The sequence below is a fragment of the Apium graveolens genome, chromosome 5 (assembly GCF_009905375.1).
Source record: "Apium graveolens cultivar Ventura chromosome 5, ASM990537v1, whole genome shotgun sequence".
NCBI classification, from domain to species: Eukaryota; Viridiplantae; Streptophyta; class Magnoliopsida; order Apiales; family Apiaceae; genus Apium; species Apium graveolens.
In genome coordinates this window covers 19600980-19745158 of record NC_133651.1, presented here as the reverse complement: position 1 = coordinate 19745158, position 144179 = coordinate 19600980, and the positions used below count along the sequence as shown (strand labels likewise).

The following is a 144179-nucleotide window of genomic DNA, read 5'->3' as shown; positions in this document are numbered from 1 at the left end:
TGTCTATTGCAAAGAAGAAATATGCGTTGGTCATAGTAGATGAGTTCACCAGATACACATGGGTGTATTTCTTGCACACAAAAAGTGAAACTGCATCTATCCTGATTGATCATGTCAAACATCTGGATAAATTGATCAAAGATTCTGTGAAAATTTTGAGGAGTGATAATGGCACTGAATTCAAGAATTTGATAATGGAAGAGTTCTGCAAAAATCATGGAATAAAGCAGGAATTTTCTGCTCCTGGAACTCCACAGCAAAATGGAGTTGTTGAAAGGAAGAATAGAACTCTAATTGAAGCTGCACGAACAATGCTTGAAGAAGCAAAGCTTCCAACCTATTTCTGGGCTGAAGCTGTGCAGACTGCTTGTTTTACTCAAAATGCAACACTCATTAACAAGCATGGAAAAACACCATATGAGATGGTGAAGAACAAAAAGCCAAATCTCAAATACTTTCATGTATTTGGATGTAAGTGTTTTGTTCTCAAGACTCATCCTGAACAGCTATCCAAGTTTGATCTAAAAGCTGATGAGGGAATCTTTGTAGGATATCCACTTTCTACAAAAGCCTTCAGAGTCTATAATTTGAGAACAAAAGTGGTCATGGAATCTATCAATGTCTCTTTTGATGACAAGAAGATCACTGGACTTGAAGATTGCATTGATCATGATAAGCTGAGATTTGAAAATGAAGATTCATATTCTGATACCTCAAGTCCTGACAGTCTAAGTCCTGATACTGTAAATTCTGATGGATTAAACTCTGATGTTATTGAAACTGTGGTGACTACGTCAAAGGAAGATGCACCAATGCAGGGGGAGCATACTCAAGATATTATCACATCTCAAGAAGCATCAGAACATACATCTGGCTCTTCAAATTCTGATTCGTCAAGTTCTGATAAGCCAAGTACTGACAGTGCTGAAAATCTAAATACTGAAGAATCCAACTCAGAGAGCATAGTTTCAGGGGGAGCATCAGAAAATGAAACCGAAGACAACATAAATCATGGGGGAGCATCCAGTTCTAGAGAAAATCTTCCATCTGCAAGGAAGTGGACAAAATCACATACACCTGATTTAATAATTGGAAATCCTGAGGCAGGTGTCAGAACTAGAACAGGTACTTCGAATGAATGTCTTTATAATTCTTTTCTCTCTCAGTCTGAGCCAAAGAAAGTGGAAGAAGCTCTTCAAGATGCTGATTGGGTGCAAGCAATGCAGGAAGAGTAGAATGAATTTGAAAGAAACAAAGTCTGGACCTTAGTGCCAAGACCCAAGAATAGATCGGTTGTTGGTACAAAGTGGGTATTCAGAAACAAAACTGACAGTGATGGCATAATTGTAAGGAACAAGGCAAGGCTGGTTGCAAAAGGATATTCTCAACAGGAGGGAATTGACTATGATGAAACATTTGCTCCAGTTGCTAGGTTAGAAGCCATAAGGATATTCATGGCTTATGCTGCTCACAAAAAGTTTACTGTCTTTCAAATGGATGTGAAAAGTGCTTTTCTCAATGGAGAATTGGAAGAGGAAGTATATGTTGAACAACCTCCAGGCTTTGTAGATTCCAAACATCCAGATTATGTCTACAGGCTTGATAAAGCACTTTATGGACTTAAGCAAGCTCCTAGAGCATGGTATGAGACTTTAGCTCAGTTTCTTCTGGAAAGTGGATTCAACAGAGGAACTATTGACAAAACATTGTTCTATCTCAACCATGGCAAGGACTTACTTTTGATCCAGATTTATGTTGATGATATTATTTTTGGGTCTCCAAATGACAAACTTTGCAAAAAGTTTGCCAACCTAATGCAGTCAAGATATCAGATGAGTATGATGGGAGAACTTAGTTATTTTCTGGGCCTTCAAGTCAAGCAGAGTGAAGAAGGAACTTTTATTTGTCAATCTAAGTACACCAGAAACTTGCTGAAAAAATTTGGAATGCAAGACTGTTCAAGTGCATCCACTCCCATGGCCACTGCAACAAAACTGGATAAGGATACTGGTAATTCAGTAGATATTACTGATTACAGAGGTATGATTGGCTCACTTCTCTATCTAACTGCTAGTAGACCAGATATCATGTTTGCTACCTGTCTTTGTGCAAGATTTCAAGCAGATCCAAGAGAACCTCACTTAACAGCTGTAAAAAGAATCTTTAAGTATCTTAAAGGAACAGCTGATCTAGGATTATGGTATCCTAGAGAATCAGATTTTAAATTAATAGGTTACTCAGATGCAGATTTTGCAGGTTGCAAAATTGACAGGAAAAGCACAAGTGGTAGCTGCCAATTTCTTGGAGGCAGGTTGGTTTCTTGGTATAGCAAGAAACAAAAGTCAATTTCCACATCAACTGCAGAAGCAGAGTATATTGCTGCAGGAAGCTGCTGTGCACAGATTCTCTGGATGAAGAATCAGTTACTAGATTATGGGTTAACGTATTTCAAAATCCCTATTTACTGTGATAATCAAAGTGTTATTGCTATGACAGGTAATCCAGTTCAACACTCTATGACAAAGCACATCAGCATCAGGTACCATTTCATCAGGGAACATGTGGATGAAGGTACAGTGGAATTGCATTTTGTTCCCACAGATCAACAAGTAGCAGATATCTTCACAAAACCACTGTGTGAAGCTACCTTTTCAAAATTGATAAATGAACTTGGAATGATTTCAGGTTCTTTCTCTAAATCTGCTTAAACTTGTTCTATGTTATCAGACTTTATGATCAGTATTTACAGAATTAATCTCTTTGTATATTCTGTGCATTAATTGATAAATGTCTTTAAGTACTGACTGTTGTCTGATATATGTTTCTAAACTCTGATAAGTGATATGTCTGTTTCAGTAACTATTCAATCCTATGAGGATAACTGTGCTAGATACTGACCTACTAGTCTTCAATAAACAAATGATCCCATGAAAGAAGTAATTATTTCTGTGGAAATCTTATGACACAAGCAAATTCTGATAACTGAGCTTAGTTAAGTTTACTTTGTATATCTTATTACTAAGTCATAAATTAGAATAATGCTACTCATCTGTTTAAGTTCTGATTCTAGTAAAACTGCTGAATGTACTAAGTGCTGATAAACCTCACTTATCAAAAGAAGAAGAACAATAATCAAAGAATAATATCAGGTACTCCTTTGAGATCTAGAGTAAAAATGTGAAAGGGACGACCCAAGTGCATTGCTGGTATTAAGTAAATATGCATTAGAAAAGCAAAATATTTTCTTGGTGACTTTTCACACTCTATGATTACTGGAGAAATACTCTGATAATAGCATAAATTCTGATAAACAGTCGTGACTCACTTACACTGAGAAGCCTCTGTAAAATAGAATTTCAAAAGATGCATAAAATTAGCACAAAAACAGTAGAGGTGAACTCATGCATGAACTCATTTATCAGTAGGTTTCAGGATAATGGCAGCTCTTTAGCAAAATTTTAATTATGACTTATTTCTAAGATGTACTGAAGTAGATCAGACTTTACTCTTTGTCTGTTATTTAGCTTAATGCACACACACATCACTCCATATGAATGATGAAATTTCTGTGGTGGTCTATGTTATTTTAGATCAACAGTCATTGTTTCACTTTTGCACAAATTCTGAGGACAAGTTCTAGTTACACGTTCTGATGATTAAGTTCTGACGTTCATAACTACGAACTTGTATGAGTATTTACTAAGATAGATATTCCTTGTTCGAGTTAAGACATTATGTTCTGATGACTGTTAAGTTCTGGTATAGGTCTAAGTTCTGATTTTTCAGTCTAACCCTTTACTTGACTTATCTGTGAGTAAAATTTGGTAACAGTCTCAGATTAATTTCGAAATGTTGAAGTGGAAGATTAATAGTCTATGGTTAAAACATAATGGCACTCGTCCTTGAACAGATCACTCTTGTTACATGTGCACATTCCTTTTCCAATGACTGTTATTCTTTTTCAAGGTCTAGGGAGACGAGGTAGAATTAATTCTACCTGTCTGCATTCAATATCTTTGTGTCTCTTGGCATTCTCTTGCCTATATATGCAACCACTTCACATCAGTCTTTCCATCACATTCTTCTCACACACTTATCCTCCTTCTTCTGTCAAAAACACAATGGTTCGATACAACATGTTTTTGAACACACAAACCTTCACAATGGAGCTCAGTTGTGCCGAGTGGCAGCAGGAGTGGCATATAACAGCCATTCCTGAGGAGATCTGGAACTCTGTCCCACAGGAGGTGCTGGCTCACCTTCTATTCTTCGAGATGGATTACCATCGCCATCTGGAGCGCCTGGAGGAGGAAAGGCGGGAAGCTATTCGTCAGCAAGAGCGAATCATTCGACTCGCTATCTTGTTTGTCGAAGATAGGAAGAGGAGGATGACTTAATCTCGTCTTCTTCCTGTTCTTCCTCATCCTCAGCTTTGTCAGGCTTCTTAGTTAGGACTAAAGCTGTTGACGTTAGGATTAGAAGCTTAGGGAAAATCTTGTATTGATGTAATTTCTATTTCATATATGTATTGACTTGATATATTAATGAAAACTGTTTTTACTTCAAGATTTTGTCTCTGAGTTATTTTATCTGTGTTGTTAAATCCTGCTTGATATTCTGATGACCATTTAAATTTTGTCTTTATTTAAGTTCTGATTCTTTGTCAGCACTTATTCATCGAAATTATCTCGGTCATTTTTAACATGATTCATTTTCAGAATATTAATGTTGCAGTGAAAAACAATTCAATCAGTGCTAACGGTTTCAATTTTGAATTAAACCTGTGTCTCTTGATAACTGAAATGGTTTTTCCTTGAATCAAGGCAACTGTATAAGTAATCATTCCTGTTTTCTCGAGCCCAGTAACTATCCGTTATTACTGCATGTCTGACAGGTGTCCAACGGTAACATTTTTCTTCGAGTATAAGAACAACAGAGAGAAGATTTCTTTAATCTTTTACTTTCTTTATACTTTATCTCTCTTCTTACTTTTACTCTCTTTCTCATTCTTTCTCACGTTGGTTTTTCATACAGACATTATCTCACACACCTAACAGGCATACTTGAATTTCAATATTTTTTCACATGGCACCAAAGGATTTAATCATTGATGGAGCAAAGTTTGTTCCAAACAACTATGCTGCAATTCTTGATCATGCTGAAGCTCCATCTGAATTGCATTTTGTGCAAGATCTTCTTGCACATAGTGAGGTTGGGTACGCCTTAACTCAGCCTGAATTATTTTCAAGTCAACAAGTTCTGCGGTTCTGGAGGACTGGAGTTTATGATGATGGTGGTAAACGAGGAACTCCCAGTATTATCTTCCAAGTGGGTGATTCTTCCTATGTAGTCACTCCTGGTACAGTACGAAGAGCATTACATCTTCCAGAAGATTGTACCTTCTCTATACCAGAGGAATCAGACCTTCGGGGGTTAATGACTGATTTGGGATATGAAAAGAGTCTGACGAAACTTGGACAGTTGAAACGGGCTAATATCAGAAGAGAATGGAGTTTCTTCTTCGATTGCATCACCAAGGCTTTTGGCAACAAGTGTTCAAATTTTGATGTCATCCCAATTCTGAGTCAGCACATCGGGTATGCTATTATCCATCAAACTCATTTTGATTTTGCAACTGGAATAATTGGTTTTATTGGGGATAGGATGACAGAGGATCGAGATGTTGTTTATTTTGCTAGATTCTGTCAACTTATTTATACGTATTGTACTGCTGAACCCCAGTTAGTCAGCACTCAAACCCCACCTTTTAAGGTTGCAAAAAGGTACTTTAACGACCTGATAAATGCTGACACAAAGAAATCAATGGTGAGACAATTACAGATTCCTCAGTCTGTGAAACAGATTCTGGTAAATGCTGATCCTGCTACTTACAAATCTGTTTACTCAAATGTTCAACCAACTCACCATAACCAAAATCCATCAACCTCAGTCCCTACCTCTCATTCTACTCAACCTACCCTCAGAACTTATCTCAAATCCTATCTCTCCACTTCACAGACTGCTCAACTTTCTTCTTCAGCACCTACTGTGAAGCCTACATCCTCTAAGCCAAAGAGAACAAAGACTGTTCCTCAAACATCTCAGAAGAAGAGGAGGATTACTTTGAGAGATGAATCAGATTCTGAGGATCAGATTCCCTCTTCAGAACCTATGATAGATGAAGCTGAGAAGGCAACTTCTCAGAAGGATTCTGCAATTGGGGGTTCTAGGCTTCTCAAGAGGCTTAGACGTATGACGGTTCCTGCAACTCCCAAGGAATCCAAATCAACAAGGAAGTACAAGAAACAGAGGGCACAGAGGCCAGTTTCAGATGATGAGGAGGAAGCAGCTAAGGAAGGGGATCAGGAATCTCTGATCTCACAAGACAAGGAATTTGCTCCAGTCACTTCTTCTCCATCAACTCCATCTCAGGAACCTGTATCTGACAAGGCTAATTCACCTTCTATATCTCTTGTTGATCCAGGCACAAGTGCTGAAATTGATATTCAGAACTTGGTTGTGCCTGAAATACTTTTCTTAGAAGCTCCAACAACAAATAATCCTTCCACAACACCTGTTACTGATGCTGTTCAAACTCCTGAGTTATCACTAACACCTTCTCTGCATCAAGATGATGATCAGATTTTAGGTGAGCATCAGGATATGGCTGTTGATCAGAACTTAGTATCAGATCAGCAATTAGAGGATGTTGAAGCCTCCATTGCTACTCATACAGTTGTCTTATCAGAAGATACTGATTCTTTAAGTTCTGATGCTGCAAATGTTGGAGATACTGGTGAAGCTGCTACAACTGTAGATGCTGATGAAGCAGGTCCTTCAGGACATACTCCTCCTAAGTCTGAACTGCTAAAGGAGTTTGTTATCAGGGATGCACCAGTACCTTGGAGTGAAACTCCTGCAGGTCAGGAGTGGACTAAGGAATGGAACTCAGTTTCATGTGTTCCAAATGCTTTACATCTTGCTGAGCACTTGACTAAAGCTGATGAAATGTTACATTCTGATGATTTTAAAATCCAGCTTAGAGTCACTGCATTGAGTACTAAACATCTACAAGGTCTTCATTCCAACACTCATGCAGAGCTACACAAGATTCAGGAGAACTTTATTAAACAGGAACAAGTTTGGAAACTTGATAAGAAAAAGTTCTTCCAACCTACCATTGACAGGGTTGCTTATATTGAGAAAACTCAAGAGAAGCAACAAGCTCAGATTGATCAAATTCTGACAAATCAAGCTTCTCAGCAATCGCAACTTACTGAAATCCAGACCTCAGTGGAACTACTTATCTCTCTTTTATTACCTGCTGATGCCAAAAAGGGGGAGAAGGTAATTAAGTCCAAATGCAAAACCAACAAGTCACTGCAAGGAAAGGATGATGGAAAAGATGACCAAGGAAACTCTGGAATGGGTGGTGGTCATAGTCAAGGTAGAAGGTTTACATCAAGACAAGCTAGTCACAGAACAAGTTCTGATACTGGGAAAAGAATAAGTTCTGCTGCTGGTAAAAGGATAAGTTCTGATGAACTTCTAGATCTTGATGAGGAAATGTCAAGACAGTTATTTCTTCAAGAAAATCCAGGGATGAACTTGGAAAGTTTAAAGGAAGAAGAAGCCAGACTTAAATCAGAGAAAGTCACATCTAAATCTGAAGCTTCTGGTAAAAAGTTACTTCCAAAACCTAAAGGCATTGTGATCAAAGAAAGGATACATACTGAAGAAACTTTGGCTAGATCACAACCACAGATAGATCCAAGATCCAAGGGTAAAGAAAAGGTTGGTGAACCTATCAAGCCTTATGTACCTCCTGAGGAAGAAGAAATTACTGATGGAAAAGATAATCTTGCTCTGACTTCAAGAAAAGTTCTTAAAACAACCTCTGACATGGCTCAAGTTGTTCAGAGTCAAGAAATTGTAAGTTCTGATATTCAGAAGAAGCAAGTAACCTCTGACAGTGCTCAAGTTAACTTGATATCAGAAAATAAATCTAAAACACTCCTACCAGGATTCACTAAAGCAAAACAGACTCAATCTTTGAAGACTACTTCAAGTGGTTTTGAAGCAAGAGTAGTTACTGGAAAGGAAGCTAGAGATAAAACTGGATTGGGAAGTGCTGATGAAAGAAGAGTACACAACACTACCGATGATCCAACTTCCTTGAGTGAACCAGGTATTGGAGCAACTCCTGAGAGATTGAATCAACTAGAATCTGTACAGATGGTTTACCATACCTTCTTGAAAGAATACATCATGTTGTATTTCATGACAGATGGTAGGGTTTATCATATAAGACAAAATGCCATTCCATTGAAGTATTTTGAAGAATTGGAGCATGTATTATTCTTACTTCAAGTGGATGACAGAATAACAGAGACTGCTGCAAACTACTTAAAGGAACAGATTCAGAGACAGAAAAGACTTTATTCTGTTAAGTCTGACAGCAGATATGTTCCAAAGTACAGAAATCACAATGGTGATATTATTGATATGAAGCCTAATACTGCACAGATCAGAACATATCTTGGTATTAAGGGGCTTGAATTCAATCTAGAGTCTAATAAAGCTTATGTCATAAGACTAGATCGGGAGTTGAGAAAAGCAAAGATTAATGATCTCAGAGCTGCAATATTTCAAACTGGTGAAGATACTGCAGAGCTTAAAGATGTCAAACGGAGAATGATTGATGAACTCAGATATGCTGAGAAATGTTTGTTGAAGAATTATCTCAGAACAACTCCTGACATCAGAGAGATCAGAAAATGATGAAGCCAAGTCGAAGATCTACAACTGCTTAAATTCTGATATTTATACAGATTGAAGTTGTTATCAGAAGTTGAATTGGTAAAAACTTTAAGGACTGTAAGTTGTAGTTATCTTGTCTATTTCTCATGCATTTGTACTTAATGTTTTTGACATCATCAAATATCTGTTAAACTTGTATATTTTGTTAATTTACAAGTTGGGGGAGATTGTTAGATATATTTGATAATGTCATGGCTAATATGTTTTATGTTTAGATTTCAGATCTTATTTGAACAGAACAAATCAGTACTTAACTGATCAGTACTTATACTGGAAGTCAGAACTTAAGGGATATCAGTACTTATGTTATCAGGAGATAGATATCAGAACTTAAGTACTGAAGGACGATCAGATAAGGACAGTAGCTGATTAAAGTTAAGAAGATCAAGATAAACATAAGAAGAGATATGCATGAAGAAGGAATTCCGTGAAGAATGGAATACTTGGAATAGAAGATATCTGATTGATATATTTTAGGAAGCAGAATTATATTCCATATCAATTAGCGATTATCTTGTAACTGTGTAGTATATAAACACAGACATAGGGTTTACACTATAAGTGTTATCATTATCGAGAATATTATTTATTATAACCCTAGCAGCTCTCGTGATATTTTGTTCATCACTGAGAGATAACAGTTCCAGATTGTAACAGAGTTTATTGTTTAAATAAAGTTTGTTTTCTGTTACATAAGTTCTTGAAGTTTGATTTGATTATAATAAACACTGTATTCACCCCCTCTACAGTGAAAGTGTGACCTAACATCTTCATTTATTTACAGCAATTTTTGACGCCCAGTTACTCAATCGAACATAGCTCGGATACCATGTTAGATTTTTATAAATAAATGATAACTGATAAAAGTATTCTAAAAGAGTAAACTAAAAACAAAAATAAATTTTTTTATCAGATGCCATACAATAAAATACTATGTAAGCCTTCTTTATATAGGCTACACATTTAACAAAAACACCTAACAAATAGCTAACCCTATCCCACTAATATCTCCCACTAACATCTAATCTAGAATTTCAAATAATACAATATCTAATAATTATTCAAACACTATTCCTAAAAACCTCATCAAAATTAATCCAAAAAACAATTCAAATAATTTTGAATTATTATTTCCAACACTTTCCACAAAAGCCTTCAGAGTCTACAATTTAAGAACAAGGGTTGTCATGGAATCTATCAATGTCTCGATTGATGATAAGAGGATTACTGGACTTGAATATTTCAATGATCATGATCAGCTGAGATTTGAGAATGAAGTTTTAAATTCTGATTCTCTAAATTCTGATAGTCTAAATCCTGATACTGCAAAATCTGATGGGTTAAACTCTGATGTTATTGAAACTGTGGTGACTACGCCAAAGGAAAATGCACCTGTGCAGGGGGAGCATATTGAAGATCCAACCACATATCAAGAAGCATCAGAACCTAGAACAGGCTCTTCAAGTTCTGATTCATCAAGTTCTGATGGGCCAAGTTCTGATAATTCTGGAAACTCAAATTCTGATTCATCAAGCTCTGATGGGCCAAGTTCTGATAATTCTGGAAACTCAAATTCTGAAGGATCCAACTCAGAGAGCATAATTTCAGGGGGAGCATCAGAAGATGTTGATGGAGACAACATGGATCATGGGGGAGCATCCAGTTCTAGAGATCACCTTCCATCTGCAAGGAAGTGGACTAAAGCACATACACCTGACTTGATTATTGGAGATCCTGTAGCAGGTGTTAGAACTAGAACAGCAACATCAAATGAATGTCTCTATCATTCTTTTCTTTCTCAGACTGAACCAAAGAAAGTGGAAGAAACTCTTCAAGATGCTGATTGGGTGCAAGCAATGCAGGATAAGTTAAATGAATTTGAAAGAAATAAAGTCTGGACCCTAGTGCCAAGACCAAATAATAGATCTGTTATTGGTACAAAGTGGGTGTTCAGAAATAAAACTGATAATGATGGCATAATTACAAGAAATAAAGCAAGGCTAGTTGCAAAAGGATATTCTCAACAGGAGGGGATTGATTATGATGAAACATTTGAACCAGTTGCTAGACTGGAAGCCATAAGGATATTTTTTGCTTATGCTGCTCACAAAAAGTTTACAGTCTTTCAAATGGATGTAAAAAGTGCTTTTCTTAATGGAGAATTGGAAGAAGAAGTATATGTTAAACAACCTCCAGGTTAGGTAGATTCAAAATTTCCTAATCATGTCTACAGACTTGATAAAGCAATTTATGACCTTAAGCAAGCTCCAAGAGCATGGTATGAGACATTAGCTCAGTTTTTTCTGGAAAGTAGATTTAACAGAGGAACTATTGACACAACTTTATTTTATCTCAACCATGGAAAGGACTTATTTTGGTGCAGATATATATTGATGATATCATTTTTGGTTCTACAAATGACAGACTTTGTAAAAGGTATGCCAAACTAATGCAGTCAAGATATCAAATGAGTATGATGGGAGAACTTAGCTATTTTCTGGGCCTTCAAGTCAAGCAGAATGAAAAAGGAACTTTTATTTGTCAATCTAAGTACACCAGAAATTTGTTGAAGAAATTTGGAATGCAAGACTGTTCAAGTGCATCCACTCCTATTGCCACTGCAACAAAATTGGATAAGGATACTGGTACATCAGTAGATATTACTGATTACAGAGGTATGATTGGCTCACTACTCTATCTAACTGCAAGTAGACCTAATATTATGTATGCTACCTGTCTTTGTGCAAGATTTCAAGCAGATCCAAGAGAACCTCACTTAACAGTTGTGAAAAGAATTTTCAAGTACCTTAAGGGTACAGCTGATCTAGGATTGTGGTATCCTAGGGAATCAGACTTTAAGCTAATAGGTTACTCAGATGCAGATTTTGCAGGGTGTAAAATTGACAGATTAGTTTCTTGGTTTAGCAAGAAACAAATGTGGAAGCTGCCAATTTCTTGGAGGCAGATTAGTTTCTTGGTTTAGCAAGAAACAAAAGTCAATTTCCACATCAACTGCAGAGGCATAGTACATTATTGCAGGAAGCTGTTGTGCACAGATTCTTTGGATGAAGAATCAGTTACTGGATTATGGGTTAGAATTTTCTAAAATCCCTATATACTGTGATAATCAAAGTGCTATTGCTATGACAGGTAATCCAGTTCAACACTCAATGACAAAGCACATCAGCATTATGTACCACTTCATAAGGGAACATGTGATGGAAGGTACAGTGGAATTGCATTTTGTTCCAACAGATCAACAACTAGCAGATATCTTCACAAAACCACTATGTTAAGCTACTTTTACAAGATAGGTAAATGAACTTGGAATGGTTTCAGGTTCTTTCTCTAAATCTGCTTAGTTTATGTTTTGATACATCAGACTTTATGATCAGTATTTACAGATATTACTATCTTTATGTAATTTGTGCTTAAATTGAAATTTATTTAAGTGTTGATTGTTGTCTGATGTGAATTTCTAAACTCTGATAGTGATATGAATGTTTCTGTGACTATTCAATCCAATGAGGATAACTGTGCTAGATGTTGACCTAGTAGTCTCTAATAAACTAAAGATCCCATGTTTGAAGTAATTGTTTATGTGGAAATCTTTTAACACAAGCAAATTCTGATATTGAGCTTGGTTAGGTTTACTTTGTGTATCTTATTACTAAGTCAAAAACTAGAATAGTGCTTCTTATCTGTTAAGTTCTGATATTGGTAAATTTTATGGATGTACTAAGTGCTGATAAGCCTCACTTATCAAAAGAAAAAGTAAAGAAAAGAAATAAATATCAGGTACTCCCTTGAGATCTAGAGAAAAATATATGTGGAAGGGAAGACCCAAGTGCATTACTGGTATTAAGTAATATGCATTAGAAAAGAAAAATAAAATTTTCTTGGTGACTTTTCACATTCTCTGATTACTGGAGAAATACTCTGATAACAGCATAAATTCTGATAAGCAGTCGTGACTCACTTACACTGAGAAGCCACTGTAAAAAGGAATTTCAAAATATGCATAAAATGAGCATAAAACAGTTGAGGTGGACTCATGTATGAACTCATTCTATAGTAGACTTCAGACTAATGACAGATTTTGAGCAAAGTTCTTAGTTATGCCTTATTTCTAATATGTACTGAAGTGAATCAGACTTTACTCTTTGTCTGATATTTAGCTTAAAGCACACACTTACACTCCATATGAATGATGAAAATTACTGCGGTGATCAATGTTGTTTTAGATGAACAGTTTAAGTGTTAGTTGCATAAATTCCGAGGACAGGTTCTGATGGAAGTTCAGATGATTAAGTTCTGCTGCAACCATATCATTATTTGTGTGAAGAATTACAGAAATAAACATTTACTTTTTGAGTTCGGGAGCCATATTCTGATGACCTTTAAATTCTGATAATAATCAAAATCTGATGCTTACGTGGAGTATTTATTTACTTAATTTATTTTTGGTCAATACTTGAACGGTTATATTTTATCAGAATATTGGTTTAAGTGAGTTAAAGACAGTAATAATCATTTGTTTAGTGGGAACAGTTTTTTTTGAAAAACTGCATATGCATAGTAATCATTACTTATTTCCCGTGCCCATTAACTTTTGTCTTAACTACTGCATGGCTGACAGGTGTAAAGTATGTTCCACTTCTCAATAACTGTTGTCAAGTGGCGTGTATAAGTAAAAGAGAGAAAATATTTTAAATCTTTTATTTACATTTCTTTCTATACTCTCTCTCTTTTTCTTATTTTCTCATATTCTCTAACAGTTTTCTATCCAGATATTTTATCAAACACCTTTCAGGCACTCTAAATTCTCACTCATTTTCAATGGCACCCAAGGATATAATCTTTAATGGAGCAAAGTTCGTCCCCAACAACTATGTTGCCATTCTCGCTAAGAGTGAAGCTCCTTCAGAACTTCATTTTATTCAGGATTTCTTATCTCATAGTAAAATTGGATTCGCTTTGATGCAGCCATCCTATTTATCTGGAACTCAAGTTCTGACGTTTTGGCGTACAGGACTTTATGATGATGGTGGTAAGAAAAGGACTCTAAGCATCGTGTTTACAGCAAAGGAGGTTGAGTATGTTGTTACTCCGGCAACAGTTCGAAAAGCTCTACACCTACCTGAAAACTGTCAATTCAGTTCTGCTGTTGAGGAGCCATTGCTATAGTAAATGATGGTTAATCTTGGGTATGAACAAAGTTTGGCTAAGTTGGGTCAACTCAAACGCCCATATATTCGAAAGGAATTGAGCTTCTTCTTCGATTGCATCACGAAGACGTTTGCCAACAAGTGCTCAAATTTTGATGCCATTCCTATTCTGACACAACAAATTGGGTATGCACTCTTAAACCAGTCTCATTTTGATTATGCAAAGACTGTGTTATATTTTATAGGAGATATAATGAAAGAGGACAGGAATGTAGTTTACTTTGCTAGGTTCTGTCAGTTAATCTACAGTCATTGTACTTCAGAAGAACCACAATTAGCAAGTGAACAGATAGAACCGTTTAGATTAGCTAAGAGAGCTTTTAGTGATCTCTTAACTGCTGAAAACAAGAAGGAAGTTCTAAAACCCCTTAGAATTCCTTTATCAGTAAAGCAAGCTCTGGTAAATGCTGATTTTGATACCTATTCATTGCTATATCCTGATGTCCAACCCACCAACACACAACATCCATCAGAACCAACCACCACCCAAACACAACAACCACAATCATCATCACATACCAATCAACCATCAGCACCTACAGTGCAGCCTTCTTCTTCTAGAGCAAAGAGGACTAAGACAGTACCTCAGTCTTAGCAGAAAAGAAGGAAGATGATTTTAAGAGATGAGTCTGATGATGAGGCACAGGTTCAACCATCAGAACCTGTTGCTGAAGTAGCTGAGAAGGTCTCTTCTCAGAAAGCTCAAGAAACTGGGAGTTCTAGGCCCCTAAAAAGGCTTAGAAAGCTAAACTCTGATGATCAAGCTCCCAGAGTCTCTCCATCAACTAAGAGACTTAAAAAGCAAAGAGCAAGGAGGGATGTAGAATTATCAATCTCTGATGAAGGAATAGAAGTAGCAGCTGAGGAAGGAGGTCAGGAATCTCTGGGCTCAAAAGACCCAATTGTAATTGAATCTCTTCCCACTACTGAACCAGACTTTACTGAAGCTCACAAATCTCCTATTCATGAGCCAGAGAATACTCAAAAATACATGCCTACACCTCCTGTGTCTCCTATCATTGATCAAGTACATGCTGATAATCCAGGTACAAGTGTTGAAATAGATATTCACAACTTGAATGTGCCTGAGGTTCTATACTTGGAAGCTCCAACCATCCTTCAGTAAACTCCACCAGCAACTCCACTGCTAGATGCTGATGTCAATACAGATGAATCTTCTATTTCTTCACATACAATTATTCTATCACAAGATGCGAATTCTGAAGATTCTGCAAGTTCTGTTAAAATAAATGATGCAAATACTGGTGAAGCTGCTACAAATGAAAATGTCGATGCAACTGGTCCTTCAGGACATGCACCTCCACAAACAGTTTGTAAAGCTGATTTGATTAAGAAGTTTGTAAGAGAGGATGCACCAGTACCTTGGAGTGAAACTAACAGAGGAAGGGAATGGATCAAGGAATGGAACAAAGTTGATTTTATTCCTACTGCAAATATTCTTGCTAAGCACCTGGCTAAAGCTGATGAGATGTTGATGAATGATGACTTCAAAGCACAGCTCAGAGTTGCTGCATTGAGTACAAGGAACCTTCAAGGTCAACACTCAATAAATCAAGCCAAGGCAAACAAAATTCAAGAAACACTGATTCAGAAAGACATGAACTTTAAATTGGATAAGAACAGATTTTTCAAGCCCGCCTTTAACAGAGTTGAGGCTATTGAGAAAGCTCAGGAGAAACAACAAGCTCAGATTGCTGAAGTACTAAAGAATCAAGATTCTCAACAAGTACAACTAAATGAAATTCAATCTTTAGTGGAACTACTTCTCTCTCTCCTACTACCTGATGATGCCAAAAAGGGGGAGAAGGTGGTTAAGTCCAAATGCTCTACTGATTTAGCACTGAAGAAAAAGGATGATGGAAATGATGACCAGGGAAACTCTAAAAAGGGTAGAGGTCATGGTCAAGGCAAAGACTTTTCATCTAGGAAAACAAGAACTTCTACACAGAGATCAAGCTCTGATGCTGATAAAAGAATAAGTTCTGATAAACAAGTTCTGACTAAGCCTGATGTTTTGATACAAGGTGAAAGTTAAGAATCACAGAAGTTTATGCAGACACTGAAGCTCAAGGGGAATGAAACAACCGTCTACTATCAAGACCCCAAGATACAGAAGCTGGATGAAGAAATTTCAAAAAGACTATTTCTCAAAGACAATCCAGGAATGGACTTTGAAAGTCTGAAGGAAGAAGAAGCCATACTTAAAGCAGAAAATGTCAAATCTAAGTCTAAAGCTTATATTACTGCAAAGAAACCTTCAAAGCCTAAGGGCATTGTGATTAAAGAGAGGACAAACTCTGAGGCAATCAAATCCACATCCAAAGCCAAATCACAAGTGGAGGTAGATCCAAGTTCAAGGGCAAAGCTAAAGTTGATGATTCTGTAAAAATCTATCTGCCAATCATGGATCTGGAAGCAAAATCTGATGAAGATACTAGTCTGATTTTGAAGAAGAAGAAGAATATTTAAACAACCTCTGACAGAGCTCATGTTGTTCAAGATCAGGACTTAGTAAATTCGTATATTATAATGAAGCAAGCAATCTCTGATAGAGCTCAAGTTGTCTTGATATCAGAAGATAAAGAAGAATTAACCTCTGACATTGCTCATGTTAAACTATCAACAGTTCTGCTACCTGGGTTCACTAAAGCTCAATAATCTACTCAACCTTTGAAGACTACATCAAGTGGTTTTGAAGCAAGAGTTATTCTAGGAAAGGAAGCTAAATACAAATCAGGATTGGGTAGTTCTAATGAAAGAAGAATACACAACACTACCAATGATCCAACTTCCTTAAGTGCACCAGGAGTAGGAACAATACTTGAAAGATTTAATCAATTGGAGTCTGTACAAATGGTCTACCACTCTGTGCTAAAAGAAGATATCATGCTATATTTTATGACAGATGGGAGGGTATTCCAGATAAGAAAGGATGTTATTCGTTTGAAGTACTTTGAAGAATTGCAACATGTGTTATTTCTACTTCAAGTGAAGAATAGATCAACAGATGGTGCTGCCAGATACATAAGGTCTGATATTGAAAGATGGAAGAAATTATACTCTGTAAAGTCTGACAGGTCATACTATCCTAAGTACAGAGCTCACAATGAAGAACTAGTTGAGATGAAGCCTAATACTGCCAAAATCACTACATTTTTGGGTATTAAGGGACTGGAATTTAATCTGGAGTCTGACAAAGCTTATCTAATCAGATTGGATCAGGTAATAAGGAAAGCAAAGATTAATGATCTCAGGGCTGCTATCTTTCAGACATGAGAAGATACAGCTGAATTTAAAGATGCAAAAAGGAGGATGCAGAATGAACTTGAATATGCTGAGAGGAGTTTGTTAAAGAACTATCTCAGAACAACTCCTGATATTCGAGAGATCACACACTAAAGCCAAGTCAAGGACTACAACTGTTAAATTTTGAAGGATATACAGGCTAAAGCTGATATCAGACTTTAAGGATGGTAAAAGCTACAAGGACTGTGAGTTGGAGTTATCTAGTCAAATTCTCATATGCATTTGTACTTAATGTTTTTGACATCATCAAATATCTATTGAACTTGTATATTATGCTAATTTACAAGTTGGGGGAGATTGTTAGATATATTTGTGATGTCATGTCTAATAATGATTCGTGTTTAGTTTTTCAGATCTTGACTAACAGGACAAATCAGGACTTAACTGGAAATCAGTACTTATACTGAAGTCAGAGCTTAAGATATCAGAACTTAAGTTATCAGAACTTAAGTTATCAGAACTTAAGATATCAGAAGATATTCATCAAAAGATAATATTAGGACTTAAGAAAACTTTCAGATAAGGAAGGCGGCTGATTGAAAGGAAAGAAGATCAAGACTAAAACAAGAAGAGATATGCATGGAGAAGAATTCTATGAAGAATAGAAGACTAGGAAGAAAAGATAACTAATTGATATATTTTATGATACAGAATCATATTCGATATTAATTAAAAGATTATCTTGTAACTGTGTGGTATATAAACACAACATAGGGTTTACACTATAAGTGTTATCATTATCGAGAATATTTTTCATTGTAACCCTAGAAGCTCTCATGATATTTGTTCATCACTGAGAGAGAACGGTTCCATTGCAATACTGTTTTATTAATAAGATTATTTTGTGTTTCATACTTGTGTTCTTAATTCGATTTGATTGTAGTATACGCTGTATTCAACCCCCTTCTACAATGTGTGTGACCTAACATATAATATTATTATAAATAAATAAATTTATTATTTTAATAGTTTCCTTGTTAGACTGTTTCCTTTATTAATATTTGGTTGTTGGCTATATAAGTTGCCCTTCAATTGTAATCGAGAACAACTCATATTATAGTAAAACCATACTTTTATCTTTTCACTCTATACTTTATCATGGTATCTATAGTTAGGTTTGTTCAATCCAGATAGGTTGATTGCTAGTTATATCTGCGTGGTTTACACATATTAGGTTTAAAATATGTGTTTTGATTATTATTATTTTCTCATCTTTTACGAGTCGGCCCTTTGGATGATTTTACATTTTAATCACAATTAATTTTTTTTAGTCAAATTTGTTGGGTTTCTCTGGGAAAACAATATTAATTTTGATTGGAATTGTTTTCTCATGATTTCATTTTATTTTGGTTGGGATCTACTATACATTCTTTCTGTCTCTCTTAGATGATGTTGACTCATTGATATTTTTTTCCATACTTTCCATCTCATCTTCTTTCTCTCTTTCTCGCGTGATCTATGGTGGAAGTAGCCCTAGGCGTATTTTTATACTTATTCGCCTTTATTTTTTTTATCTGGTGCTTTTTGGCACATTTGACCCTTCATGGGACTGGTTTACTTTATTTGATACTCTAGGCACATTGGCCCTTCGTGAGATCGATTTAGCTTATTTGGTGCCCTAGGAACAATTGACCATTCGTGAGATTGGTTTAGTTTATTTGGATTGGTTTAGTTTATTTGATGCTCTAGGCACATTGGTCCTTTGCGGAATTTGATTAATTTAAATATGTTTTTTTGTTTGGCCTAGGATTGGATACAGTTTGTTATTTCGGATTTGGTTATAATTTGGATTCGGTTTTGATTTTGGTTTGATATTAGGTATGTATAAAGTTTGTTATGTTGAATTTAAGTACAATTTGTATTTGATCTTAGTATTAGACTAAATTTGGAGTTGTTTCGGATTGGTTATTAGGTTTGGTTTTAAATTTAGATCAGTTCCGGTGATTGCAAATTTGTTTTAATTTTAAAGTTATTTTGGTTATTGGATAACTGGTTCTTCTTCTTTTGCTGACTGGATTTCTTATTAACTCCAATTTTGGTTTGGATACATTTGGATTAATCTGTTTCTCTTGGGTTACTGCGTATTTGAACGATTTATCTCCGGTTGCTATGTCTTCGGATTCTCTTGGAAGCTTTTAGTTGTTTTGGATTCGTGACTCTATTTTCAGATTCGTTAAGATACTCTTGTTTTCTCTACTGCAGTTTTGGATTGTTTGGTTACTTGGCTCCGTTTCTTATTTGGCAAACTCAGGGGAAATTTTAATATATATAATATTATTATTATTGGATAATTTTATTATTGTAATAGTTTCCTTGTCAGGCTGATTTCCTTATTACTGTTTGCTTGTTGGTTATATAAATTGTTCTTCTATTGTAATTGAGAACTCATCTATACTAAACTATAATAACAAGAATGAGTTATAATTTATAGTTTGATTAACCCCCTCATTTTGATTATCCTTCATTTTAGCTGTTAGATCTTCCTCATCAAGTGATAAGAATCGTTAGAACTAAATACAAAATACATAAACAACCAAAATTTCTAGGTTTGAATCCCCACAACGATATATTAAATCATACATTTACACGATTATTTCTTAAATTTCAAGGTTCGAATCCCAACAATGGCATATTAATCCTAATTTCAGAAATTACAAAGAAAGGTACATGGTTCAAATCTCATCAGCCACATTAATTTATATTATTTAATCTTCATCAGAAATCACACACACACATAAATCAGAATAAGATTATAATTATATATTAATTATTTTTTAATATTTAATTACTTATATATCAAAATTATATATAATAATAATATAAAAATAAATTATGAGTAAAACCTACTTTCATCGCTTCTCTCTATACTTATCAAACATAACATATGATTCCTACTGCAATATGGTACCAGGATAAGAGTACTACTACTTAACTATCATACTTTAAGCATAACTGAACTAAAATGATTACTATTTGTCTCATGCTTGCTTGCCTCTGTTCATTAAAAGGTCTTCAAATAACACCATTTCAAGAAGCATTTCCTCACTATCCAATTAACCATAGCCACTTAGAGGCTCATCACGAAGATTCAGAAACCAAGAAAGTTTAAAGCATATGCATCCAAACCACACCAACATTAGCATCTTCAGCCATGATGGTCTCGGAAGATGCTGCAGGAACTGTACTCGTCTGACAATATTTAGCCACCATATCCTTCGAGTTATTAAGTTCTGAACTCACTATATCATTTGAGTTTTTGAGTTCTGAAGCCAGTACGTCCACCACTGATTGTTCTACCAAGGAACAATCAACAATTGAGACTTTCTTTTGGTCTAAATTTTTTGAGGAGAGTCCCTTATTGTCAAAAAGGTTGATAGACTTTGGCGAGAACAATTCCCGTAAACTTTGCAGCTATGCTTTCATATAAAAAAAGTTGGCATCCACTTTGATGCTTTGTGCAGGTGCAAGCTCATGTTGACCTTTTCTTTTACACTTGTAGAAGTTTTAAGTACATGCAAGATCAGTACTCTTGAAAGGTAGTGCACTGTCGCAAAAGCTTTTGGATCGGTACTCTTAAAAGCCAGTGTAGTTACTCTGAATGATTACATGCATCAGGATTTCATGAGCCTCAAAATTTTTCTTTCCCAGAATGATCTAAAAGTGTCCATGATATTATACTCATTTTTTTGTTTACTTGTGATAACCATATATGCTCATTCCTGAATTCAGCTCGATATGCTTCTTGAAAATTTTTTGATGGAAAAATCAACCCTCCGTTTTTTATCCATTTCACACCTAGCAACGTAGAATATTCACAGATTTTCGATCATGGTTCATGTTTATCACTCAAGCACACATTGAATTCAAAGTTTTGGGAGAGTAAGAAACAAATTATAACTCATGCTGAGAAGCACTTAATCCATTTCTTAGTTTTTGAGAAACCAATATTGATTGATCACCGGTAATTCAAAATTTTGACATGTTATTCATGGATAAATTTCAATCTACACAAATACGAAAGCTGTGTAACCTAAGGCACAATTCCCGGAAAACTAACAATTCACAAAAATATGAAATCACTTTCAGAATCAAAAGAAAGTTCTATAATTAAATTATGCATCTGCTTTAACAAAAACCCAATAGTGAAAGTAAAAAGAAAAACACATGCATAGAAACACTATCAACAAACCTTGTAATTTTGATAATTTCGTCCAGAGTCAGATCTATGTTACTCACTTGTATCTATAATTTTTTTATTTGTAATTGTCTTTAACTTTTGTTGTACATCAGATGGTTGAAGAGAAGACGAATCCTGTTGCTTCATATATACTACATTATTTCCTCCCACCTTCATACCAACACTAACTTTAGTATCAAAATTCTGAATAAACCTAGAATGAGAAATATAACAGCAAAGGTCAGACAAAAGTTAAAAACAATGCATGAATACCAAATCGAAATGTATATTATACTAAGCAAAATTAGTAATGTATTGAGCGACATTAATTTAAAACAGCATAGACATTCAAGTAAATGAATTAAAATTTGAAATTGATCCATATCCAAAATCATAATATATATTGCAGATATCTATTAAGAATTATAGAATATATAAAGAATTACAGCATTTACACTTAAATATTTATCATACAGATTATAGATTGACCATGGACCTACTTTTCTGGTTGTTTCCCCCTCTCTAACCCATCCAATATTTCGCTAATAAGCTACTTACTAACCGATTTTGGTTTAACTTTTTAACTAACAACTATGAGTTCAAAAATCATATAAATTTGTAAAGTACTTTTAACAACAGCCTGCGATTTTCTTAACTGATTTCCTAGCTGAGCGTTTTCTCACCCAAAGCCTTAGTTTCTTAAGTAAGATTTGAAGCTATGATGGAAACTTCGACATTCTTCCTAGACAAAACATCAATTTTTTGGGTCATTCATTGCAACAGTCAAAGAAATTACCTTATATATAGGTACAAATCCACCCTCCCAGAGCTTGTTTATTGCAGAAGATATGCTTGTTTAAAATAATGAGATACTAGCCAGGAAATTGTAAGGAAAACAAGACATTTGATTTCCAATATAATTGTAACATTTACAACTTTGGGCCAAATCACCAGTAATTAGTGGCATAATCTTTTATCTCTTTACTTTTAATAATAACAGGTGACATCATAGCTAGTATCTCAACAACATCCTGATAACCATAATATCTAAATTATGTTTTACACTTATCGTATTTTATGCGAGATTACGAGCTGTCAGTTCTCAGTCGCTATCTAAATCTCTAAAAATTGAAGTATGTGTTCTAAAATCATGTCTAATGGCCCCTTCATTCTCAATCTTGACTGTGACCACTACATCTACAACTCCCAGGCTATGAGGGAAGGTATGTGTTTCATGATGGATAGAGGTGGTGATCGTATTTGTTATGTACAGTTTCCCCAGAGATTTGAGGGTATTAATCCTTCTGATTGGTATGCGAATAACAATACTAGTTTCTTCGATCGTAACATGCACGCACTTGATGGCCTCTGAGGTCCTGTCTATATTGGAACATGATTCTTCTTTCAAAGAATTACACTTTATGGTTTTGATCCACCTCGAGCAAAAGCGCACCACCCTGGTTGTTGTAGTTGCTGCTTTGGTCGTGAAAAACATTTTATAGTTTCTCATACCCTAGAAGAGTTTCTAGGCCGCCCATTGGCAGATCATCCCGCTGTCAAAAATGGAAGACCACCTGGTGCTCTTACCATTCCCAGAGACCTTTTAGATGCATCCAATGTTGCAGAGGCAATCAGTGTCATCTCTTGCTGGTACGAAGATAAAATCATCAGCTCCTGATTTTGACATCAAAATCAGGAGCAGGTGATAATAAAGATACTACAACTGTAACCATGCAAAGGAATGAAGACCAGCAGTACTAAAGTTAGAGTTTGTTAAAGTGTTTGTCTACTTATTTAAAGTGTTTGTCTTTGCCTAATATTTGGAACTTTCTATATTTCCTGTTTTAGTGCTATCAGTAGTAATTGGTTAATAATGACAGGTGTCTAGTAGAGGGTATTCATGTCTGTCATTCTCATTTGGTTGTAATGATCAGGATATAAGGACTCATGTGCCTCAAGGTGGTCCTTATGTGTTTATTTTGTTGTTACTATTTGAATTGAGTTAGTAATATCACATCCTCTATGTTTTGCCTCATCTGCATAAGCTATCTTGCATCCTTTTTATTTTTCTTATTATGGTATCAGAGCCTAGTCGATAGCTTGAGTGTAGATCTGAGTGGTAAAGAGAAGTATTTAATCATTTTTCCAGTATTTGGCTAAACATTGAATGGCAATGACTACTGGTAGCAAACTTACATTCACGGATATGCAAAACCCTCTTTTCTTGTATCCATCAGATGGGCCTCAATCAATAATTATGTCAAAGCTTCAAGGAGCTGGGGATTATAGAGCCTGAAGGAGAACATTTGAGATACAGCTTTCAACCAAAAGAAAGCTGGGTTTTGTGGATGGCACTGTGACAAAAAGTGCAACTGATGCTGTTGAAGCAACTCAGTGGGACACCTGTAATAACCTGGTAATTTCATGGATCCATAATAAAATCTCTAATGCTATTAAAACCTGTATATTATTTATAAACTCTGCTAGTGATATTTGAAAACAACTAGAAAAATGATTCTTGTTGACAAATGGCTCTAGCAAGTACAAACTGAGTAGAGATCTGTTTAATTTAAAATAAAATGGTATGAAAATCAGTGATTATTTTACTAGTCTGAGTTGTTTATGGGAAGAACTTGACTCTATAAACGTGTTGCCCAATATCTCTACACCTAACCCTGAGGTTGTAAAGCTGTTAAAATCTATAGAGACCATGAAAGAGGAGGGAAAACTCTTTCAATTTTTAAATGGTCTTGATGAAGTGTATGATCCTCAAAGAAGTCAATTGTTGATGGTGTGTCCTTTGCCATATGTGGAAATGGCTTGTGCCGCTATACAGCGGGAAGAATCTCAGAAGTGTTCTCAATCACTCCATAGTGAATGACTCTGATGTGTCTGCAATATTCAGTAGAGGAAGCATTGATAGGCCTGTCACTTACACAGCTTGTGGTGGAAAGAACCACATCACTGAAAAATGTTGGTCTGTTGTTGGAAATCCCAAGTGGCACAGTAGATACAAAGGTCATGGAAGACCTGCACAAAAACCCTTTCAAGGAAATCAAGGGAAAATGCATTCAAACAGAACTGGAAATATTAGAATGGCTAATAATGTGCATAGTTAAGGAAATGTAAATGACTCTCAAAGTGTGGTGATGACTCCTGGGCAACTGGATCAACTTCTGAAGCTTATACCCAGGGCAAGTCTGCAAGGTCACAAGGACTCTGAGACTGATGAGGAGCTGGACTATGGTTTCTCTGGTATGGTTAACAAAACCAAGGCCACTGCACCTGAGTCTCATGAATGGATAATTGACTCAGGTGCCTCTGATCACATGACCTCTTCCATGGAAAACCTGGTGAATATCAAGACAGCACCTCCATCATTCATAATTAACCTGCCAACAAGTGATACTGCAAATATAACTCACATAGGAGATGCTCAACTCCCCAATGGCCTGCAACTGCTCAATTTTCTGTATGTGCCTCGGTTTAATCACAATTTACTGTCAATTCATAAGCTGGCCAAAGATAGCAAATGTGTTATATTATTTCAACCCAATATGTGTGTGATCACTGAAGTAGTCAAAAAATGTACTAGGTGTTGGAATGCTTAAACAAGGACTTTACTATCTTCATAGAAATAATAAGAAAGCATCAAAAGGAAGGCATGTATGGCAGTCGGTGAAGAAAATCAATTTTCCTTGTGGCACTTGAGGTTGGGACATGCCTCAATATCCAGAATGCAACATATTGACAGTGTAAAACCCATTCTGAAAGATCAAAGTCTAGTATGCGTGATCTTCCCTGTGTCCAAAATGACTAAACAACCCTTCTCTTTGAGTAACTCTCATGCAGCAAAGGCCTTTGAGCTACTACACACTGATATTTGGGTCCCATATAAAGTTGCAACCAGAGGAAAATTCAGATACATTCTCAACTTGGTGGATGACTACAGCAGAGTGACTTGAGTGTATTTACTTGAGAAGAAGTCTGATTATTTGACAACTTTAAAAGTGTTTCAGCGACATGTCAAGACTCAGTACAAACCGGATTTTTCAGAAAATCAAATCTAATAATGCTCTTGAATTTGCAGACAAAGCTTGCACTTAATTCTTCTCCCAACACGGCATTGTACATCAAACATCGTGCCCATATACTCCTGAGCAGAATGTCAGAGTTGAGAAGAAGCACAAAAATATTATTGAAATGGAAAGGGCACTCGGATTTCAATCAGGTTTATCTTTAACATTCTGGGGTGACTGTGTTCTAACAGCCGTTTATATTATCAATAGATTGCCTACAACTTCCTTGAACTTTGCAATACCTTATGAAAAGCTCCATGAAAAATCCATGGAATATGATAATATGAATGTATTTGGATGCCTATATTTTGCCTGTAACCCTTCACACAGCAAGGATAAGTTTGCAGTAAAAGGGGTCCCTTGTGTCTTTATTGGTTATCCCCGAACTACCAAAGGTTACAGATTACTTAACCTTGTCACTATGCAAACCTTTGTGAGCAGGCATGTCACCTTTAATGAGAATTTTTTTCCTCTAAACCCTACATCTGATCAAACCTATACTAAATCAATACCAACTAATATACCTATGCCAACAAACATCACATATGAAGATGACTTATACTCTCCTTGTGATACCACAAAACTCTCTCCTACAGATGAACCTGGCACAGAAGATGCTGAAATTGACAACATAGAACCATATCTCCATGAAGATATTGTTGAACACCCACAACCAAACAACCAACCTCGGCCAAAAAATCTACTAGACACAGTAAAACTCATGTATGATTCTCAGATTATGTGACACCAACCTCAAATTCCGCTATCAGTGCCTCTGCAATCACTACTCAAATCATCAATCCTTCCTTCAGTTGTTGTCTAGCTGCAATTGCTCATAATCAGGATCCAGTTTTATTCAAAGATTCCATCAAGCATGCACATTGGGTGACTGCTATGATTCTAGAGCTTGATGCACTGGAAAAGAATTGCACATGGGAAATCACTACTCTTCCACCTCAGAGAAAAGCCATTGGATGCAAGTGGCTATACAAAACAAAATTCTAGTCTGATGGAAGCATAGACAAGTATAAAGCCAGGCTGGTCATTCTTGGATATGGAAAAATATATGGGATATATTACATGGAGATCTTTGCTATAATTGCCAAGATGACAACTGTTAGAGCAGTTCTTATAGTGGCATCTATACATGATTGGGTTGCATTTCATATGGATGTATCAAATGCCTTATTGCATAGAAATTTAAATGAAGTTGTGTACATGAGGATGCCTCCTGGTTACACTGGTCTTGGCAGCAGAATTGTTTGTTTACAGGGGGAGTACACAAGTCACTCATCTCTCACACTTGTTTGCAGGCTCAAAAATCCCTGTATGGAATTAAATAAGCCCCGCGGGAATGGTTCACCGAGCTATCTAAGACTTTAACATCCACTAGATACACCCATTCTAAGGCTGATTACAGTCTCTTCACGAATAATTATAAAGATATTATAACTCTAGTGCTCATCTATATGGATGACTATTGATTACTAGCAACAACACTGCATCTATCTCAGAACTGAAAAGATCTTTAACAAGTAACTTCCACATGAAAGACTTGGGGCCAGTGACTTAATTCCTAGGATTGGAAATTGACAGATCATCAAATGGTTATTTCATCTCTCAGAAAAAATATGTATTGGATATGTTGCAAGAATTTGGTATGATGCAAGCCACAACTCTGAAACTGCCTATAGAAACTCACATCAAGCTTAAACCTGATAAGGGAGACCTGATTCCAGATCCCAGTCCATATCAAAAGCTTCTTGGCAAACTTATTTACTTAACCATAACAAGGCTTGATCTATCCTTTCCAGTACACAATTTGTCCCAATTTATGCAAAAGCCCACAACAGTTCATATGCAAGCAGCCAAGAGAGTGCTCTGATACCTCCTAAACAATCCAGGCCAAGGCATACTCCTAGCATCAAACTCTGCAGCCCAACTCACTACCTTCTGTGATAGTTATTGGGCCAGTTTTCTAACAAGCAGGAAGTCTACTACAGGGTTATGTGTGCTGCTTGGTTCATCCCCTATCTCCTGAAAAACTAAGAAACAATCTATTATCGCCAGGTCCACAGCAGAAGCAGAATACAGGGCCATGGCTTTGACTTTTTGTGAAATCACTTGGTTGTCCAGTTTATTGAAAGACATAGGCCTTAAAAATCTGCCTCCTACAGTCATGAAAAACAATAATCAAGCAGCTCTTTCCATTGCGGCCAATCTAGTCCTACATGAAAGGACTAAGTACATTGAACTGGATTGTCACTTTATCAGGGATAAAATTATTGAAGGCTCTATTATCACTGAACATGTTCCTTCATCTTCTCAACTGACTGACATTCTGACTAAACCTCTTTCTGTTAAGCAACACAACTTTCTCATGTCTTTCATTCTCAGTTGGTTGTAAAGATCAGGATATAAGGACTTATGTGCCTCAGGGTGGTCCTTATGTGTTTATTTTGTTGCTACAATTTGAATTGAGTTAGCAATATCACATTCTCTCTATATTCCCTCATTTGCATAAGCTATCTTGCATCCTCTTTATTTTTCTTATTAGATGACGAGAACGATGAATTTGGTGATCTCTATCTAGTGAAGTCGACATCCCTCATGATTCATCCTATCACAATTATGATGACCAATTTGATTGCTATAGCAGTCGGATTCAGCCGCACAATATATAATTTTGTACCAAAATGGAGCCGCTTACTAGGTGGGGTTTTCTTTAGTTTCTGGGTGTTGACTCATTTATATCCGTTCGCTAAGGGGTTAATGGGAAGAAGAGGTAGAACTCCCACCATTGTTTTTGTATGGTCAGGGCTGATTGCTATCACCATAACCCTTCTTCAACACTCACCCTTTGATCTGTGTAAATTTAAATTAATTTTCAAAATCTGTTTTTGGACCATTTTACCCTTACACCGTTAGCTGGTCTTTGACGGGAATACACAGATTTTAATTAAATTTAAACTGCACTACTACAAGTGATAATTTTCAAAGTTTATCATTTAAGTGATGGATTGATCAAACTTCAGGTACACAAAATGCATTTTTGTCTAAAGTAAATGCACTACCTCTGGATATTTTAGAAAAATTTGCTTGACAATACAAGTTCTGTTCTCAAATAAAAAATTTGCTTGTTGATGTATGTTCATATATCTTTGAAAGATTTACTATCTATTCTTAAATTCAACTCCTCCGTAAAATGGAAAGATGAATTTCTAGAGGCATTCTTATTAAAGGGCTCTTTCGTGTCTTTTAAAGTAAAGTAATCACCTCTATACTATTTTCTTTTGTTCATGTATCCTCTTTTAGCGTTGATATTAGCAGGCGATATCGGACCAAAAGTAGATTAAGATAGTGGAATAAAGGTTACCATCTCTTTAGATACTAAGATTGCACTGCATAGAAATCTGATTTATTGCCATGATCATTTCTTAAAGCAATATGTGGTAAGCATTTAGACGCGGAACAGTAATCAGGTGAAACGAAGGTCTATATCTATAGACTATAAAGTCATATATATTACCATATTTAAAGTCGTACATACATAAAGATGGTCCACTCAAGTATATTTTTTATAAATTAAAAAACGTATGTGGCAGTGGGTTTACTAAAATACCACTACAATTATGTATTCAAAATCCATACTCGCCATGTGGGGGTGGTCGTTTTGAAAGGGAGTTGTTATCCAACATACAAATTTTTAACTGTTTGATAAAAGAAAAAGAGTGGGGTTTGAACAAAAACTTGATGAACTTATTAAGCATGGTTGCATGTGAAGTTGCAATAATACTTGTAATTACTTTCTAAATTTATTTTGTTTTTTTTTCTGAAAAGTTTAAACTAAATTATATATTTATGTTATAGAGAATCAAGTACCTGAGGATGATCTCAGGGTACTACATGATATTATAACCTTTTTCCATATAAATACAGTAGGGTAAATTTGTAATTTCATAATAAGTTACTAGTATTTACCAAAATGCCATTAATTTTGTATGAGAGAAGTTTATAATCTCAGGGGAGTTAACTGAGGATGACCTCGGGCCCATTTTTCTCTATGTTATATGAGAAAAATGGGCCTAAGGATGAACTTAGGTAACTCCCCTGAGGTTATAAACTTCTCTCATACAAATTTAATGACATTTTTGTAAATACTAGTAACTCATCCTGAAATTATAAATTTACCGTCCTGTATTTATATGAAAAATATTATAACATCAGGTAGTATCCTGAGGTCATCCTTAGGTACGTGATCCTCATGTTATATATATATATATAGTTGTTTAGGATAAATTTATGTCAAATTATATCCCACCCAATTCTTTACCATTTTTAGTTTTTGGATGTTCAACACAAATCTTTACATTTCAATGTAAAAAATAATCTCATCAACTACTTTCATCTACTTTTCCAAATCTATCAATACTGACGAGTCACACTACTTTTGACATTTCTCTTACTCTCTTCCCCGTTACTTAATACACACTTCTTAAATTTCATGCCCACTCCAATTGCAAATATAAAGGGGGGTAACTTATATCATATCATATCACTATTACTAATGGATTATTTAACTTAAATCATAAGGCCCTAACTTAAATATTTAAGCCAAACATGATAAAAAGTAACCATATATGTTTTAATCTCGGCCCTTCTTCTTTTGATCGGACGATTAAAAATTTTTATATGTTGGATAAGAGCGATAAGAGCTCCAGAGCCCTATTTTGTACATGTATATAGTGAAACTGAGGAGAGAAACTTTTTTAATTTGATGAGAACCTGAAAAAAACAACGATGTATTGATAAAAGTATTTAAGAGTGTACATAAACAAACAAGTATTTAAACTAGTCACAAATGCAACCGAATATGACTAATCATCAAACATCAAACAAAACATGGTTAGAAAATGGTTACAATATTGATAAAAACAAAAAAAGGGGGGTAACAATTAAACTAGCTAATAATTTATATGTATAGGAATGAAGGTGTACCTTGGCAAGGAGTTCAAGTCCCTTGTCTCTTCAAAGACACGCGCCAATTCATGTATCTTCCTCTTTGTTTTGTATCATATTACATAATAATGATTTTTTTATAAATAAATAAATTATAAAAGATAACATGTCTTAAATTTCTTTTTCTAATTGCTTTACATGTTATCTATGTGTGTGCTTCTTGTACTAATGTGTTACGTGCAGCCTATGCAGGGCAGTGAGCCATTTTGAATTAGTCTTTGTAGTTAGTTGATTTAGTTGCTGCTTATAAAATAAAGGAGATAATGGGGATGCCCACATTTCCAGTAACTTCCCCCACTTCTCCCTAGTTATTAGAAGTAGTTTTTAGTTTTCTCCCTTTACAATTGTCATGTTTGTTTTTGGGAAGGAAATGTCAGAAAATTGCCTCAACTACTCTCTTTGTCTTCTTCCTATACTTCTTCTAATTTCTTTAGCAATTGGAACAGCCGTTAGAACCACCTTAACAGTGTTATCAGAGCGGTGTTGATCCGATGGAGACACACAAACAATCTCTCGAATAGTTAGAGCACTAATGAAGCTCTCGAGAAACTAACTACCATGTTCCACAAGTTAGTGTCCGATGTCCAGGCCATTAAGGAGCGCAATTCTGCCTCATCTTCTGGGTCAAGCCAAAGTAACATCATCGGGAATGAAAGAAAACCCTACCTGAAGCTCCACTTTCCCAAGTTTAGTGGCGATGAGTATACAGGGTGGATATGCCAGGCTGAACAATATTTCAAATTTTAAAATATGGCAGCTGAAGATCGCGTTAATCTGGCCTCATTTCATCTCGATGGTATCGCATTACCGTGGCATATAGTTTATGAAATCACGTGGACCGATGACATGGGGGGAATTTACCACGGAACTGTTGAGCAAATTTGGTCCGACTGATTATGAAGACCCCTCGAAATCCTTACACCGACTCAAACATAGTACCACAGTTGCAGCTTACATTGAGGCTTTCGAACAGTTGTCCCACTGTGTCGACAACCTCCCGCAGTCATTCTTACTTGGTTGTTTTGTAGGTGGCGTGAAATAGGAGATTCGCTTGGAGGTGAAACTCAAGAAACCGCGCACCGTAGCGGATGCAATGGGGTTATCTCGGTTGGTTGAGGAGAAATTGAGCTTGCAATAATAAGTCATTCCTTCTACTGGGGTCTCCAATTTTCAGTCTCTTACTAAGCCCCCAGTCACATCAGGACTCCTGGGGACACCACCGTCTCAATGCCTTGCTCTACCCGCCCAAAATTCAGTACGCCGTCTATCAGGAGGAGAGGCCAGAGAACATCGGGAAAAGAGGTTTTGTTATTATTGTGATGAACGTTACATTCCGGGTCAAAAGTGCCACAAGCCACAACTCTTTATGACCAGTGAAGTCGACGATGCTGAAGACGGAGACAACCAAGAGGAAGAGGTTGTGGATACCCCTCCTGATGTTGAAGCCGTTGAGATCTCTTTCCATGCCATTTCAGGCACTATTCTACCCCAGACATTAAGACTCCCTGGTAATATTCGTAACAAAAATGTGGTGGTATTAATTGATGGTGGTAGCACCCACAATTTCATTGAGCAGTCAATGGTGGAACGATTCGGGTTAACGGTGGACACTGGGGTCAAGCTGGAATTGGTAGTTGCGAACCGTGAAAAGTTAGCTTGCGTGGGTCGAGTAAGAGGTCTTACAATTCTTATTCAGGGGTATATGATAACCACTGATTTCTTTGTTCTACCAATTACAGCTAGTCTAATTATCTTAGGTGTCCAATGGTCGAAGTCTTTGGGGCCTATTTAGATCAATTTCTAGAACTTCACTATCGGATTTCATCATGCTGGTTCAACGCACAATTGCAGGGGTTGAAGAGGTCTGATTTGACTTCCTTAATGACCAACGAGTTGATGGGAATATAGGGGTTTTCCTTCCTTCTCCAGTTTCACCAGGTCGAAGCAGAGCCTTCTTCTATGCCAAGCCCTTGCCTAGAAGTTCAACAGGTCTTAACCGAATTTGAGCAGGTCTTCCAGAGCCAAATGGATTACCCCCTAAACGTTTTCATGACCATGACATACCCTATTTACAAAAGACCGTATCGCCAACTGTATTTGCAAAAGGTAGAGATCGAAAAGCAAGTTACAGAGTTGCTGCAGAATGGGATGATTCGCCCCAGCCACAGCCCATTTTTGTCGCTGGTCTTGTTAGTTAAAACATTTTACGGCACGTGGCGTTTTTGTGTGGACTACAGGGCTTTGAACGACATCACTGTTAAAGATAAGTATCTGATTCCGGTGATAGAAGAGCTCCTAGATGAATTATATGGGACCACTATTTTCTCTAATCTTGACCTCCATTCTGGTTACCACCAAATTCGGGTTCGGAAGACTGACATTCCCAAGACAGCATTTCGAACACATAATGGACATTATGAGTTCGTTGTTGTGCCTTTCGGCCTCACCAATGCACCGTCTACTTTCCAATGCTTAATGAATGACATTTCTCGACATATCTTCGTAAGTTTATTCTGGTCTTCTTTGACGATATCTTTATTTATTCAAAATCTTTGAATGAACACCTTGGTCACCTACGTACTGTTTTGGGATTGTTAAGTGCTAATCATCTTTTTTCCAATCTTTCAAAGTATTGTTTTGGGTGGTTCAAGTTAACTATTTGGGGCATGTTATTTCCTGGGGTGGTATAGCAGTTGAAATAGATAAAGTCCAGGTCGTCCTTTCCTGGCCCACTCCGACTAATGAAAAAGGAGTCTGAGGCTTCCTGGGGTTGGCTGGATATTATCGGAAGTTCATCTAGGGTTCGGAGGTATTGCAGCTCCCTTACATAAACTAATAGGCAAAGGCTCATTTCTTTGGGATAAGAAGGTCGAGGCGGCATTCCGGGCGTTAAAGCTGGCCTTGACAACTGCTCCTACTTTTGCTCTACCTGACTGGTCTCACCCTTTATAGTGGAGTGTGATGCAAGTGGGGTGGGTATTAGGGCCATTCTTACTCAATATGGCAAACCTCTGGCTTATTTTAGTGCTCCTTTAAAAGGCACCATGTTTTCTTGGTCCACATATGAGAGTGAGATGTTAGCGATTGTGAAGGCGGTTTGAAAATTGCGTCATTATTTATTGGGTCGGCCTTTTGTGGTGAAAACAGACCATGTTAGTCTCAAGTACTTAATGGAGCAACGACTAGCTACTCCTGCGCAATCCAGATGGTTACCCAAGCTATTGGGATTCGACTATAAAATTGAATATAACAGTTGGAGTCTTAATCGGGGCGCAGATGCAGTCTCTCATAAACCCGAGTTTCATTTTCTAGGTGTTTCCCATCCATGTTCCACCATATGGGCGGATATTCAAGTGTAGGTACACACTGGCCCTTTTTATTTCAATTTGCCTTCATCATGTCCTCTTACAGTTAAAGGGAACCTTGTGAAATATGATGGGGTTTGGTTTAGAGATGATGCTATCTTGTTGAGTTCCAAGTCTCCTCTTTTATCTACCGTGTTGGCTATGTGTCACTCTTCTCCCGAAGGCGGCCATTTTGGGTTCCATAAGACGTTAACTAAAGTGAAACAGAAATTTTGGTGGTTGGGCATGAAAGATTTTGTGAAGCAGTATATTTGGGAATGTCATATGTGTCAACGAGCTAAGACGGATAGCATGCGGCCTGTGGGGTTGTTGCAGCCTCTTCCAGTACCGGAAAGAATTTGGGAGGATATTAACATGAATTTGTGGAAGGGTTGCCTTTACACCGGGTTCATAGTGGTGATGGTGATTGTCGATCGGCTCTCAAAGTATGCTCATTTTGTGCCTATGCGGCATCCGTTTACTGCTTCAAGCGTTGCTCGGGAATTTATCACCAACATTGTTTGTCTGCATGGCATTCCTTTAACCATTGTAAGTGTTCGTGATAAAGTGTTCATAAGCTCCTTCTGGCAGGCTCTATTTAAAATGCAGAGGTCACTATTATGCATGAGCTCTAGCTACCATCCGCAATCAGATGGGCAAACGGAGGTTGTTAATCGGATTTTAGAGCAATACCTGTGTTGTTTTGAGGGTGACAAGCCTAACAAATGGGTGGACTGGTTACCTTGGGCAAAATATAGTTATAATACCTCGGTTCATACTTCCACCAAGCTAATTCCTTTTTAGGTTGTTTATGGACGGCTTCCCCCTAAGCTCTTGCCATATGTTCCGGGCACGACTAAGGTCAAAGCTGTTGAAGACTATCTTCAGGACCGTGATCTGGTGCTTAAAACTTTGCACGCCAATCTCTTTGAAGCTCGGAACCGTATGAAGCAGTTTGCTAATCGCCACCGACGTGAGTTGGAATTTGAGGTAGGAGATCATGTTTATGTTAAATTATAATCGTACAGACAATCAAGTGTGACTACTAGATCATCGGCTAAATTAAGTCCAAGATTTTTTGGTCCCTACAAAATCCTTGCTAAGCTGGGAAGGGTTGCATATCGACTTGAGTTACCTCCTGGATCCTTAATTCATGATGTGTTTCATGTGAGTTGACTAAGGAAGAGTTAAGGCCCTGTTCCAGAACCATTTCCGCTTCCCGTCAACGAACCTGTCCAATTACATGTAGTTCCTCAACAAGAACTTATCTTGGAAGAGAGGGTCGTGCACAAAGCAAGTCGATATATTAGTTAAATGGGTTGGTCAGTCCCGAGAGAATGCGACATAGGAAAATAAATGGCATTTTGCACGTACTTATCCTCAATTTCACCCTGAGGACAAGGTGACTTCAAGTGGGGTGTATTGTTACGTGCAGCCTATGCAAGGCAGTGAGGAGACATAAGCCGTTTTGAATTAGTCTTTGTAATTAGTTGATTTAGTTGTTGCTTATGAAATAAAGGAAATAATGGGGATGCCCACGTTTCCGGTAACTTTCCTCACTTATCCCTAGTAATTAGGAGTAGTTTTTAGTTTTCTCCCTTTAAAATGAGTCTGGATCCTCTGTCCACTCCCTGTGTCCCCTAATATGTCCCCTCTACTTTTGTTAGTCAATTAGTATTTTTTTATGTTATCTGTACTCCCTCCTTATATTTTATAATAAATTAATTAAACAGAGTATACATCAATAAAATTGTACGCATATCAAGTTAATGTAGAATGTATAAAAGTCATATTTATTATATAATACCATGTTTATATCTATAAAATATTTTTAATTGATTAACTAATAGATAAATGAATATTTTAATAATTCGGATATACACCGTATAAACTTGAAAGAAACTAATAGATTAAAGGGGAAAAAAGAAATTTGTAAACAATAAATAATTGACCCATAAAAAAAGGAGGCATGTCAGATGACACAAGAAGCTAAATAATTAAATAATTGACCAATAAGAAAAAGGGAAAGGGCAGGGACACAAGTAGGGGGCTGAGGATCCCGACTCCTTTAAAATTGTCATGTTTGTTTTTGGGGAGGAAAGATGAGAAAATTACCTCAACTACTCTCTCTGTCTTCTTCTTGTACTTCTTCTAATTTCTTTGGCTATTGGAACAGCGGTTAGAACCAACTTAACATAATGCTCCAAAAATAATGATCATATGCATATCTTATATGATTATCTCATTCATCAATTACCTATCCATGCACCTAGTTTATATCATTATCTTCAGTGCCAAGCCAAAAAAGTTTATAACGGTGAAAATACTGCACATAATAGGTGGATCGTGTCCCTTAAATTGTGCATATATAAATCTTGACAATTGATATATGCATGATTTATCTCCAAGAACAAACATGAAATTCAGTAAGAAGAGTATTACAATACCAAGAATGACCTTTGCATTCTGTAGCAATACAAAAGTTCTTCATCAAACAGTTGAGGTTTCAGCTTATGCTCAAATGGGGTAGATAGTAACTACTGTTGACATGTAACCTAAAGCATTACAAAAAACAATATGAAGTTAAAAGTACAATGAAGTAACATAAGATAGATGACCAACAATGTAGCAGTTACTGAAATGTGATAACTGCAGCGAGCCATGCAATTGTGTAAAGAATGGATGAATCTGTACAGTATTTGAATGAAAAGATTAAATATCAGTTTATAGCAGACCAAGCAACGCCTCATGGTTGTTATTTCCCATCCACCATTGCCTAAAACCAATTTCAGAAGTACTTATATCATCCTCTTCTGGAGCAGGCAAGTTAAGATCAAGAAAGTCACGAATCTCCGGAACTGGTTTCTGTATCACAATGCTGCTACTTGTAATACCCTGGCTGTTTTTGGCTTCAGCAATCAAATGTGATCTCTTGTGACCACCCAACGCTTGTCCTGAAGAGAAAACTCTAAAGCAAATTTGGCATTCATGTGAACCCCCCTTAATTATCTTTTTAGTTCCATTGCTTGTGTCTGTAGTCATTTCATGAGCAATGAGACTCCTGTTATCAGCAGGTGGTATTGGAGAAATACGAAGGTCAGCTGCAATCACCCTGTTCTCGCAACTGTTTATCAGGCCAAAGCAGCCTTTCATTTTCTTGTTACTTGCTCTGTGACCTCCAAGTGCTTGGAAAGTGTTGAAGGCCTTGTTACAAGAGGGACACTCATATTTTCTTCTCTGATCACATCCTATCTTGATCATTTCCATGTTGTTCACTTTATATTCAGGTCCTACGAAGTCAGGTTCTTTCCTCTTGCTTGGAATAAGTTTCTTGGTACCCAAATCACTTTCTTCATCAGATTTACTTGCATTGATCAAAGTCCTCTCTATCTCAACTTCAGACACCTGGAATTCTAATTCCTCAACTACTTTAGACTTCAGCTTATCATTGAGCATTATTAGTCCACCAACTTTGATTTCTGATCTGTTCATTTTAGGACCATCTCTTAAATTCCCATTTAATTTCTTCTTTAACTTGACAATCTCATCACCGCCAACCTGCTTACCTTCTGTTTTAGTGAACGACTGAGCATCTACGAACTCAGAATTATTAACAGAGGACTCACCGATAGATTTTAGACCACTCCAATTACTCACATCCTTAGAAAGCATAATCAAACACAAAGCAACTTCTTCTTGTTCTTGCTCAATTTCAGAAACAGATGCTGTAGTATTTGCATTACAAGATAAAGAAGATGAAGTTGCAGTAGTACCAGAAATTTCCATCTTAAAGTACCTTTTGGTTCTTCTTACTGATCTCTTTTTTCTTGGATTCACCTTCCCATTTTCAGATTGATCAGCACTAGTCCCGGAATCTTGTTCATCCACGCGAGTACGTGTAATTTTATCAGAATGGCACTTCATGTGCCCAAATAAAGCCTTCCAAGATGGAAAATCTTTTCCACATTCCTTGCAAATTTTATCGACATGAAGCAAAGTATCTTCACTTGAATCTTTAAATCGATATGTTTTTTTCGGTTTCTCTCTGAGACCATAAGCAGCTGCATCAGACTCTACTAAAGTGTTGATACCACCATTATCACCTGCAGGCAACCTTTTCAATTTTTGGAGCTTTTCTTGATCAGTTGGATGAATCACATGAGACCTCATGTGACCTCCCAAGGATCTTCCACAAGGGAAGCATTTGCTGCACAATTTACACATGTAGTTTGCTTCATGATCTTTTGCCATCGAAATGATCAAACAAATGAATATTCAGATCAAGAACCAAAGAAAGTAATCTAAATGATCTAATACCTCAAACCAACACAAGTGCAGATAAAAATACAAAAGCACCTAGATCAAGAAACTAAATCAAAAACCAAAATCTGAACTACTTTTAGACATTGAACTAATCCAGGGAGGAACCCACAAAATGTTTAATGTATTTTGTGAGTAGAACAAGAAGATCTGATGTTTAAGAAAAGCAAAGACAGAGTAGGGTAGCTACTGGATATGTAGTAGTTGTCCCTCTATGTCTCTGTCTCATTGCTACTAGCTAATTGGTTGAACTAAAAATCATATTTTGAATAAGAAAAAACAACAGAGAGCAGAATATTACTCACTCTCTCTCTGTTGGATTTCTTTACTTTCTCTCTCTTTACATAAGCAACAAAAACTAGTGTTATATATTTGGAGGAGAAATCCATGCATGGAATTGGAAGCAAAGATAAAAGAAGGCAAAGCTAAGAGCTGCACGTGGAGGGAAATGAGGATCCTACGCCAACTTAATCCAACGGCTGAGGTTTGTCGTAACACTGAGCATCCCTATGGCTGTTGAGGATCTAAATTCCTAACTACTCTTCTCTACTTCTACTCAAACTAACTATTCTTTTCTTTGTCTAGCTATTAAGGAAGCCCACCCCACCAAGTGAAGTGAAAGGTTCTATTCCATTTTTTGGCCGCTATTCTTTTGGACGGATCCCAATTCATTCACAGCATGCGATCATACCAGCACTAAAACACTCGTATCATTAGAATTCAGTTTGAATTTTTAGTAAATAATGTAATAGTTACAGAATAATATTCCACAAGTTGGTTTTTTTCTGCAGCACTTGAGTGGCCAATGGAAGCATGGCATGTTAAGCTACTTCAAAGTATGTTGGTGACAGTGGGTCACTTAGAATAAGGCAGGAGACAGTAGGCTAATGTAGTCATTTGGTGCTTGTTGTTATGAATGATTGGTGGAGTTAAAGTATAGTGGACCTACACTTATAAGTTGTATAGACTTTGATAACATGGGAAGCTCCAACTCCAAGCCTGCAGCTAAGTTCTGTCCTAATACTCCCAACAACTATATTGTAGTTATGTATGAAATTATCAAGGTTTAGTTATTATATATCCCATACTTTGATTTAATTATTCACATTAGATAATGCTTCTCTGCTTCTTGTTCATCACATTTTGATGCTACTGTCCTCTAATAACATAGTAACTCTGTAATTTCCTTGATTATGTTTGGAACAAAGTATGGCTACCTTTGCTTCTACAGCCAAGTTGGCCAATCTCTTTCATGTACAAACTACTCAACCTCACCATATTGGTCTTCTAATATGTAGGGTCCGTTCTAGGACAACCGATTTTTGAAGCATATTATACAATAATATTATATTGCAATACGTGTACAGTAGGGTTTTTGATGTGAATACATGGGCTCCATCATTTTACGTGCATCATACTAATATTGTGACGGTATGGTATGCTACTAACAATCGCTTGCCCCGGACCATCTCCCTAATATATATAGTACATCTGTGTGTGTGTGATTTATCTATTTAAGACAACTAACAACCATTACAGTTAAAAATAGAGAGCAGAGCTCATCAGAATCTACAGCATGATACTACTACATTAGTATCAGTAGCTGTTTAGTTTTGGAATCACTAACACAAGCTATAATTACAATGTTATCATGTCTGGATTTCGGAGAGGTTAACTACGATATTTTTCATAAAGTACGAAAAATTTGGACATTAGTCCAAATCTCCTATGTTCACTTAATATAAGTAGTCGCTAATTGGCCAGCAAAGCTAAATGAGGCTAATTAAGCTGCAGGCCTTAAATAAAAACTCAATGTTAGCGGATTTTTCGCCTGCCCAACTGTACCCTTGATGTCCTATTATCAACAGATACTATGCTTCTACAAGCTCCTTGAATTTCTGTGTCATTTCGAGTGAGCCGGCATGTACTACTAGTACAATGTTGTTTAGCTGTGAGTTGTCTTGCTAGTGTTTTCTTTCTTTCTCTGCTTGTTGTCGAATATTTCAAGTCTTTTCTTTGAAATTCTCTTGCGTTTGTTGGGGTTGTCCAACCAATTCTATTTTTTATGCCATCACACAAACTGTATAAAAATATAGCAGAAATCCATGTAACTTTTTCATTTCGAAAAACTGCCAGGTGAGCCTTCACACATCCTTTATTAACCACGCTCAAAATTAAATACGGAACATTTTAACCCTACAGTGTAATACCTTTACTTTGAAGTTCAGATTCCCTCCTAAAGAAAAATTGGGATAGGCCAAGATGAATCATATGTACATATCATCAGGTCAAACCAACGTATTGGGTAGATCTTGCTTAGAGCAAGGTGTGTAATATATATGCAGACCATGACCCTACTCTTTTGGTTCTGTTAATTTGACCACTCTAAAATCCCACGTCTGAACGAAATTGATATTATATAAGAATGGAGATTCTGATCTGTGGTGACATTGCATTGCATATAATTACTACATCATCTTTCCTAAATAAAAAGCCTAAACCTCTGATAATGTTAAAGAAGTAGAACTATGATTGGTAAATGTTTAGTCAGGAGTCCTGTTTTGTGGTCCATCACATAAAACGACACTCTGTTACACACAATTATGCAAACTTTAAGTAGTGCATAGCTTAAGATGGTGTAATGAAGAGAAAGCATAGCAAACAAAATGCTCCCGTTTAAAGTTTAGTAACTACTTGTCCTCTATTCCACGCATTGTTACATTATTAACACTAAAATATGATTCCCTTTGCCTTTATTCTTCTTCATAGACCTTCTCATCTGTGACCTTGAACCTAACTCTACTCAAATATCAACCAAGTTATTTAATATTATCATGTCACCTTAGCTTACATAGCTTTCTCCCTCCACTTAGAATTGTTCACCATTAATCCCAACCAGGCATACACACTATATCCCACTCGTTTATTTGGGTTTCGGGTTTCTAAGATGTATGCAAATCTTTAATCTTACCTCTGGATATACTATTTAGGACTTCTCACCTCCAATTTATCCGAAACTTGTTTATGAAATGTAGTTTGTCCAATTAAATAATCTGTAAAGAGTACCTGCTGCTAAATATACAATTTTTCTTTTAATTTGTAATCAAGTGAAATTAGTTGTGCAAGATGCTGACAAGTGATCCTAATCAGAATTTATCAAGTTTGTGATGGTATTAGAAGCAAAGGTAGTCTAGTAATCAAAGCATGTCACTTCTTCATTGGCCGTCATCATGCACTTAAACTAAACAGTACTGAATTCTGTAGATAAAACAAGTGTATGTGTTAAGGAACAATTAAGCATACACCGAGCCACATGTTTTTTCGAAGCCTCATGACAAGTATTCTCAGGCTCGTTCAGGCAGTTCCGTTAGATATGATAATTGTTTCAACGACGTTACTTTCCGCGTTCAAGTTTGTGAATCAAAACTCCTGCAATCAACATTTTTAGAAAATAAGTGATAAGAACTCATGCATGAATCAAAAGCGGAGGAATGTATAGGATGGATACCAATAATCAAGTTAAAAGATGAATAAGTAGCCGAATGGGTAATGATTGGGTAAGCGTTGCAGCATCATCAACTTATCTAGTATTGCCGTGCGACTTAGCATAACGTGATCAGCCAATCTTGTCAAGAGACCTTCAACTAATTTCTCTGACTCCACCCCTCTTCAAAAAAAATTGCAAATTTATACTTCTAAACCTGAGCAACAACATCTATCGGTTAAAAATCAAACACAGAAGTCAATAAAACAATAGCTGCTAGACTTTCATGCATAGAATGATAGAAGAGAAGAGATGTTCTACTCAAACTTGTACACAAACTAGAAATGTTAATCTTATTATACATTGGGATTACAGTTTACATGGGAACGATAATCAATCTATACAATGATCAATATGCCAATCTGATGCCTACCAACTAATCATTCAAAATATTTGCATTTTTTTTATCAATTGGGTCATACTGCCCTCCTAAGAGTTTACAACAACTAATCCTGTTATATTTTCTCAGTCTCCCAGACCAGGGGTTAATGACTTGAGAAAACCAATTTACGGTAACAGAAAGAGTTTTTCTGCCCATACAAAACTGTACATATATGTACATATGAAGAAAAAAATGGGTTCACTTCCTAGGCTGTCTATGGTGTCATCTGAACAATTTAATGCAGCTTATCATCTCTAGCCTTGTCAATGAAATCTTCAACTCCAAAGACCTCCATCACGTTGCTTGTGGAAAGAAACTCAACATCATTGCTACGGCAGGGTGCATATCCAAAATCCCACACTTTATCATCACCCCAGACTTTATCATCACATGGTCCCGGAAAAAAGTCATGGCCGCCTTTAGCACTCGCTCCATTAAAAGTTGCAGCAAAACTTTTGCTATGGCCAGCCTTCATTTTACTAGCCTGAAGTTCAGAACCTGTGCCAGATGGTGAGTGATTATTCAAATCATGATTTCCCCATACATCCACGAGGGTCTGTGAGGGGGAAAACATAGGATAAGTCCCGTAATCGTTATGCTTCCATGTTTCTGACAGACTGTAAATTCCATCAAGGTCACCAATATCAGTATTGTACTGATGAGATGTATCTTTCACAACTCCAGTTCCATATTCACATGAACCAGCATTGATCCCATTCCAACCAGGAATGCCTTCACATGCAGGATATTCAACTACAGAATCCTCATCTTCTTCGGATTCTGTATCATTCTCACAGCCCTCAAATTCATCTTCACTTTCTTGCCACTCATCATCATCACTGTCGATGTTCATTGACTTAGACCTGTTTTGTTTGGCCCTTTTCCTCAGCATAAAGACATTAAAATAATAGCTAACAATCTCCATTTCCGTCCGGGAAGGAAAAACTTCTGAGAGACGGTCCCAAAAGTTCTTACCCGCTGATGAGGTATTAGACATTACCACCTCTTCAAATATTTGCTCGTCTTCTTCACTCCATCTTTCAGCAACTACCTCACCCATTTCATTCAACCCCAGCCCAGCAAAACACTCCTGCCCAACCAGTCTCCTTATGTCTTCTCTAGCTTTGACTACGTGGTGTCTAACACAAGTGATTGAGCCAGGATCAACACAAATACAAATGCTTCTACCATATCCACTTTTATAATCATCGCACATAATAAGTTCCATAGCTGGCATTGGAGTGACACAAGTACCGCAAAACTTATTATTCACACCAGAATCATTGGAACCATATGAGCGCCATTCAGGGATATCAGCTTGATAATCTGATCCAATGGGCACCAATTTTTGAGGAGGAAGATCCATAAGACGAGCATATGCATCCCGAGAACGACCCAGGGTCCTTGATGGATAATCCGGTTCATCATTCTCTAAGGGAACTGATTTATGAACTGGTGCCTCAGAAAATCTAAAATCATCTTCACTGGTGCAGCTGCTGGCCCAAGAGGAGTTAGAGTTCCCCCCAGAACTATATTCAGCACACTCTTTGTGGAGCTCAGTGATGTTGCGAGTTTCAGTATATACATCACCTTCAACTAAATGATTTGCAGAACCATCATAACCTTTACCTATCACATTACGGGATACGTCAACTAATAGAATTTGATAAGTTTAATAATTACCACTCGTAAATCAGGAGAGACACACCAAGAACATCTATTACAATTTACATTCCAATATAATCAATCAGGTTTCTCAAAGATAACTATACGCACTATTACAACAAATGAACTTCGTTGACTACGTACATGAAAATTATAACACAATCTACCTTACATTTTGTACAAATACATTAACAGGAATACATCATATGTAATAGTAACTAGTCAGACTAATATGTCCTATCTCTTATCGTACAATTGCTTACACAAGACTTCAAACTCGACATGTCATTTTATCAATGCAGACAGTTCCCTAAAAATTAACATAAAACAACAATAGATGTTACTTAAGTCTAACAATGTTGATTGCAGGAGTTTTGATTCACAAACTTGAACGCGGAAAGTAACAAATAAGTGATAAGAACTCATGCATGAATCAAAAGCGGAGGAATGTATAGGATGGATACCAATAATCAAGTTAAAAGATGAATAAGTAGCCGAATGGGTAATGATTGGGTAAGCGTTGCAGCATCATCAACTTATCTAGTATTGCCGTGCGACTTAGCATAACGTGATCAGCCAATCTTGTCAAGAGACCTTCAACTAATTTCTCTGACTCCACCCCTCTTCAAAAAAAATTGCAAATTTATACTTCTAAACCTGAGCAACAACATCTATCGGTTAAAAATCAAACACAGAAGTCAATAAAACAATAGCTGCTAGACTTTCATGCATAGAATGATAGAAGAGAAGAGATGTTCTACTCAAACTTGTACACAAACTAGAAATGTTAATCTTATTATACATTGGGATTACAGTTTACATGGGAACGATAATCAATCTATACAATGATCAATATGCCAATCTGATGCCTACCAACTAATCATTCAAAATATTTGCATTTTTTTTATCAATTGGGTCATACTGCCCTCCTAAGAGTTTACAACAACTAATCCTGTTATATTTTCTCAGTCTCCCAGACCAGGGGTTAATGACTTGAGAAAACCAATTTACGGTAACAGAAAGAGTTTTTCTGCCCATACAAAACTGTACATATATGTACATATGAAGAAAAAAATGGGTTCACTTCCTAGGCTGTCTATGGTGTCATCTGAACAATTTAATGCAGCTTATCATCTCTAGCCTTGTCAATGAAATCTTCAACTCCAAAGACCTCCATCACGTTGCTTGTGGAAAGAAACTCAACATCATTGCTACGGCAGGGTGCATATCCAAAATCCCACACTTTATCATCACCCCAGACTTTATCATCACATGGTCCCGGAAAAAAGTCATGGCCGCCTTTAGCACTCGCTCCATTAAAAGTTGCAGCAAAACTTTTGCTATGGCCAGCCTTCATTTTACTAGCCTGAAGTTCAGAACCTGTGCCAGATGGTGAGTGATTATTCAAATCATGATTTCCCCATACATCCACGAGGGTCTGTGAGGGGGAAAACATAGGATAAGTCCCGTAATCGTTATGCTTCCATGTTTCTGACAGACTGTAAATTCCATCAAGGTCACCAATATCAGTATTGTACTGATGAGATGTATCTTTCACAACTCCAGTTCCATATTCACATGAACCAGCATTGATCCCATTCCAACCAGGAATGCCTTCACATGCAGGATATTCAACTACAGAATCCTCATCTTCTTCGGATTCTGTATCATTCTCACAGCCCTCAAATTCATCTTCACTTTCTTGCCACTCATCATCATCACTGTCGATGTTCATTGACTTAGACCTGTTTTGTTTGGCCCTTTTCCTCAGCATAAAGACATTAAAATAATAGCTAACAATCTCCATTTCCGTCCGGGAAGGAAAAACTTCTGAGAGACGGTCCCAAAAGTTCTTACCCGCTGATGAGGTATTAGACATTACCACCTCTTCAAATATTTGCTCGTCTTCTTCACTCCATCTTTCAGCAACTACCTCACCCATTTCATTCAACCCCAGCCCAGCAAAACACTCCTGCCCAACCAGTCTCCTTATGTCTTCTCTAGCTTTGACTACGTGGTGTCTAACACAAGTGATTGAGCCAGGATCAACACAAATACAAATGCTTCTACCATATCCACTTTTATAATCATCGCACATAATAAGTTCCATAGCTGGCATTGGAGTGACACAAGTACCGCAAAACTTATTATTCACACCAGAATCATTGGAACCATATGAGCGCCATTCAGGGATATCAGCTTGATAATCTGATCCAATGGGCACCAATTTTTGAGGAGGAAGCTCCATAAGACGAGCATATGCATCCCGAGAACGACCCAGGGTCCTTGATGGATAATCCGGTTCATCATTCTCTAAGGGAACTGATTTATGAACTGGTGCCTCAGAAAATCTAAAATCATCTTCACTGGTGCAGCTGCTGGCCCAAGAGGAGTTAGAGTTCCCCCCAGAACTATATTCAGCACACTCTTTGTGGAGCTCAGTGATGTTGCGAGTTTCAGTATATACATCACCTTCAACTAAATGATTTGCAGAACCATCATAACCTTTACCTATCACATTACGGGATACGTCAACTAATAGAATTTGATAAGTTTAATAATTACCACTCGTAAATCAGGAGAGACACACCAAGAACATCTATTACAATTTACATTCCAATATAATCAATCAGGTTTCTCAAAGATAACTATACGCACTATTACAACAAATGAACTTCGTTGACTACGTACATGAAAATTATAACACAATCTACCTTACATTTTGTACAAATACATTAACAGGAATACATCATATGTAATAGTAACTAGTCAGACTAATATGTCCTATCTCTTATCGTACAATTGCTTACACAAGACTTCAAACTCGACATGTCATTTTATCAATGCAGACAGTTCCCTAAAAATTAACATAAAACAACAATAGATGTTACTTAAGTCTACAGCAGCTCTTTTCACCTGAAGTGTAAGTTTTCCATCCCAAATCAGAAGGAAATTCGAGAAACGAGACTAAATGTTGTCTGTTATTATGATCGAATTTCGCGTGCTTCGATGAAACAACACATGAATCATCCCCCGCCAAACAATTTTTAGATATTAAAAAAATATTTATGTCTCAATTGTCTTATATCTCCATCTTTAAATTTTTCTTTTATTTAGAAAAAAAATCAAAAAAATAATCTTTAAGTATGGAAAGCATTAACAAAACAAAACTTGTTTCCCGCTATTTTCACATATTCAAACTATTGCGTTTTCTGCTTATGTTATATAATAATAATAATAATAATAATAATAATAATAATAATAATAATAATAATAATAATAATAATAATAATAATAATAATAATAATAATAATAATACCAATATTTGGTAAATGCTGAATTATTTTACTCAACTGGAAACCTTTTAGTGAAAACCATTCATATATCAACATTAAAATCGTAAATTTAATATATAACTAAAATGATGACTGCTTGTACAACAAACAAATGGCAAAGTAAGAAATACAAGTATTCAGCTATGAATTTGAACAACCAAACCACTTCTCACTTCTCAGTTCTCACAGTTTTCATCTCAAGCTTGTGATCCCATTGAGGGTCTAAATTATGCCACAGCAGGCAAATCTTTGATCCATGGATCCAAAGGCTTCCCAATGGAATACACAACAAACCCAATGTCCCTTAGCTTCTGTGGGTTCACAACATTCCTTCCATCAAACAAGAAGGCAGGCTTTTGCATGTTGTTGTAAATCTTATGATAATCAAGATTCTTGAATTCATCCCACTCTGTCAGAATGCAGATACCATGAGCATCCTTGGTCGCCTCGTACGCGTCCCAGACTACACTTATGTCTTTCTTTGAGGCAGGGCTTAATGGTTGAAGATGAGCTGGATGATCCCAGTCAAACTTGTTTAGTGTAAGGTCCCTCTGAATCTGATCTTCAGTAACCTGTGGATCGTATATGCTTAACTTGGCCTTATCGTCTATTAGTCCCTTGCAGACATCAATTGCAGGTGTTTCCCTTGTGTCACCGGTGTCTTTCTTGAATGCAAACCCCAAAACTGCAATTTTCTTGCCAGAAACAGTGTTGAACATTGAGGATACTATTCGGTTGACAAACCTGTTTTTCTGGTAATCATTCACCTTGATCACTTGTTTCCAGTAGTTTGCAACTTCAGGGAGGCCATTACATTCGCAGATGTAGACTAAATTCAGGATATCTTTTTGGAAGCAGGAACCACCAAAACCAACACTGGCGTTCAGAAACTTAGCTCCAATTCTAGTGTCTTTTCCCACAGCATGAGCCACCTGAGAAACATCAGCACCAGTTGCTTCACAGAGCGCAGACATGGCATTCACGGATGAGATTCGCTGAGCCAAGAAGGCATTGGCAGCAAGCTTTGAGAGCTCTGCTGACCAAAGATTGGTGCAAATGATTCTCTCTTCAGGCACCCAATGAGCATAAACAGCTTTCAATGCCTTAATTGCCTTTTGCCCGTCTGGAGTCTCTCTTCCACCAATAAGCACGCGATCTGGGCTAAAAAGATCTTCTATAGCAGTTCCCTCAGCAAGAAATTCTGGATTTGACAAAATTTGAAACTTGATGCCCTTGCTGTTGTGGGTCAATATTTTTTCGATAGCCTCAGCTGTTTTCACAGGAACAGTTGATTTTTCAACAACAATCTTGTCAGATTTTGAAACATCAGCAATCATCCGGGCTGCACTTTCCCAATAGGTCAAGTCTGCAGCTTTTCCAGCTCCAAGACCCTGTGTTTTTGTTGGTGTATTAACAGAAACAAAAATTATATCTGCTTCAGATACATGCCTCTCAACATCAACACTGAAGAAGAGATTCTTTCCTCTGCACTGCTTTACCACTTCATCAAGACCTGGCTCATATATGGGGAGTTGCTCACTATTCCAGGCTGTGATCCTCGAGACAGATATATCAACAACAACAACCTCGATTGAGGGACACTTCAAGGCGATAACTGCCATTGTTGGACCACCTACATATCCAGCTCCAATGCAGCATATCTTCACCATTGTCTTCTGTGCTTCTCTCTAGAATTGAAAAAGGTATGTATAATGTATCAAACTCACGAAAGCATTATATAAATTTTCATCATTTTAAATACGTAGAATGGTAAAACAACTTCATGTATGTAAGAAGACTATACAAAAAAGAGCATATTATAGAACGATCTATTCTTCCACTTAGTTTAATTGGGACAAAACCAGGAATCTGCAGAGTTTCAAAAGCAAGTGTATGTTTAAAGAAAAAACACAAGTAAAATATAAACTGAACTGTAGCTGTAGTATGGCATTTTGATAAAAACATGAAATTACTGTAACAGTGAATCACCTGAAAGTTACATAAACGAGGATCTACAGATTTAAAAAAAATGGAGAACTTGAAACCTATTTAAGACCGGAAATGTGAGGACTCTTGATCTCTCACGGAAGAAAAGTCTTCAATCCGAACATAATCAAGATGTCATTTTATTTTCTATAATGCATAGACCCGGTACAGATATTTTCTAAATGCATCGTCTCAGAGATCGGAATGAACCTCGAAGAAGTGATATATGTAAACCAGTGCTGTAATGAGATTTAAGGATCACATCTAGACATAATAAACTTATCAGAATACCAAGAAAACAGTAGCAAGAATCAAGATCCATAAATGCATATCATACAGAAACTTAATTACCTCGGAGAGTCGGAGTGAATAACAAAGAACAATATTTCACCAACTGGATCTCCACCCTCTAAAATATACAATAGAAAAAAGAAGAGAGAAACTTAATTTTCTTGTATGGCTTACAAATAGGTTCCATCTCTGTATTTATATGCCAAAAAGTACTCTACATCTACCTTGTATGGAATCCTCACAAACTAAGCAAAGGTGCCAAAAAGTCAATTAAAGCTGACCAAGAACGTTCAGCACGTTTCCAAGCAGCTACTTTCAGTAAAAAACAAGGGAAAATTATACTACTTTTTCAATTATAAATTGATACGTTTGTGTATAAACCAGTTTCTAACTTGTAAAACAGGGCCTTTACATTCATGGAAAATGTGACAGGCCTAACTTCAGAACTGGATGTTGCTGTATTACTTACCCCAGTTGTTAGATTACATACAGTTGACCTCAAGTGGTTTACGACATTGTTTTTAGAAAATACTTTAATAATTATATACGATCAAACTCAATTAAACATATTGGTTTGTTTCGATACATTATAAGAACTATATCCATAAAGCAAGTGCTTTAAGACCCGTGTCACGAGAAACTCCATACTCTACAGAAACTAAGGAAATAATTATCAAAAAATAAAGAGGGAGCTTTCGATTCCAAGACTAATATTCTAACATAGCAATAAATCATGAAAGTAGCAACAAATTATTGATAAAGAAAGCTTTAGAGTTGAGATACAGCGTGCTGGACGGGTTGCCAAGGCCTGCCTTGAGTTTGAGTAGCACCAAAGTCATGATTTGTATGAACAATTATACTGCACTGTACATCCATATGTAAAATTATTGTTAGGAGATAAACGTGTTGATACTTAACAAGAAGGCCTTCAATCAGCATGCCACGAGGTGGGTGTGAGATTACCTTGATTTATACTTCACAATTAAGTTGATTTAAGACACACAGACAACTACTTGTTTCTCTTTAGCACGATGAAATGATCATTGTCACAATGAAGTCACTGCGCCAAACTAGTTTTTACCAACAACCTTTATTTTTTTTAGTTAGTTTGAACTAAAAACAAACATGAAAGACAAAAAAAACGATGCTCAAATGAAGCAGACAGATATATAATATCATACATTCTTTGAAACGTACTTTTTACTTGGAATGAGAAACTAAAACCTGAAGAGTAAATATGCTCCAAGCACTTCTATAAGATAAACAAACAAAATAACAGTAGCATAACAGATTTTCTCTTTGTAATAGAATTATAAAAAAACGCCGATTTCATAGAAATTTGGCTATGCACAGATGCACCCTATTACAACAATTTTCTTCATGATATTTGAACTACAAAACATGCTCCGGTTACCACCATAGTTAATATTGATGGGAGATTTCATGGGAGGGTGGTCACTGTACACACTCTTCCTCAAACCAAGTAGTGCAACTAGAGTAACCTAACAAAGCAATCCATAGGGTGAACCTCTATGATAACTTCATTGCCATTTCTTGAAGAAGGGAGCACTTCTGTGCTGCAGTAATAACATGATTTGTTTCAGCATTCTCAAGCACATCAGCGATTATTGCAGCAGCATGACCAAGAGGTTCCTCTGCTGCTCTCTTCAGCATAAAAGCCTGCAAAGCCATCACATAAAGCCAAAAGCCAAGGACAACGTTGATTCCTTGATACAATTTTATCACCTGATTTAATGCATGATTTTTTGGGGAAGTATGTTTTGGATCATAATATTCCGTGATTGAACACCTTGAGAAATTTTTTATGTCAGTACTAGAACTATGAAACCTCAAGGGATATTATTATACTTTGTTCTTGTTCCTTTTTAGATATCATACCTAACATGTTAGTACAACCTAAAATTTTATTTCCTTTTAAATTATTTAGATGCTACTATTTCTGTGAAACAGGACTAGTTTTCAACACCTCCATTCCTACATAATACTAACTAAAGTAATTTAAGAAACCTAAAAGACTCCTTTCTGACCAAGTATCAAGTGTGAACACGATTAAAGTGGGCTGTTGGATAAAGAAGCAACCTGCCCGTGATGAGATATGTTCAATGTACATGGTGACTGCAACCACGGCTCTCCATCAATTTGAACTGGCAATGCAGCAAAAAGCTGAATCTTAATCGATTGCCCTTGTGCTAGCCTTCGAGCCCGAGATAGCCCTACCTGTTCCAGTCAAACAGCCATCAATTTTTTTCTGATGACACTAATCTGAAATCTGAATAGTCCCCAAGTAAATAACATAGGGCTTTAATCCCCAGTAGGTCGATCTCTTTGTCTATTCTAACTTCTATCAAACAGAATATGTTAATATCCGAGTGCGCACTCCCTAGATGATATACTAATAGAAATATTAAAATTCTATGAGTCTTTTAGAGTTTTTGTTTTTATTCAAGTAATCGCTCATTCTGCTGCATGTATTATTGCTGCATGTATTACTGTAAGATACAATTACAAGTTGCCCGATTTGTAAAAGGACTTCCATATTCAGGCATGCCCATGGTAAAAAATTGTTACGGATTTACAACCTTAATGCACGAGTACGTGCCACAACAAGTAGTAAATAAGTTAGTTCTTGCAAGGACCAATTACTATTTTCATTCAATTCAAGTCTAATAAAAATCAAGCGAAGTGTTCACTAAATTATCACTATACAATTAAAATAACACAATATCGAATAACAAATTCCAAGTTACAAAAAATTTATATTATTTATGTCAAGGCTAAAACATAAAATCAGAATTTAAAAAACACAGGTACCTAACTTCACCAACGAGTTTCTCCAAGTACTACTTGCCTTGCCAAGTTTTGGAATTTTATTTTATTAAAATCGCCCTTACCTGAAGCTTTCCTAGATGCCATGTTCCTGCTATGCTCACGACCTCTAACATCTTATCATGCATCGACTGAGGATCAAAATTATCATATGTTTCATCTTCATTTTGCCATAAATCTACGCCACCCATGTAGCTTCCGATATTGGCAACAAGAACACCTTCTGCATCCTGCAGAGTGGAAGAAAACAATTCAGAGCAAAAATACACCAAAGGGGTTAATATCTCAAATACATATTATGTACTTTATGCAGCTCTAGAGGAGTTGGTTAGAAAATATATTAAAATTAGTTATAAGAGTAACTAAAAGAAATGGTGCCCGCCATTAATGATATATAACTTCGCATGTCCAAGTTGAGATCGAAACTAAAATGAATTTAAGTGAATTCTAGTCGAACAAAATATCATTTTTCACCATTACTAATATCAGATTTGGTAAAAATTTAAATGAAGACCCAGCTATAAATTATAATATTATATAACCTCTTGAATAGTAATAATCTTTAATTCTGGTGAGTAGAAATATTGCTCTACAAGAAATGATTTGCAAGAGTAGTGTACAGAACTAACACTGTAACAGGTAAGACAACTTACAAGAAAACTTATTCATATTCAGATATACAGTAGTAACTTAGCCGAATCTTGAAAAAAAGTAGTGAATGTCAAGTAGAGACTATGAGGAAAGCTAAAAGGTCACATTGCAAAGCTAATCTGAAGCAAAAATATACACATTACTGAGATATGAAAGATCAATTGCACTTACCTCAGGAACCTCTACCTCCACACCATCTACTTCTACTCGAACTTGCCAAGGGTAATCTGCAAATGACCTATCCATAAGAGTCTTGGCGCCTTCTCTTGCATACAGAACTTTATTCATGAACTGCAAGAGTGACATTAACATTCAAGAGCTGGACCCTTGGTAAACTCTATAACCTACAAAATTACCCTGGCTGATGGAAAATCCTAAATACAGTAAATTTCCAGAATCAAAATTACTTTTACAATGATTTTCCAATGAGGCGTGACTTAACAACTAACACCATCTTCAGCTATTAATAATTTGTACAGAGTAATTAAAACACACCATTATTTGTCATTCTCTTAAGTTAAACAATATCATTACAAACATGGCACAAACAATAATACACCAGATCATGTTCTTAAAGCATATATAATCTAAAATCCACATAGTTCACCATAATTGTGGCATATACTTCATCAGGGAGTAGTGAAAGAAGTGCTAACAAGTAACCTTTCTATCTTGTAGACTAGAATTATAGAGAAAACATAATGTCACGCCTCTGTATTGCATCCTACTTAAAAAAATAAATAAATAAATAAATAAATAAATAATAATAATAATAATAATAATAATAATAATAACAATAATAATAATAAAGAGAGCAGAACACTTCGGTCTACAGGATGAAAAGCGTGCACATGCAAATAATTTTTCAATTTCTATGTTGCACCTGTATATCCTTTAAAACAAAATCCAGTAGTTTTGTGATAACCTGATTATAAAACTTCTCCGGGTTTTCCTCTCTTAGATTGTGGATTTCAAGAGCAACCTTTGCATCACATCCTACCCCTGCAATAGTATGCCGCTTGTACTTCAGTGACAATGAATGTGTGTAGCGAAAAGAACAGACCTTATTAGTACTGCATATGAGCACCTCCCTGTTCGATTTATATGAATTTTTATAGAGATGTATCCTCACTAATCATGTGAGCATTGAGCACCCTGTTATAAATCATTTTGGCTATGCTATCATGCAATTATATATAGCTCACAAAGAACGGACTTGGCTTAAGCTAATTTGTCATAAAAACATAGACATACGAAAAGCTAAGAAGAACTTTAAAGATAGTTGCTTTAAATAACAAATCCATAATTTAGGGCAAACCCTGGCTTAGTTTTATAAAAAAATTACATCAGAAATTTACTGTCCCATGTCGATGCAAGATTTAATCAACCAAGATATCCACATGAATACTATATTAGGTAACTGAAAATAATACTTATCAGCTTACCAAGATAATTGTTCAAAAAAATTGGAGATTCGACCTCTTTTCCTTTTTGGTTAATTGAAACTTTCCATCGATCAAGAATTGTTACTGCAGCATGTTCTATATGGTTCAAAACTGTGCTTAGCCCACCTTGTCTCTCCACTGAGCCTAAACCACCACCCCAAGACAAAACTCGAGCCAAGTCATTTCCTGTTCCAGCAGGAAGAATGGCTACCGGAGGAGGAGACACAAAGTTCTGCTTGTCTATCGCATCCAAAACCCATCCAACAGTGCCGTCTCCCCCGCATACAAGAATTCTGAAATGAGGCACTTTCCTAAATAAGAATAGTCCAGCATCAGGTCCCTGTCCTGAGCTCAACTCGAAAACCTGTGTATAAATTTCAACCAACTCAACTTAAAAAGGTAAGCGAACTGACAAAACAGCACAGTTACTTTTATTGAATTTTAAATCCAGCTAAGAATCATTTTACAGTTACAAGCACTTCGGCTACACTCATGCCCCCAACAGCAACACATATACAAAGTGGACCCTTATCATGATTTGTGGACTGCTTGTTTACTCTTAAATTGATGACCTTATAGATAAAGTTTCACATATCAACCTTAAACAAGGTCATAGAGTTGGAGGGGAAACTTTGTGATCTTCAGGCACCCAAACTCCAATATTGTAATTTCCTTTCTGCTGAAAGTTATATCCCAACTCAAAAAATACTATATATCATGTTAAAAATATTAACAAAATCTATGAAATTAGTTCCTGTGTCAACATACTAAGGTTATCAATATTAAATTGTACATTTAAAGATCTACCTTACAGATAAGTCATTAATCTCATTGCAAGGAAAATAACAAATATACCTCTAATAGAGATGCATTAAATTCACATAAAGAATAGCCACTTCAGCCAGCTACTGACCTGAATGGGATTCAAAAGTAAATTTAAGCGTAACTTAAGTGAATTTCCTCGCTGGGCCCCACTCTTCTTATTAATGAAGACTAACAAGGGTCTTGCATCTGAGGGTAAATCACTCAACACATATCGTTGTTCCGTTGCAGTCAACTGTAACTCATTCTTCTCATTAATAGAGGAGCTTCTCTTAAAACTTGGCTTTGAATCTAATTTATGCAAAGCACTACCTTTTTCATTTTGATCCCCGCTGTCCATACTTACAGTACTATCACAATTTTCCTCTATTCCATGAGAACCGTTTATATTCTTGTTGTCGTCGCTTGTACTTTCCGTGGATGACTTGCCAATACTACAATTGTTACCTGTGTCAGCAGAGGCTATATTTCCCTGTTTGTACTTTTTACTTTGACTCCTAATACTAGCTCGGACCGAAGATGCAATCTCATTGGCCCCCTGAGTGATTGAACTTAATAGCCGCTCCTGTAAAGCCCTATTCACTTCCCTGACGTATAGAGGGGATAAAATCAATCGTTTAAATGGGCCCAAATCACATATATCACCTGTTTCATTTGACATGCTACCATGGCAGTCAACATGTACCAGGCGCTGACACCATAAGCAACACCATATGGGGGATCCTCCAAGAAAAGAACGATTGCAGGGCTCTTCACAATGACTACAAAAGGAAGTTTCGTCAGCTTGATCTGCAACCTCCGTCCAGCGGACAGCCCACTGGTGCATCACATGCTCATACCCAGTCATAGACACACGTTTGCAATCTTTTTGGGATTTAGATGAACAGCTAACGTGAGATGCTGCACCACATATGCTACAATAGTGGATCTGATTGTCTGAAGCCACTGGCCCGTGATTCTGGGAGGCTGACATTGACTTCAAGCATACACAGCACTTTAAGCTTCTCCCACGGGAGATGGATTCCAAAATCCAAGTATGAGGAGCTACAGGGACCTTTCTCCTCGTCATGGGGTTCTTTGATATGGCTATAGCTTTCATCCAACTTAGATTGATATTTCTCCTCCACTGGAAGGCAGTGTAGGCTATAGTGAGGACTCCTATAAGTCCAGCAACAAAGCAAGAGACAGTAAAAAGACGTGATTCCACCATGTGAGATGGAAACCCAGGTTCTCGATCCTCATCCATTTTTGAAAAATTATCTACCCGCATCAAACACCGCAAAGATGTACTTAATACAAATCTAGCCTACATATTTCGCTAATCACTTTGTTCAAGCTTAATATGCTATACTGCCATACTGCCCCCAGGCAACAAATCGTAGTCCCTGATACGCTAAAACTTCAAGTCTGATTTCCGAACCAAAATCATGTTAACAGCTTCATTAGCAAATCATCCACAAGGCTTTCTAACTGTGCCACTTTACAATGTTCAAGATAAAAATAAACCTGGAATCAAATGTACCAAATTAGAAAGCAGTCAATGTTGGACTGCATAAAAATTGACCGCAGATGTAATTAACAAACTCAAGATCTTCAAATAGAATATCCACCACAAGTACTCAAAAACAAGAACTCCAAATTAATACATTTTGAGTCACAAGTGGATTAGCATCAAGAAATAAATATTGTGTACTAAGTGTAGGAACTTGTTGTGCAATTGCATTTTATATGTAGTGATACACACATAAAAATAGGACGCTATCTAATTATATTTCGGAATCAAGAAAGCAGAAATGTATGTTGATTACGACGTTCCAAAAAGCGTGTAAATATTTTAAATGCTAATCAATATATCTATACTCATTAGGTAACTCGTAAGTAAAGTACAAGATGAATATGTGTACACATAGCATTCGATAACTGAATCTAATACTAAATTAATTGAACGGGTGAACAAGTCATTCTTCTGAATCATAAGAACTCATTGTGCTATGAAGTATGTGAGATTAATAAAATAAACACACGCTCATATACAATAACAAATTGCTAAAAATGTAACGAGATGATTTCATATTCGCATTGGATCAATTCAAATTCATCATGTTCGATTTTATAGTTTCTGATAAACATTTATAATTAACGTGTGTGTGTGTGATATATATATAGAGAGAGAGAGAGATTACAGGATGATAGAATCGAAACTCGGCAACAGAGAGAGAGAGAGAGAATCGAGCTCAAGAGCATAAGGTGACAAAGGGGAAAACGAAAGGCATACAAAATATATGCAAGGGATATAATGAAATTGATGCGTGAATGTAACGAGATTTTGTCTCTTCTGAGTTTCGTGGCAGTTATTCCTATTCTCCCCGTCGGGCGCATTAGCGAATTCACCCCCTGTTTCTTCTTTTTGGAAACACATGTAAACAAGTAAATTTCAATTTCATAAATTATGCGGATAAATTCAAAATTGATATTTCGTTCTTCTCTCATAGTTTAATATCGTTAATTTTCACTTTTTAAAAAAATCATACTAATATTCATATTTAGGCACAAATTCAGATTCTTCCTAAATATAACTCTTTATTCTTATGAATGCAGTAAGTTAGGTTGCGTATATTTTAATCTTTCTAAGCATAGGCATGTTTGGTTGATTATGTAAATTATCAAAGTGGGAGAAAAATTAAGCAAAAAATGAATGGGAGAAAATAAACTAAAAATGATCTTTCTTCTTTTAAAAAAAATAATAATTCTGAAGCGTTTTTCTAAAAAAAAATCTAATATGATTATAATACTTACATTTACCTCAAAAACTAAAAATGAAATCAATTAGGGTGCACTAAGTCTACATACTGGCCAAAGAAAAGGAAATGGGGTTTAACAAAAGCTTTTATCAAATTTTTCGGGTAAGATTCAACTTCTATCTTTCTATCATAGCGATGTTCGTTATCACGCAGAAACGGCATCATACACTAATTGCATATTTATTTATTTTTGCAATGCTCTAACAAAATGTCTATTGATTACATTTTTAATCTTGGACATGTTCGTTATTATTACATATAATCGATATTAGATGACAAATTGCTCATCTTTGCAAAACCATAGCAACTGTAAATAGATTAACATTTTTCAAGCACCATATCAATTTGTACATGCAGACACCTCAGCATAAACTATCAGAGGAGCTGGTCAATGATCAATATCCGTTGTTAACTTGAGATGTGCAACCTTGAAAATTATGGTTGGTATCTCTCTTCCTAGGGTGGATTTAAGATTATTTTGACTAATTAGGCTAATTTGCTTTATGTTCTAAAAATTCTCAGGAGTAAGCCAAAAGTAAAATCGAACTTAAAACCACCAGATAAGCTCTTGACCAATTTGAGATCATTAGTTGGACGTAAATGGAGAAACCAGACAAGGCTTTACCCATTCAAGTAGGCACCAACTTGAAAATAATTATTTCTCAAAATGTGGATTGTATTTGTATTCTTCCACAGTGTTAATCACAGTATATATGAACATGAGCATAAAAGAAATATTGAAACTAAATTCAAAATTTACAAATTGCCTAATCATTTGCTTTTTAACCTTCTTTTTTATCAGATCAAACTCATATTAACTATAATATGTGAGAAGTAATTTTACTTGATTCCGACTAAATGCTTATTATAACTAGGAAAAGAATGCAAACTAACAGGTGTTATGACAAAGCCGAGCATATATCCAAATCAACAAGAAATCCTTGCTCTTCAAAATAGTAACAAAAAACTCAGAAACAAACATATCACAATGTCAACATACTTGAAAAAAACACATTCATATTACTAATTATCCGGCAGCAAAAGAGAAAAATTGATTTAGTGCATTAAATCTATTTTGATCCAGATACCAAAGCATCATGAATTATCAAGGTAATCTAGATGAACTCTCAATACATCTCTCATGGAGCAACAACAATTGTTCCAGCAACTTGATCAAGATCTCGCTGTCCACTGGATGTGATTTTTCGCCCACTGCATTGCACAAAAAAAAGAATCAGTTCAAGCAATTTCCTATTTATGAATTGCAGAAGTCGCAAGGAATCTGTTTTGAGATTTAAGAAATAAACTACCATCATCAAGAACCATAATAATTGAGGATTAAAAACTAAATCCTTTCACCTAGAAGAATAGTCTACCACTAGACTTACAATGCAACAGAATCAACATGGATCTATGTGACTTGACTACAAAGCACATATAGCTTCTAATAATTGAAAGAGTACTTAACATAACATATGACAGTCTACTGAAGATTAAATTAGAAACAGAAAGAAACTTTGACTCTGCTAATATGTCACTTGTTTAGTGCTTACCCCTTGCTGTCAAAGTCAACAATGTTCATGGTCTGCAATTGCTGAAGGATATGGCGGGCAATACCTCCACTGCTCTTGCAGAAATGTGGTGGTGCACTTCCGTTTCTCTTACTGCCCCCGTAGATCCTCCTGAATGCACCAACACCCAGACCACCCCTTAGGTAGATTTTCCTTGCCATTGATGCTGCAGTTGAATTGGTGAAAGTGAGAAAAGGTAAATATTATTTCAAGGCTCGGCAAATGTAATGGTGTTTGGTTCTGATCGGTTCTGTCAAAGGACGATGTAACAATTAAAATGAAAATCATACCAGCTCTAATGTAATACCAATCCTCGTCATACGGGGCAAGTTCCTTGAAGGTTCCAGTCTTCACTATATCAGTCCAGTGTGGGAGTTCCATCTGTTCAACATTAGTGGCAAAAAATAAGACCACCACAACCATCCACGATACATTCTATAGGTATGTGCATTTTTTACTATGATTTCATTGATATTAATAAAACTTCTATTTAACACCTTCTGAGCTAATAATATATAAATAAACAAAAAAATTACATAAAACACCAATAAATAAGGAATTTGCTAGCATCATAAATTCAAAATAACAACTACCACATCAAAAAAATATTGAAATAGTCTAGCTGTCCAGGCATCACATACACATCACAGAAAATGCCGGACTACTTTCGATATCTTTACAATAATAAAAGCAATTAATCACAAAGAAACACAGAAACTATTTACAATTTCAACAAATGCTAAATCATGTATAACAATAACATATCTATTCAATGCCAATTCACTTTGTTCTATCCTAAATTAGGTATAAACATAAACAGTGTACATAAGCAACTAAACATACATACAGGGGAGAGAAAGAGAGAGAGAGGGGGGTAGAGAGAGAGGAGAGAGGGAGGGGAGAGGGAGAGAGAGATACAGAGAGAGAGGGGGGACAAGGAATAGAAAGCTATCTAGTGTACCTAAGCACTGTACAAATCCATACAGGCAGAGAGAGTGGGAGAGAGAGAGAGGAGGAGAGAGAGGCGTTACCTTGCCGGAGCGCTTGAGATGAGCGGCATAAGCCTTAACGAACTCATGAGGAGAAACATCTTTCACAGTTTTAGCCGTCGCCATCTCTCTCTTTCGTCTTCTCAGCCGCCGCAAGCTCCTAGGGTTTCTCTTCAGAGGTCTTGCTACTTTGTAACCGAGAATAGGGACTGAGCAATATATTGAGGGCATGGAATTGGGCCCTAGGTTTTTTATTTGATATTGGGCCGTGCCAATCCGATCCATTACAAAGCAAATTGGGTTATTTTCTCAAAAATATTTGTAGACACTGCTTACTGCTATAATATTCCAGCACTGACTTTGACTTTTCTTTTCTAAATTTATTTGAAATTTTAAGGTGTCAAGGGTCAATTAGCAATTTATGGAAATCCTGAAACATTTTTTAGCTTTTTTATCACTTAAAATTTGAGAAGTTATATTATATTAGCCCAAATATATATGCATCAATGCTTTTACTTTTTATTTTTTTATATTTAACATGTTTTTTTGTACTTATTTTTTTCACATCCTATATAAAACCCTATGTAATTTTGTTTTTAATGTTAAGTATTGTTCTTAAAATCCCTATGGCCAAGTAATTCAATATATCATGTACATCATTTATATCAGAATGGCTAGATCAGTGCATTTGCATGGTTGAGAGATGAAAGAATATTTATAAAAAGGTAAGAATATAAATAATAATAAATATACATATCTTAACTATTTTAACTTAATTTACTGTCAAATAACTTTAAGAAATAAACAATTTTAATATTTTTCTTAATTACAAGAAACATATATAATATTTAATACCTACTTATCTTCTTGTTTTTGTAAGTGAAAAAATAATTAAATTAAACATCAATTAATAAATAGATGAAAAATTGAGTTATACATGAGACGGGTGTGGAAAGTTGGTTTATCACTTATGCATGACAAATTCATGTCAAATCTAGGTATGAGATTAAGGCTAAGATTGATTGATAGTCTATTAACTGATGAAGGAATGAAGACAAATGCATTGAAGGTGTCGGAGGATGCAGACGGTTCATCATATGAGACTTTTAAAAGCTTGATCAAGTACCTTAAAGCCTAAATTTATCAAAACATTTTTCTGATGCTGCAATGTCTTTTTTCTTACACTTACGGTTGTGATTTACAGTTTAGCATAGCTTGAACATTATATAATGTTTGCTGTAGACTGTAGTGGAGTGGTTGAGGTGCGTTATGCATAAAAAAGCAGGACTGTCTACATACTAAATGCAGAAGAGATTGTTGATATCTCTGACCTGCCTTCTGTGCTGCTGTGTCTTTATTTTAATTCGTGTGATTTTGAAGTCCTCCTGCAACAGTTGTATTTGTTCATTTGTTCTTCATCATGATATTATGTGTCAGACTTGGGAGTTGGTACTGTCATGATTGTTTCAATCAGCACCAGCACCCATGCAACTTTATAGTTACAGAGCTTTGAATTATTTCAGCCATAAGTTAAATCGATTTGTTTTACTCTTTTCCTGATATTCTTGCTTGATTTCCGGTGCATCATCGCTAGTATGGACAGCTTGACATCCCCTCACTAAATGGTCGCAACTCTCTGTAGAAAACTCCTTATCATCCACTCATATGCTGCACTGATTAACCGCATATGATTTGCTCCCAGGGATATCTAGATGAAAGCAGTTTATTCTGCAAAATTAGACACTCTGCATTTTTCAGATTTTCATACTGTTCTTAATTGTACTCCAGTAGTACAATGCTTATTTCCCTCTATTCCATTTCTTTTGCCGGTTTTAAAAAAACTTGGCATTGAAAGTAGATAAGAAGTAGCGATTACATAAGAATGGGGTCCGATCAAGTGCATATGTTTATACAATAAATTAAGAAGATATGAAATATATCTTCCATGATTGTATACACGTTTGCTTCATATGACTTGACTTCCATGCCCGTCATTCATTGCACAATTATTGTGCTGATTTTAAAGTCATCTATGACTGTGTAAGCCATAACTGCTATACAATCATAGTACAAGTTTTGTGGACTCCCTTGACATTTTGAGGATACCAAAGACATTGCTGCTATTTTACATAGCAATGGTGGTTGTGCAGTTGCCACACTTCTTTTTCATGTCAGCTCCTTCAATTTTTACCTAATATCTCTTCTAGCTAGTATCCTCTGTCATGAGAGTTGGTTCAAATGCAGTCGCAAGATTTTACTTTTTCTCAAAGTGAGGCTACTTCCTCTTTGTTTATTAACTGGCTGCTGGCTTTATCAAGAATTTTGCTGGGGATTTTGCTCCACTTTGTTGTAAGATAGTTGCACACACATGAACTAGTATTCTTTTATTCATGCATTTTTCCATTTATTCAGAACTCATTTGTTGAGAAGTTAAAGAATAGAAACTGCATTTTGACTCTTTCAAATATTATGCGCAATTTGACTACTTTTAAATAAACATTGTTGTTGAAATAGTCCCATATTCTACCAAATTCATATTGCCAACATCTGCACCCTGATGATGTCGCTGCAAATGTCCCTCCATCCTAGCCATCGTAGCTGGAATATTGCTAAAGTCCCTGTCTATCTATTACAGACATGAACCTGGATACAACAGCAATTATAAAATAAAGCTCATACCACTGTTTCATATAAAACAAATCTCATACTATAGTTCGATGTGCAAAGGACGAGGGCGTGCTGAACCAAAATTTGATGAGTTCTTTTGGATTTCGAATGTTTTGCTGGATTTTAATCAGATTTTAAAATATAAATTTAGCGGCATTAAATCCTGATTAAAATGTATATTCTTTTGGAATGTAGTACCGAATGATTTTGTGCAGCCGAGAACTTTTTCTGGAGAATATTATAGTTTTAAGAATCTGGTGAAATCTCAAGATATAAAGCCAAAGTTTTTAATATTTTAAATTATTAATAAATTTGTTTAAATTCCCAATTTATTGCACCTTGAGCATCTTCGTGCCTTGATTGCAATATTGTTATAAAGTTTGAGTTAGGGAAGTACGTAGCAGTGTCATTTATCATGGACTTGCAGCACCATGTATTGGTTGTGCCATGTCCAGCACAAGGCCATGTCACGCCTCTCATCAAAATCGCATACAACTTGGCTTACCATGGGATCAAAGTCACATTTGCCAATTCTGAATTCATCGAAGCAAAAATTCTAGCTGCAATGTCCGACTCAGACAAGAAACAGTGTCCACTAAGGCTAGTCAGCTACTCAGACGGATTGGACTCACACCCTGAAGAAAGAAATGGACCGGGGCTGATGGATAGCCTTAAAAAAGTCATGCCAGACAATATTGAAAAATTGATTAAGCAGATCAATCACTCGGATAAGGAGCCAATAACTTGTGTCATAGCTGATCTATCAGTTGGATGGACACTAGAAGTTGCCAGTAAAATGGGCCTTAAACAGGTTGCAGTTTGGACGGCGGGCACAGGTTGCTTGGCCTTGTCACTTCATATCCCAGAGCTTATAGAAACAGGAGTTATAGATGAAAATGGTATGTGCATGTCTTGAACAAAATCAGTTATGTTCAGTAACAATAACCTTGACCTTTTCTGTTTTTTAAAAAAAAAATTGCAGGTTCAGCAGTTGGAAATGAGCTGATCTGTTTATCAGAAGAACTTCCTTTGTTGAAAAGTAGCGAACTTACTTGGAGCAGTCCCGGTAATCCAACAGCACAAAAATTTGTATTAGACTTATGTCTAGATGTCAAACAGGTGGCTAAAAATGCTAGCATTGTTCTATGCAATACATGTTATGAACTTGACTCATTTTCTTGTGCCATAATTCCTAACATCCTTCCAATAGGTCCACTACCTGCAATAAAAAATTTAAATCCTTCTAGCGGAACTTTTTCATCTCATGATTTGACTTGCTTAATCTGGCTTGACAAACAACCTTCAAACTCAGTCATTTATGTTGCGTTTGGCAGCACGACAGTTTTTAGCCAGAAGCAGTTTAATGAAGTAGCACTTGGTCTTGAACTATCAGGCCACTCCTTTTTATGGGTTGTACGACCAAACATAGTTAATGGGTCGTTTCCTGAATACCCAATTGATTTTCTGGAAAGAACAGCTGGTCGTGGAAAGATTGTTGAATGGGCACCTCAAGAAGAAATTCTTGCTCATACTTCAATTTCTTGTTTCTTTTCTCATTGCGGATGGAACTCAACAATGGAAGGACTGACCCATGGTGTACCGTTTTTGTGCTGGCCTTATATGTGGGATCAATTTTATAATAAGAATTATATACGTGACATGTGGAAAGTTGGGCTATCACTTGAGCATGACGAAGATGGGATGATATCTAGGCACGAGATTAAGACTAAGATCGATAATCTATTAACTAACCATGGAATTAAGACAAATGCATTGAAGCTGATGGAGGATGCTAAAAAGAGTGTAACTGAAGGTGGTTCTTCATATGAGAATTTCGAAAGCTTGATCAAGTACCTAAAAGCCTAAACTCACCAAAGTTGTTTGTCTATGCTATTTTTTTTGGGTTTGATTACTTTCGGTGACAACTGGAACAGATGCTTGTGGGGTGACGATGTTAGAAAAAAATTGGATTTTAGATCATAATTTTATTATGTTCTTGATGATAATCCTAAAATTTAATGATTGGAAGTTGTTTCATGATATGTGAATTTAAACTTTCATATATGTATAGTTATAAATAAATTTCTTAATGAAATCCGTAGAGAATTATAGTTAAACTTAGTGGATTGAAAGAGCTTGAAAAAAATAATGTGTTTTGTCCCATATTGAAAATAAATAAAGGGGGTATTGGTTTTATATAGTAACACACACATGGGTTGTGTACAACTACTAAGGTGTGTGATGGTGCATTGTGTTCTTGTGTGTTTCACGTGCACACACACCCACACGCCACCGCCTCGCCACGCACCGGACAGAGTCAATGAGCGAATGTCTCGGTGTCTCGCGAGGTGCTGTCAACTCAAAGTTCGGAGTTGTTTTATCCTGTTCTTACAGTTTTTGACTTGCATGCTGTTTACCTTTGCCTTGCTAAATACAATATATAATTGCCTCTATATTGATGTAATAGTTAGTATTATTTCCAACATTCTTGAAGAGATAGTTTGTTATATAGTATTTATCATAATGGTTAGCGAAACTGAGGTTTCCGTAGATGGTAGTTCGAGTGCAACTGTTGGGGTCATTGATTGGACCACTTATAGTTTTCCACAAGCTGTTGAATTAACCGGTTTACCGGAGAAATTCAACGGTGGCATTGGCTTTTCTCGCTGGCAGAAAAAGATGAAATTGTGGTTGACTATAAAGGGTTTGTGGCCGGTTGTGGAATATAAGAACCCAGTTGTAGATCAAGAGAAAGCTGACACGGTTAAGGCTTTTGCGAAGTGGGCTGAGAAGGATGAGGTGGCTAAGGCGGCCATTTAGACTGCTCTAACAAACACTTTGTTTGATGCCTACTCCACAAAACTCTTATGGGAGAAGCTGGACCGGACACATAATACTGACTCACAAGGTCTGGAAAAGTATTATGTGGCAAGGTTCCTTGAGTTTAAGCTGGTGGATAATAAGTCCATGACTGAGGAAGTGCATGAGTTCGAGATGATAGTGCATGCTTTGAAGGAGTCTGGAATGGACCTCCCCGAGAAGTTCAAGGTTATGAGCGTGATTGAAAAGCTACCGAAGTCTTGGGAAGAGTTCTCTCTCTCCCTGAAAAGACAGAATGTTGTGCTTGGAATCGCAAGTGGGCCCGTAGTGAACATGGTCGTTAGTGAGGCCACGGCTTCTAAAACCGACATTGACCGCTATGTATCCTACAACCCTGTAATATTTTCTACCTATCTTTCAAATGAATGGTTGATAGATACTGGAGCTAATGTGCATATTTTGTGTTGATATTAGTTTATTTGTATCTTATCAACAGAGTCATAGCTTGATTGTGAAGATGAGGAATGTTAGTGTCGCTCAAGTACTTGAAATAGGAAACATGGATCTGAAGTTCCCTTCAGGACGTATAGTATCTCTGACTAGAGTGCATCATGTTCCCGACATGCGTAGAAATATAATAAGTGGAAGCTGTTTAGTTTGTAGGGGTTTTGAAATTTCTTTCAAGTGTAATAAAGTAGTTCTTATTCATACTGGTACATTTTTTGGCAAGGGTTACTTGTCAAATGGTTTATTTGTTATTAATGTTGAACCCGTTTTGGGGAATTTGAATAATAATATTATTCCTTCTGTTAACTATATTGAATTCTCGGATATATGGCATGCTAGACTAGGTCACTTAAACTTTGGTGCTCTTAAGAATATGATGAACTTAGAGTTGATTCCAAAATATACCATAGAAAAGAATTTTAGATGTCAAGTATGTGTGTCTGCTAAACAAATAAGGAAACATTTTCATAACGTTGTTAGGGATTCAGACTTGTTAGATTTAGTACACACTGATATTTATGAATTTGGTGGTGTGTTGACCAAGTACCAGTTTAGATACTTCATTACTTTTAAAGATGATAGTAGTAGATATTGTTATGTTTATTTACTTAAACATAAGGATGAAGTACTTAGTAAATTCATTATATATAAAACTGAAGTAGAAAAACAAACAAGTAAGTTACTTAAACGATTGAAATCTGATAGAGATGGTGAGTATACGAGTAATGCTTTTAATAAATTTTTTGCAAATAATGGTATAGTTTATGAAGTTACTCCACCATATACAGCTGAGTCCAATGGGGTTACTGAGCAAAAGAACAGAACATTTAAAAATATGATTAATAGTATGCTTATTAACTCTGAGTTGCCTAAATACATGTGGGGAGAGGTTCTAAATACGGCGTGCCATATTTTGAATAGAGTCCCTCTGAAACACATGAATAAGATACCCTTGGAGTTATGAAAAGGGAGGATGACTTGTTAGGTCACACACACTGTAGAGGGGGTGAATACAGTGTAAAGTACAATCAAATCGAACTCTAATAACTCAAGTAACAGAAAACAAACTTTATTGAAACAATAAACTCTGCTACAGTATGGAACTGTTACCTCTCAGTGATGAACAAATATCACGAGAGCTGCTAGGGTTATATTGAATAATCTTCTCGAATATGATAACACTTATAGTGTAAACCCTATGTCTGTATTTATATACTACACAGTTACAAGATGATCGCTAATTGATATAGAATATAATTCTGCTTCCTAAAATATATCAATCATATATCTTTTCTTCCAAGCATTCTATTCTTCATAGAACTCCTTCTTCATGCATATCTCTTCTTATGCTTATCTCGATCTTCTTTCCTTTAATCAGCTGCTGTCCTTATCTGAACGTCCTTCAGTACTTAAGTTATGATATCCATCTTCTGATAATTATCTCCTGATAATATAAGTACTGATATCCTTAAGTCCTGACTTCCAGTAAGTACTGATTTATCCTGTTTAAGTAAGATCTGAAAACTAAACATAAATCATATTAGCCATGACATTATCAAATATATCTAACAATCTCCCCCAACTTGTAAATTAGCATAATATACAAGTTTAATAGATATTTGATGATGTCAAAAACATTAAGTACAAATGCATGAGAATTAGACTAGATAACTACAACTTACAGTCCTTAAAGCTTTACCAATATTTAACTTCTGATAACAGCTTCAGTCTGTACAAATATCAGAATTTAATCAGTTGTAGATCTTGAATTGGCTTCATCTTCTGATCTCTCTGATGTCAGGAGTTGTTCTGAGATAGTTCTTTAACAAACATTTCTCAGCATATCTAAGTTCATCAATCATCATCCTTTTAGCATCTTTAAGCTCTGCAATATCTTCACCAATTTGAAAGATTGCAGCCATGAGATCATTAATCTTAGCTTTTCTCATATCCTGATCCAGTCTGATCAAATATGCCTTATCAGACTCAAGATTGAATTCCACAGCCCTGTAACCCAGAAAGGTAGTTATAATCTTAGCAGTGTTGGGCTTCATTTCAACTATATCACCCTTGTGATCTCTGTACTTTGGAACATATGTGCTGTCAGACTTAACAGAATAAAGCCTTTTCTGTCTCTGAATCTGATCCTTCAAATAGTTTGCAGCACTTCATGTCAATCTGTCATTCACTTGAAGTAAGAATAGTACATGCTCCAATTCTTCAAAATACTTCAATGGAATGGCATTTTGCCTTATATGATAAACCCTACCATCTGTCATGAAGTACAACAAGATGTATTCTTTCAAGTAGATATGGTAAACCATTTGTACAGATTCCAGTTGATTGAATCTCTCAGGAGTTGCTCCAATACCTGGTTCACTCAAGGAAGTTGGATCATTGGTAGTGTTTTGTATTCTTCTTTCTTCAGCACTTCCCAATTCAGTTTTATCTCTTGCTTCCTTTCCAATAAATACTCTTGCTTCAAAACCACTTGCAGCAGTCTTCAAAGGTTGAGTCTGTTTTGCTTTAGTGAATCCTGGTAGGAGTGTCTTTGATCTATCTTCTGATATCAAGTTAACTTGAGCTATGTCAGAGGTTACTTGTTTCTTCGAAATATCAGAACTTACTGTCTCTTGACTCTGAACAACTTGAGCCATGTCAGAGGTTGTCTTAAAAACTTTTCTTGAAGTCAGAGCAAGATCATCCTTTTCATCAGTGATTTCTTCATTCTCAGGAGGCACATAAACCTTGATAGGTTCACCAACCTTTTCTTTACCCTTGGATCTTGGATCTATCTGCGGTTGTGATTTAGCCAATGTTGCTTCAATATTTGTCCTTTCTTTTATCACAATGCCTTTGAGTTTTAGAAGTGTCTTTTTACCAAAAGCTTCAGATTTAGATGTGACTTTCTCTGATTTAAGTCTGGCTTCTTCTTCCATTAAACTCTCCAAGTCCATTCCTGGATTTTCCTGAAGAAATAACTATCTTGACATTTCTTCATCAAGATCTAAAAGTTCATCAGAACTTTTCCTTTTACCAGTAGCAGAACTAATTCTTTTCCCAGTATCAGAACTTGTCCTGTGACTTGTGATTTCAGCTTTTCCTGATGAGAAACCTCTACCTTGACTATGACCTTTACCCATTCTAGAGTTTCCTTGATCATCCTTTTCATCATCCTTCCCTTTCAGTGTCTTATCAGTTTTGCATTTGGACTTAATTACTTTCTCCCCCTTTTTGGCATCAGCAGGTAATAGAAGAGAGACAAGCAATTCCGCTGAGTCTTGGATTTCATTAAGTTGAGATTGCTGAGAAGCTTGATTTTTTAGAATATCATCAATCTGAGCTTGTTGGGTCTCTTGAGTCTTCTCAATATAAGCAACCATGTCAAAGGTAGGTTGGAAAAACTTTTTCTTATCAATCTTTTGAACTTGTTCTTGCTTCATGAGTTCTTCCCTTAAGAGATATAACTCTGCATGAGTAGTTGAATGGAGACCTTGTAAATGTTTAGTACTCAATGCAGTGACTCTAAGCTGTGTTTTGAAATCATCAGTATTTAACATTTCATCAGCTTTTGTCAAGTGCTCAGCCAGATTCTGTGCAGATGGAGCATAGGTGACTGAGTTCCATTCCTTAGTCCACTCCTGTCCTGCAGGAGTTTCACTCCAAGGCACTGGTGCTTCTCTTGTAACAAACTTCTTAACAAGTTCATATTTAAGAACAGTTTGTTGAGGGGCATGTCCTGAAGGACCTGCTTCATCAGCATCTGCATTTGGAGCAGCATCACCAGTATCTCCAGCATTTGCAGCATCAGAACTTACAGAATCAGTATCTTCTGATAAAACAACAGTATGAGTAGCAATGGAGGCGTCAGCAGCATCCTCTAATTGCTGATATGGTTCCAAGTTCTGATCAACAGCCATATCCTGATGCTCACCTATATTCTGATCATTAGCATCTAGATGCAGAGAAGGTGTAGTAGATAATTCTGGAGTTTGAGCAGCATCAGTAACAGGTGTTGTTAATGGATTAGTTGTTGTTGGAGCTTCTAAGCAAATTACTTCAGGCACAACCAAGGTTTGGATATCAATATCAACACTTGTGCCTGTATTAACAGGAGATACAGTCTTTTGAACAGGAGACACAGATGGTGTGTTGGCCTTTTCAGTAACAGCTTCCTGAGTTGGAGTTGATGGAGAAGTAGTGACTGTAGCAAATTCCTTTTCTTGTGAGATCAGAGATTCCTGATCTCCTTCCTTAGTTGTTGCTTCTTCATCATCTGAAACTGGCCTTTTTGCCCTCTGTTTCTTGTATCTCTTTGAAGATATGGATTCCTTGGGAGTTGCAGCAACATCCATTCTTCTATGCCGTTTGAGAAGCTTAGATCCCCCAATTCCAGAATCCTTCTGAGAAGAAACTTTCTCAACTTCTTCGACAACAGGTTCTGATGTAGAAACCTGTTCCTCACTATCTGACTCATCTCTCAAATCTATCCTCCTTCTCTTCTGAGGTGTTTGAGGAACAGTCTTTGTCCTCTTTGGCTTGAAGGATGAGGGCTTCACAGTAGGTCCTGAGGATGAAGATTGAACTTTCTGTGAAGTGTTGAGATATGATTTGAGATATTACCTGAGGGTAGGTTAAGTAGTATGAGTGGCATGTTCTGATGGTTGTTGTGGTGTTTGAGATGTGGTGGTTGGTTGGACATTGGGATAAACAGATCTATAGGATTCAGGATCAACATTTACCAAGATCTGTTTTACAGACTGAGGAATCTGTAAAGGTCTAACCACTTATTTCTTAGTGTCAGCATTTACCAGGTCATTAAAGTAATGTTTTGCAACTTTGAAAGGTGGAGTTAAGGTACTGGCTAACTGAGGATCATCAGTACAAAAAGTATATATAAGCTGATAGAATCTAGCAAAGTAGACAACATTCCTATCCTCTGTCATCCTATCCCCAATAAAACCTATCACAACAGTTGCAAAATCAAAATGAGTTTGGTTAATGATAGCATACCCGATGTGCTGACTCATTATAGGGATGACATCAAAATTTGAACACTTGTTCCCAAAAGCTTTAGTGATGCAGTCGAAGAAGAAACTCCATTCCCTCCTGATATGAGCCCGTTTCAACTACCCCAGCTTTGCCAAACTCTGCTCATACCCAAACTGGCCATTAACTCCTGAAGAGCTGATTCCTCTAGAGTGGAAAAAGTACATCCTTCTAGTAGATGTAGAGCCTTGCGTATTGTACCAGGAGTGACTACATATGTAGAATCACCCACTTCGAAAACAATACTAGGAGTACCATTTTGACCACCATTATCAAAGTTTCCAGTCCTCTAAAATGTCAGAACTTGTTGGCTTTAGAAGACTGAATGTTGGGTCAATGCATACTCGATTTCACTGTGTGCGAGAAGATCTTGCACAAAATGCAACTCAGACGGAGCTTCAGCATTATCAAGAATTGCAGCATAATTATTTGGAACAAATTTAGCTCCATCAATGATTAAATCCTTAGGTGCCATGAAAATAATCGAGATTTATAAGTGTTTGTTAGGTATTTGATAGAATGTCTATATGAAAAACCAACGTTAGAAGAAGAAAGAGTGTAAAAACAAATAGAGAGAAAAAATATAAAAGTGAATAAAAGATTAGAAAATCCTCTCTCTGTCTTACTTAGACTTTTGAAAAAAAAATGTAACCGTTGGACACCTGTCAGACATGCAGTAATAACGAATAGTTAATGGGCACGGGAAAACAGTAATCATTACTTACCCACTTGCAGTTTTTCAAGAAAAAACCGTTCCACTTACCCAGTTATTCCATTAATCAAGGTAAATCAGTTTTAATTCAGAATTGAAACTGTTTTCACTTATTCAATTATTTTTCACTGCAACACCAATATTCTGAAAAAAAAATTGAGTGAGTATGACCAAAATAAATCAAGCGAACAAGTACTGATAGTGTAAAATCAGAACTTAAGTTAAATTTAGATTATAATGGTCATCAGAATATGAATATTTATCAGGATTTATCAATATATTTCAAAACATCTCAGAGACAAGAACTTGCAAAAAAAAGAAATTTCATTAATATATTGAGAGAATACATTCATGAAATTTAAAGTACATCAGAACTTTTATAAGATTGTCCTAAGCTGCTAAACCTAACATCAACAGCCTTCGTCCTAGCTCAAGAAGCAGGGCAAGGCTGACGATGAAGAAAAACAGGAAGAAGAAAATAAATCATTTCTTCTTCCTACTCTCGACAAATAGAATCGCGAGTCGAATGATTCGCTCTTGCTGGCGGAGAGCTTCCAACCTTTCCTCCTCCAATCGCTCCAGATGGCGATGGCAGTCCATGTAGAAGAACAGGAGGTGGGTGAGTACCTCCTGGGGAACTGAGTCCCATATCTCATCAGGACTGGCAGTAATGTGCCATTCCTGCTGCCAGGCTTCACAGCTTAGCTCCATGTTAAATGTTTCATAGTTCAAAAACATATTGTAATTGACCATGGTGTATTTGATATAAAGATTATAAAGGTGAGTTTGTGATAAAAGATTTGATGTGAAGGCTGATGTGAAGTGGTTGTTTATATAGGTAAGAGAATGCCATGAGACGCAAAGAAATTTAATGCTGACAGGTAGAATTAATCCTACCTCGTCTCCCCAGACTTGGAAAAAGAAAAACAGTCATTGAAAAGGTAAAACATGGTTTAATGCGCACAAGTAGCAAAAAAAAATTGACTGTGGATGTACGAGTACCACTATCCCTAAATATAGTGACTGTTAATCTTCCATTTCAATATATTCTGGTTTAAACTGAGACCAATTTTAAATTTTATCCACAAATAAGTCAAGTAAAGAATCAGAATTTAATATCAGAACTTAGACTTATATCAGAACTTAACGGTCATCAGAACATAATTTCTTAACTCGAAAAATGAATGCCTATATTAGTAAGTCCTCACACAAATTCTGATTTAGATTCTTCAGAACTTAATCATCAGAACATGCAATCAGAACTTGTCCTCAGAATTTGTGCAATGTGACACAGAAACTATTCATCTAAAATAACATAGATCACCACAGTTATTTTCATCATTCATATGGAGTGTGGAGTGTGTGCATTAAGCTAAATATCAGACAAAGAGTAAAGTCTAATTCATTTCAGTACATCTTAGAAATAAGGCATAACTAATACTTTACTAAAAACCTGTCATTATTATGAAACCTACTGTTGAATGAGTTCATGTTGGAGTCCACCTCAACTATTTTGTGCTAATTTTGTACATCTTTTTAAATTCCATTATACAGTGGCTTCTCAGTGGAAGTGAGTCACGACTGCTTATCAGAAATTATGCTATTATCAGAGTATTTCTCCAGTAATCATAGAGTGTGAAAAGTCACCAAGAAAATATTTTGCTTTTCTGATGCATATTTACTTAATACCAGCAATGCACTTGGGTCGTTCCTTCCACATTTGTACTCTAGATCTCAAAGGAGTACCTGAATTTTAATCCTTGATTCTTTTTCTTTTTCTTTTGATAAGTGAGGTTTATCAGCACTTAGTACATCCAAACAGATTTACTAGCATCAGAACTCAACAGATGAGAAGCAATATTCTAGTTTGTGACTTAGTAATAAGATAGACAAAGTAAACTCAACTAAGCTCAATATCAGAATTTGCTTGTGTCAATGAATTTCCACAAGAATAATTACTTCTAACATGGGATCCCTTGTTTATTGAAGACTACTAGGTCAGCATCTAGCACAGGTATCCTCATAGGATTGAATAGTTACCTAAACAGACATATCACTATCAGAGTTTAGAAAGTTACATCAGACAACAGTCAGTACTTATGCAAGTTTTCAATTAAGCACAGAATACACAAAGAGAGTAATTTCTGTAAATACTGATCATAAAGTCTGATGCATCAGAACAAAACTAAGCAGATTTAGAAAAAGAACCTGAAACCATTCCAAGTTCATTTACCAATCTTGTAAAAGTAGCTTCACACAATGGTTTGGTGAAGATATCTGCTAGTTGTTGATCTGTTGGAACAAATTGCAATTCCACTGTACCTTCATCCATATATTCCCTGATGAAGTGGTACCTGATGCTGATGTGCTTTGTCATAGAGTGTTGAACTGGATTACCTGTCATAGCAATAGCACTTTGATTATCACAGTAAATAGGGATTTTGAAATATGTTAACCCATAATCCAGTAACCGATTCTTCATCCAAAGAATCTGTGCACAAAAGCTTCCTGCAGCAATGTACTCTGCTTCTGCAGTTGATGTGGAAATTGACTTTTATTTCTTGCTAAACCAAGAAACCAATCTGCCTCCAAGAAATTGGCAGCTTCCACTTGTGCTTTTCCTGTCAATTTTGCAACCTGCAAAATCTGCATCTGAGTAACCTATTAGTTTAAAATCTGATTCTCTGGGATACCACAATCCCAGATCAGCTGTTCCTTTAAGATACTTGAAAATTCTTTTCACATATGTTAGGTGAGGTTCTCTTGGATCTGCTTGAAATCTTGCACAAAGACAGGTAGCATACATGATATCAGGTCTACTAGCAGTTAGATAGAGTAGAGAGCCAATCATACCTCTGTAATTAGTAATATCTACTGATTTACCACTATCCTTGTCCAGTTTTGTTGCAGTGGCCATGGGAGTGGATGCACTTGAACAATCTTGCATTCCAAATTTCTTCAGCAAGTTTCTGGTGTACTTAGTTTGACAAATAAAAGTTCCTTCTTCATTCTGCTTGACTTGAAGGCCCATAAAATAGCTAAGTTCCTCCATCATACTCATCTGATACCTTGACTGCATCAATTTGGCAAACTTTTTACAAAGTCTGTCATTTGTAGATCCAAAAATGATATCATCAACATAAATCTGGACCAGAAGTAAGTCATTTCCATGGTTGAGGTAGAACAGTGTTTTGTCTATTATTCCTCTGTTAAATCCACTTTCCAGAAGAAACTGAGCTAAAGTCTCATACCATGCTCTAGGAGCTTGCTTAAGTCCATAAAGTGTTTTATCTAGCCTGTAGACATAATCTGGAAATTTGGAATCTACAAAGCCTGGAGGTTGTTCAACATATACTTCTTCCTCCAATTCTCCATTGAGAAAAGCACTTTTTACATCCATTTGAAAGACAGTAAACTTTTTGTGAGCAGCATAAGCCAAAAATATCCTTATGGCTTCTAACCTAGCAACTGGTGCAAATGTTTCATCATAATCAATTCCCTCATGTTGAATATATCCTTTTGCAACCAACCTTGACTTATTCCTTGTAATTATGCCATCACTGTCAGTTTTGTTTCTGAATACCCACTTTGTACCAACAACAGATCTATTCTTTGGTCTTGGCACTAGGGTCGAGACTTTGTTTCTTTCAAATTCATTTAACTCTTCCTGCATTGCTTGCACCCAATCAACATCTTGAAGAGCTTCTTCCACTTTCTTTGGCTCACTCTGAGAGAGAAAAGAATTGTAAAGACATTCATTTGAAGTACCTGTTCTAGTTCTGACACCTGCATCAGGATTTCCAATTATCAAATCAGGTGTATGTGATTTAGTCCACTTCCTTGCAGATGGAAGGTTTTCTCTAGAACTGGATGCTCCCCCATGATCCATGCTTTCTTCATTTTCATTTTCTGATGCTCCCCCTGAAACTATGCTCTCTGAGTTGGATTCTTCAGAATTTAGATTTTTAGAACTATCAGAACTTGGCTTATCAGAACTTGACGAGTCAGAACTTGAAGAACCAGATGTATGTTCTGATGTTTCTTGAAATGTGGTAAGATCTTGAGTATGATCCCCCTGCATAGATGCATCTTCCTTTGGCGTAGTCACCACAGTTTCAATAACATCAGAGTTTAATCCATCAGAGTTTACAGTATCAGGACTTAGACTCTCAGGATTTTCGGTATCAGAATTTGAGTCTTCATTTTCAAATCTCAGCTGATCATGATCAATAAAATCTTCAAGTCCGGTAATCTTCTTATCATCAAAAGAGGCATTGATAGATTCCATGACCACTTTTGTTCTTAGATTATAGACTCTGAAGGCTTTTGTGGAAAGTGGATATCCAACAAAGATTCCTTCATCAGCTTTTAGATCAAATTTGGATAGTTGTTCAGGATGAGTCTTGAGAACAAAATACTTGCATCTAAATACATGAAAATACTTCAGATTTGGCTTCTTTTTCTTCACCATCTCATATGGTGTCTTTCATTGCTTGTTAATGAGTGTTGCATTTTGAGTAAAACAAGCAGTCTGCACAGTTTCAGCCCATAAATAGGTTGGAAGCTTTGCTTCGTCAAGCATTGTACGTGCAGCTTCAATGAGAGTTCTATTCTTCCTTTCAACAACTCCATTTTACTGTGGAGTTCCGGGAGCAGAGAATTTCTGCTTAATTCCATGGTTTTTGCAGAACTCTTCCATTATCAAATTCTTGAACTCAGTGCCATTATCACCCCTTATTGTCTTCACAGAATCTTTGATCAATTTATCCAGTTGTTTGACATGATCAATCAAGATAGATGCAGTTTCACTTTTTGTGTGCAAGAAATACACCCATGTGTATCTGGTGAACTCATCCACTATGACCATAGCATATTTCTTCTTTGCAATAGACATAACATTTACTGGACCAAATAGATCAACATGTAGTAGGTGATAAGGCTCAAGAATTGATGATTCAGTCTTGCTCTTGAATGAGGATTTTCTTTGTTTAGCCTTATGACAAGAATCACAAAGGCCATCAGGAGCAAATACTTACTTTGGTAGTCCTCTCACAAGATCTTTCTTGACCAACTCATTTATATTGTTGAAATTTAAATGAGAGAGTTTCTTGTGCCAATTCCAGCTTTCTTCAATTGATGCTCTACTCATCAGACAGATTGCAGAACCATCAGTACTTGTTGAAAGCTTAGCTTCATAAATGTTACCACGCCTGTTTCCTTTCAGAACAACTTTGCCTTTAGATTTACTCACAATTTCACAGTGTTCTTCAAAGAAATCAACATGATAACCTCTGTCACAGATTTGACTTATACTCAGCAGATTGTGTTTAAGTCCTGAGACCAGAGCTACTTGTTTAATGATGACATTCCCAAGATTGATATTGCCATATCCCAATATTTTTCCAATGTTGTCATCTCCATAAGAAACACTTGGGCCAGCTTTCTCCATAAAGTCGGATAGCAGGGCTTTATTTCCAGTCATATGTCCTGAACATCCACTGTCCAGAACTAGGATATTTTTCCTGTTGCCCTGCAATCACAAAGACCACTAATGATTAGTTTTAAGGACCCAGACTTGCTTGGATCCTTTGGCCTTATCAAGTTTGTTAACATTTGCAGCGGATTTAGCATCAGAGTTTATGTTAACATTTTTTTTATCAGAATTTACACTATCAGACTTTGAATCAGAATTTACACTAGAAGGAACAATGGAAACTTTCTTTAAAGAAGATATTATTTGATAATAATCATAGTACAAACTATGATATTCCTTACAAGTATAAATAGAATGCCATAAACTACCACAATGAAAACAAGGATTTTGTGGCTTATATCTAACAGACTGACTCTTAACTCCTGACTTTGAAGGTAAGAAGTTTATGTTCTTATTCTTCCTGCAAAAAGAAGCCAGATGGTTAGAACTTCCACAGTTATGACATGTTTTCCTAGGAGCTTCAGGAACAGGCTTATAATCATTGCTTTTATTCACACCTTCCTTTCCATTCCTATTTTTCCTAGGTGATTTTACCTTGTTTGCATTCTTAACATCTTTCAGCTTATGCTTAAGCTGCTTCTTAGTCATTAAGCATATGTTTACTTCAGCTGTCTTTTCCTGTTTTAGTTTGTCAGAAGTTAATCCCTCTTTAACTTCTAATTTCTCATTATCAGACTTTACAGTTACAAACTTAACAGGTTTTAACTTTGGCTTTTGCTTAACAATAACAGGCTTAATTTCTACAGTTCCTTTATCATTCTTGTCCTCTCCATAACCTAAGCCCTCTTTCCAGTTTTCACTACTTAGCAAATTTTGAGTTGTTCTGCCAGAGTTAGTCCAAGTCCTGATAATCTCTCTTTCCTTTTCTAACTCAGTTTTTAGAGATTCATTCATTTTTAACACTTCATCCCTAACATAAAAAGCATCATCTCTATCCTTCTGAGTTTGATGGAATATAACTAACTCTTTTTCTAAGAAATCATTTCTTTTCTTAAAAGCAAGATTTTCAGAAGTTAATCTTTCACATGTTAAAGTTTGATCTCTATACCTAAAAAACATGGTTTTAAGATATCTTCTTTCAGAACTTGATGACTCAGTATCAGAATTTGTGAAAAGAGCTTTACCCTTGTCTTTTCTTGAGGTAGCTGCCTTGGGGGAGTCTTCTTCAGCCTTAAGAGCAACTGTCCTTGACTTTTCTCCTTTCCTCTTGCTTCTTTGTTCCATCTCAAGTTCATGAGTCTTGAGCATTCCATAAATTTCATCAAGAGTTGTTTCATCAAGATTGTAGTTGTCTCTTATTGTTGTTGCCTTCAAATCCCAGCATTCAGGAAGAGCTAACAGGAATTTAAAGTTTGAATCTTCAAGATCATACTCCTTATTAACCATTGACAAATCATTCAAGAGTTTGACAAATCTATCATATAAATCAGTCAATGACTCATTAGCCTTTGAGTCAAAGTGTTCATACTCTTGAGTGAGTATTGTCTTCCTGTTCTTCTTAATTGTATCAGTTCCCTGACACCTTGTTTCCAGAGCATCCCATATCTCCTTTGCAGTCTTGCAGTTAATTACCCTGTTTGACATTACATTATCAATGGCACTATGCAGTAAGTGTCGTACCTTAGCATCCTTAGCAATTGATGCGATATATTCAGCAGTATAATCACTCTTCTCCTTTGGTACAGTCTTTGCTACTTCACCTGCAACTGCAACAGCGAGCTTCGTTGGTTTGTGAGGTCCTTCCTTGATTCTATCAAGATATTCTAGATCTATAGCTTCCAGAAACATGGTCATCCTCACCTTCCATATGGCATATTCAGATGGTCTCAGTATGGGAACTCTGATGGTCTCATACCTACTTTAAATCTGTGTCTTTGGAGGTTCTTCAGTTTTGGTAGGCTTAGTTGGAGTTTCTGTGTCAGACATGATTGTGTTTGGATCTTAAACTGTATGTGCGTTAACAGATAGGCTCTGATACCACTTGTTAGGTCACACACACTGTAGAGGGGGTGAATACAGTGTAAAGTACAATCAAATTGAACTCTAATAACTCAAGTAACAGAAAACAAACTTTATTGAAACAATAAACTCTGTTACAGTATGGAACTGTTACCTCTCAGTGATGAACAAATATCACGAGAGCTGCTAGGGTTATATTGAATAATCTTCTCGAATATGATAACACTTATAGTGTAAACCCTATGTCTGTATTTATATACTACACAGTTACAAGATGATCGCTAATTGATATGGAATATAATTCTGCTTCCTAAAATATATCAATCATATATCTTTTCTTCCAAGCATTCTATTCTTCATAGAACTCCTTCTTCATGCATATCTCTTCTTATGCTTATCTCGATCTTCTTTCCTTTAATCAGCTGCTGTCCTTATCTGAACGTCCTTCAGTACTTAAGTTATGATATCCATCTTCTGATGATTATCTCCTGATAATATAAGTACTGATATCCTTAAGTCCTGACTTCCAGTAAGTACTGATTTATCCTGTTTAAGTAAGATCTGAAAACTTAACATAAATCATATTAGCCATGACATTATCAAATATATCTAACATGACTAGTCTTAAGTATCTTTGTGTGTGGGGGTGCCTTTCTAAGGTGCTTGTTCCTGAACACAAGAGAAAGAAACTAGGTCCGAAAATTGTTGACTGTATCTTTCTGGGCTATCTTGAAACCACTACAGCTATGAGATTTTTTGTATTAAAATCTGATATAGATGGTATAGTGGCAAACACGATAGTTGAATTTCAAGATGCTACATTATTTGAGGATGTCTACCCTATGAAGACTGGAATACCTGAAACGACTTCTGAGGAAGATCCTACTCATACATCGAGTTCTATTCCTGATCATGTGGAAAAGATGACAAATGTGGGGGCGGAACCTAGTAGTAGCTCGATTCTTAAGGTAGTAGAGGAACCAAGGAGAAGTAAGCGTGTAAAGGTAGTTAAGAACTTTGGAGGTGGTTTTATCACTTACAATGTCGAGGACGAAACTTTAACTTTCAGACAAGCTATGGATTCGTTGGAGTCTAGGCATTGGAATGGCGCTGTGAAGAGTGAAATTGACTCTATTTTTTCTAATGGAACATGGAAGTTGGTTGATCTCCCTCCTGGGTGTTCTACTATTGGGTGCAAATGGGTCTTTAAGAGGAAGTTGAACCCTGACGGCTCAATAGATATGTACAAAGCTAGACTAGTAGCTAAGGGTTTTAAGTAGAGGGAAGGAATTGATTATTTTGATACATACTCTCCGGTTGCTAGGATGGTAACAATCCAAATGCTTATAGTATTGGCTTCCGTCCATGGTCTTATCATCCATCAGATGGATGTAAAGACCGTTTTTCTTCATGGTGAACTTAAAGAAAAGATTTATATGGACTAACCTGAGGGATTTGTTGCATCTGGCAATGAAAGGAAAGTATGTAAGTTGATCAAGTCCATCTATGGCTTGAAAAAGCTCTCAAGGATTGGCATAAAAAGTTTGATGAAACTGTATTGCCATTCAGTTATATGGTTAATGAAAGTGACAAGTGTGTCTACATAAAAGTTAAAGGTAGTGAGTGTGTTATCCTGTGCCTATATGTGGATGACATCTTATTGTTTGGAACCAATATTGAGATTATTAACGAGATAAAAGAATTCTTGAAAAGGCATTTTTGCCAAGAAGGATATGGGTGAGCCTAGTGTGATTCTTGGAATCAAACTGATTCAGTCGGCTGAGGGAATAACCTTAACTCAATCTCATTATATAGAGAAATCTATACTTAAGAAATATGGTTATTCACAGTGTAGAATCGCTAGTACACCCTATGATCCTAAAGTTGCCCTTGTCAATAATACTTCAGGAGTTCCTGTGTCTCAGTTAAGGTATTCTCATACTATTGGGAGCTTGCAGTATCTTGCTAACTTTACTAGACCAGATCTTTCATATTCTGTGTCTAAGTTGGCTAGATATACAAGCTGTCCAAACAGAACTCATTGGGATGCTCTTGATAGAGTACTTAGATATCTAAAAGGCACAATGTACCTTAGTTTACACTACAGGAGATTTCCTATATGCTTGAAGGGTACAGTGATGCAAGTTGGATAGCTAAGAAGTCTGGTTCCAATGGACTGACTGAATATGTGTTCACCTTGGCATGTGGAGCAATATCCTGGAAGTAAAGCAGACTGACTATAGTGAATCGGTCTACATTTGAGGCTGAGTTGTGTGCACTAGATGCCACAGGGACGGAGGCTGAATGGTTACACGGACTTATGTTTGTGATACCTTTAGTAAGCAGACCGCTTCCTGCTATTGCTATTCATTGTGATAGTCGAACAACTATCGACAAGATTAGCAGTAAAAAGCATAATGCTAAAACAAAGAGATACATCCAAGTTAGACTCAAGTCTATAAAGGGTTTAGTGAATGATAGGAGTATAGCTATAGAGTTCATAGGAACTCAGAATAATATAGCTGATCCTTTGACTAAAGGACTGGAACCTGCAGTGGTCCTCAAGTCAAGGTTGGGGATGGGACTGTCAACCCATCATAATTCATCAACAGTGGGAACCCAATACACATGAGGGGAGATCCCTCGAAGTGTATTCAATGTGGTAATAACAAGCTATAAGGATGAATTGGTAGTACCTTTGATACGTAGATGATACTGTTGTATCTGAGTTTATCCCCTGTAAACCTAGAAGGTACTGACACTGCTAGAAAAGTAAGAGTATTAAAAATCTGAATGGGATCAAGTCATTTGACGAGATAGAGGCAGTATATCTCTGGAGATGCCCAGCTAAGTGAAAGTAATTGTGTGGTCGCAATTAGAGGAAAGGGTTATTCCTTAAAAAATTCGACGAACAGGATCAAAACAAGACCATTAATGTCTCAAAGCCGTAGATTGGCACCATAGTCGTTGACTTGTCGTCGTCTATGGAACATGGTTATACTAAAAGGATTAAGATTCAAGGTGAAACATTTCATCTGAATCCGGTAGCCATTGAAGTAGAGGACTTAGGAGGGTTCAAACTTGGAAGGGTATCGACTCTGAAAAACAAGTCATGATGAAAAACCTGATCGCATTTTTGTATGGATTTGTGGGGGATTGTTAGAAAAAAAAAATTGGATTTTAGATCATAATTTTATTATGTTCTTGATGATAATCCTAAAATCTAATGATTGGAAGTTGTTCTATGATATTGAACTTAAACTTTCATGTATGGTTCTAAGAATTTTTCTTAATGAAATTCATAGAGAATTAGAGTTAAACTTAGTGGCTTGAAAGAGCTTGAAAAAAAAGAATGTGTTTTGTCCCACATTGAAAATAAATAAAGGGTGTATTGGCTTTATATAGTATCACACACATGGGTAGTGTACAAATACTAAGGTGTGTGATGGTGCATTGTGTTCTTCTGTACTTCACGCACACACATGCGCGCCGCCGCCCCGCCCCACACCGCACCGGATCGGAGGGCGATTTGGGCAAATGTCTCGGCATCTCGCATACGCGAGGCGACCTGGGCTACTATAAATAGAGGGATTAAGGTGTTGCCCTACATTCTTCTTCTCCCCTCTATACTCTCTTGCCTTGCTAAACTGTGTTATTTGCTACGTGCCTGTCTTTTTACCCCTAGTTGATAGAAGCTTGTAGTGTTCTTTTTCAAATGTTATTCTTCTTGATTTCCTTTTACTACATTTCTTATGAAGCAACAACAATTGTCCAATAGATGTGAACTTTTGTCCACTGGATTTACAGAACAAACCATCAGTGCAAGCAATTTTTTATTTATAAATTACAGAAGCCCAGTGGCAGATGATTTTCTTTTGAGATGTACCAAATGTACAGCTTAGATGCTACCTATGTTTATATTTTACATTTGACTTTTTCGCACACATTTATAAGATTCATAGTCTATTATGATGATGGAATTATGACAAATGCATTGAAGGTGTTGGATGATGCTATAAAGAGTGTAAATGAAAAGAGGGTTCTTCCTGCAAGAATTTCGAAAGCTTGATGGAAGATGTTTGTCTTCAACTGCTACTATGCATTTTTCTTGTTCGATTTGGTTTATCAGGTGAAATGGAGACAAACATTGTGGTTATTATGACCCGGTGGCTATTTGTTAAGTACATTGTTATTGGGTAAGCACTCTACAAACTAGTTGGTAGAAGCTTGTAGTTCTTATTGTTCTTGCTCCTGGTTTCCTTCATTGAACAAAGTTAATGGTGAGAAATGAGAGGGTTAAATTTTGAAGTATCTGAAAAAACAAGTCATTCAGTTTTGGGCCGCCTGTTTGACAAAAGCAGGTAGGTGTTCATCGAAAAGTTCAATCTGCACCGTGCCATATTACAAAATGCACGTATTAATTAGCTTTAACGATAACGAGAAACTACTAACAAATTCATATTGTCAACATCAGTTCGGCAGGCTAATTTAGTTGTTACAAGTGTCTTCCTTTATGGCAATCACAGGCAGATATGCTCCTAGTCCCTCTCAGTCCATTACAGACAACAAGAGTGTATTATGATTTTGTGATGTGTTGATTTTGTTGCATTTTATAAAATATTAGTTAAAAAAACCCAACTTAAATCCAAGATTGTTTAGTATATTTGCAGCAAACATTTGTCGATTCTATTCAACTCTTGCTGGTATCAAAATCAATTAGTTCTTTTTAATATCCATAAATGTTAAATCAATCTGTCTAACATCTAAATTTAATACACCTTTTAACTTTTTAAGTTGGAGCAAAGCAACTAAACATTGTAACAACCGGCAAACATATAACATACAGCTTTATTCCTTCGTTGCAATACTATTATATATGTGGTTAGAGTTTAGGAAGTAGCAGTGTCACTAATCATGGACTTGCATCAACATGTATTGGTTGTGCCATGTCCAGCACAAGGCCATGTCACGCCTCTCATCAAACTGGCGTACAGCTTGGCTTATCACGGGATCAAGGTCACATTTGCCAATTCCGAATTCATTCATGCAAAAATTCTTGATGCAATGTCCGACGCAGATAAGGAACAGTGTCCAATTAGGCTAGTCACCTACTTGGACGGATTGGAGTTGCACCCTGATCAAAGAACTGGACCAGGGCTAATGGATAGCCTTAAAAAAGTCATGCCAGACAATATTGAAAAATTGATTAAGCAGATCAATCAGTCAGATAACAGGGAGCCAATAACTTGTGTCATAGCTGATCTAACAGTTGGATGGTCACTAGAAGCTGCCAGTAAATTGGGTCTTAAACAGGTTGCAGTTTGGCCAGCAGGACCATCTTGCTTGGCCTTGGCACTTCATATCCCAAAACTTATAAACACGGGAGTTATAGATGAAAATGGTATGTGTAGTGTGTACCAAATTTATGTCTTCAACAAAATCATTTGCATTCTTGATATTAAATTTTTTTCGCAGGTTCACCAATTAAAAATGAGCTGATCCGTTTATCAGAAGAATTTCCAGTGATGGATAGCAGCGAGCTCATGTGGTGCAGTCCTGTTACAGCACAAAAGTTTTTATTTGACATTTCTCTAGCTATCAAACAGGCTACTGAGAATGCTAGCATTGTTTTATGCAACACATTTGATGAACTTGACTCATCCTCTTGTGCCTTGATTCCTAACATCCTTCCAATTGGTCCACTACCTTTAGTAAAAAATTTAAATCCTTCTGTAGGAACTTTTTCGTCTCAAGATTTGACTTGTTTAAACTGGCTAGACAAACAACCTTCAAACTCTGTTATTTATATTGCTTTTGGCAGCACTGCAGTGTTTAGCCAGAAGCAGTTTAATGAATTAGCACTTGGTCTTGAACTATCAGGCCACTCCTTTTTATGGGTTGTGCGATCGAACATTGTCAATGGATCATCTCCTGAATACCCAGATAGTTTCCTGGAAAGAACAGCTAGCCGAGGAAAGATTGTTGAATGGGCACCCCAAGAACAGGTTCTTGCTCATACTTCAACTTCTTGTTTCTTTTCTCATTGCGGATGGAATTCAACAATGGAAGGACTGAGCTTTGGGATACCCTTTTTGTGCTGGCCTTACTTTTGGGATCAGTTTCATAATAAAAGTTATATTTGTGACAAGTGGAAAGTTGGGTTATCACTTAAGTATGACGAAGATGGGATCATATCTAGGCATGAGATCAGGACTAAGATTGATTGTCTATTAAATAATGATGAAATTAAGACAAATGGATTGAAGCTGATGGAGGATGCTAAGAAGAGTGTAAATGAAGGTGGTTCTTCATATGAGAACTTCGGAAGCTTGATCAAGTACCTTAAAGCCTGAATAGTCATAGATATTTATCTCTATATGACAGAGACACACTTTGTGGCTATGATGATCGACTGTCTACTTGTTAGGTGTTATGTTTCATTGTTACATGTCTTCTATTCCCTCGTTGGAAGAACCTGCTGGTTCATTTCCTTATTATTCTTGTTCTTGATTTTGTTACTAGTTCGCAAGTCTATAGTTTCTCAGTCACATTAGTAATGTATTAGTAATGTTACTCGGTGGTAAGATCAATAACATTATTGGCATTTTTTTATTATCATTTATTTTTAGTAAGCCAACGAGGCAACAATAGCAGAGTAAATTATAGTAGTTTCGAACTTAAAAGACCTAACACGAGGGGCTTGCATGATATAATGAATATTTGAGAATACGTATATATTGGTTTATCACAAAAAGAGAACAATAATAGTTAGAGTTGCGAGATATTATTTTTTTCGGAATCTAAACTACTTATAAATCGAGGTACAAAACATAAAATAAAATTAAATATATAAATAAAAATGTCTGGATAAAATCTAGTTCAGCCGGATCCGGCCCGGCCCGGCAAGCAAGCCTAAAGCGGGCCTCATATTTTAGAGGAAGCCCGGCCAAGCCTGGCCAGCAAGCAAAAATCTCGTAACGTTTTTCAATTGCAAACAATAAGACAAATGAAAACGGTGATACTTTCTCAATTGAAAACGATTGTGGTGACAGTTTCTCAATTGAAAATAATAAGACAAACGAAGACATTGATTTTTCTCGATTGAAATTTTCAAAATTAGTTTTTAAATTTTTAATCTTATTCTGCAGATTGATGTATTTTGAATTAGTAAGTACGATGTACTTTTATAATTTTTGCTAATATTTTAATATTTTGAAAATGTGATCACTATGATTTATTAGATTCGAAATCAAATTTAATTGTCTAGGAGAAACTAAAATTTTTAAATTTAAATTAGGCTTAACAAATATTAACTCGGTCCAACAAATTAACTTTTTTTAAGGGGATAATTTTTTGACTTAATTATAGTTTGATAACCTCAATTATTATTATTTTGCAAAAAAATGACTTTTTTATAATTGTTGTCATTTTAGTGACTAGACTATTATTTCTTTAACAAATCATTGCATTCCGTCAAAAAAAATTACTGGCGTTAATGGATTAACTTTTTTAATTTTTATTATTGCATTTTGATGGCTCAACAATTAATATTTTAGCATAAAAAAGATTCTTTTATACATAGTTATACATTTATCAACTAAATTATTACTTACAAATAATTAAACTTAATTATATTTTTAAAACGCCCGAGTGGCTTTGAGATTTTTATTATAAATATATTATACATGGTTTTTAAGCACTAATTAATATTTAAAGAACGAGATATCTAAAAAATATAAGATACAAATTTTTAAGTAAGTTCGAGACGAAATATTTACAGTAACATACAATATTCATAATTAATAACACAAATTTAAAATCAAGAAAAAATAACAATGCAACTCCACATCATATTGTATTTTAGTATCACTTATTATGTCTAGCACCTTTAAATTAGATTACCTTCAAAACAAAAGAATGTGTGTAACATGTCTTTCAAACATTTACAAGTTCATGCAAGAAATATGAGTTTATTCTAAAATAGAATGCTCATTAATTTTTTCAAATTTCATATGTCAAACTTAAGTTAGTGGACATTCTAAAAGTATAATTCAGTAAAAATGTTTTTAAATAATAATTTGATTAAGAAAATGTTAATAATATAAAAGTGTCACTATTGCAAAATAATTAATAGTTAAACCATTAAAACGTGATAATAAAAACTAAAAACTGAATATTTGAACGTCATTTAGAAATATTTAACAGAATGCAATCATCTGTTATAAAAATAAGAGTAAATTACATAGGTGTGGCTAAGGTATACACGTATTTTCAAAATATTGGCCGGATTTTCAAATTCACAGAATAGTGGCTGAGTTACCTTTTCCCTTTCAAAAACTTGTCTGCCGTCAAATTTGCACTAACGCCGTTAATTTATCAAGGATAATTTGGGTAATTTACTAATATTTATCAAATAAATTATTTATTAGTTAATTATATAAAAATTCAAACCAATTCATATTAATTAATTATTTAAAAGGATGAGTTGGAAACTGGACAACAAGCACCAGCTGCCGGAAATTTAATTTCCAGAATCCGGTCGGTCAAATTTTCCGATAGCCTCGTACGAGGCCAAAACAGCTTGATTCACTTGGTTTTTTAGCTTTTTTTCACTCCAAATCACACCATTAATACTCGATTAACAACAAATAACAACAACACACAGTCGTGTGATTTCTCAAGTCGAAATAAAAAAAACACCTGATCAAATCGAGTAAGAATCCGGCCGCTGAAGAAGATGAGTGTGTGCGTCACCGTAATTGACCACCTGGTATTCCGATCTACTCTTATCTTCATTACATACACATATTATATGCACATGACTTGTTCACCACGCTTACCCACCACACCACATCAAACAAACTGCTTTATATGATGTTAGTTCAACTATTTAAACATAAATTCACCTGATTTTCCGTTCACCGGCAGTGCATGAACAAAACTCCTGAATTTCCGGCGAGGTCGATTTGATTTGTAAACAAACAACACACATACAATACGAACACAACCCCAATCTCTCCCCCTCCCACTCTCCGATTAATGACCACCACCAGTCCTTCATCGAAACACCCCAATTCTCTAATTAACATGAACATCACAAATCCCCAAATTTCCGATCAAATCATTTGCATGTATAGAACTGTGCCAACAGGTAATTTTAATTTGTTTTATTTTTCTAAAAGCAGAAGTATTTTACCTTTATACCCCTTCAATTTACGTTTTTTTATTAAGTTAACGGTATAAACTTAACAGGACGGCGGACACGTTTTTGAAAGGGAGAAGGTAATTTCAACCACGTGAATTTGAAAATCCGGCCAATATTTTGAAAATACGTGTATACCTTAGTCACACCCGTGTAATTTACTCTAAAAATAATTGAGTCAATGAAGTGACAACAATTATAAAAGATTCATTTTTGTGCAAAATATTGAAGTCTATTATTTTTCACCCAAAAGACATGCAGAAAGGACTGAGGCCCGCCGGCAACAAAGGCTACAGTCCGCCAGAATTTAGCCAACATCGTAGGATTATTGTATATGGACATCTCTTGCCAAATGAAATATTTTACATATTCCTATGGCGGCTATAAGACTGAGCAGAACAACTAAACCACAGTTTGTAACATCTGATAAACATACAGTTTGTAACATCTGTTAAACATACAGCTACATCCTTCATTGCATATGTCAGTTTGAATTTGGGAAATAGCAGTGACATTAATCATGGGCTTGCATCAACATGTATTAGTTGTGCCATATCCAGCACAAGGCCATGTCATGCCTCTCATCAAACTGGCATATAACTTAGCTTATCACGGGATTAAGGTCACATTTGCTAATTCTGAATTCGTTGAAGCAAAAATTCTTGCTGCAATGTCCGACGCAGATAAGGAACAGTTTCCAATAAGGCTAGTCACCTACTCAGACGGAATGGAGTCGCAACCTGGTCAAAGATCTGGACAGGAGCTCGTGAATAGCCTTTCAAAAGTCATGCCAGGCAATATTGAAAACTTAATTAAGCAGATCAATCATTCGGATAACAGGGAGGCAATTACTTGCGTCATAGCAGATCTAACTGTTGGATGGACTCTAGAAGTTGCCAGTAAAATGGGTCTTAAACAGGTTGCAGTTTGGCCAGCTGGACCAGCTTGCTTGGCCTTGTCACTTCATATCCCAAAACTTATAAGCACAGGAGTTATAGATGAAACTGGTACAAGTAGTGTGTAAAATCCTATGTCTTCGACAAAATCATTTACGTTTTTTGATTCAGTAACAAAAATTGTTAACCTTTTCTGTTTCTGTTTAAAATTTCGCAGGTTCACCAATTAAAAATGAGTTCAGTTTATCAGATGAAGTTCCTGTGTTCAATAGCAGTGATCTTCCTTGGAGCATTCCTAGTAATCCAACAGCACAAAAATTATATTTCGACTTTTCTCTATTTTTGAAACAGGCTGCTGAAAAGGCTAGCATTGTTCTATGTAACATATTTGATGAACTTGACTCATCCTCTTGTGCCTTGATTCCTAACATCCTTCCGATTGGTCCACTAGTTTTAGTAAAAAACTTAAATCCTTCTATTGGAACTTTTTCCTCTCAGGATTCGACTTGTTTAAGCTGGCTAGACAAATAACCTTCAAACTCAGTTATTTATATTGCTTTTGGCAGCACTGCAGTGTTTAGGCAGAAGCAGTTTAATGAATTAGCACTTGGTCTTGAACTATCAGGCCACTCCTTTTTATGGGTTGTGCGATCGAACATTGTCAATGGATCATCTCCTGAATACCCAGATAGTTTCCTGGAAAGAACAGCTAGCCGAGGAAAGATTGTTGAATGGGCACCCCAAGAACAGGTTCTTGCTCATACTTCAACTTCTTGTTTCTTTTCTCATTGCGGATGGAATTCAACAATGGAAGGACTGAGCTTCGGGATACCCTTTTTGTGCTGGCCTTACTTTTGGGATCAGTTTCATAATAAAAGTTATATTTGTGACAAGTGGAAACTTGGTTTATCGCTTAAGTATGAAGAAGATGGGATCGTGTCTAGGCATGAAATCAATACTAAGATTGATTGTCTATTGAAAAATGACGGAATTAAGACAAATGCATTGAAGCTGATGGAGGATGCTAAGAAGAGTGTAAATGAAGGTGGTTCTTCATATAAGAATTTCGGAAGCTTGATCAAGTACCTAAAAGCCTGAACTTGTCAAGGATTTTCATCTTTAATAGGACACACATAATTTGTGGCTATGATCAACTGTCTACTAGTTAATTATTATGTTAGATTGTTACATACTAAGAAGCATGCACACTTGGTTGATATGCACAATACCTATTTGATATGCGGACCCATGATATTAATTTAAAATTTTATCTTCTAAAATCATAGTCAAAAAATATAAGGTGTAGAAATTGTATATATTGTACATTATATAGCTGATATTTGCATAATTACAGGAGAGATTTATAACAATAAAAAATCTATATAATTACATAATCAAAAAATCTATATAATTACATAATCAAAATTGTTCCTGATCTTTAGCTATATTTAAATTCAAAACATATCAGAATTATGATGGCTTGATTGTAGCGGTGGTTTGAATGATGGGCAGTGATTCTCTGCAATAACTTTAATATCCCTCCGCAAACTGGACGGTCCTTGTCGGACAAGTTTGTTAGTGAGAAGAAAATGTTGGTGCTTATAAAGTGGTTTGGTTATGAGGTCACCTAGCTGATCAACAAATGGGATATAGTAGACACAATGACTGCCGACAACAAGTTTTTTCCAAACAAAATGATAATCTAATCTAATGTGCTTGGTTTGTGCATGAAAAACTAGATTGGAGGCCATGTATTTTGCACTTAAATTATCACAATACAGAAGTATTGGAAAATGCAAGCAAGCTCCAAGTTCAAATAACAGAAAAGCTAGCCAAGTTGTTTCTGCACTAGCATGAGAGAGTATCCTATATTCGGACTCCGCACTAGAACGAGTAATTGTGGGCTGCTTTTTAGAACACCGAGAGAACAAATTGTTGCCTAAAAAATAAAGATAGCCAGATGTTAATCTGCAGGTATCTGGGCAGCCTGCCCAATCTGCATCAGAGTATGCATTAAGACTTGCTAGTTGGCTTTGAGGATAAAAGAACATGCCTTGGTCTAGAGTACCTTTAATTTACATACCGGAGTATGCGCTTGGCAGCGAGCTAATAAGAGGTGTGAGACTGGCTCATGTATTTTGAAATGGAGTTAACTGCATAGGAAATATCAGGCCGAGTTATAGTCAAGTACTGGAGAGAGCCTACAATTTCTCTGAAGACAGTGGCATTAGGAAGTATGTCTCCATCAGCGGAAGTGAGAAGTGTTTTAGCTGGCATGGGTGTACTAACTGATTTAGAATGGAGCATATCATGTTTGAGTAGAATGTCATGAACATACTTCAACCGACTAATAAGTAGTCCATCAATTGTTTCGTAACATGTAGGCCAAGAAAATAATGCAAAGGGCCCAAATCTTTGATATCAAAATTACGGCTTAGGGCGTCAATTAATTCCTGAATAAGCTTATCATCGCTGCCTGTGATCACTATGTCATCAACATATAGCAAAAAAAATATAGTCTGGTTGCCCTAACGAAATACGAAGAGAGAGGGGTCAGCCAGACTTTGAACAAAACTAGCAGAGATGAGAAATAATTTTATACATTCAAACCAAGCTCGTGGAGCCTGACGAAGACCATAGATTTCCTTAAGAAGCTTACAAACATAATCGGGCATGGATAGATCGACAAACCCCGGAGGTTGGGTCATATAAACATCCTCTTTTAGAAATCCATGTAGAAATGCATTTTTGACGTCTAATTGATGAAGTTTCCATCTTCTAGAGACTGCAAGATAAAGGAAAGTTCAAATTGTGGCTGGTTTAATAACCAGGTTGAATGTTTCTTCGTAATCCTTGCCTTGTTGTTGATGAAATCTCTTAGCAACTAGTCGGGCTTTATGTTTGTCTATTGTACCATCCGGATTGTATTTGGTACGAAATACTCATTTACACCCGACAGTGTTATAGTATGATGATGGAGGCACAAGAATCCAAGTTTCATTCTTCAAAAGTGCATTAATTTCTTTTATCATAGCATCGCGCCACAACGCATGCTTGGAAGCATCTGTATAACATGTTGGTGCAGAATGTTTAATGACACTAAGAAGAGCTTGAGGAACAAGATGTTTTGTAATTCTATCAGTTTGAATCTCTTAAGGAAGTGTGCGAGCTTTAGAACGGGTAATTATTAGATGCTTAGTTGGTGGTGGATGGACTGGTACTGGAGCATCTGTTGGTGTGGCTGATTTTTGGACTACTGGAGCATGTAGTACTGGGTCTGATTCAGTTTATGGTGTTTCTGGTCTGATTTCCATCATCACAACATCCAAATTTGTGTTAGATAGGGACTTATTTCGACGGTGATATGTGATCACTGGTGATGTATTAGTGGAGGTTAATGGATGGATTGGTGCAGATGAATTGGTAACTGACATCAGTGGTGTCCCGTGAAATCCAGGAGATGATTCATTTGGTTGATAATTAAACCTGGGCTGTGACAGGCCTTGCCTCCCAAAAGTAGTTGGGCTTGGTAAAAGAGCAAACTCTAATGGGTCAGGTGCTTGTACCTGCATATCATATTTTTGTATGGAAAAGAACTTTCATTAAATATAACATGTTTGGATACATAGAGACGGCCAGTTTTAGGATCGAGACAGCTATAACCCTTATATTTATGACTATAACCTAAAATGACACATTCCAAACTCTGACTCGATAATTTATCAGAAACATATAGATCGAGATACGGGAAACATGAACACCCGAAAACCCAAAGAGATGAGTATGAAAGATGAATACCATAAAGGCGATGATGTGGAGTGTCCCAATTTAGGACAGAGGTAGGAAGATGATTAATTAAATAGACAGAGGTAAGTACAGCTTTAACCCAAAGTTTATGTGGAGCAGCGGAAGTAAGAAGGAGAGTTCGATCCATTGTTGCAATATGGCGATGTTTTCTTTCGGCTAGGCCATTTTGTTGTGGAGTGTGTGGACATGAAAATCATTGTTGAATTCCTAAAGAGTTGCAATATTTAGTGAATTCATGATTAACATACTCAGTTCCATTCTCACTTTGGAGGAATTTAATGTTCATACCAAAGAGAGTCTTGATTTTTGCAACCAATTTTCTAAAGTGTGTGAGTACCTTAATTTTCCGATGCATTGGGTATATCCAAGAATAATGAGAAAATATATCGATAAATAGTACATAATATTTAAAACCACAAGTAGAGGAAGTGGATGAAGACCATACATCACTATGAAAAAATATAAAAGGGAAAATCAGCAAAGGACCGATTATTATTAAAAGGTAATCTATGAGATTTGCTAATGGCACATTCACTACAAAAGGTGCGAAAGAAGTTTTAGAACTGATAGTAGAGATTAAACGAGGTGATATATCATATGATGGGTGACCAAGACGGTTGTGCCAGATGGAGGAGTGTATGGCATCTTGAGCTTGTGGACTAGAAGATGCCTGAGACAGTTGAAGTGGATAACCCAACTTTACAAGGGCCCTGACATAATAGACGACCAGAATGTAAGCAATATATTTGATAAAAATCAGGGTCAAAGAGAAATATGACATGATTATCTTTGGTAAAACGAGCAACTGATAATAAATTTTTAAGAAGAGTTGGAACGTGGAAGACATTTTGTAACGAGTAATGAGAAGAGCCTAAGGAAATTGGTAGGTTACCAGTCTGAGAAACGGACATTGAGTCCTCAGTACCCATATACACATTATGTGGGCCACCGTATTCTCTAGGATTATTGACAGGCATGGCAAACATATGATGAGTCGCCCCGGTATCCGGATACCAATTTGGATCAGCTACAAAATGGGCTCCTGCGAATGGGTGCAACTGTAGTTGGACCTATGAACTTGTAAGGACATTGTTGTTGTAACACCATGTTAGAAGGGTCTGAGAATTCCATCTGATTGTTTAGGACGAGCAGCCCAACTTGAGGATGAGTAAGGTCCAAAAGCATGATTATGTGGCGTGAATTGTTGCGAAGGAAATTTGTTTTGTGATGGATGTTGCGTCTGGTAATATTCATAAATTTTATTTTATTTAATAAATAATAATAATAATTATTATTATTAAAATAACTAGAATAAGAATTATAATAGACATTGTAAAAGAATTAGTAATTTGATTAGAAAAAAGAGTTGGTTATATAATCTATATATACACTTCTCCAGCATCTAGTATGTTATCATAAAAAAACCTAATATTTGGAGGAGTACGGCGAGCCACAGGAGGAGTCAGTGATTCTAGAAATCCGTTAAAGCTTAACAACAAAATTGAGTAAAATTGTGTAGGTAACTTCTGTCTACAACATACCTTTACTTACTATACAAGTTTTAGATATATTATTTTATTAGTATAATGGTATGTGTATGTTATGCTCTATGTCATCCATCTCGTCAATGAATCCAAGTTATAATTGTTAATATTAAAATATAATACCATCATATGGATATCCTGTACAGTGATTTTGTGTCCAGGTCTTGTAATTGGTGTAAAGGGCTTTAATTATTTGTTATATATTCATGTATTTAAAAGGGTTAAGGCTATGTATTTTATTATATGCTAAAGTTGTCAACTTGTATCATTCAATAAACTTAAGAATTTTAAGTTTTAAATTTTAAGATTATTAAAATATTAATTTTAGATTTTAAGGCTGCGTGCTACTTAAAATTTTGTTATTATTATATTATGTTTTTTACCGACATTCTGGTTTAGTTTGAACGTATACATGTTTTGTATTTTGTGCTTATATTAGTGTCAAGTATATTTTGATGTATTTTGTTATATATAACGTGGTGACTTGAGATTGTGCATTGATTATAGGGAGTTGAATAAGGTGACTGTCAGAAACACGTATCCTTTGATACGCATTAATGAATTATTTCATTAGTTACAAGGAGCGAAGTACTTCTCGAAGATATATTTGAGATCTGGTTACCATCATTTACGAGTTAAGGAGGAAGATATTCCGAAGACTGCGTTTCGCACTCGTTATGGTCATTATGAGTTTCTCATGATGTCCTTTAGGTTGACGAATGCACCAACGGTATTTATGGATTTGATGAATCGGGTATTTCATGATTATCTGGATAAATTCATGGTGGTCTTCATCGATGATATCTTGATATACTTTAGGAGCAGGGAGGAGCATGAGGAGCATTTACGTACTGTACTTGATATTTTGAGGGAGAAGAAGTTATTTGTGAATTTTTTAAAGTGTGAATTCTGGTTGGAGGAAGTGGCATTTTTGGGCATATTGTATCTGGTAGAGGAATTGAATTGGATCCTGCGAAATTCGATGCTATTACTAATTGGCCCAGACCTAGTAACGTGACAGAGGTTAAGAGTTTCTTGGGTTTAGCAGGTTACTATAGGCGCTTTGTGGAGAGTTTCTCTTCTATAGCTTTATCATTGACTCGACTAATGAGGAAAAACATTAAGTTCGAGTGGAATGATGAATGTGAGAAGAGCTTTCAGGAGTTAAAAAAGAGGTTGGTGTCTGCTCCAATACTTGTGTTGCCATCAGGGAGTGGAGGTTTTTAGGTTTATAGTGATGCTTCTAAGAGAGGATTGGGGTGTGTTCTTATGCAGCATGGGAAAGTGATATCTTACGCTTCTAGGCAGCTTAATCCCTATGAGGTGAACTATCTTACCCATTATTTGGAGTTAGCAGCAGTGGTCTTCGATTTGAAGATCTGGAGACACTATCTTTATGGAGAGACTTGTGACATCTTTACTGATCACAAGAGTCTCAAATACATCTTTACTCGGAAAGAGCTTAATATGAGGCAGCGAAGGTGGCTTGAACTTCTTAAGGATTATGATGCAAATATTCAGTACCATCCAGGAAAGGCGAATATAGTGGTAGACGCTCTTAGTAGGAAGAACTTGGGGAGTGTTGCATCTCTCATTACTCAGTCGAACCTTATTTCAGATTTGGAGCGATTGGGTGTTGAGTTGTATGTTAGAGGGTCAGGAGGTAGCATTGCAAGTTTGAAAGTGGAACCAAATTTTGTTTCAAGGGTTAAGGAAGCTTAGAAAAATGATACATGTTTGGAAACTTTTAGATCTGAGGTGGCAGGTGGCAAGCAAACACATTTTCGTGTTGATGAGGAAGGTGTGATATGGTTGGGTGGAAAATTATGCGTGCCCGCAAACTCGACGATTCGTGAGGAAATTTTGAGGGAGGCTCATAGTTCTTCATTCTCTATTCATCCAGGTTCCACTAAACGTATGAAAATTTGAAGAAGCACTTTTGGTGGAGTGAAATGAAGGGAGACATAGCAGAATTTGTGGGAAAATGTCTTACATGTCTTCAAGTGAAGATAGACCATCAGATACCTAGTGGATTATTGCAGCAACTAGATATTTCGGTGTGGAAGTGGGAAAATATTACTATGGATTTTGTGACTCATTTGCCAAGGACTTTCAAGAAGAATGATGTCATATGGGTGGTGTTTGATAGACTTACTAAGGCCACTCACTTCTTGCCTATTAGAGAGACTACTCTTGTTTATGAGTTGGCAGAGATTTTTCATCGAGATATTGTTAGACTTCATGGTGTGCCTGTGTCAATAGTTTCTGACAGGTATATGAGGTTTACATCGCGTTTTTGGAAGAGTTCCAGCAAGCTTGGGGTACGAGGCTTAATTTTAGTACAGCTTATCATCCGCATACCGATGGACAGTCAGAGCGGACGATTCAGACATTAGAGGATATGTTGAGGACTTGTGCATTGGAGTGGACAGGTGATTGGGATAAATATATATATTTGGTTGAGTTTGCATACAATGATAGTTGGCACGCGAGTATTGGTATGCCACCATTTGAGGCTTTGTATTGTAGGAGGTGTAGGGCACCATCTTGTTGGGATGAAGTTGGTGAGAGAGTTATTGAAGGGCCGGAGTTGGTTAGAATCACTAATGAGAAGGTGGAGAAGTTAAAAGAAAATTTGAAGGAAGCTCGATCTCGTCAAAAGAGTTATGCGGATTAGTATAGAAAGTTTGGTGGATTTGAGCCCGATGATCATGTATTCTTGAAGGTATCGCCTTGTAAGAGTGTGAAGCATTTTGGTATGAAGGGAAAGCTTAGTCCAAGATATGTTGGACATTTTGATGTTATGAAGAAAGTGGGGGAAGTATCTTATAGAGTTACGTTGTTGCCACAACTATATCATGTGCATAATGTGTTTAACGTTTCTTTTTTAAGGCGCTACAAATATCATCCATTGCACGTAGTTCAGTATCCATTACATAAGATTAGAGAGGATCTTTCTTGTGAGGAGGAAGCTGAGGCTATCTTGACTCGAGAGGAGCGAGTTTTGGGGAAGAGTACCATTCTGTTTGTAAAAGTTTTGTGGAAAAAATCATTCTGAGGGAGAGGCTACTTGAGAATTAGAAGAATCTATTCTAGAGAAATATCCGCATTTATTCGATTCAGGTACGAGTATTAGTTTCGTTTGGTTTCGGGGACGAAATCCTTTTTAAGGGGGTATATATGTAATAATCGTGAAATTTATTTTATGTAATAAATAATAATAATAATAATAATAATAATAATAATAATAATAATAATTTGAATAATTTGAATAAGAATTATATTAGACATTGTAAAAGAGTTAGTAATTTGATTAGAAAAAGGAGTTGGTTATATAATCTATATATATACTTCTACAGCCTCTAGTATGTTATCATAAAAAAAACCTAATATTTGGATGAGTACGGTGAGCCACAGGAGGAGTCGGTGATTCTAGAAATCCGTTAAAGCATAACAACAAAATCGAGTAAAATTGTGTAGGTAACTTCTGTCTATAACATACCTTTACTATACAAGTTTTAGATATATTATTTTATTAGTATAATGATATTTGTATGTTATGCTCTGTGTCAGCCATCTCGTCAATGAATCCAAGTTGTAATTGTTAATATTAAATTATAATACCATCTTATGGATATCGTGTACAGTGATTTTGTGTCCAGGTCTTGTAATTGGTGTATAGGGCTTTAATTATTTGTTATATATTCATGTATTTAAAAGGGTTAAGGCTATGTATTTTATTATGTGCCAAAGCTGTCAACTTGTATCATTCAATAAACTTAAGAATTTTAAGTTTTAAATTTTAATATTATCATAATATTAATTTTGGATTTTAAGGTTGCGTGTTACTTATAATTTTGTTATTATTATATTATGTTTTTTTTTACCGACTTTCTGGTTTAGTTTGAACGTTTATATGTTTTGTGTTTCGTGCTTATATTAGTGTCAGGTATGTTTTGATGTATTTTTTTTATATATAACGTGGTTACTTGATGGTAGTTACTAGTTAGTCAAGATTGTACTATATTAATAATAGAATTGTTCTTGAATATTAATATTATTTACAAATCATGAGTTGTAATGCAAGGTTAATAACCAAGCTAATAAGTTGGATTTCATAAATGTTAATGGTTTATGTAATAACCCCAATTTTTGGAAAATTTTTGAAACCCTTATGAATAGTGTTTTTGCTTAATGAGAAAAATTTTCATGCCACGCTATGTAGGGGTTCTGTTATTGATCTTATGGGATATTATTAGTACTCTATGTGGTATATAAGTGTATGTAAAGATCGTCAGAATCCAATTCCGAACACTTTGATTTTTCCCGGAAATCCAATAGATACGGAAAGAATTGAGTATAAGGTAACATGATAAAAAGGATTTAAATTAAAGGATTTTAAGAGAGGATCATAAAAGGAATACAATATATTGAGAAAGGTTAAGGGAACCTAAGTAATAAGATCCCGGGTATGATCCCTCAAACGATAAACGAAAACGAAAGTTAAGCGAACCGTATAACAGATCAGCGGTCATTAGGCAAATAATTAGGAAGTTAATCAAAGGGATTAGAGAGGATGATGGCACCCAACCAATGAGAAGAGGACAAGGAGGGGAGGATGACATCATGAGGATGACACAAGCATGACATGGGAAGGAAGGAGATGTGGTGACTTTTTAACCACACAAACGCAAGGGCAACAAGGTAATTAACTAAAAACAACACAAAAATCAACTAACCAAGCAAACATTTCATTTTTCATCAAACAAAACACAAAAATCTCTTTCTTCCCAAGCTATCTCTCGGCCCATTTCTTAAAAATTGAAGATCCAAGCTCCACCACTTACTATTTAGCAAGGTAATTATCTAAGCTTCCCCATGGATAGTTACATACTCCCTATAAGTTTAAGCTTCTAATTCCAAGCCAATCTTTTTCTATAAATCATGAAAGAAGATGGTGAATAGTGTTTTTCAAGAACTAAAATTTGTGTTCTTGAAGTTTTGTTTAGATTAAGCTTGGATAAGGACTTTAAGGGTGATTCCAAGCCATTCTCTTGATTCTCCACTCTCCAAGGAAGGTATAAACTACAAACCCTAGCTTTAGTTTTGAGTAATTAGGATTGAATATGTTTGATATAGTATATCTGAAGCATGATGCTTGATTGTTTGAAGTTTGGTTGAGTTGTAGAGATTAGTTGGTTTTGTGGTATTGTTGGAGTTGTAAATCTTGATAATTAGTTAAAGAACCTAAGTAAAGCTTTTAGTTCATGTGGGGAATAAGTATAAATGGTTAATGTGGATTGTTGGGGCTGTTATGATGTGGTTTGGATGGATGTTGGTTGTATGATTGATTTGGGGTTGAATTGTGGTTGGTTTTGAATGGTTTAAATTTGGGAAATCACGTAAACATAGCCGTCGTAACGTCCGATTTTCTTTAGACTGTTTTTGTGCATAACATTAGGACCCGAGAACCCCCTGCTAGATTATGACCACTGCCATGTTTAGGTAGCTCATGTTACGAGCTTCGTTTTGATATGTAGTTCGTTCGATTCCGATGCACGGTTTAGGAGAAACGACCGTTTCAAGTAACGGCGTTTCGCGAACGAAACTTTTCCCCTCGCCTTACTTTGAAACATAGGTTAAAGACCAAAAAGGGTTAATTAATGCATGAAACATTTATGGTAAGTGTGTTAGGCAATTGGTAAGACACTCGCGAAGGAATCGCCTTAGAACTCGTAAAGGTTAAATTACAAAAAATGGTGGAGCCGAGGGTACTCGAGTGACTTAAGAAAATCAGTAAGCGCAAAATAAGCGTTAGAGTCTAAGTTAGTTAAAGTATAGATTTACAAGTGACTTTGGTTTAATTCCAACTTACTTGTTGTTTATAGGTTACCAGACTCGTCCCGAGCCATTCGTAACCCCCAGTCGCTCAGGCAAGTTTTCTACCAGTTATAACTGTTGTTGTGATGTATATAGGTATTTGCATTATCTGGCGATAGATGCATGTTGGTTAATTAGCAAATGTTGCAATATACTGAAGCATGCTGCTATGGTATATATATATGCATGCCTGTTTCGTATTCTTTCCATATATAATTGTTGATTCAGTTGATAATACCTATGCTAGAGGATAGCGGTAATTTGCATATACCCTTAGTATAGGGACCCAAAGATGAAAATATTTTCTAAAACCGGGAGTCGAGGATCCCGAGTAGATTTGGTATATATGGATATAAATATATATATATATATATGGTCATAGTTTTCAAAACTATTAATCGAATAAGGTTTATTCGATAACTTTAACTTTATTTTATTATTGAATATTATTTCGAATATTATTCGAAGGCGTATGACTCCTTTATATTAAATGAATATTATTTTGAATATTCATTCGAGGACTTATGACTCCTTTTATTTTATTAAATGAATATTATTTTTAATATTCATTCGAGGACTTATGACTCCTTTTATTTTATTATCTGAATATTATTTGAATATTCATTCGAGGGATTATGACCCAGTTTATATTATTTAATGAATATTTTTGAATATTCATTTGAGGATCTATGACTCCGATTATTTGCTGAGATATATTCTTTATTTTATTAAAGAATAAGGTGTCAATAATCAAACTTATTTTCGATTATTCAAATAAAGATAGTACTTTCATATAAGTATATCTTTGGTTATTTAATACTCATTTCAAGTATAAGTTTTAATACTTCTACTTCAATTATTTTATAAAGATTATTCTTTATGGGAATATTATTTAAATAATAATATTCAGACATTTTCTAAATATTCTTGGGACTGATTTACTTCATTAAATCAGCTTCACTCCAAACATTCTTAAAAATGTTTTGCGAGTCTTCAAAATGATTTTTAAAAGTTAGAGCGGATCCCAAAACTCATTTTTTTTATATTTAAGATCCTCCTTTCGAAGGGGATTTAAATACTCGCTCAAAACCTGAGGGATCCGGCTCTGTGGTGTGTTTTATATTCGCAACAAGGTTGCTGTTTTGATAAATGAATTGATTACTTACCCAACACTCGGGAAGTAAAATTCTTGGAACAAGTTAATCCATTAACAGGCATCGCCTGGGAAATATCGGTGAGTTCTCCTTTCCAAATAGATACGACTTCTTGGTGGAGCCGTATCAACAAGTTTCTACTTGGGGAAAGTGGGGACGAGCTTTACGTTTCAGAGTCATGGATTTCATCTGAACTAGGAGTGGCGTAAGTGGCCGAGTAGCGCCGGCCCAGCCTTATTATATTGGCCCAAATGGCCTGGAAGTTCCGCTAAGGCGGTCCATTCCTTAGGAGTTCAGTGTTCGGTTGACAAGTAAATCCGACAGGTTCTCCTCTACATGTAGAAAATGGTGGGGTTGTACTACTACGACTGATCATCGTAAGTGGTCTTCCTGGCGCGGCAAACTCCCGTAATGAGTTCATCATCCAATTGGATAATTTCTGCAACACTACCCAGAGCACTTCGATAGAAAGGCTACGGTTGGGCGATTGTTGAGTGTTGGCAGGGTCAAGTTTTCAAAATGATGTTTACATCAAATGAAGTATCTCGTAACTTCATTTTATTTTGATAATATTTTAAAGATTTAATCTATTCAAATCTTGTCTTATAGTCTCATCTATGTGATGAACTTTTGAAGCTAATTATAACTTGAACGGTGGTAGTTCAAGTAGTATTTGGGAAAGATATAAGTATATTGGGGTATCTTGTAACTTCATCTTTTAAACTTATATCTAATTAATAATTGTCTTATGAATGACAAAGATTTTCAGAAAAACGTTGAGACAAGGTTAGATATATGAGATCACCTTGCAACGATATTTTTATACAGTTATACACTGGAACTCTGTGTGTATTATGCATGGAAGAGGACTTCCAATATTTTGAAAAGTATATATGTATATATATACTGAATATTTTGCGACTTCATCGCATTAAGATATCATCTTGGTTCATTTCTTTTGACCAAGACCTTCATGAGTACTATGAGAAGGCTCATATACTATTAATCATTATACATATTATTTTGGTGGGCTTGCTGCTCACCCTTGCTTTCTTCTTTCATCACACAACAACAGATAGAAAGGATGAACAGGACCAAGCTCCCGATTCGCAAGCGATTAGGAGACGTTCCGCAGTTTTCTAGAAGCATTGATGCCGCCGTAGCTGAGGTAGGAGCTACCAATAGGCTAGGCTTTCAACTTCTAATGTACCAGATTTATGTATATTTATGAATTGTAATAATGGCAAAGAAATATAAATTTATTCAGAAAACCTTTTAAGGTGTATTGGCAGATAATTATGGAATAAAATGACTTGTGGTTATTTTTGGATGTTCATCTCTGAAACTATAACGTGTGGTGTGTGTGTTTATTGTGGGGTCACAGTACAGAGTAGTTGAGTAATTATTAAGATTGGGTGTTATTAAGGGAAATAGAACTCGTGACAACCCGGATCCCCGACCCCGGATTTAGGGGTGTTACAGAAATGGTATCAGAGCCAAGCGTTATAAACCTCAGAGATGATGTGACGTTAAGATAATAAGTTCACTAAGATAATAAGAACTCTTGCCAAGTTCATAGTCGGGCTACCTAACGTAGCACTGACAGTTAAAACCCTTACCGGAACCCTTATAAGTATCGTGATAGTAGCATAGTTTGTTCTCGTATAGGGCAGCGGGGCACCAAACCTTGAGGTTCAGGAGCATCAGCATGAGGATGTTTTATTACAAGTTGGAGATCAAATTGTGAATCCGATGGAGTACCCTAATGAGGGACGGGATGAGGTTCAGATAGAGAATGTTGCGGTTGAGGATGTTATTTCGGAAAGGATTGTGGCTGAGGAGGATCTCATGGAGGATCCTGATGAGAATGAAGAAAGGACCGTTGAGGAACAGATGACCGTAGTCAGGGCGACTACCAGAGCAAGAATGGCCGCGAGGGTGGCACTAGAGGATGAAGAGTTACCAAGGGCACAAAGGTTAATGAGGGCAGAAGGAGTGGGGCCTTCCACGACCCCAATTATACCAGTATCAGACCCTCTTCCAGAGGCTCCTGTAGACACCCATGAGGTTCCACCAATTCCTGTTCCCTCCCCTGTACAGAGCCCATCACATACTGAGGAAATGCCACCTTTATCCCCTGAACCATTGTCACCTGATACCGTGCTTGGTTATCCATTTGGATCTCCTGGGTCTGCACCACCTGCACCCCATGGACTGCTAGATGCTACCACTCAGGCTTCTCTTATCGCTGATTATCATATGATTTTGGGTGGCCTGTCAGAGGCCCGGAATGTTAGGAGTGATCTGTTGGATCGACTTACTGCACCAAGGATTGAGGGTGGGATACTTCCGGCAGGATTAGCGTATAGCATGGAAAGGATTGAGGCTACCACCCGTGTTACAGCTAGAGGCCATCTTGAGGGTCAGGTTGATCCAGCTCTACTTGCGACTATCTTAGACCTCATCACCTCTGTGATGGAGTAGGTTAGGGATGTCGTGCATGCTCGCATCTCTTAATCCATGGTAGTGTGCAGAGCCAGAGCAATCAAACAAGGGTTTCATGTAGCACCGCTTTTGGAGGATTAGCCTAAGTTATGAATGATTAGTTTTAATGACGAGATGACTATCTATGGTAGTACTTTTGGGATAGGAGCGATAAGTTCATATGATGTAATCCTCTTTAATATGTTCAGTTTTTGTACCCTCGAACAAATGGTTATGTATATATTCATTAATTTCAGTTCAGATCAGTTTGTTTGTGATAAATCACATTGTTAATTGCTCTATTAACACTTAAGAGAGTGTCATGAAGTTTATCGAACTTAAGAATTCATAATTTGCAATCGTGCAAGGACTAAACGAGGGGAAGACTTAAGCAAAGTAAGTAAGACAAATATCCGGAGATTCTCAAAATTTTCCAAGTAATATGCCCCACAAGGAATAAGATTAAGGGCAAACCTTGAACGTGATAATCAAGGAGGTCGCAATTAAGATATAAAGAACCCGGAATATAATAAAGTGGAAAATGAAGATTTTAAATTAAAAGATGACTCCAATTATGGGGAGTAGGAAGAAATATTTAGACTAAGAAAGCAAAAGTCGAGCGAGATAAGGAGACCCGAGACGGTACTCCTATACGGAAATTCATGAACCTGTCTAAACAGAACTTATATTTTATTTCCAACCACCACCTTGAGGAAACAATGTGGTGTGAAATTCTTTCATGACCTTTAAATCGCTAAGCTCTCAGAGTTCCAAGGAACAGGCTGACCCAGCCGAGGCAAGAGCCTGGCTAAAGGAAATATATGAATCATTTGAGATTCAAAATGATTGATGAACCACAAAAGACCGTTTTTGTCACTTACCCTCCTAAGAGAGAGACCACCCGCTGGTGAAAGACCAAGAAAGGCACGGAGCCAGAGGTTAGAATAAACTGATTTAAGTTCAGTCAATTATTTTCGGGAAAGTAATTCCCAAAGATAAGGAGATAGTGTAAAAGCTTTAGAGCCAGAACAAAGGCAGACGAGTATGATGAATTATGAATCTAAGATGTAAAAGTTGTCAAGATTCGTTCTGAGGACACGAATCCAGAATGACGGGATGGTTGAAATCAATGCTTATGTAGTGTTGGTTCATGTAATGGTTGTAATGGAAACGAAAATAAAAAGAAACTGAAGTGGAAAGGAATATAAAGGCGATAGAGTTGGAGGAATGATAAGTAAGATGGGTATGAGGAAACCCTAAAGACTCGTAGCAATAGAAATAGAAAAGTATGTAATCGTCAGGATGAGGGTGATTTACCATGAGTTAAAATTGATGGTTGAAGGCATAAGAGATACATATATTTTATCCCCTTTAAGTTGGGAGGATTCAAGGAAACCTTTAGATAGTTCGAAGGATAAATAATAAGACGCGGATAGACTAAGGAGACAAGAAAGTAAGAAAGTAGGAAAATTGGATGAAGGAAGTGACCTTCAATAATGTGAAATGTAAGACCGGTGGCTCGATACTCAGAAAGGGAGACGCCAGGTATGAGAGATATCCCAACATTGAGGTGACTGTTGAGATAAACAACAAAAGTAAATAAGGAATTATTAAGAAGAAGTTCACGTTGAACACGACCAATATCTTCCAGAACATCCATGTTATCATTACCAAATCAGGAAAGAAAAGCGGATGACCCTTGTTATCTTTTGGAGGCCATATGGATTGACCTCAATTTGAATAAGGATGCTATTATGAAGTTAGGTATAGACTATCGAGGTGGGAATGATGAATAAGATAATCTATCAAGGATATATGACTTGATTTGTCCAAGGAAGGATGCAAGTACCTTTTAAAGATGGGATTAAGGATATAACTTCGATAACTTAAAATGAATCCTAGGGGAATGCATAAAGGTTGGCATTTCACCCTTAATATGGACAATATGAGTTTTGACAGTATGATTTGGAAAGGGTTAATGTAACAACAACCTTTAAGAATCAGTGGAGAAATTTTTCAGAAGTATATAGACAATGGTTCTAGTAATAGTAAATGGTATTTTAATATGCCCTGTATCTAGGGAATACAGGAGGAACGATTGAAGGATAACCTTAGAGGTTTTACAAGGAGAAAGGTAATATTCAAAATTCTCAAGAAGAAATGTTGATAAAGGAAATATGACGTAATTATAATGATGCCAAGTGGGGCACGTGTTGAACCACGAGAAAGTATGAATCGAACCAGTAAAGGTCGAAATTGTTCAGGACAATTAGGGACCAGGATAAAAGATGTTCTGAGTATGATTGAGAATCAGTCTTGACAGTGATTAGCCTCTAAAGACTGAGGCAATAACTTATGGAAAACATCTTCACTCAAGCAGTGATCGGAAATAGGGTAGAAAATTTGTGAAAGTGGTTAAAATGAAATTGACTATAAGGAAATTTTACTATCAGGAAAGGCCAAAGAGGTGGCCGACGCTTTAAATGTAAGAGAATAATTATAGGCGCTCGTGCGAGAGGAATACAGTGATGATGGTTAAAGCTGTGAAGGTTGTATTATGGTTTGGAAGATTGACATTCCTTCTGATGACTGTGCAATACCCAACCCTAATAGTAGTTGGTAAAGGTTTAATTCGTGTAATCGCCATGAGCAGGCTATCTATCTCAGAAGATACTATCTTGAGATAAGCCAGGACCATGTTTCAAAAAGGACTAGACGAACCTTTGAGTTAAGTCTTCTATTTAAGCCATATGATTAAGAATGGTATTAACCTGCTATCGTTGCTTTGATGGAAACTCTTCTGCAATTTTATTTGCTTCATGTCATGTATGTATGTCAGGATCATGAGTGTTCTTCATGAATCATGAATGGTGATTATGTTACCTCCTTAGAAGAATTCGATACGATATGTATGGACTCCGTATGGTTAGCTATTAAGACTTCAAGGAAAATGAATGACTACAGTAGGTCAGTGGTGGACCATAGTAAGGCAGCAATGATTCTGCGAGTAATGAGCTGATTACAACCGTGAGAGTTGTATTGGAATGGTTGTTGAGATTGAGTACCACTAATCGGGTCGTGGTAGTGTATAAGTTATCATTGATAGACTAATTAAGTAGAGTGTCTACCTATTGTATATTTATTCTACTTATCAATAGAGAGTCGTATTACTATACGAGGAAGGTTACAGTGCAGGCATAGAATTTTAGTAACGGTGATGTCTGGGATGAAAACCCAGATTCGATTTTCGATGTCGAGGGAGTTTCAAAGGTGATTGTGTATAAGCTCGAGGAAGAGCATGGGTCCATAGAATGATGGACGGATTAGCAAAAATTATTTAAGCATGCAAAATGCGATGCGATAATACTAGATGTTGATATAAATACATATGTTTTGTTCTCCTATGACAAACCTCTATAGTTCAGAGGTAGGTTCCAAGCCAGATATTTTGTGGCAGTATATTTTTTTTCATATATACAATTCTCTTCAATTCGTTCTTTTCTCTTCTTTTCATTTCATGTAAGCTGAGAAGAACAACCCTTCCAGAAGGGGAGGTATTGCCGAATGACTATCTATCTGTGTGATAGAAGCCGAGTAGGATACCAGCTATTGTTTAATTGCTTGTCAAGTACTAAAGGCTGGCCACCTTCTGTACTAACTATGCGATATAACAAGTGTTCATGATCATAGTGATCTCTCAACAAATTCCTTTACTTCTATATGATTGATCAAACTTTGGGAAATAGAAACAGCTGAAAAAAAAAGGAATAATAAAGTTGTGGTAGTATTCGGAATGGAAACACATTCGTGATACTAGGGTTGACGTGGTTATTAAAAGGTTATAGAACGCTAGCGAGCAAAAGTATAACCCGTATAATATTAGGAACGGAAGGTAGTAGCGATTACGAACTGGAAAAGAATGGGTATTGAGAAGCAAAAGTTCTAATGATTAGAAGCTATGATGAGAGTCTGTGTAATAGACTTGAAAGAATTTGGAATGATCACTTAATGCGGATTGAGTTATCTTACGACAATAGATCATATGTCATTATCGAGATGTCGCCTTATGAGATCCTTAAGGGAAGACAATGTCGATCTCCCTTATGTTAGGATGAAGTTGTAGAGCGCAAGATGCTCGGACCCGCAGTAGTCCAAAGGACCAATGATATGATAGATCTAATCAGAGGACGGCTGGTAGTAGCCCAAGATGGACATGATAAGTATGTTGATTTGACATGAAAGGATAAAGAGTATGAAATAGGGGACCTAGTAATGTTATAGGTATCCCTTGGAAAGGATTGATGAGGTTCGGAAAGAAAGGAAAGCTAAGTCTACAATTTGTTGGACCCTTGGATATATTAAGACGTTTGGGAAGTTAGCATATGAGCTAGCCCTAACCCCGAACATGTAGCAGGTCGTAACGTGTTTCACGTATCAATGTTAAGGAAGTGTAATTCAGATGCCAGATAAATAGAGGCATATGAGCGCATAGATATGCAACCCGACGTAACCTATATGGAGCAACCAGGAAGGGTTATAGAGTGAAAACGAACAAGTGCTTAGGAGAAGGATTATCAAACTAGGCAGAGTTTGGTGGTAGAACCACAATGTGGGAAAATTGACTAGAGAGTTAGAAGGCACAATGCTAGAAAAGCATCCCCAACTGTTTTCTATCTGATTCCGGGACGGAATCCTTTTAAGGAGGTGAGACTGTAATAACCCCAATTTTTGGAAAATTTTTGAAACCCTTATGAATAGTGTTTTTGCTTAATGAGAAAAATTTTCATGCCACGCTATGTAGGGGTTCTGTTATTGATCTTATGGGATATTATTAGTACTCTATGTGGTATATAAGTGTATGTAAAGATCGTCAGAATCCAATTCCGAACACTTTGATTTTTCCCGGAAATCCAATAGATACGGAAAGAATTGAGTATAAGGTAACATGATAAAAAGGATTTAAATTAAAGGATTTTAAGAGAGGATCATAAAAGGAATACAATATATTGAGAAAGGTTAAGGGAACCTAAGTAATAAGATCCCGGGTATGATCCCTCAAACGATAAACGAAAACGAAAGTTAAGCGAACCGTATAACAGATCAGCGGTCATTAGGCAAATAATTAGGAAGTTAATCAAAGGGATTAGAGAGGATGATGGCACCCAACCAATGAGAAGAGGACAAGGAGGGGAGGATGACATCATGAGGATGACACAAGCATGACATGGGAAGGAAGGAGATGTGGTGACTTTTTAACCACACAAACGCAAGGGCAACAAGGTAATTAACTAAAAACAACACAAAAATCAACTAACCAAGCAAACATTTCATTTTTCATCAAACAAAACACAAAAATCTCTTTCTTCCCAAGCTATCTCTCGGCCCATTTCTTAAAAATTGAAGATCCAAGCTCCACCACTTACTATTTAGCAAGGTAATTATCTAAGCTTCCCCATGGATAGTTACATACTCCCTATAAGTTTAAGCTTCTAATTCCAAGCCAATCTTTTTCTATAAATCATGAAAGAAGATGGTGAATAGTGTTTTTCAAGAACTAAAATTTGTGTTCTTGAAGTTTTGTTTAGATTAAGCTTGGATAAGGACTTTAAGGGTGATTCCAAGCCATTCTCTTGATTCTCCACTCTCCAAGGAAGGTATAAACTACAAACCCTAGCTTTAGTTTTGAGTAATTAGGATTGAATATGTTTGATATAGTATATCTGAAGCATGATGCTTGATTGTTTGAAGTTTGGTTGAGTTGTAGAGATTAGTTGGTTTTGTGGTATTGTTGGAGTTGTAAATCTTGATAATTAGTTAAAGAACCTAAGTAAAGCTTTTAGTTCATGTGGGGAATAAGTATAAATGGTTAATGTGGATTGTTGGGGCTGTTATGATGTGGTTTGGATGGATGTTGGTTGTATGATTGATTTGGGGTTGAATTGTGGTTGGTTTTGAATGGTTTAAATTTGGGAAATCACGTAAACATAGCCGTCGTAACGTCCGATTTTCTTTAGACTGTTTTTGTGCATAACATTAGGACCCGAGAACCCCCTGCTAGATTATGACCACTGCCATGTTTAGGTAGCTCATGTTACGAGCTTCGTTTTGATATGTAGTTCGTTCGATTCCGATGCACGGTTTAGGAGAAACGACCGTTTCAAGTAACGGCGTTTCGCGAACGAAACTTTTCCCCTCGCCTTACTTTGAAACATAGGTTAAAGACCAAAAAGGGTTAATTAATGCATGAAACATTTATGGTAAGTGTGTTAGGCAATTGGTAAGACACTCGCGAAGGAATCGCCTTAGAACTCGTAAAGGTTAAATTACAAAAAATGGTGGAGCCGAGGGTACTCGAGTGACTTAAGAAAATCAGTAAGCGCAAAATAAGCGTTAGAGTCTAAGTTAGTTAAAGTATAGATTTACAAGTGACTTTGGTTTAATTCCAACTTACTTGTTGTTTATAGGTTACCAGACTCGTCCCGAGCCATTCGTAACCCCCAGTCGCTCAGGCAAGTTTTCTACCAGTTATAACTGTTGTTGTGATGTATATAGGTATTTGCATTATCTGGCGATAGATGCATGTTGGTTAATTAGCAAATGTTGCAATATACTGAAGCATGCTGCTATGGTATATATATATGCATGCCTGTTTCGTATTCTTTCCATATATAATTGTTGATTCAGTTGATAATACCTATGCTAGAGGATAGCGGTAATTTGCATATACCCTTAGTATAGGGACCCAAAGATGAAAATATTTTCTAAAACCGGGAGTCGAGGATCCCGAGTAGATTTGGTATATATGGATATAAATATATATATATATGGTCATAGTTTTCAAAACTATTAATCGAATAAGGTTTATTCGATAACTTTAACTTTATTTTATTATTGAATATTATTTCGAATATTATTCGAAGGCGTATGACTCCTTTATATTAAATGAATATTATTTTGAATATTCATTCGAGGACTTATGACTCCTTTTATTTTATTAAATGAATATTATTTTTAATATTCATTCGAGGACTTATGACTCCTTTTATTTTATTATCTGAATATTATTTGAATATTCATTCGAGGGATTATGACCCAGTTTATATTATTTAATGAATATTTTTGAATATTCATTTGAGGATCTATGACTCCGATTATTTGCTGAGATATATTCTTTATTTTATTAAAGAATAAGGTGTCAATAATCAAACTTATTTTCGATTATTCAAATAAAGATAGTACTTTCATATAAGTATATCTTTGGTTATTTAATACTCATTTCAAGTATAAGTTTTAATACTTCTACTTCAATTATTTTATAAAGATTATTCTTTATGGGAATATTATTTAAATAATAATATTCAGACATTTTCTAAATATTCTTGGGACTGATTTACTTCATTAAATCAGCTTCACTCCAAACATTCTTAAAAATGTTTTGCGAGTCTTCAAAATGATTTTTAAAAGTTAGAGCGGATCCCAAAACTCATTTTTTTTATATTTAAGATCCTCCTTTCGAAGGGGATTTAAATACTCGCTCAAAACCTGAGGGATCCGGCTCTGTGGTGTGTTTTATATTCGCAACAAGGTTGCTGTTTTGATAAATGAATTGATTACTTACCCAACACTCGGGAAGTAAAATTCTTGGAACAAGTTAATCCATTAACAGGCATCGCCTGGGAAATATCGGTGAGTTCTCCTTTCCAAATAGATACGACTTCTTGGTGGAGCCGTATCAACAAGTTTCTACTTGGGGAAAGTGGGGACGAGCTTTACGTTTCAGAGTCATGGATTTCATCTGAACTAGGAGTGGCGTAAGTGGCCGAGTAGCGCCGGCCCAGCCTTATTATATTGGCCCAAATGGCCTGGAAGTTCCGCTAAGGCGGTCCATTCCTTAGGAGTTCAGTGTTCGGTTGACAAGTAAATCCGACAGGTTCTCCTCTACATGTAGAAAATGGTGGGGTTGTACTACTACGACTGATCATCGTAAGTGGTCTTCCTGGCGCGGCAAACTCCCGTAATGAGTTCATCATCCAATTGGATAATTTCTGCAACACTACCCAGAGCACTTCGATAGAAAGGCTACGGTTGGGCGATTGTTGAGTGTTGGCAGGGTCAAGTTTTCAAAATGATGTTTACATCAAATGAAGTATCTCGTAACTTCATTTTATTTTGATAATATTTTAAAGATTTAATCTATTCAAATCTTGTCTTATAGTCTCATCTATGTGATGAACTTTTGAAGCTAATTATAACTTGAACGGTGGTAGTTCAAGTAGTATTTGGGAAAGATATAAGTATATTGGGGTATCTTGTAACTTCATCTTTTAAACTTATATCTAATTAATAATTGTCTTATGAATGACAAAGATTTTCAGAAAAACGTTGAGACAAGGTTAGATATATGAGATCACCTTGCAACGATATTTTTATACAGTTATACACTGGAACTCTGTGTGTATTATGCATGGAAGAGGACTTCCAATATTTTGAAAAGTATATATGTATATATATACTGAATATTTTGCGACTTCATCGCATTAAGATATCATCTTGGTTCATTTCTTTTGACCAAGACCTTCATGAGTACTATGAGAAGGCTCATATACTATTAATCATTATACATATTATTTTGGTGGGCTTGCTGCTCACCCTTGCTTTCTTCTTTCATCACACAACAACAGATAGAAAGGATGAACAGGACCAAGCTCCCGATTCGCAAGCGATTAGGAGACGTTCCGCAGTTTTCTAGAAGCATTGATGCCGCCGTAGCTGAGGTAGGAGCTACCAATAGGCTAGGCTTTCAACTTCTAATGTACCAGATTTATGTATATTTATGAATTGTAATAATGGCAAAGAAATATAAATTTATTCAGAAAACCTTTTAAGGTGTATTGGCAGATAATTATGGAATAAAATGACTTGTGGTTATTTTTGGATGTTCATCTCTGAAACTATAACGTGTGGTGTGTGTGTTTATTGTGGGGTCACAGTACAGAGTAGTTGAGTAATTATTAAGATTGGGTGTTATTAAGGGAAATAGAACTCGTGACAACCCGGATCCCCGACCCCGGATTTAGGGGTGTTACAGTTTATGTAATTTATCATGCGTTAGTTTGGTCATCAATGTGGAGTTTTTTAATATTTAATATTTAATTATTTCCTATAATGGTTAACTGACTCAGCACATATTTACACTCGTACTTGGATTTACAAAACTTCATGTATAAATCATGTTCTTCGTATTGGTTACTATGTTATTTAATATTAGTACGTTTGGTTAATTTAATAATATGTATATATATATATGTTGATGACTACTAGTAACCAAGTTGTTCCCTAAATGTTTTGTTGGGTCTATTTAATTACATAATTATAAATCATTCACTTGACTTTAATAATATGTATGCATAAAAAATATCAATAATAAATTATAAATTTTCTATTAGATAGCGGGACGGAGATTTAGCGGATCATTTGCGGATTTTGTCAGTATAATAGTTGCGATATTCGAGGTACGGATTATGTCCCCTTTTTTATTCAGCACTACTCCTCTTAGCATTCAGATATATTTGATTCATTCATTTATGTATCCTGCTCTTTTCATTAAATATTTGATCTTACTATTTTGACTTCAGAAAATTATTTTAAAATTGATTTGGAAAATTTTAAATATCGGTTTATGCGGTTTTCAAAAAATTATTTATGACACCTCTGCTTTGGAAATCTCAATTACTTGTATGAGGTGATTTTAAATTTTACGAGAATATTTTATTTTGAACCCTTAAAGTGATAGAAGTTATACCGAGTTAACCAGCTGTAGGTGTACTACAGCCATGTCATTGCGGCACCAGTGACATGACATTTCCGTGACAGTGTGATTGGTCACGGCGTATCCTTCTGTTAGCTCTTGAAAAGAGCTTTTGCGCATTTGATATATGTTTCAGGATACGTGGGTGCACCCAAAGTTTAATTTGTGATTTGATTTATGGTGATGTTGTATATGTCGTACACGTTAACCATTATGTTGCACGCATTAGGTACCCTATGATGTGTGTATTTGTATACGTTCTGATCTCGGTATGAAATATCCTAACCCCTCATTGCTTCAGCCTTATTTATTTTTAAAATTGTTGTTTTATTATAATTTACAGATTATTTATTTCTGATCTCTTTGTTTTATAAACTGTATTCCAAATCCGTACTAGGCGTTTGGCTCATGCCATATTCTTTTTCTAGAAGGTGCTTAGGGGGATCGGGGACTGTATGATGGAGAGCTACCCCCATTTATCGAATAAGATTTCGGACTTTATCATTATCTAGACTTAATTATTTAATTAGAGATTTCTACATTTATATTACTGGTTTAGACAGTTTGGAGATTTAATAATATTTTGGAGATTTTAGACTGTTTAATTATTGTTTATAAACATATTAGTGCTCTTTTTGCATGTTTATGGATTTTAAGTAATATCTCATTTTATTTAAAAGGGGGGTGTTATAGAGATGGCATTAGCGCCATGTTCTTTCTTGTAGAAAATCTACTTAGATTGACCTGTGAGTTTGGGTAGATGATAAGATGGGTGTTCTATTTAATTTTGTTTCAGTCTGCTCTCTATAATTTCATTCTGCTTCATCATTTTAAAATCTGTTTGTAACTGCTTCATCATATTTGTTCTTGTAATATTCATATGTTCGCTCTCTTATATTGTAGATGCCTCCTAGACATAATCCTGTTCACATTGACCCCGCTGAGCTTGCTGCGATGATAGGGCAAGTAGTGATTCGGGCTATACAACAGGCTTGGGCAAACCAAGGAAATCAGAATGGCGAGGGACATCAGAATGGACAAGGAAATCATAATGGCAATGGGAATCAGAATCAGAACATTCAAGGCCATTAGTTGGAGCCATTTGTATGGTTGGAGAGGTTTGTAAAGCAGAAACTAGAATCTTTTAGTTCAGCACCGACTCCAATTGATGTTGAAAATTGGATTGTTCATCTCGAGAAGATTTTTGATGCACTGGGTTGTGATGAGATTCAGAAGGTCAGTTGGAGGGAGATGTTTAGAGGTGGTGGAGAGGAGTGAAAGCTACTAGAGGGGAGTAGTATCCAGAGGCTTTGGAATGGCATGGATTCAAGGAGGTGTTTTATGAGCAGTACTTCTCTAATGCTGATATGGAGGCTTATTTGAGGGAGTTTCATTCTCTTGCGCAACACCATGATGAGAACATTACTTATTATATGGAGAGGTTTATAAGGTTGGTTGGATTTTCTGGGACAGTTGCAGGGACTGCTGCACAGCAGACTGATAAATTTAAATGGGGGTTGAAGTCTTATCTGAGGGGTTCCATAATTTCTTCTAAATTTGATAATGTGGCAGAGATGGTTGATGCAACAAAGGATGTTGATAAGGAGCTCATAGATTTCAGGATTTCTAGGTGTAACAGTGGTAGTAAGAGGACTAGGAATAATCAGGGTTTTGCACAAGATAGACAGTGGTATGGAGGTCAGAGTGGCCAGCAGGGTCAGTAGCGCAGATAGAATCAGAATGGGAGTGGTCAGTCATTTCATGGTCGGAATCAGTATGTTAGTTAGAATCAGAATCAACAGTTTCAGTGACAGAAGCAGCCTAGACAGTGGCAGAATCGTCAATAGGGGCAGAGCCGTTACTCAGTGTATGGGGGAAACCCCAATATAATTCAAGTGGTTTCTTGTGCTACATGTGGTGGACATCATCCAGGTAAAGCTTGTTACAGACAGACTGGGGCTTGTTTCTTATGTGGTAGCATGTCATATAGGGCAAAGGATTGTACAGTATCATGCAACACTGGTGAAGGAGGAGCTAGCGGTGGTAGTGGCAGTGGCAATCACCAGAATCCTACAGCCAGAGTGTTTACATTAACGGTAAATCAAGCAACAGCTAATTCAGGTACCGTTTCAGAAACACTTCTTGTTGGTAGACGTGATGCTTATGTGTTATTTGATACTGGTTCGACCCATTTTGTTGTGTCTTTATCGTTTGTTCGTCATCTTGGCATTGCACCTTTGTTATTATATCCTCGTATGTCTATTTCTACCCGATGGAGAATTCTGTTATTATATCTTATATCTATCGAAAGTGTCTAATAGCTGTTGGAGATAGAAATTGTAAGGTTAACTTGCTTCCGATAGAGATGCATGACTTTGACATTATTTTGGGCATGGATTGGTTGAGTTTTCATCGTGCCACAATAGATTGTCAAGGAAAAAGGGTGATCTTTGGAGATGCAGATAAACCAGAATTTGTATATCAAGGGTCTTAGCCGAAAAGGGAGGTTAAATTAATTTCTACTCTAAAGGCGAGCAAACTTTTATTTAAGGGTTGTGATGGCTACCTTACTTTCGTGAAGGATACATCAAAGGATGAACCTCGCATCGAGAATTATCCAGTTGTGAGAAAGTATGAAGTTGTGTTCCCCGATGAGCTACCAGGTTTGCTACCACATAGGGAGGTGGAGTTTACTATTGAACTTGTTCTGGGTGCTGAGCCTATTTCTAAGGCGCCTTGTCGGATGGCACCACTTGAGTTGCAGGAATTGAAGGAGCAGTTGCAAGAGTTGTTGGACAGGGGATTTATTAGGCCAAGTATGTCTCCGTTGGGCGCTCATGTGTTCTTTGTGAAGAAGAAGGATGGTTCCATGAGATTGTGCATTGATTATAGGGAGTTGAATAAGGTGACTGTCAGAAACAAGTATCCATTGCCACGTATTGATGACTTGTCTGATCAGTTACAAGGAGCGAAGTACTTCTCGAAGATAGATTTGAGATCTAGTTACCATCAGTTACGAGTTAGGGAGGAAGATATTCCGAAGACCGCATTTCGCATTCGTTATGGTCATTATGAGTTTCTCGTGATGTCCTTTGGGTTGATGAATGCAGCAACGGTATTTATGGATTTAATGAATCGGGTCTTTCATGATTATCTGGATAAATTCGTGGTGGTCTTCCTCGATGATATCTTGATATACTCTAGGAGTAGAGAGGAGCATGAGGAGCACTTACGTACTGTACTTGATATTTTGAGAGAGAAGAAATTCTTTACAAAATTTTCAAAGTGTGAATTCTGGTTGGAGGAAGTGGCATTTTTGGGGATATTGTATCTGGTAGAGGAATTGAATTGGATCCTGCGAAAGTCGAGACTATTACTAATTGGCCCAGACCTAGCAACGTGATGGTTGTGGTATACAGCCGTCAACATATCCCCAGAATTTTGCACCATAAAGGTAAGGCATAATTTATCTTAACCGTATCAAGTAATTGGTTTCGGTGAATTTAGTGAATGGAGCTATGTTTTGAGAGGGAAAAGAAGCAGAAAGAGGAGCCATGAGATATAGTTAAAAGATGAAGATAGAAAAGAAGAAGGGAAGAGTTAAGGATCTTAGGTCTCGTTTGGTATTGCTGTTGCAGACAGCTACCGCAGCTTTTTGCTGAAAAAATATCAGAAAGGTGTTTGTTAAATTCTAAAAGTTGATGTCTGCAAAAGCGCTTTTAGTCTAAAAGATGTTGTTAGCAAAAGCATGTCCCCCAATGTTTTTTGAAAAAGTTATTTTCAGCTTTTGCAAGAAATAACTATCAGTTTCACCGTCAAACTTTTTCAAAAACATTATTTTTATATATTATATCTCAAAATATGCATAAATAAAAAAAATATTATCAAACAGTTATCTAATTTTCCTGACAGCACTTTTTCCACCCGCACTTTTTCTCAAGCATTTTCAACAACACTCTCAAACGGAGCCTTAGTCTTAGACCTAGTATGATACCATGTAGAAATTATTTTTCCTTATCTTATTTGCTATAGATGTTGTATATATAACTGAGTATTTACATAATTATAGGAGACATTTATAACAATAATAAATCTGTATGATTACATAATCAAAACTGTTCATAATCTGTAGTTATATTTAAATTCAAAACAGATCAGAATTATGATCGCTTAATTGTAACAGGGGGTTTGAATGATGGGTTGATTCTCTGCAAAAAATTTAATATGAGGTTTCAATAATAGAAAATAAATAAAAAAAACTCAAATTATTAGTCTTGTACGTGATGCTACTAAGGTGAAGAATTAAATAGTGGTATGTTTTAACATATCTGAATCCATAAGTTATCATTTAACAATTAACAACAATTTTTTAAAAAAAATTATGAGCCCTTTACATTGTAGCGGATCCATTAGGTCACCTTTTCTATTTCATATTTGTAAGAGCCTGTTTTTTTGTTCTTATTTTTTCTTGAAAATGGGTGTGTGTGGGTTAGGCCATCTCTGAGACTGTATCCCAAAGCATTATCAACTAAACAAAATAGGATGGTCAATTGATCAATACTATGTACTTTTGTATTTTGCTAGTACATATATTTAAAATTATATCCCCAATTTTTTATATGCATTTTTATTAAATGTAATTGTCTATATTTTTTTATAATTTGTTTTCTAAATTAAAATATAATATTTATATTTTTATATAATATAAATTTTTTAAAAATGAAGTATGTAATTATATTTTTTATAATAGCCTGTAAAATATAAAAAAATGAGTCGGACACAGGAAATATGTTCTAAATCATATTATTTCTATGAATTCACATAAAAACTAAAATTAGTTGTAAATAGTTTAATACAACTAATAATTATCACTGTTTTGGTCTGAAATTTATAAGTGAAAACTATTTATATATAAAATTGAAATTTAGTTTTTTAAATTAATCAAAAAAAATAGTAAATGGGACAATGTAACTATTGTAGGGAATTAAATCAAATAGAATATATTAGACAATAGAAAATAACACGGTAGTTACATAAAATGAAAAAAACACATATTAAAATTTTAAAAAGAAATTATATACATATAACTACCTAAAATACCATAACAACTCCATAATATTGCATGCACTTAGATCTTAGTTTGATAAAGTATAACATTTGTTATCATATATCTCAAGTTATTGTTAATTGTAAATAGAACAAAAATAAAATAGAAGTATAAATACAAAATTTTGAAATATAAATACAAAATATGTATTAATATTACACATCTATATTACAAACTTATACTATATTATTAAAATCAAAATATTAAAAATTAGTTATTAATAGGTCTGTAAGTTAATTGTAGTTCTTTTTTTTGCCAGCAAAGGGAAGAAGTTTTATCAACTCAAATCATTACATAGAACTGAATGAAAATCCGAATGGATATTCTCCATCCTCCACCTACGATCAGCTATTGAAGAGTTATATCTCGCTAAATAGTGAGCTACGCTATGCAGATCGCTTAACAAATCTTAACATTACGTTTTGTCCACTACGTTTTGAAACAGCGATGTACAAGCTTCGAAGCCACTGAACCAACATCAGGTAGTCTGTTTCAATTACCACATCCTCTTGCTTTTGATCTTTCACCCAGCTAAGAGCCTCACGAATTCCCATAGCTTCTGCGATTTCTCGAGACACTGATCCTTGATAACAATTGGATATAGCTTCTACTAGGTTTCCAATATGATCCCGAACGACTAATGTGTGACTGAATTTGCTCGGGTTGTCAAATAATGCAGCATCGGTATTAACCTTAACTCTGTTCAAATTTGGAGCTTGCCACTTATCTCGATCATCCTCTTGAGTCAAGAAACTCAATGTATTGTCGAATGTTTTATCTTGGACAAATTGCCACTGGTTGAGGACAGATAATGTCGTTACAACCACTGTTGAGACATCCATACATTTTTGGTTCCACACTAAATCGTTTCGATTTTTCCAGAGCACTCAACACACCATGACAGATACAATCACTACTTCTGTATTTATCTGGTTAAATACCTGCTGAAGCCAAATAGCAAAGGATTAAAAGTCACCTGATATTAGAGGAAGTGCAGTTATATTCCAGCATGCTTCTGCAAAGGAACATAGTACCAGGGAATGGAGAGTTGTTTCTGAATCAATATTGCAGACAGGACATACGTCATTTACATGCACCTGCTTGCTACGGAGGAGATCTTTTGAAGGAAGACAATTACTTGCAGCACGCCAAAGAAAAATTTTCACTTTAGCAGGAATTTTTAGGCTCCACAATTTCCGCCAAAATCCTGAATTATCAGTGCCCTGCTTGTTTCTATCTGTTTCATGTAGCAGCGTATATGCAGTTTTCACCGACTAAATGTTGGAAATATAATCTAAACTTTATTTATATGTTATATTATTTGTCTTAATAAATGTTAACGTCGGTGTATACATGTTAACACAGGAAAATTAGTAGCTGGTTGCTTGATTCTAGGAAGTAGTCCTTAATAAGTGGCTTAATAATAGGAGCCTTATGCGTAGTAGTCCTGGCTGTTGCTTTCTATATATTGTAATTTGCATATTAAGTTGGTAAGTTGAGTAATACAATAATTTGCATTACTGTGAATCTTCTCTCTGGTATACTACTGCTTACCATAACAAGTTCAGTATATACGCAAAACCTAGTGTCAAAACCCTTTATTTGGTATCAGAGCTTTCAGGTTCGGTGAATGCCAAAGTATATGCCAAAGCCAAACACGATGGATACTCACAAGATCAAGGATGGTTCGATAGGTTTAGCATATCCGATGTTGACAAGGAGTAATTATACTGCTTGGTCAGTAAAGATGAGAGTCGTGATGCAGGCTCATTCGATTTGGGAGGCTGTGGAACCTAAAGATCTGAATGCTTCGATTGAGGATAAAACAAACAAAGTAGCTTTGGCTGTTATATTTCAAGCCATCCCGGAGGATATGTTACTTTCATTGGCGGACAAGACATCTGCAAAAGAAGCTTGGGAAGCCTTGAAGATGATGTGTCTGGGAGCCAATCGAGTCAAGAAGGCTAGAGCTCAAACTTTAAGGGCAAAATTTGAGAATCTCAGTATGAAGGATGCAGATGTGGTCGATGACTTCACATTGAAATTAAACGGAATCGTAACCAATATTCGAACTCTGGGAGAAACAATCGAGGAATCTGTTATAGTGAAGAAACTTTTGAGATCTGTGTCATCTAAGTTCCTGCAAATAACTTCAACGATCGAGCAATTTTCCAATCTTGAGGAGATGACAGTCGAGGAGGCTGTTGGGTCGTTGAAGGCGCATGAAGAACAACTGAGAAGATAACAATCGGATGACACTAGAGGATAAGTCCTTTTGACTGGGGAAGAATGGAAAAGGAGAGAAAGCAACCAGGGGCAACTTTTGTTCACTAAGGATCAGTGGATAAAAAGGAATAAAATCGGGGAAACAGAGATGACAAATAACAAAAATCGAAGTACAAGTGGCCGCCAAGAAAGTCGTGGGGGACGGGACAGGAGTCGACTAAGGTGTTTTAATTATAGTGCTTTTGGACACTTTACGTATGAGTGTCGTAAACCCAAACGTGACATAGAAACGAGAACTGAAGCAAATTTGACACAGATTCACGATGAAGAACCTGCTCTACTCTTAACGGAGTGCACTAAAAATGGGGGGCACACATTACTTCTCAATGAAGGAGCAGTAAAGCCAAGACTGGACAAAGCGAAGACATGTGTTGATTCTAATCTATGGTATTTGGACAACGGCGCGAGCAATCATATGACGGGTCAAAGGTCAACATTCAGAGAGCTAGACGAAGGTGTGACAGGGCTGGTAAAATTCGGGGATGGATCAACGGTTGAAATCAAAGGGAAAGGGTCTGTGGTGTTCAAGTGCAAAACCGGAGAAGACATTGTCTTCAAGGAGGTATATTTTATCCCCACTCTTTATAGTAACATTATAAGCCTAGGGCAGTTATCGGAAGGTGGTAATAAAGTGGTATTAAATGGGTCGTATTTGTGGGTCCATGACGTTAATGGAAGGCTACTCATGAAAGTAAAAAGATCAGCTAATAGATTGTATAAAATATTGCTTGAAACAAATAAATCTGTGTGCTTACTTTCAAGGCAGGAAGAAACTACTTTGAAATGGCATTCACGTTTTGGCCACGTAAATTATCAGTCTATGATATTAATGTCAAAGAATGGTGGCACATGGGCTTCCAGAGTTCACGCGACCTAGGGACTTATGTACTGGCTATTTGGTAAGTAAACAAACTCGCAAACCATTCCCAAAAAAGGCGAGCTTTCAGGCTAAACAGAAACTAGAGTTGTGCACGGGGACTTATGTGGACCAATATCTCCTACAACTATGGCTGGGAATCGATACTTCTTGCTATTAGTGGATGACTTTAGCCGTGTAATGTGGGTTTACATGCTTGTCAGCAAGGATCAAGCCTTTGAAGCGTTCAAGAAATTTAGGGTTCAAGTGGAAAAAGAAACTGATAAAAAGATAAAAACCTTCCGAACGGACAGAGGAGGAGAATTTATGTCCAACCAGTTCAAATCATATTGTGCAGACAATAGAATCGTCAGACACTTCACAGCCCCTTACACTCCACAACAGAATGGAGTTGTTGAGCGAAGAAACTGTACAGTGGTAGCTATGGCCCGTGCTTTGCTTAAGGAGAAACAGACCCCAGCAGTCATGTGGGGTGAAGCAGTCAGACATGCCGTATTTCTCTTGAACAGGTTACCTACGAGAGCAGTGGCAGGAAAGACGCCATATGAAATCTGGACAGGAAATAAACCCGATGTTGGTCATGTTAGAGTTTTTGGAAGTGTGGTGTACATGAAAATACCGGATGTTCATGTGAAAAAACTGGACGATCGTAGCAAGAAGGTAGTATATATGGGACGAGAACCCGGGACCAAAGCATGCAGGCTCTTTGATCCAAGATCTGAGAAAATCTTGATAAGTAGGGATGTGGTGATTGACAAAGACAAGGCTTGGGACTGGAGTTCTGGACACGAAAATGGATTTGCATGCAACCTGGAAAGTTTTGTAGTACCAGACATGTTTGAAGTAGAAGACATAAATAATGGGGATCAATTTGGTACTGTGAAAGTATCGGAGAAGCAACAACAAATGAGGAGTCGAGTTCCAGCACCCAAACGGATTCGACAACAAACTCCCAGACTGAAATTTCATCCAACGATGAAAATGACAGCGAATTTTCAGATCACTCAAGTAGTAGTGATCCTGGAAAGTTCAGGTCATTGAGGGAAATATATGAAAATACTGAAGAGGTGGAATTAGATGAAGAGATATTAATGTTGGGGGTCGAAGAACCTATGTGCTATGATCAGGCAGCTACAGAAGAAGTATGGCAGGAAGCTATGAAGGCTGAAATTAGTGCAATCGAGCGAAACAAAACCTGGAAGTTAGTTCAACCGTCACCTAGTCACAAGCCAATAGGTGTAAAGTGGGTGTATAAATTGAAGAGAGATACTAATAGAGATGTCATTAAACACAAGGCAAGACTTGTCGCAAAGGGGTACGTGCAAAAACAGGGGATTGATTTTGAAGAAGTGTTCGCCCCAGTCACTCGATTGGAGACAGTAAAGCTTCTACTTGCATTAGCGGCTAAAAATGAGTGGGAAATCCATCACATGGACGTCAAGTCGGCATTTTTAAACGGAGATTTACAAGAAACAGTTTATGTAATGCAACCAGAGGGTTTTGTGTAAAAGGGAAAAGAACATTGGGTTTATAAACTTGTTAAGGCTCTTTACGGGTTAAGGCAAGCCCCAAGGGCGTGGTATGCCAAGCTGAGTAAGTATCTTGAAGAACTTGGGTTTGTAAAGTGTCCTTATGAACACGCGGTGTACACAAAACGTGAAGGGGGAGAAATTCTAGTAGTTGGAATTTATGTTGATGATTTAATAATTACTGGAACCAATGCAACTATGATCAGAAACTTCAAAAAGAAGATGAACGATAAATTTGAGATGAGTGACCTTGGGAGCCTATCGTATTATCTGGGTATAGAAGTAAAGCAGGGAAAGGGCTTCACTGAGCTAAAATAGACAACATATGCCAAAAAACTTCTTGATAAAGCAGGTCTAAGCGATTGCAATGCTATTAAATATCCGATGGAGCCGAAGACGCAGCTTAGCAAAGATGAACAGGGGAGGGAAGTGGACTCTACAGTGTACAAAAGCTACGTGGGAGGATTGAGATACCTAGTTCATACTAGGCCTGATATAGCTTTTAGCGTGGGCCTTGTTAGCCGATATATGGAGCGACCTACGACCCTACACATGAATACAGTGAAAAGAATCCTTCGATATATAAAAGGTACTGTTGATTATGGTCTAGTGTACGCCAAAGGGACTGGAAATTATTTGTTATCAGGCTATTCAGATAGCGACTTGGCAGGAAACATTAAGGATCGGAAAAGCACTAGTGGAGTGGTCTTCTACTTGAATGAGAGTTTGATCACTTGGGTTAGCCAGAAACAATGTTGTGTGGCTTTGAGTTCGTGTGAGGCGGAGTTTATGGCAGCTACTGTGGCTGCATCTCAAGGTGTGTGGCTTAGCAACTTACTCAGTCAGATTACTAATCAGAAACATCGCCCGGTTGTGATTTATTTGGATAATAAGTCAGCGATCGACTTAACTAAAAATCCTCTTTTTCATGGAAGGAGTAAATATATTGACATTCGATACCATTTTATTTGTGATTGTGTGGAACGTGGTGAGATTGTTATTAAGCATATATGTTCAAGAGAGCAGTGTGCCGATATACTTACAAAACCCATATCTACTGTGAAATTTGAAAGGATGAGAGATTTACTAGGCATCAGAAACTTGAAGTATGTTGTGTCAGGAGTTTAGATTACGGGGGTGTGTTGGAAATATAATCTAAACTTTATTTATATGTTTTATTATTTGTATTAATAAATGTTAACATCGGTGTATACACGTTAACACAGGAAAATTAGTAGCTGGTTGCTTGATTCTAGGAAGTAGTCCTTCATAAGTGGCTTAATAATAGGAGCCTTATGCGTAGTAGTCCTGGCTGTTGCTTTCTATATATTGTAATTTGCATATTTAGTTGGTAAGTTGAGTAATACAATAATTTGCATTACTGTGAATCTTCTCTCTGGTATATTACTGCTTACCATAACAAGTTCAGTATATACGCAAAACCTAGTGTCAAAACCCTTTACTAAACTCCTAGCTTTTCACCTTTCTAGTACCAGTTATCTGCATCATCACCACCTAGCGGAATAAAAAGAATAAGGGCCGCATCACGGTCGTTAAACAAGTCATAAATCAAGTCTCTGTCCCATGTCCTTTCCCCCGTGATCATTAGAGATAAAACTTTCTGATTCAAGAAAGCCGCAGTACTGGAGGAGTGAATGTATAAATCATTAACATCTGGGAGTCACAGTACGTTCTTGATAAATAAAGACTGTCCATCACCAACTCAGCATGAGCTTCCTTGCTTGATCAAACTTTGAGCTTCAAACATGCTTCTCCATACATAACTCGGATTACTACCAACCTTAGCTGTCAAAAATGATTCTGATGGGTAATATCTTGCTTTGAAAACTTTAGCTACTAGCTTCTCAGGATTAACTAGCAGCCGCCAAGCTTTCTTGCCAAGGAGTGCAACACTAAATTCTCTAATATTTCGAAAACCCATTCCTCCATCTGCTTTCCTCGAATTCATTCTGTCCCAAGACATCCAATGGATGCATCTTTCTTTAGTAGAGTTTGTTTTCCACCAAAATTTACACATGGCTCTTTCTAAGTCTTTACAAACCTCAACTGGAAGAAGGAAGACGCTCATGGTGTAATTTGGGAGAGTTTGGGCCACTGTCTTGAGCAAAATTTCTTTTCCACCTCTCGATAACTTCTTCTTGTCCCATCCCTGAAGCCTTTTTTGGAGCTTCTCTTTTATGTATCCAAAAGTGTCTGATTTCTTTCTATTTAAAAAACTTGGAAGACCCAAGTACATATTGTTGTCCCCTGCTTCATTAAAATTCAACTGGTGACACAGCTCTTGCTTGAGATTACTGCATACATTTCTGCTAAATAACACTGAAGACTTATCAACGTTAATTTGCTGACCTGAGGCTTTTTCAAAAATTTGAAGCATATTCAATACTTGATGGGCATGCTCAGTACCTGCTTGACAGAAGATGTAGCAATCATCAGCAAAAAACATATATGAAATAGATGGAGCTGTCCGGGCTACTTTAATACCTTTCAACAAACCTCTACTTTCATAATTTTGAATGAGGGCAGTAAGGCCTTCAATGCAAATTAAAACAAGTATGAAGAGAGGGGATCTCCCTGTCTTATACCTCGAGAGGGAGTTATAGAGTCGAATACTCTACCAGCATGAGATATCTGATATGTAACCGAAGAAATGCATGCTATAGATAGTTGTATAATCATATGATCGAACCCCGTTTTATTTAGAACTGCTGCTAAGAAATCCCATTCAACTCGATCATACGCCTTACTCATATCAATCTTCAGCGCCATCCATTTTTGCTTACCCTTACTTTTCCTTTTCATGAAGTACATTAGCTCGTGAGCAATCATAACATTATCTGTAATAAGCCTCCCAGAAATAAATGCACTTTGAGTGTCTGAAATAACCGAGTCAATAATTTTCTTAAGGCGGTTAGCCAGCACTTTAGAGATAATCTTATAAACCACATTGTAGAGAGATATGGGACGTAAATATGTCATGACTTGAGGGTTTCTTTTCTTAGGAATGAGAGTTATATTTGTGCAAATAAGCTAACTATCCACACGACTAGACTTAAAAAAGTGCTTCACCACCTTCACTACGTCGATGCCAACCGTGTTCCAAAACTTTTGGTAGAGACCTAGAGTCATACTGTCAGGACGTGGACTTTTGTCTGGGTGCATGTGAAATAAAGCTTCTTTTACCTCGGCTGCTTCCACAGGCCTCATCAACACCATATTCTGCGCTGCTATAACTCTGTTAGTGATATAATGAATTACTTCATTCCACTCAGTAGAGGAAGCTGTAAATAATTTTGAGAAGTAACCTATCATGGTGTTTTCCAGATCTGAATTCCACTCCATTTTCTGTCCTCTTCATTTTGTAGTCTACGGATTTGATTAAATGAACGTCTTCCTCTCATTGAGGCATGAAAATATTTACTATTTTGGTCGCCCTCTCTAAGCCATAATTGTTTCGATATTTGACGACAAAAAACTTCTTGTTGAGTATACACCTCGGACAGTTTCTTTTGCTCCTCTTTTAACAGCTCCATCGAATTAGTATCCCGTATACCTTTTATAGATTTTATTGCTTTCTTGCATTGCTTGATGCGCTTTTTAAAGCTCCCTGTAATTTCTTGTCCCCAGCTTGATAAGATTTCGGTACATGCATCAAGTTTCTCATAGAAAGAGTGGTTTGAATCGATGCACCAGACTTCTTCTACAATTTGCTGACACATGGGCACTCGAAGCCATGCATTTTCAAATCAAATCGTTTCACTTGAGTTATTCTCGTGGTTTTATGCAGCTCTAAAATGATGGGACAGTGGTCGGATGTTGAAACTTTGAGATTTAAAAGCTTAGCTTCCGTGAAAATGTTCATAAAGTCAGCTAAAGCTAATGCACGATCAAGTCTTACCTTTATCCATTCCGGAGTTCCAACTCCTATTTCCCAAGTATACTGATATCCGACCAAATCCATGTCTAGTAAATTACAGTCTTCTAGCACGTCCTGAAAGCCCTGGATGAGACTTTGAGGATATGGTCTACCTCCTTGTTTGTCAGATTGCGCTGTCACATTATTCATGTCGCCTATCAAACACCAAGGAAATGAATTTCTATTTGACAAGGTACGAATCAAGTCCCAGGTTTCCTGTCTTTTCAACCTGTCTACACTACGCCATAGATTGCTTTAACCAACCCCCAAACTATGTTGCTATAGAACCAAAAAAATGTTGCTAAAGGCCCAAAAAGGGCTAAGACAACATCAAAGCTGTGTTGACCCGTAGCAGTTAGTATAGATATCTATAGCAAAATAGCACCTACTCTATTGCAACATACCATTCTTTGTTACTATAGATCTCAATAGCAACATCTTTTTGACTGTATAGTAACATACTTATTGTGTTACAAATGATCTTAGAATTTATTCCAGAATGGTGGGCCTCACAGGTGGGCCCTACATGTGGGACCCATATAAATATTTAAAAAATATATATATTCAATATAATTGATTTTCCCTTTATTTTTCACAAATTTAATAATAGATAGACAAAAATTTAAATCCAAAATATAAATGAAAATATTCTAAAAATAATTATAATAACACCCAGTCTACATTAATAAATATGAACTTTTGAATTAGTACAAAAAATGAATCAAACTCTATAAAAACTACATTATAACATCAACAAGTTCTCCGTAAAAGTACACAATCAAGTATTGTCGATATGTACAACAATCCATAAAAGTGTTGTGTATTTGAACACTATTCTCATCATCTCGAGCTTCAATTGTGATCTCCGTCTCTTACTTTAATAGTGAACATGTCCCTTGAACCTCTCTAAGAAATTGAGCCTATAGACCAAATCACAACACCAAACCTAAATTATAAAAGGCAAAGAAATTAGTGTTAAATCCAAATAAAACAAAGGAAAATTAACTCTTGAATATACAACTTTACCAAAATAAAATTAACTAAAAAGTCACAAATACTAGCATGAAGTCATTTTATTTGCGCATAATGAAGTTATTATAGAGTTAGTCATCTAAAATTCACAACATGGTGCATATTGAACTCTTCAATTCTTAAAAAAACAGTTTCTAGATTGCTATTTACTTATTTTGAAAGACATGTTCACATTATGGTCGGTCAATGTTCTTAAACTTTCACAAAATTAAAAAAAGGCAGACATACAGAATTATCAAGAAAACTACTGTCTTGTGAAATACTCTTACTTCAACTATGAAGTGGGCTATTGTAATGCCTAAATGGTGTTACAATAGACCCTAAAAGCGTTAAAATAGTGGGCTATTGTAATGCCTAAATGGTGTTACACCAATGCTTTACTAATTAGTAGGGACAGACATATACATACTTATACGACCCTGATGTAGTGAATATGGGTCTCTTTTAGTTAAAATAAAAACCCTTGAGTGAGGATACAATATACATAATCCAGTACTTTTCCACGCCCTTTGCGAACCTTGTCAGAAAATTCAGAGTACTGCATATTAAGTCACTGAGTTTAACCCAAAATCTGTCTGATGCCCACGACACGCATATACACTCATTTACAGGAGGAGCGCATATACACGCATATACAATGCTTGAGAAATACAGGAAGCACTTTCACTTTAATAACCAGGGAAGTGTCTAAAGATGCACTCAAAGATCTCTCTATTAAACGTTGAAGTTACTAGAAGTATCCAAGACACACTAAATCAAACTGAATTTCCATCTCATGTGTTAAAAATAAAATAGCTAGCTAGATCAACCATGTAAGCGCAAACCAGTGTTCAAGAATTCTCACCGGAGGTAAGACCCTCCCCTGGAGTGAGCAAGAAAGGGCTAAAAAGAAAGCAAGATCTTGAACATCACTGTAAGTTGTTTAATCTACGGACATAGAAGCAAGACACGATAGAGAAGCAGCCTATTATCACAAGTCAAGGCCTGGTTTTTTATGGGAATAGACAATTAAAAATCCAAATCAGCCATTTAACAGTAAGCATTGAAAATTATTGTCAACATTATACATCTTACAACTAACCTCCCAGGTTTTCATCACAACAGTTTCTTCCAAATCAGCCAGGCACGAATTATTCATGGATGTGTTGTTAGAAAAATTGGATTTTTTGATCATAGTTTTATTATGTTCTTGATAATAATCCTAAAATCTAATGATTGGAAGTTGTTCCATGATATGTGAACTTAAACTTTCATGTATGGTTTTAAGAATTTTTCTTAATGAAATCCATAGAGAAATAGAGTTGAAACTAGTAGCTTGTAAAAGCTTGAAATGGAGAATGTGTCATTTGTCCCACATTGCAAATAAATAAAGTGAGGATTTTATTTATTTGTGATTTAATTTTTTAATTAGAATTAATTTATCAGTCGGGCTGGGTTATTGTCTCTGTTGGGCTTGGTCACTTTGTAAGTGGGCTGAGTCAGATTCAATGAATCTGGACATGTAACTGATAAATAAAGATTCATAATTAAAAACATTAAAACTGATTTAATGTGTGGATTAAATACAAAAGCTGTTACATTTTATTTAAATTCAAAATCAGCAGTTTTGATTTATGTATTAAATGAGCAGTTTTGATTTTTGATATTAATGTATATTAAAGTCTATTAATGTCAGGGTTGTAAGTTACACTTAGCCTCTACTATAAATAGAGGCCTAAGTTGTTGATGAAATATACCACACAACATTCTCTTCTCTTCTCCCTCTCTGTATTTCTCTCCCAAAAACACAAGTTCGAAGGTGGAGGTTTTGTTGCCGCTGTTAACATAAACTCCGAGTTGTTTTATCCTGTGGAGATATTGCACGCATCCCAAACGCAGCAGGTAGGGGGAAATATTCTCTTCAAGAATAGCCAGGTCTTCGAGCAAGGCCTGGTGACTCAGCTGTGATCGTATTTTCTTGGCGTTTTGTATCTGTGCACCATTATTTTCAGACACGTTTGAAAGCTATGGTTTCGGGTACATCTTCGTTTCTCTCTTCTTTATTTCAGTTACTAATTTTGTTTACATGCATGCTTTATTTTGTTAATTGTGGTCTTGGCCTGGACTTGCTAAATTTTATATATACTTGCCTCTATGTTGCAATATTTGTTAGTGAAATTTACAACATTCTTGAAGAGAATATTAGTTATTTAGAATTTAGCATAATGGTTAACGAAAGTGAAGTTATTGTTTGTGGTGGTAGCGGTTCGGGTGCAACTGCTGGGGCCATTGATTGGACCACCTATAGTTTCCCACAAGTTGTTGAACTAACCGGTTTACCTGAGAAATTCAACGGTGGCATTGGCTTTTCTCACTGGCAGAAAAGGATGAAGTTGTGGCTGACTATAAAGGGTCTTTTGCCGGTTGTGGAATATGAGAAACCAGTAGTGGATCAAGAGAAGGCTGACACAGTTAAGGCTTTTGCGAAGTGGGCTGAGAAGGATGGAATAGCTAGGGCGGCCATTCTGGCGCACTAACAAACACTTTGTTTGATGTCTATTCTTCTGATGCCTACTCTGCAAAACTCTTATGGGAGAAGCTGGACCAGACACATAATACTGACTCACAAGGTCTAGAAAAATATTTTGTGGCAAGGTTCCTCGAGTTCAAGCTGGTGGACTATAAGTCCATGACTGAACAGGTGCATGAGTTCGAGATGATAGTGCATGCTTTGAAGGAGTCTGGAATGGACCTCCCGAAGAATTTCAAGGTGATGAGTGTGATTGAAAAGCTCCCAAAGTCTTGGAAAGAGTTCTCTCTCTCCCTAAAAAGACAGAAAGGAGAGATCACCTGGACCAACCTTATGTTGGACATCTCGGTACAAGAACAACACAAGTCCAAACAGGGACATGTGATGCCAACTGAACAGAGTACCTCGAAGGTAAACATAGCAATTGTAGGACTGGAGAGGAAGGCTTTTGCTAAGAAAGCTAATAGTAATAAACCTAAGAGTGACAAGGACAAGGCCAAGAAACCCAAGGCAAATAAACCATGCTGGTCTTGTGGGCAGGTTGGGCACTGGAGTAAGGACTGCCCTACGAAGAAAGCGAAGAAAACCGAGGTAGCGCAAGCGAATGTTGTGCTTGGAACCGCAAGTGGGCCTGTAGTGAACATGGTCGTTGGTGAGGCTACGGCTTCTGAAACCGACATTGACCGGTATGTATCCTACAACCCTGTAATATTTTCTACCTATCTGTCAAATGAATGGTTGATAGATACTGGAGCTAATGTACATATTTGTGCTGATATTAGTTTATTTGTATCTTATCAACAGAGTCATAGCCTGACTGTGAAGATGGGGAATGCTAGTGCTACTCAAGTACATGGAGTTGGAAACGTGGATCTGAAGTTCCCTTCAGGACGTATTTTATCTCTGACGAGAGTGCATCATGAACCCGACATGCGTAGGAATATAATAAGTGGAAGCTGTTTAGTTTCTAGTGGTTTTGAAATTTCGTTCAAATGTAATAAAGTAGTTCTTATTCACACTGGTACATTCTTTGGCAAGGGTTACTTGTCAAATGGTTTATTTGTTATTAATGCGGATCCCGTTTTGGGAAATTTGAATAATAATGTTATTCCTTCTGTTAACTGTATTGAATCCTCGAATATATGGCATGCTAGACTAGGTCATTTAAACTTTGGTGCTCTTAAGAACATGATGAACTTAGAGTTGATTCCAAAATATACCATAGAAAAGAATTCTAAATGTCAAGTATGTGTGTCTGCTAAACAAATAAGGAAACCTTTTCATAACGTTGTTAGGGATTCAGACTTGTTAGATTTAGTACACACTGATATTTGTGAATTTGGTGGTGTGTTGACCAAGGACCAGTTTAGATACTTCATTACTTTTATAGATGATAGTAGTAGATACTGTTATGTTTATTTACTTAGACATAAGGATGAAGCACTTAGTAAATTTATTATATATAAAACTGAAGTAGAAAAACAAACTAGTAAGTTACTTAAAAGGTTGAGATCTAATAGAGGTGGTGAGTATACGAGTAACGCTTTTAATGAATTTTGTGCAAACAATGGTATAGTTCATGAAGTTACTCCACCATACACACCTGAGTCTAATGGGGTTGCTGAGCGAAAGAACAGAACATTTAAAGATATGATTAATAGTATGCTTATTAACTCTGGGTTGCCTAAATACATGTGGGGAGAGGCTCTAAATACGGCTTGCCATATTTTGAATAGAGTCCCTCTAAAACACATGGATAAGACACACTTGGAGTTATGGAAAGGCAGGATGACTAGTCTTAAGTATCTTCGTGTGTGGGGTGCCTTGCTAAGGTGCTTGTTCCTGAACACAAGAGAAAGAAACTAGGTCCAAAGACTGTTGACTGTATCTTTCTAGGCTATCTTGAAACCACTACAGCTATGAGATTTTTAGTGATAAAATCTGACATAGATGGTATAGTGGCAAACACGATAGTTGAATTTCGAGATGCGACATTATTTGAGGATGTCTACCCTATGAAGACTGGAATACCTGAAATGACTTCTGAGGAAGATCCTACTCACACATCAAGTTCTATTCCTGATCATCTGGAAAAGATGACAAATATGGGGGCGGAACCTAGTAGTAGCTTTATTCCTAAGGAACTAGAGGAACCAAGGAGAAGTAAGCGTGTAGAGGTAGTCAAGAATTTTGGAGGTGTTTTCATCACTAACAATATCGAGGACGAACCTTTAACTTTCCGACAAGCTATGGATTCTTCTGAGTCAAGGCACTGGAAGGGCGCTGTAAAGAGTGAAATTGACTCTATTATTTCTAATGGAACATGGGAGTTGGTTGATCTCCCTCTTGGGTGTTCTACTATTGGGTGCAAATGGGTCTTTAAAAGGAAGTTGAATCCTGACGACTCAATAGACAAGTACAAAGCTAGACTGGTAGCTAAGGGTTTTAAGCAAAAGGAAGGAATTGATTACTTTGATACATACTCTCCGGTTGCAAGAATGGTAACAATCTGAATGCTTATAGCATTGGCTTCAGTCCATGGTCTTATCATCCATCAGATGGATGTAAAGACGGCTTTTCTTCATGGTGAACTTGAAGAAGAGATTTATATGGATCAGCCTGAGGGATTTGTTGCATCTGGAAATGAAAGGAAAGTATGTAAGTTGATCAAGTCCATCTATGGCTTGAAACAAGCTCCCAAAGATTGGCATAAAAAGTTTGATGAAACTGTATTGCCTTTCAGTTATAAGATTAATGAAAGTGATAAGTGTGTCTACACTAAAGTTAAAGGTAATGAGTGTGTTATTTTGTGCCTATATGTGGATGACATTTTACTGTTTGGAACCAATATTGAGATTATTAGCGAGACAAAAGAATTCTTGAAAAGGCATTTTGAAATGAAGGATATGGGTGAGGCAAGTGTGATTCTTGAAATCAAATTGATTCAGTCCACTGAAGGAATAACCTTGACTCAATCTCATTATATAGAGAAATCTATACTTGAGAAATACGGTTATTCACAGTATAGAATCGCTAGTACACCCTATGATTTGAAAGTTGCCCTTGTCAAGAATACTTCAGGAGTGCCTGTATCTCAGTTAAGGTATTCTCAGATTATTGGGAGCTTGCAGTATCTTGCTAACTGTACTAGACCAGATATTTCACATTTTGTGTCTAAGTTGGCTAGATATACAAGCTGTCCAAACAGAACTCATTAGGATGCTCTTGATAGAGTACTTAGATATCTAAAAGGCACAATGTGCCTTAGTTTACACTACAGGAGATTCCCTGATGTGCTTGAAGGGTACAGTGATGCAAGTTGGATAGCTAAGAAGTCTAGTTCCAATGGAGTGACTGGATACGTGTTCACCTTGGCTGGTGGAGCAATATCCTGGAAGTCAAGCAGACAGACTATAGTTACTCGGTCTACTTTTAACGCTGAGTTGTGTGCACTTGATGCCACAGGGATGGAGGCTGAATGGTTACACGGACTTATGTCTGTAATACCTTTAGTAAGCAGACCGCTTCCTGCTATTGCTATTCACTGTGATAGTCGAACAACTATCGACAAGTTTAGCAGTAAAAAGCATAATGCTAAAACTAAGAGACACATCCAAGTTAGACTCAAGTCTATAAGGGGTTTAGTGACTGATAGGATCATAGCTATAGAGTTCATAGGAACTCAGAATAATATAGCTGGTCCTCTTACTAAAGGACTGGAACCTGCAGTGGTCCTGAAGTCAAGGTTGGGGATGGGACTGTCAACCCATCATAATTCATCAACAGTGGGAACCCAATACACATGAGAGGAGATCCCTCGAAGTGTATTCAATGGGTAATAACAAGATGTAAGGATTAATTGGTAGTACCTTTGCTATATAGATGATACTATAATATCTGAGTTTATCCTCTGTAAACCTAGAAGGTACTGACACTGCTAGAAAAGCAAGAGTGTTAAAACTCTGAATGGGGTCAAGTCATTTGACGAGAAAGAGGCAGTATATCTCTGGAGATTCCCAGCTAAGCAAATGTAATTGTGTGGTCGCAATTAGAGGATAGGGTTAATCCTTGAAGCATTCGACGAACAGGATCGAGACAGGACCATTAATGTCTCAAAGCCGTAGATTGGCACCATAGCCGTTGACTTGTCGTCGTCTATGGAACATGGTTATACTAAACGGATTAAGATTCAAGGTGAAACATTCCATCTGAATCTGGTAGCCATTGAAGTAGAGGACTTAGGAGGGTTCAAACCCGGAAGGGTACCTACTCTGAAAAACAAGTCATGATAAAAAACCTGATCGCATTTCTGTATGGATTTGTGGGGGATTGTTAGAAAAATTGGATTTTTAGATCATAGTTTTATTATGTTCTTGATAATAATCCTAAAATCTAATGATTGGAAGTTGTTCCATGATATGTGAACTTAAACTTTCATGTATGGTTTTAAGAATTTTTCTTAATGAAATCCATAGAGAAATAGAGTTAAAACTAGTAGCTTGTAAATGCTTGAAATGGAGAATGTGTCATTTGTCCCACATTGAAAATAAATAAAGTGAGGATTTTATTTATTTGTGATTTAATTTTTTAATTAGAATTAATTTATCAGTCGGGCTGGGTATTGTCTCTGTTGGGCTTGGTCACTTTGTAAGTGGGCTGAGTCAGATTCAATGAATCTGGACATGTAACTGATAAATAAAGATTCATAATTAAAAACATTAAAACTGATTTAATGTGTGGATTAAATATAAAAGCTGTTACATTTTATTTAAATTCAAAATCAGCAGTTTTGATTTATGTATTAAATGAGCAGTTTTGATTTCTGATATTAATGTATATTAAAGTCTATTAATGTCAGGGTTGTAAGTTACACTTAGCCTCTACTATAAATAGAGGCCTAAGTTGTTGATGAAATATACCACACAACATTCTCTTCTCTTCTCCCTCTCTGCATTTCTTTCCCAAAAACACAAGTTTGAAGTGCTGTTATTTTTCCGGCGACTGAGGTGCTAGTCGAGGTGGAGGTTTTGTTGCCGCTGTTAACATAAACTCCGAGTTGTTTTATCATGTGGAGATATTGCACGCATCTCAAACGCAGCAGGTAGGGGGCAATATTCTCTTCAAGAACAGCCAGGTCTTCGAGCAAGGCCTGGTGACTCAGCTGTGATTATATTTTCTTGCCGTTTTGTATCTGTGCACCATTATTTTCAGACACGTTTGAAAACTATGGTTTCGGGTACATCTTCGTTTCTCTCTTCTTTATTTCAGTTACTAATTTTGTTTAAATGCATGCTTTATTAATATTACTTTAATATTTTTAGCTGTTAGCCCAACCCAATTTTTATATTGTTCATATTTTATCTGTTACAATTAATTTTATTACTTTATTAAATTTATAAAAATTTAAAAATAATACGGGACATTATTTTCTATAAACATATACTACCTACGTCCCCCTCAATTCTTTATATTTTTTTTCACATGCTTGACACGCATCTTAAGACAACTGTTCGAAGTGATAAAGTTGTTGCAAGCTTAATAATTTAATCAAGGCCATAATACGAAGACCTGAATCGGGGTTAGTCGTCTGTGAACCAGACCAGTTGCACTATAAGGTATAGTTCCAGAATGCATTTTTAAAATTTTCTTTTTTTGTCTAAAAATTTGAACATTATATTTTTATGTAAAAGGAAAAAAATTTAAAAAAATTATGCAACTACGTTTAATAAGAGCATTAAAGTGTGTGTCGAGCCCCCGTCCCCCAATGTAGAGAATTGAGGGGGACGGGGAGAATATATTTTAATCATTTTAAACAAAATTTATCATTTTTGTTAAACTAATGATTAAAATCCTTTCATTTAATTTTAAATCAAAAAAATATTTTAATATTTAAAATTTTAATATAAATATTATGCTTTTACTTTTGCATAAAAATATAAATTACTTTTATTCAAATCAATTAGTTTTAAAGAAAAAATTAATATTTGTTTATCCAAACAAATATTTATAAAAATAAATTCTTTTTTCGGTTCAAATTTAATTTTTTTTATTCTTAGTCTATAACAACACATTATATCATGTTAGCTTTACTTAACACCTCAGTGGCCTATGACAACACAGTCGTATAACTTTAGTAACCCGCATAGTGTAGGTGTTGTGATAGGGTGAAAATTTCACATCTATAATAACATAATCTAAGGTAACACATCTACTCAAATGTTCAGTTAAGCAATTTATGGCGTAGTGTTGGTTCACCATAAAGACCTGTCAATCTGAATCTATCACCATCTTTATTGCTAACCTTAACGACAATATGATTCGTGTTCAAAGAACTTAACGTTACTTCCTCTTTATATCTCCACAGCAATGCGACTCCGCCGCTATGTCCTTGTGATTCTACTACAACCATCCCCTCAAACCTATAGAATTCTGAAGCTTTTCCACTGTTACTTGCTCGCAAAGAATTTCACTTAAAAATAAAAAATCAGGTCTCTTTTGGAGAATAATCTCCTTTAGGAAATGAAAAGCCCATGGGGTCCCAAATCCATGGCAATTCCAGCTTAATACGCTCATAATGATTGGCGAGCACCCCCCCCCCCCCCCCGAGTACTCGCCACATATACGTTTTTTGGCACATCTTTGCCTTCTGAATTTTCACCGTGTACTTCTGATAAAAACTCCTCATCCGAGCCCATTAAGACGTCTTGGTTTAGGCCCTTATTATTTTCGAAGTCCGGTCCATCCCCTGTTCTCCACTTTTTGGACTTAATCACTGTTATATCTTTTCTGTTAAACTGTCCCGATATTGTTGGCGAGATTGTTGGTGCACTTCCAAATCCATTTCCCGCTCCTGCATTCGAATTTTGAATATCACCGGTTCCAGAAATCACTCCCCGATTAACAGTCTCCAAATTTGTTGGAGTAATTATCGGGCTTTGATTGCCAGGTTCATTTGCTCTGTTTCCACCATGCTCCGCCATCGTCGAACTGGAACCACCATCTTCAAGTCCAGTACGTAACCACTTTGCTCCAATAGGTTTGACTTGACTCCTAAACGGAGCTCGCATCCACAAACCATATGGTTTAACAATGTCTCCTTCCGGAACCTCGAATAGCTTGCTACAAAACCTTTTTGAATGTCCAAGGATGCCGCAGATATGGCAAAATATAGGCACATTTTCATATTTGAAATTTACCCAAAACCATTCATTGCCTGTCATCTTAATTTTCATACGACGTTTTAACGGTGAGCTTAGATTAGTGGATACTCGAATTCTCATATAATCCCTCCAAACTCCAGTAAAGTTACTTGGACAAGAATCAATAAACCGGCCAACATAATTACCAATGCCTTTTAATACCCTTTCGGACATAAAGCCAACCTTCAGATCATAGACTTGTACCCATAAGTCCATGTTATTAAGCTCAACGCACCTTGAATTTTCTCCTTCTTTGAGGCGAGACATGATCAATGCACGCCTATTGAATGACCAGGGACATCCTTCCATAACTCTTTTAACATCTATTTCATGATAAAACTGGAACAAAAAGAGATTTGTATCCAATTCCTTCACGTACACACCTTTTCCGGGCTTTCATAGTGCTACCATTGTGTGTTGCATTGCAAGAAAATTCACCCTTCCTTCATAAATGAATCTGCCCACTATACATAATTTAGGATCAAATCCTTGGATCTGTAAATCCTTCTCAGTTGATGTTGCTTCCACCACTATTTGAATCCCCCCTTTTTCTTCATCTTCCAAAGTAACAGAGTTCATAGCATGCAGTAGCTGATTCGGTAAAGCCATGTTAATAAACAACGATAAAGAGACGATAAACCTGCCCACGATTACTACGAGAGGGCCTCTGCCCCCTTTCCTTCGCTACTAATCAACCAAGACTAATCAAGACTTAACAAACCATGTCAGATGACAAGACGTCCATTACTGAAATTATGATTTATAGCAAAACCATGCTCTTGATAAAAGGAAAACTAATTGTAGTTCTTTTATTTTTGCTACTTGACCTTAAATTTTTAAAAAAATACTGATTTTAATTAAGACTTATCTCTAAAATATTATTAAACATAAATTGTTGAAATACTACAAATTAACATATATTACAAACATCTAGTTCCAGTTCAACAAGGCGAGCATACTAAAATAAAATCTAATTAAAACTCAAAACTATATTAATTTAAAAACATATCTAACTTTTTTCATGGCCTAGTTATAAACCAGAAGTACCTAATTCATATAGCCAACATCAGTCCTGCAAACTAATTTGTCACAAATGAATTAGTCACAAATGTCTTCCGTCCTGTCCATTCCTTAACGGACAAAGACGGATCCAACAAAAACAAATATAAAACAAATCTTAAACTTTCGTTAACAAGAAGCATATTTTACCATTATGTGATAAAGTTTATTTCAAATTTATTGCTCCATTTTAGCAAGATTTGTTTTTGGATTTTCTCAAATTTAGTGGTATGCTGTATGCCCTCATAAAGTATAAAAGACACCAGTATGCCCGTACAAAAGACATGTAGAAGGGCGGAGGCATCATCCCGCAACAAAGGCTAGTGTCCTGGTTCAGAATTTAACCAACATAGCAGGATTAATGTATATGGACTTGTATAACACAAAAAAAATACAATTTTGTATGTGATTCACTACTCTATATATGTGGTTTGAGTTTAGGAAATAGCAGTGTCATTAATTATGGACTTGTATCAATGTGTATTGGTTGTGCCATTTCCAGCACAAGGCCATGTCATGCCTCTCATCAAACTGGCATACAACTTGGCTTATCACGGGATCGATGTCATGTTTGCTAATTGTGAATTAGTTGAAGCAAAAATTCTTGCTGCAATGTCGGACGCAGATAAGGAACAGTTTCCAATAAGGCTAGTCACCTACTCAGATGGAATGGAGTCACAACCAGCTGATCAAAGATCTGGACAGGGGCTCAGGAATAGCCTTTCCAAAGTCATGCCAGGCAATATTGAAAACTTAATTAAGCAGATCAATCATTCGGATAACAGGGAGCCAATTACTTGCGTCATAGCAGATCTTACCCTTGGATGGACACTAGAAGTTGCCAGTAAAATGGGACTTAAACAGGTTGCAGTTTGGCCAGCTGGACCAGCTTGCTTGGCCTTGTCACTTCATATCCCAAAACTTATAAGCACGGGAGTTATAGATGAAACTGGTATGTGTAGTAGTGTGTACGAAATTTATGTCTTGAACGTGTAATCATTAACGTTCTTGATTCAGTGATGATAACTATGCTCACAAGGTTTTTACTGCTTGAAATTTTTTCACAGGTTCACCTGTTAAAAATGAGCTGATCCGTTTATCGAACGAAGTTCCTGTGTTTGGTAGCAGCGAGCTCATGTGGAGCAGTCCTGACAATCCAACAGCACAAAAGTTTTTATTTGACATTTCTCAAGATGTCATAAAGGCTACTGAAAATGGTAGCATTGTTCTATGCAACACATTTCTTGAACTTGACTCATCCTCTTGTGCCTTGATTCCGAACATCCTTCCAATCGGTCCACTACCTGCAATTAAACATTTAAATCCTTCAATTGGAACTTTTTCCCCCCAAGATTCGACTTGTTTAAACTGGCTGGACAAACAACCTTCAAACTCGGTCATTTATATTGCTTTTGGAAGCACGGCAAAGTTTATCCAGAAGCAGTTTAATGAAGTAGCACTTGGTCTTGAACTATCAGGCCACTCCTTTTTATGGGTTATAAGATCAAACATTGTCAATGGATCGTCTCCTGAATACCCCGATGGTTTCCTGGAAAGAACAGCTAGCCTAGGAAAGATTGTTGAATGGGCACCCCAAGAAAAGGTTCTTGCTCATACTTCAATTTCTTGTTTCTTTTCTCATTGTGGATGGAACTCAACAATAGACGGACTGTGCTTTGGGGTACCGTTTTTGTGCTGGCCTTACTTTTATGATCAGCTTCAAAATAAGAATTATATACGTGACATGTGGAAAGTTGGGCTATCACTTGAGCATGACGAAGATGGGATGATATCTAGGCATGAGATCAAGACTAAGATTGATAGTCTATTAACTGACGAAGGAATTAAAAGAAATGCATTGAAGCTGATGGAGGATGCTAAAAAGAGTGTAAATGAAGGTGGTTCTTCATATGAGAATTTCGAAAGCTTGATCAAGTACCTAAAAGCCTAAATTCATCAAGATGTTTGTCTGCTGCTATGTTATGGGTTTGATTACTTATGGTGACAAATGGGCAAATGCTCCTGGGGTTCGAAAGCTTGTAGTGGCCTTCTTCAATTTTATTCTTCTTGTTTATCCTGTATTGAACCGAAAGGTAGCTCGATGAGCTCCGGTTACGTTTCTTGTGTTTATTGTTCTGTAATATTTTTAAAAAAACTCACAGCTTGCCTGTGAGCTTCTCTTCTTTTACTACAGCTCCAGGTATCTTCTACTTTCTCATTGACTAATTAAATCCCTTTTGGCTCCGATATTTCTGAAGACTAGACAGAATCAGCACCTCCTTTACTTTCTAATTTTATTGTTGTTCTGCACCTTCTCAGCATGCCTTAAATCGCAAGAGTGACACTGACATGGGTCCAAACATTTTTTCTCTGGGAGTTGTGCTTTTTCCACATTAATCGGCATTCTGTATACATGCCTTGAGAAATCTCTTGAACTTTAAATTTTCTGCTCTGCAATACAATTTAGTTTTCAACTTGTAGTCCAGTGCTTTCTTTATTCCATTTTGATTTTGAAGCATCAGTTATATTGTATTGTACTTTTCTTTTTCTTGCTGAGCCGCTGGCAGAGACAACACGTAGCACCTTTAACTTTTATTTACGCACACACGGTCAAGCTGATCATCAGTACATCGGGATGTTTTGGAAGATAAAGATTAGGATTTTATGTAAATCTTGTTCTAATTGAATAAATATTTTTTTTACTTATCTCAAACAAACCTTATCTTATAAACTAAGTTTCAATCTTTCAAGACTTATCTTTTACTTGATTTATCTTTTTCAAACTACTAACAGATTAGTTTATCAAGTTTCATTCAAATATTTTCAAACAAACTTGTTTTCAAATCTTATCGATTTTATCCTTTATTTGAAAATAAATCTGTTAGAACTTTGCTTATAAATACAACTCACATTTTTCAGATTTGAGCTAATGCTTTTCACGTCAATTCTTATCATCTGAAAAAAAACCTTCTTATTCTATAACTGAGATACATATCCAGAAAACAAGAAGCCTAGTTTAAGTTGTAATCTTTCATATTTTATTCTTGTATCTGAAAGGTGTATTATATCACTTGTCCCGGATTGTGGGAGTTTGATTACAAGAGGAAGGCCAAGTAGCTCTGTGCTAGGTAGCTGTGTGCTAGGGAAAGGTTTCTTTCAAGTGGGCTAAGTTTGTAATCAAGGAAAGTTTGTAACTACTTTGTTTTAAGTGGATATAATACTTTCTCTATGTTAGTTGGCATAGGGACTTGGATGTAGGTCATAGACTAGGTGTAGGGGCCGAACCAAGTGAAAATTTCTGGTGTTTTTACTTATTAAGTTTTCAGCATTCTACATTTTCATTACTGTTATTTACTTTCTGTAGTTAATTGAGACTGTTTCATTGTCTCATTTGTAAAGGGACTGTCCCATTGGCATAAGAGACTGTCCCATTTGCCTTGACAGATAGAATATTATAATATCCATCGAGCCATCGAATTTCAATTGGTATCAGAGCAGGTGCATTTAATTCTCTTTTTAGTGTTTATTTTGCTAGCGATCCATGACTCAACCAGATAGGTATTCAAACAATTATCCACCACTGTTTTATGGTGCTGAAAACTACAATGACTGGAAGTTCCAGATGAAAATCTTTCTCCAGCGTGATGCATTCGAATGGGATGCTGTAGAAAATGGCTTTACAACTCCTATGAAAGAAGGGAAGCCAAAATCCCTCAAGGATCTCTCTCCTGAAGAAGTGAATGCAATGAACTCCAATGCTAATGCTATGAACTCACTTCTCAATGGCATGGTATCTACAGAATTAAGAAAAGTATCAGCATGTACTACTGCCAAACAGATCTGGGATACGATCAAAGTCAGCCACGAAGGCACGTCTAAGGTACGTGAAGTAAAATTAAGTATGCTCCTGAGTGACTATGAAGGTTTCAGGTTGGAAAGAGATGAAAGCGTGCGAGATGCTCAAGGGAGATTTCTGACATTGATGAACTCTATCTCACTTCTGGAAAGGATCATTCCT

The 144179-nt window shown here is 36.4% G+C and overlaps 11 protein-coding genes and 1 pseudogene across 11 annotated transcripts; 6 read left to right on the top strand and 6 right to left on the bottom strand.

The window, feature by feature from the left end:
• Positions 1-36718: 36718 nt before the first annotated feature.
• Positions 36719-38245, bottom strand: LOC141659895 (uncharacterized). The gene has a single exon (XM_074466826.1). The coding sequence runs from the start codon at positions 38243-38245 to the stop codon at positions 36719-36721; it is 1527 nt and encodes a 508-aa protein (XP_074322927.1).
• Positions 38246-42475: 4230 nt separating this feature from the next.
• Positions 42476-44189, bottom strand: LOC141659894 (uncharacterized). Its single transcript, XM_074466825.1, has 2 exons — positions 44159-44189; positions 42476-43869 (listed from the first exon to the last, which is right to left on the bottom strand). The coding sequence occupies exons 1-2, from the start codon at positions 44187-44189 to the stop codon at positions 42476-42478; spliced, it is 1425 nt and encodes a 474-aa protein (XP_074322926.1).
• A 483-nt stretch (positions 44190-44672) lies between these two features.
• Positions 44673-46940, bottom strand: LOC141723587 (uncharacterized). The gene is made up of 2 exons (XM_074525427.1): positions 46822-46940; positions 44673-46416 (listed from the first exon to the last, which is right to left on the bottom strand). Exon 2 carries the CDS (start codon positions 46151-46153, stop codon positions 45023-45025), a length of 1131 nt encoding a protein of 376 aa, XP_074381528.1. The 5' UTR covers positions 46154-46416; positions 46822-46940; the 3' UTR covers positions 44673-45022.
• Positions 46941-47288: 348 nt separating this feature from the next.
• LOC141723586 (UDP-glucose 6-dehydrogenase 3-like) lies at positions 47289-49858 on the bottom strand. The gene is made up of 2 exons (XM_074525426.1): positions 49578-49858; positions 47289-48928 (listed from the first exon to the last, which is right to left on the bottom strand). The coding sequence occupies exon 2, from the start codon at positions 48908-48910 to the stop codon at positions 47468-47470; it is 1443 nt and encodes a 480-aa protein (XP_074381527.1). The 5' UTR covers positions 48911-48928; positions 49578-49858; the 3' UTR covers positions 47289-47467.
• Positions 49859-50675: 817 nt separating this feature from the next.
• LOC141723585 (diacylglycerol kinase 1-like) lies at positions 50676-57741 on the bottom strand. The gene is made up of 8 exons (XM_074525425.1): positions 57466-57741; positions 55374-56788; positions 54461-54824; positions 53941-54017; positions 53187-53306; positions 52430-52594; positions 51618-51755; positions 50676-51197 (listed from the first exon to the last, which is right to left on the bottom strand). The coding sequence occupies exons 2-8, from the start codon at positions 56550-56552 to the stop codon at positions 51048-51050; spliced, it is 2193 nt and encodes a 730-aa protein (XP_074381526.1). The 5' UTR covers positions 56553-56788; positions 57466-57741; the 3' UTR covers positions 50676-51047.
• A 1261-nt stretch (positions 57742-59002) lies between these two features.
• Positions 59003-60845, bottom strand: LOC141723584 (small ribosomal subunit protein eS19x). Its single transcript, XM_074525424.1, has 4 exons — positions 60686-60845; positions 59945-60035; positions 59637-59820; positions 59003-59295 (listed from the first exon to the last, which is right to left on the bottom strand). Exons 1-4 carry the CDS (start codon positions 60767-60769, stop codon positions 59223-59225), a joined length of 432 nt encoding a protein of 143 aa, XP_074381525.1. The 5' UTR covers positions 60770-60845; the 3' UTR covers positions 59003-59222.
• Positions 60846-63725: 2880 nt separating this feature from the next.
• LOC141659893 (UDP-glycosyltransferase 83A1-like) lies at positions 63726-65176 on the top strand. The gene is made up of 2 exons (XM_074466823.1): positions 63726-64209; positions 64293-65176. The coding sequence occupies exons 1-2, from the start codon at positions 63726-63728 to the stop codon at positions 65174-65176; spliced, it is 1368 nt and encodes a 455-aa protein (XP_074322924.1).
• Positions 65177-84765: 19589 nt separating this feature from the next.
• Positions 84766-86204, top strand: LOC141659892 (UDP-glycosyltransferase 83A1-like). The gene is made up of 2 exons (XM_074466822.1): positions 84766-85252; positions 85327-86204. The coding sequence occupies exons 1-2, from the start codon at positions 84766-84768 to the stop codon at positions 86202-86204; spliced, it is 1365 nt and encodes a 454-aa protein (XP_074322923.1).
• Positions 86205-89573: 3369 nt separating this feature from the next.
• On the top strand, positions 89574-91047 carry LOC141659891 (UDP-glycosyltransferase 83A1-like; annotated as a pseudogene).
• Positions 91048-121393: 30346 nt separating this feature from the next.
• Positions 121394-121978, top strand: LOC141659890 (uncharacterized). Its single transcript, XM_074466821.1, has one exon. It carries the CDS (start codon positions 121394-121396, stop codon positions 121976-121978), a length of 585 nt encoding a protein of 194 aa, XP_074322922.1.
• A 2831-nt stretch (positions 121979-124809) lies between these two features.
• On the top strand, positions 124810-125553 carry LOC141659889 (secreted RxLR effector protein 161-like). Its single transcript, XM_074466819.1, has one exon. The coding sequence runs from the start codon at positions 124810-124812 to the stop codon at positions 125551-125553; it is 744 nt and encodes a 247-aa protein (XP_074322920.1).
• A 15070-nt stretch (positions 125554-140623) lies between these two features.
• On the top strand, positions 140624-142276 carry LOC141659888 (UDP-glycosyltransferase 83A1-like). The gene is made up of 2 exons (XM_074466818.1): positions 140624-141113; positions 141229-142276. Exons 1-2 carry the CDS (start codon positions 140624-140626, stop codon positions 142110-142112), a joined length of 1374 nt encoding a protein of 457 aa, XP_074322919.1. The 3' UTR covers positions 142113-142276.
• The last annotated feature ends 1903 nt before the right edge of the window (positions 142277-144179 follow it).

Excerpts from the sequence above, each read along its gene's own strand:
- LOC141723585 (XM_074525425.1), bottom strand. The coding sequence starts at position 56,552 with ATGCGGGTAGATAATTTTTCAAAAATGGATGAGGATCGAGAACCTGGG. Across the intron at positions 53,307-53,940 it reads CGGAGAAGTTTTATAATCAG|TTCATGAATAAAGTTCTGTA; the intron begins GTTATCACAAAA and ends TCACTCTTGCAG. Across the intron at positions 52,595-53,186 it reads TGGAGGTAGAGGTTCCTGAG|GATGCAGAAGGTGTTCTTGT; the intron begins GTAAGTGCAATT and ends TCCACTCTGCAG.
- LOC141723586 (XM_074525426.1), bottom strand. The coding sequence starts at position 48,910 with ATGGTGAAGATATGCTGCATTGGAGCTGGATATGTAGGTGGTCCAACA.
- LOC141659894 (XM_074466825.1), bottom strand. The coding sequence starts at position 44,189 with ATGTCGAGTTTGAAGTCTTGTGTAAGCAATT. Across the intron at positions 43,870-44,158 it reads GAAGTCTTGTGTAAGCAATT|GTAAAGGTTATGATGGTTCT; the intron begins GTACGATAAGAG and ends GTAATGTGATAG.
- LOC141659893 (XM_074466823.1), top strand. The coding sequence starts at position 63,726 with ATGGACTTGCAGCACCATGTATTGGTTGTGCCATGTCCAGCACAAGGC. Across the intron at positions 64,210-64,292 it reads AGGAGTTATAGATGAAAATG|GTTCAGCAGTTGGAAATGAG; the intron begins GTATGTGCATGT and ends AAAAAATTGCAG.
- LOC141659895 (XM_074466826.1), bottom strand. The coding sequence starts at position 38,245 with ATGGCAAAAGATCATGAAGCAAACTACATGTGTAAATTGTGCAGCAAA.
- LOC141723587 (XM_074525427.1), bottom strand. The coding sequence starts at position 46,153 with ATGGAGCTTCCTCCTCAAAAATTGGTGCCCATTGGATCAGATTATCAA.
- LOC141659888 (XM_074466818.1), top strand. The coding sequence starts at position 140,624 with ATGGACTTGTATCAATGTGTATTGGTTGTGCCATTTCCAGCACAAGGC. Across the intron at positions 141,114-141,228 it reads GGGAGTTATAGATGAAACTG|GTTCACCTGTTAAAAATGAG; the intron begins GTATGTGTAGTA and ends ATTTTTTCACAG.
- LOC141659892 (XM_074466822.1), top strand. The coding sequence starts at position 84,766 with ATGGACTTGCATCAACATGTATTGGTTGTGCCATGTCCAGCACAAGGC. Across the intron at positions 85,253-85,326 it reads GGGAGTTATAGATGAAAATG|GTTCACCAATTAAAAATGAG; the intron begins GTATGTGTAGTG and ends TTTTTTTCGCAG.
- LOC141659890 (XM_074466821.1), top strand. The coding sequence starts at position 121,394 with ATGGATACTCACAAGATCAAGGATGGTTCGATAGGTTTAGCATATCCG.
- LOC141723584 (XM_074525424.1), bottom strand. The coding sequence starts at position 60,769 with ATGGCGACGGCTAAAACTGTGAAAGATGTTTCTCCTCATGAGTTCGTT. Across the intron at positions 60,036-60,685 it reads ATCTCAAGCGCTCCGGCAAG|ATGGAACTCCCACACTGGAC; the intron begins GTAACGCCTCTC and ends AATGTTGAACAG. Across the intron at positions 59,296-59,636 it reads GTTGACTTTGACAGCAAGGG|TGGGCGAAAAATCACATCCA; the intron begins GTAAGCACTAAA and ends TGTGCAATGCAG.
- LOC141659889 (XM_074466819.1), top strand. The coding sequence starts at position 124,810 with ATGGAGCCGAAGACGCAGCTTAGCAAAGATGAACAGGGGAGGGAAGTG.